Below are 144,179 nucleotides of genomic sequence, written 5' to 3'. Positions count from 1 at the left end.
ATAAATGACTATGTGAAAAGACAAAATCTACATTTGTTTGGTGTACCTGAAAGTGATGGGGAGAATGGAACCAAGTTGGAAAACACTCTTCAGGATATTACCCAGGAGAACTTCATCAACCTAGCAAGGCAGACCAACATTCAAATTCAGGAAATACAGAGAACACCACAAAGATATTCCTTGAGAAGAGCAAGCCCAAGACATAATTGTCAGATTCACCAAGATTGAAAAGAAGGAAAAAATGTTAAGGGCAGCCAGAGAGAAAGGTCGGGTTACCCACAAAGGGAAGCCCATCAGACTAACAGCAGATCTCTCAGGAGAAACTCTACAAGCCAGAAGAGAGTGAGGGCCAACATTCAACATTCTTAAAGAAAATAATTTTTAACCCAGAATTTCATATCCAGCCAAATTAAGCTTCATAAGTAAAGGAGAAATGAAATCCTTTACAGATGAGCAAATGCTGAGAGATTTTGTCACCACCAGGCTTGCCTTACAAGAGCTCCTGAAGGAAGCACTAAACATGGAAAGGAACGACCAGTATCGGCCACTGCAAAAACATGCCAAATTGTAAAGACCATCTATGCCATGAAGAAACTCACTCAATTAGTGGGCAAAATAACCACTTAAAATCATAATGAAATGATCAAATTCACACATAGCAATATTAACCTTAAATGTAAATGGGCTAAATGCCCCAATTAAAAGATACAGACTGGGAAACTGGATAAAGAGTCAAGACCCATCAGTGTGCTGTATTCAGGAGATACATCTCATGTGCAAAGACACACATAGGCACAAAATAAAGGGATGGAGGAAAATCTACCAAGCAAATAGAAAACCAAAAAAAAGCAGGGTTGCAATGCTCATCTCTGGTAAAACAGACTTTAAACCAACAAAGATCAAGAGAAAAAGAAGGCCATTACATAATGGTAAAGGCATAAATTCAACAAGAAGAGCCAGCTATCCTAAATATATGTGCACCCAATACAGGAGCACCCAGAGTCATAAAGGAAGTCCTTAGAGACCTACAAAGAAACTTAGACTTGCACACAATAGTAATGGGAGACTTTAACATCCCACTGTCAATATTAGACAGATCAATGAGACAGAAGGTTAACAAGGATACCCAGGACTTAAACTCAGATCTGGACCAAGCAGACCTAATAGTCATCTACAGAACTCTCCACCCCAAATCAAGAGAATGTACATTCTTCTTAGCACCACATCGCACTTATTCCAAAATTGACCACATAGTTGGAAGTAAAGCACTCCTCAGCAAATGTAAAAGAACAGGAATCACAACAAACTGTCTCTCAGACCACAGTACAATCAAATTAGAACCCAGGATTAAGAAACTCACTCAGGGAGGCCGAGACGGGCGGATCACGAGGTCAGGAGATCGAGACCATCCTGGCTAATACGGTGAAACCCCGTCTCTACTAAAAAAATACAAAAAAAACTAGCCGGGCGAGGTGGCGGGCGCCTGTAGTCCCAGCTACTCGGGAGGCTGAGGCAGGAGAATGGCGGAAACCCGGGAGGCGGAGCTTGCAGTGAGCTGAGATCCGGCCACTGCACTCCAGTCCGGGCGACAGAGCGAGACTCCGCCTAAAAAAAAAAAAAAAAAAAAAAAAAAAAAAAAAAAAAAAAAAAAAAGAAACTCACTCAAAACCACACAACTACATGGAAACTGAACTACCTGCTCCTGGATGAATACTGGGTAAATAATGAAATGAAGGCAGAAATAAAGATGTCCTTTAAAACCAATGAGAACAAATACACAATGTACCAGAATCTCTGGGACACATTTAAAGTAGTGTGTAGAAGGAAATTTCAAGAGAAAGCAGGAAAGATCTAAAATCGACACCCTAACATCACAATTAAAGAACTAGAGAAGCAAGAGCAAACACATTCAAAAGCCAGCAGAAGGCAAGAAATAACTAAGATCAGAGCAGAACTGAAAGAGACAGACATAAAAAACTCTTCAAAAAAATCAATGAGTCCAGGAGCTGGTTTTTTGAAAAGATCAACAAAATTGGTAGACTGCTAGCAAGACAAATAAAGAAAAAGAAGAATCAAATAGATACAATAAACAATGATAAAGGGGATATCACCACCAATCCTACAGAAATACAAGCTAACGTATATGATGAGTTGATGGCTGCAGCAAACCAACATGGCACATGTATACCTATGTATCAAACCTGTATGTTGTGCACATGTACCCTAGAACTTAAAGTATAATAAAAAATAAAAATAAACAATTCATTTCCAGTAAAAGTTTACTTTTTACAGTCAACTCTCATGAGTGTCAGCAGTCTTGTAAAATTCTCTGCTTGTTCCAAGCTTCTCTGCATGGACAAGCAGCTAGGTAGGTCATTTGTCACCAAACATAAAAGAAACAATTCACCACTTTTGAAGTGGAAATCCAAACCTATCAGCCTGTCAGTAATTCTTGCTATAATTCCAGCTTTGCATAATCAGGGAGATTGGTTGCCAGTTGTCTGCTCATGTGCAGAAGTACAGCAACATCTTGGAGTTAGTTTTCCATGTACACACATAAATTTTTATGAAAGGTATATGTTCTGTTCAGCAAAACACATTTAGGGAAAAAAATACACCTTTTTAAAAATGAACAACATATTTTACTTTTTAATGAAAACGTAGTGATAGTAAGAGACTATTTATTTTGAATGATATCTTTCTAGTGAGAAATTCTGTTCCAATTTGAAGCCAATGCTCTGGATTTTAAAAGAGCTGGTATGGCAGATCTCAGTGCAGATGTACTACGTTTAACCTCCTAGTTATCCAAATTCTGAAACTACAGGAAAGCAGGAGTTTATTGCCTTTATACCTCACTTGACTCTATCTAGTATAAACAAATTTCCCCTTCAAAATGATTCCAATACATATAAAACCAAGTTAAATATGCATATTATAAGGCAGAATTTTTTGTCACGTTTCTTAATTGGAAAATATATAGCAAAACTGAAGAAAGTCCTTGGAGAAATCTGAAATAAATAACAGTGTGATACCATCAATTTCTCAGAAACAATATACAATCTATGATTACTTCTTAAATCTCGGTGCCAAATGCCATACACAACCTCACAGCCATAATGTAGTTTGTAGAAATCAATCCTATCAATCAAATGAAAAATAGATTCAACACACAAAGTTGATTGGAATTGCTTAAAATAAAAGCACTGAGCTCTTAAAATACATTTTTTCAAATAATCTACTTTCCTATTTTTATTGAAGCCACTTATAGTAGTAGAAGCATAATTTGTTTTTAAGAAATTCTTGAACTCAATTTCGCCAATGCACCTTTTTAAGTTGAATTTTTTTTCTTAAATGCAACAAATTATTTATTTTAAAGCAAAAGAGTGAAAATTATCACTTTTTTATTTTTCTACCTCCTCAAACAAATCTTTGTACTACTCTGAGTGGTTTTGTTTGTTTGTTTTAATATAGGTCACCTGGACTTAAAGACTGTGTAGACAAAGTCACCTTTGCTTTTGTGTTTAAATTATAGTGACTCCACATCTGCTCATGGAAATAAACAGGCAGTGAAACTCAACAAAGAATCAGCATTTCAGAGACACCCCTAAAAGAACAACTTATGTGAATATATAGTGAACAGTGCCATTTTCTATATCTATAATCCATTTTCTTCCTTTCCTGCTCAGTCCAGCCTTGCCAGAAACCTGTTTCTGCAGTCCACTTACTGGAACCTTGTCTTTGCCACTGTCAACAATGGTCCCCAACACAATTGAGTCGATATCTTTGTCACAGGTCTCATCTTCCACTGTTCCCAAAACCACAGATTCTCTATGAATCAGAGCTGTGCTGAGTACTATACTAGGCTGGAAGAATAGCCCTCACATTTGGTCACCTGCTTGTCCCTAGAGTTTCACAGAGTTTTCTATAACAGAATTCCATTAGCTTCTGTATATAATACTCCCAACTCAGAATCTAACAGTGCCTTATTAAAAATAATGTATTGTCATATTTTGTACTTGCCCCTTAACAGTAGAGGATTAAATTTGAGAAAGGAATTCAATCCCCGTTCCGGACACATGCTGAGAAGAATATGGGTGTCCAGCCACTCCTTCCATTACTTTCTAATCTTCTCTTGTGGCCCTTGATAGAAATAAGTGAACCATACCCAGTGACATATACAATATATCACCAGATCTGAGCTGGATATTCTTTGTATGTTGTCCATAACAGTGGGAACAGATACCATTGAACTAGGCCCTCTGGATTCCATGTGGATGAATGAATCCTGGTACACTGGGGCCAAGCAGTAGATCTTACTCATAAAACAAGGTAGCAGAGATTGCCATCATGGGCTGAAAAGCCAAAGCAGCAATCAAATGATTTGACTCCTAAAAATCTTTGGTATTAGCTTTGATCATATTATCCATGATGGATCTGAGACAGATAAGCAAACTATCAAATATAATCTGATTTGATTTGTATAATTAGGAATCTTTAATTCAGCTGAACAGAAATCTAACTGCAGTCACTAACACAGAGATTAATTGCTACTCAGAAAAATCTGAGCTACTTTATAAATTCAGAATTCCTTGATTGAAGCAGAAGATGGCCCCAACTTTTATATTATAACTCTTCTTCTTAACCTTCCCCAAAGGGATGTGTGGTTATTACCAGTGTGGAATGTACATTATGGGAAAATAACCAGACTTTTTGGTATTACCACATATTGGCACTGAACTGACAGTAACTGCTAAACACTTAAAAGAGCACAGTGGTTCACCATCCAAAGTAGGACAATAGGAAGTAAGGTGATGGATAAAGTTTTGGCTTGTGTTCATCTTGCAATGGGCCCCTCAAAATACCTTATAGTATTTTCTCAACTTTATAATGCTAAATTGGAAATAAACAAACTTAGTAACTGGCAGAATCTTCACATTGATTCTCTGACCCTTTAAATAGGACTACCATAGCAGGAAGGGCCAAATGGAAGTCAAATGAAATGCTTCTCTATAAAGAATAAAAGCAATATCACAATCCTGAGGAATTGCAGTGATTAGCATCATCACCAAGAACTTGTGAAATGCAGGGGTGATAATTCACACATTCCTGTTCAGATGCATCTTGTAGAATGACAGTGGACTATCACAACTGGGTGATGACTACAATTGCAGGTATTTTTTCAAGGATGGATACACAATTGGAACAAATTAATACATCCTCTGACATGTGATATGCACATTGGTTTAGTAAATTATTTTAACTTATACCTGCTAGAAACAATTATCAGAAGCATTTTGTTTTCAGTTGACAAGGATGACAGGGTACCTTGCTCTCCTCTCTAGGCTATGTCAACTTTCTAGCCGTATTTAATAATTAATCTTCAGGGAACTCAATAGCCTCTCTATTTCAAAGATTACCATGCTGAATCATTTTATTATAGAGATTATGTTTATTGTCAAGAACTGTGCAGAATCTGAGCTTTTACCCTATTTAATGGATACAAGTTAGTCTGTAACTGTTTCATGGGTTCCAGAAGACATGAGACTATTGGACCACAGACAAAGGACTTTATTACTCACATCAAGAGCAGTATTGTAAATTCCTTCCTGGTTAGTGCTAATTCCCCATCTTCTCTCAAATGCCATGTGGATGACACAGGACCCATGATGGATGTGTGTACATTCAGTGGGCTATATGACAAAAAAACAAATCCAAGCTGAGCTTTGGAAATTCACCACTTTTAAAACAAGCAAAAGAAAAGCAAGTGGAAGCATGCTTATTGTTTGCACTGGGGGAGATATTACCTCATCACTCAAAGTTGTTCACTGCAAACACAACTCTAAAAATGGCCTGAGTAATTAGAGCCATGCATTCTTGGCCTATCCTGCAAGAATGCACAGGGACACAGTCAAGGCCCATGCTGGATTCCCTCTCCCAATACTGATTAAATCTGGTGATCAGGAAGAAATAACAAGTTTAAGCAACTTGGTGAAACATATGTTCACCAGAGATAAGAAGTAATTTCCACAAAAAATTTAGGAGCTTACCACTTATGTGAAATCATTAGGGTTTTGGGACATACCATTATGATTTTAGAGCCAAGCTAGTCATTCTCTATAGACAATGTTTCTTGTTTAAAGAAGCAGCGTCTGGCTTGCCACTGGGCCATAGCAGAGAATGAATACTTGACCATTAACTCACAAGTTACTGTTTGCCCTGATCTACCCATTATAAATTGCCAGAGGTATGTGATTCATAAAATCATAAAGTTCAGTGGTTTGAACAATGATACTCATTTATCAAACATTTATAAACATTAAATGATGTCATGTATAAGACATTTCATTAAAGTATGCCCTGAAGGCATAAGAAAATCACAAGAGTATTTTGTTCTGATATCTAGGTCTCCTAATTCTGCCACACTTCCTCCTTTCTCTCAATCATCCTAATACTTTCATATTCATCTATGAAAATCTGACTACAAAAAAATGGGTCTGGCTTACAAATGGCTCTATAAAATGCTGGAACTACATGAAAATAAGTGATTGCAAAAATACAGCCCCACTCCAGAGTGTCCTTGAAGAACAGTAGCAAAGAAAAAATATTTTAATGGGGAGGACATTAAGCCATGCATACAACTGTTCATTTTGCCTGAGGCAAGGGATGTTCAGAGGTATAAATCTACACTAATTTATAGATAATGAATAATGTTTTTGCTCAATGATCAGAGACTCTCAAGTAACAAGTCTCAAAAATTTTTGCAAGAGGGTCTAGAGTAAAGGTATGTGAAGAGATCTTTTAAATGTGCTGAGAATATAAAGACATTTGTATTCTATGGGAATGTTCACCAAAAAGCGATCTCAGATGAGGGGAATTTTCATAGATTTTGTAAGTAGGTTGATGATTTCTGTGGATGTTAGTCAGTCTTTGTCCTCACAAACCAAGTTGCTATGTTCGCAAGGGTACTATCCATGGCATCAGAAAAAATGGACTTATATTCTAAAGTCTTATCTGACAACAGCCATTGATGAATGTTCAATCTACTCAAAAATAGCACCATTCTTTGGAGCTCAACCAACCACCTTGTGACAGGTTGATTGCATTGGAACTCACCTCTCATGAAAAGGACAGTGCTTGTAGTCCCAGCTACTTGAGAGGCTGAGGCAGGAGAATGGCGTAAACCCCGGAGGCGGAGCTTGCAGTGAGCTGAGATCCGGCCACTGCACTCCAGCCTGGGCGACAGAGTGAGACTCCGTCTCAAAATAAATAAATAAATAAATAAATAAATAAATAAATAAATAAATAAATGACAGTGCTTTAGTATCATTGGTTAAACACTTTATCTTGATGTGGATTTTCATTCACTGTCCACAGAGCTTTTGGAAAAACCATATTCATGTGCTTATAGATTTTCTTAAACATTATGGTATTCTGTGTAGCACTGCTTTTGACCAAATCACTATTTTTTTAGAAAATAAGTGTGATAATTGGATCGTGCTCATGAAATTCACTGGTCTTATCTTGTTTTCCGTCATCCTGAATCATTTGCCTTGATAGAATAGCAGAATGATATTTTCAAGAATCAGGTATGACGCCACTTGTTTGGCAGTATCTTGAGCACTTGGGTAATTTCCCTGGAATGCAGTATATGCTCTAAATCAGTGACCAACATGTGGTTCTGTTCATTCCTGGTCAGTATTTGCAGGCCTGGGAATCAAACATAGAAATGGGAATGTTTTCTTTCTGTAATAATTCAATAATCTGCTAACAAAAATATTATTTTCAATAATTGTGAATTTGGGTTCTTCTGATCTAGGCATCTTAGTTCACAAGGGAGTATTGCCTTTTCCATGAGTCACTATCAATCGAGCTGTTAAAACTGAAGTTAAATTTAACACTTAGTTCACTTCAGGTTTCTCATGCAAGTGAATTAATGGACAAAGAAGTGAGTGATTGTACTGACTGTGGTAAGTAATTTTAACTATTTTAAGGAAATTGAGTTACTACCGAATAGTGAGGTTAAGAATAAGCATACCTGCAATACTTCCGTTTGCAGAAGGGTGCTGCTCAGTATTTCAATGACAAGTGATAAAAGACAATGGTAAACTACAATTACATTTAGACAGGACTGATAATGAACCAGACTGCTCAGAAAAGAAAGTTTGGGTCAACTCACCAGGCCAAAAACTATAACTAGCAAGCTGCTTGTTTAGAGCAAAGACTATGTAGAAAAGGCAGTGTATGAAGATAGTTACAAATAGCAGGTATGAATACATGACTGACTGTAATAGTTATAAATAAATATTTCTTCCTATTCTGACATAAATATACGTATAAATACATTAATTATCATCTTCTGCTCTCCCTTTCCCCTGTAATATAACATAAAATGTTTTAATCTCACATCTCAGTATTTAAGTTACAAACCAAAAAGGGTCAGTGTGGTTCGATTAGAAATGAACATTGCCAAGTTAGGTAGAAAAACATCATATCCTTTTGAAAGAGAGTCAGCATGTTTTTGGTTGTATAAAGGATACTAGTATAATTTAAGATGGAAATGTGCCTTTGCTATTACCTATACTATGAAGTTAAGTAAAATTAAAAGACATATATATATAGATGCTAAATTGACAAAGATTGGAACATAACGTCTCTTTACTATGCCAATTTAGCAAAGTTGAAATGGGCCTTTTCTTTGCAGTACCAGATTGGAGATATTTAAGATATTTAATTTGGATATACAAAAGTTTGTGCAATATTTGTAAGGTAGGAGTGAGTGAAAAGCCATTTTAATGAACTGAGTTTGGTATAGGGTGCCTGACAATATGGTATATCATACCTGTTGTCTTTGTTCTGTTAACTCAGAAACTGGCATGAGACAGCACCCAGATCTACACCTCTACCAGCTTCCACAAAATCTTCTTTTACAACTTCTCTATACCATGATCCAGGTATGTGTTTAATTCTGTGGTAAACATTGAATAAAACAAGATTTTTCTGTAGATCATCCATATCAGGTTAAGATGTGGGAAACTAAAGAGATAGGTTTTATTTTGTCCTTGTACATTACAGTTGTTCTTTGCTCTCCTCCAAGTTATATGGAGCTCCCTTTCCTGACCACTGGCTAAGGTGACCTATCATGACTTCATGGTCCCACTAGATATAAAGTCAACAGCTTTGTATAGATGTATTAACAGCTTTCACAATTGTGTTATATCCAATCCCTATAACACTTTCCTTTCATTGTGTCACTCATAGGGATCCGCTTCTCTGATCAAATTCTGACACAGATAGTGTAATGGGTTCTTCCTGACCACTGCACAGACAAAATCAATTTTCCCAGACCATGGCATTGTAAAACCACCTTTGCAAAATTATGAAGTAAGAGAAATCTGACATAGTTGACTCTATCTTGCTTTTAACCTCCTAGCTGTCCTTGGTCATTCCTGGGTGTAGACGAAATTAACTTTGGGAGAAATTTAGTTTATAGTTTAGCCTTAAAGCAAGGATGATAATAGTCCTTTCCAAAACTAAACAGCCTTTGTAAAACAATTAAACACAAGGTTGAGTATGAGAGGGGCCTGAATTCTGTTAAGTTGTGGGCATAGTTAAATAATAACCATACATTGTTACGGACGTCACAAGATTTATAATTTCCCCAATTACACCTGTAGTTAACATCGCTATTGTAGAACGTAAGGTTCTACAATTCTGAGATGTGTTTTTAGACTTTTGCATTTCTGAGGATGGCTAACTCCACCTGGACTTGTGATTCATGACTCAACTATCTTGTTGTGTGGCCTGCGGAACCATGAACCAATTAAACCTCTTTTCTGTGTAAATTACACAGTCCCACCTATTTCTTTATAGCAATACAACAATGGCCTAATACAGAAAATTGAGACTGAGGAGGGGGGAGTTGCTATAAAGATACCAAAAATGTGGAAGAGACTTTGGAACTGGGTACCAGGCAGAGTTTGGAAGAGTTTGGAGAGATCGCAAATTATAGAAAGATGAGGGAATGTTTGGAACTTCTTCAAGACTGGTTAAATAATTGTGACCAAAATGCTAATAGTGGTATTGACACTGAAATACAGGATGCCGAGGTCTCAGTTGGAAGTGAGGAATTTATTGGGAAATGTAGCAAAGTCACATAAATTATGCCTTAACAAAGAGCCTGAATGCATTCTGTTCATGCCCTAGGGATCTGTGAAAGTTTGAACTTGAGAGTGATGATTTAGGGTAACTGGCAAAAGAAATTTCTAAGCAGGAAAGCATTGAAGAAGTTGCCTAGTTGCTTCTAACAGCCTACACACTGATGCAGGAGTAAAGAAATTACTTAAAGTTAGAATTTACATTTAAAAGAAAAGCAGAGCATACAAGTGTGAAAAATACGCAGCTTGGCTATGCAGCAGAGAAAGAAACTAGGCCTATTTTATCAGAATTCAGGCTCCTCTCATAATCTGAACCTTATTAGTTTTACAAAGGTGATTTAGTTTGAGGAAGGGCTATTATCACCTTTGCTTTAAGGTTAAACTATAGACTAAATCCCTCATTAGCTTGGCCTAAGCCCAGGAATGACCAACGACTTCTTGGAAGTCAGAAGCAAGATGAAGTCAACTCTGTTAGATTTCTTACCATCATAATTTTGCAAAGGCCATTTCAGGAGGACAGGAGAAGGTCACAGGGATACTTTGTTTCTGAAGCCTTTCCAATATCTTTCTTCCCAAAGCACTCAGCATGGCAAAGCACCATACTTTTGCATATCATTTTCTGAGCCCCAATAGTATTAAATGCTTAATAGTGTGCACAGCACTAATAAATCTTTAATAAATCCTGAATGGCTGGTTATGACAATTTTTTTTTTTTTTTGAGACAGAGTCTTACTCTGTTGCTCAGGCTAAAGTGCAGTGGCACGATCTCGGCTCACTGCAAGCTCTGCCTCCCAGGTTCAAGTGATTCTTGTGCCTCAGCCTCCCAAGTAGTTGGGATTACAGGTAACTGACAACACATCCAGCCAATTTTTGTATATTTAGTAGAGATGGGGTTTCACCATGTTGGCCAGGTTGGTCTCCAACTCCTGACCGCAAGTGATGTACCTGCCTCGGCTTCCCAAAGTGCTGGGATTACAGGTGTGAGCCACTGCACCTGGTCTGATGATGGTTTTTGATATCTCTCACTATCAGCTGTGTCCAACCCTTTGAATGTGAGGACTTTTTGGTATATTTGTGGTGGCAAATATCACAAAAATTATGCACAGACTTTTTTTTTTTTTTTTTTTAGTTCATCAGCTATTGTTAATCTTAGTGTATTTTATGTGTGGCCCAAGACAATTCTCCCAGTGTGGCCCAGGGAAACCAAACTGTTGGACACCTGTGATTAAGCTCATCCTTCTCAAATATTTGATTTACATTTCCACTCTATTCTTCTTACTTGTTTTGAACCTCTTAGACCCCAAGAATTGACATAAACCTAGATGTGCCTGTCATACCTACCCCATCTCCAGAGAGACAAATCAGAAAAAATTCTACAGCACTGAGGGCAATGGGTACTAAAAATATGTGTAATAGAGCAATTCAAGAGTCCTTCTTGAATTTTGTGTTAAATTTCTATTTATTTATTTATTATTTTCTTTTTATTTTTTTGAGAGACGGAGTCTTGGTCTGTGACCCACACCCCCCACCCTCAGCTAGTTTTTGTATTTTTTAATAGAGACAGTGTTTCACTACACGTTGGCCAGGCTGGTCTCAAACTCCTGACCTCAAGTGATCTGCCCACCTCGGTCTCCCAAAGTGCTGGGGTTATTGGCATGAGCCACCGTGCCCGCCAGATTTCTTTTAAATAAGAAGTAGTAATATTGCTTAAGACAATGGGCAAAATGATAGAATTATGAGGTTAAATTGAAAATAAAACTATGAAAACTTTATGAATACTATTTTAAATGTAAAAATTATTATACATTATACATTTGATATTTTCCACTCAACTTTTCATTTTAAAGGTCTTTCATAGTTTTTAAACTTATTAGTGGAGTTTTCAATGTGTTTCTTTATCGTAAGAAACCTAACTTTATAACCCTTTTGCCATATAACTAAATATACCTTATGTATTTATTTTAAGAGGTTTTATTACTATGTAGTTATGCTAAGGTGAATAGATTAGAAGAAAATTGCAATTGAAAAGATAGTTCCTTAGTCATATACTATGGTCTGAATATTTGTGTCCCTCAATTAATAACTTGAAATTCTAACTCTCCGGGTAATGGTATCAGGAGTTGGTCCCATTACCAGTGGCAAATATCCAAGTTACTGGTAGCGAATCTGTACAGGTCCACACCCGCCTTAATTCTTGCCTCCTCAGAAGAAGGAATTTGACTGAGGGGTATAAGGCAGAAAAAGAGACTGAGGCAAGTTTTAGAGCAGGAGTGGAAGTTTTATTTTAAAAGTTTTGGAATAGAAAATAAAGGAAGGTATACTTCAAGAGACCCAAGCAGGCACAGAGCAAGTGCCATGTTTAATCATGATCCTAGGACTTTATAGGCTGGTCCTTTTCCAGTGATTCTTACCTTAGGGTGGGCAGCCCACATGCACAGTGCCCTCCTTACCCTTGGGAGGTGAGTGCTCACAGTGTGTTTAGGAAATTGTATGCAGGCTCATCTCAGGTTTTCTTCCCTTTTCCAGTGGTGTGCCCCCAGAAGGTGACACTCCACCATTTTGTCTTTTGATACATATGCCTGGGAAGTTGCTTCTCGCAGGAGCCTGCACGCTATTAACAATTTGCAACAGTTGTGGACCATCAGGAAATGACCTCTCCTTGGAACCAACAGTTTATCACTTTTAGAGAGGCAACGTGATCATTGTCAATCACCCAACATTCCTAGTGGATGGGGGAGAGCCTTCCCTGCCCTGCTCATGTCTGTCTAACTACCTGTAACAATACCTTTGGAAAGTGAGATAGAAATGAAGGTGGAACTTATTGCCCTTATAAAAGAGGTCTGAGAAATACCCATTTACCTTTTCCACCATGTAAGGACACAGCTAGAAGGCCCTATTTGTGAATTAGGAAGCAGGCTCTCACCACATGGAGTCAATCAGTCTTGATCTTGGACTTTCCAGACTCCTAAGGCTGTAAGAAATAAATTTCTGTTGTTTGAGTTACTCAGTTTATGGTATTTTCTTATAACTGCCCCAATGCACCAAGACAACATAGTTCCTAAGAGGAAGAAGATATCATAAAATGGGCGTTCACACTGAGAAACACAGGGTCATCTGGTGAGTTCTGGAGAATAGTCATCTAGTACTTGACCCAGGGGTTGATAAGGACAGGATAGTCACCTAGAGTGTGAAAGCCTGACAAGGGAGGTTGTTGTGGACTCTGGATTCATTGATTTGTATTTGAAAGCACGTTCCTGGGTGAATTGTTTACTATCCCTAAGAACTGACTAACTCTAGGAGGTACAGTCCCTCTAAAGTCAGCAAGGCTCCAATGTCAAAGCATTAGAACACGTTAGCACAGAACATAATGTTAACAATATAAGTGAATATAGTGATTATAGTTGAATATAGTGCTAACAATATTAGTGGCTTATTAAACAATTGTCCTTACCCATGTTACAAAAACAGACATATTTTTAACTCAGGAATATCAGAATTTAAGAATCAGGCATAGTTTCTGTTAAATCTGTGACAAAAAAGGTATTTTATATTGTCAATCTAAATTCAAGTTGTGGAAAAACAGAGTATAGACTACTGCCTAAGTCTTTTCATTTTATTTAAAGAGAAAAAAATTGTATTGAAGTGTTTCTGTTCAGTATTATTCACATGTGTTTTGAGTTTGGGTAATTGTAGACGTTAAATGAGTGTCAGAAAGGGCCTTGCAGCTTTGTACTTTTAAATGCTTGTGGATTTCACTGCAATTTAAGGTCATGTAAACAGAGAAAAAACTCACGGCTTTGAAATTGCCATCCTATTCATCAAGGAAACATTTTTGGGGCCCAATTTTTCTATTGGAATAGAAGATAGAGTAGGCCATTTAGAAGCCCTGCACAGTTAAAGTCCAGGTGTCATTCTCCTTCCCTCCCTCGTCACAGCTATCTAAAGATCCCCTGATCACTCAAAGGAGATAATCTAACCAATGTACAAAGTGGAAAAATAGTAAAGTGTTAAGATGAAGGAGGATATTTCATGTAAATGTATTTAAGACTGGTCTGTTAAACTCAATTGACCACTACTTTTCAAATGATTTGAATAGAAAAGTATATTCCATACATTATTCAGAGTACTATGAAACAAAACTGAGAAAACCCTGGTGTTTCACAGGACTTTCGTGTATTTAGTCATTCACTCATTTATTAAACAAATATTCATTCACTGCCTGTGAGCCAGTTCTATTTGCTGGGAATTTAATGCTGAGGATGAGAAGCAGGAACCCTGTCATACTCATGATGGATTCCATCAAAGCAGAATGGAATCAATAATCTCCCAAGAGTAGATAGAGATAAATTAGTAAAGGAACAAGCAAGCAAAATACATTCAGGCTAGTGATAAGAATTATGAAGGAAGTGAACAAGGTGATAAATGCTGGAAAGGAAGAGATGGATTTAGACAGAGTGGAAGGATAAAACTTCTCAGAGGAGGTGACATTTGCACTGAAGCCTGAAGTGTAAGACTTTATGGCCTTATGATTCCTTACACTGGAAGCTGAATTAGAGTTTAGACTGAGCCTTGATTAGAAAAGAGAATTTTTAAGTGCAATATGGTTCCATTGAATGATTTTAAACCAAAAATAACACAATCTGTCCTTTTGACAAATTAAGAAATAAATACTATTTTGGTACAATGCTATTAAAAGTATCATTATGCCTATTTTTCTAAATAATTTTAATTAAGTTCAATATTATGCTTACATGAAACTATTGGACCAGGACCGATAGATATGATACAACTTTTATTTGAATATGTTTTCCTTGAATGTCTAAGCAAGTGAACAATAGCTTCCCTTCACTTTTCTAGGTTCCTTGGCTGACCTGAGTTAAATTGACATAAAACAGATTAAGGAAATAAACCACATCTAATCACACATATATGCACAAGCGTTCCACAAAATCTGAGACTCAAAGAAAGGTCAGAATATTGAAGCTTATATAATTGAATCCTGAACTAAAAGAATAGGAAATTGGGGTTTCTTGGGGCAACACAAGTTATGGGAAGGTGAGGCAAGGAAATGTATGATAAATAAAGTTGGTCTTGTTATGCGGAAAAAAGTCTCCCAGGTAACAAAAGTTGTCAATGAGCAGCCCTGAGAAGAGATGACAGTCTTACTGGATTAGTGTTGGCCTCTAGGCTCCTTTCCAGTGATTTGAGTCAATCTTTTTGGTTGGAAGAATTCCTGGGAAGGGGATTTATGACATGTGAGATTCGTTTGGAGGATTCATCTTTATGCAGATAAGGGGAGCTGAGAAAAAGCCTCTGCCCGAATCCACTGTTTTCCCAAGTGCCTTCAGTTCCAAGTGATCAGCACACTGAAGCATCACATTTTGGGGTGACATTTCCTGAACTGAACCAACATTTTTAGGTAAGATATACATTCTGATATCCAGCTTTTATTTCATTAACCAAATTATATATCTTATATAAATTAGGTGCTCTCAAATATAAGCAACAGAGCCTGTGATTCAAACCAACCCTACAAATAAGGAAACACATCAGTACATAGCAAGAGGTAGGATAGACTCAATCAGCTGGTGAGTCCAAGTCTCCATCTCAGTTTCTTCCTGGAGCCCCTTGACTCTGGCCCACTGTGTTGCCTTAGCCTTTAGATCAGCTTCTATCATGGCCACAAGATGGCAGCCAGCAGCCATGGGGCAAAAGCCTTCGTTCATACCTAAGAGAGATTATTATCTGACTGTGTCCCCATGGGTGAATAATAGTCATTATGTCACGTAATAATTCTCTAACATCTGAATTGCTGAAACAATTATAAGAAAAAGTAGTGGGATTTCCCTAGAGCTAGGCCTGCTATGAGATTTCCTTGCACAGAGAATAGATGAATTCTACCCACTTTTACTGTCCTCCTCATGTTCTGGCCAACAAAACTCAGTGACCCAAAAGGAAGAAAAAACGGGAGATAAATTTTGGTTAGGCAACAAGTAGTCTTTAGTAGTTAGTTATAAGAAAAATTTTTATGCTATACCTAAATTTGAAGTTCAGGGATTGTATGACTAAGTATGTACAAGGCACTGCATGGGCTGACCAGAGTATAAAACTAAATTAAGTCTAGTAGAAAAGAATAGATTTTTTAAATGATAGGAAATGACATCTGAAAATGCTAGGAATACATCTGTGGTTCATCTCCCATTGGGCCAGTTTGCCCAAATATGACTGAAGATATGAGAGCATTTGAACCTTAGAAAAACCACATAATTTTTCTTCTTTCACAGGTATTGTTTTTTGCAAGATAATAGAATGAATGTGGGAGGTTTTTTTTTCTTTTTCTTTAGTAATATCCATGGAATATTTTACTAAAAATATGAACTTTAAAGCAAATAATATAGACTAAAAAATTGATTCTACCTACCACTTAACAGCTTGGCCACTGTGGTCAAGTAACAGCCTCTCAGCCTCCTCTGAGATACATATTTATTAAATATCTATTCATAATATTTATTACTTCATTTCCACACTGCTATGAAGAATTACCTGAGACTGGGTCATTTATAAAGAAAAGAGGTTTAATTGACTCACAATTTCACATGGCGGGGGAGGAAACTTACAATCATGACCAAAGGCAAAGAAGAAGTAAGGCCCATCTTACATGGTGGCAGGAGAGACAGAGAAAGCAAAATAGGAAGTGCCACATTTTTAAACCATCAGATCTGGTGAGAACTCACTCACTATTAGGAGAACAGCAAGGGGGAAATCTGCCACCATGATCCAATCACCTCCGACCAGGCCCCTTCTGACACCTGGGGATTACAATCTCACATGAGATTTGGGTGGAGACACACAGTCAAACCACGTCACAGTAAATATAACATATTATTGCTTTTATGGATTATCTTATTATAATCATGGATTTCTTTTACAGTTGTGACATACTGTGGAACATTTCTCACAATATCCAGATCTGAGACACTTGGATATTTGAGGATAATAGAACCCCTTCATACACGCATCAACAAGTGATTTTGAAAACATGACTATTTGGCTGGGCGCGGTGGCTCAAGCCTGTAATCCCAGCACTTTGGGAGGCCGAGACGGGCGGATCATGAGGTCAGGAGATCGAGACCATCCTGGCTAACAGGGTGAAACCCCGTCTCTACTAAAAACTACAAAAAAACTAGCCGGGCGAGGTGGCGGCGCCTGTAGTCCCAGCTACCCGGGAGGCTGAGGCAGGAGAATGGCGTGAACCCGGGAGGCGGAGCTTGCAGTGAGCTGAGATCCGGCCACAGCACTCCAGCCTGGGTGACAGAGCAAGACTCCGTCTCAAAAAAAAAAAAAAAAAAAAGAAAGAAAACATGACTATTTCAAAATGTACCTTCTAATTTTTATATTTTCTAATTGCAAATAGATACATTATGTGCTTGATTCACTGATGATTCTGCAAAGACCTGGAACACCTATGGATAAATTCATTTTCTGGAAACAGATGGTTCAATGTGTTTGCTACTATTTTAAAGGGTTGTCATCACCATTTTTAAGCATCTCTGGGCTTTCCAGTATTCACCAGTTACAGTTGTTTTTAGACATTTTCAAGTTCTAATATTATATTTTATTTCTTTTCAATGATGACAGTTAATTCTGTTCTGTTAATTATACTTCAAGGCTCAGGCTTTTGTGATACACAAAATGCCTGAGGTTAATAATGGATTGCTTCATATCTCCTAGCCATTCCAATTTTTAGACAACTCATTTAAATAGAGTATGGTTTAAAAGCTTTCATTAATATTAAAATGCTAACACTTTTTACAGTAGTTTCCTGAGTCTTCCCAGAATCAGAATTCACTAAAAGCAACTCTGCTGGGCCAGCACAGCAGTGTGTTCAGTCAATTATAAGCATCAAGAAAGAGCCTCTGGTAGAGATGAACGTTTTATATAAAGGGCCTTAGATGTGAGGGAGCATGTGGGACTGAAGACAGTCTGTGGGTCTGAAGCAAAGGGTATGAGCATGGAGAAGCATGAGAGAGATAGGTTGTAGAGTGAGGTAGGAGCCAAGCCATGGATAATCATGAGTTTCATGCTAAGATACTTTACATCTCCTGTGAAAGAAATGGCAGGTCACTAAAGAGTTCCACCACTGGAGGAATCCACCACTGGAATATCATCAGATTCACAGTTTGAGGGATCACTCTAGTTGTGTTTCTGAGCTACAGATATTTATTTGAATCTAAATGCTACTTTTTCTCATATTTCATATATTTTCTTTACTATTGTTTCGTTTTCCCCAGACCACATAAATATGTGTGTTTTCCTCATTGATTCTTTCTTTCTTTTTTTTTTTTTTGCAGATTATAATGATTTGTTATTTAATGGAAGCCTCCACTTTGAAATGTAGAAGGTCACATATTTTAGTTTTGAGATGATGAAGTTTGATTCAATCACAAAGAACCAAATGTACTTTTTTACAGACAAAACTGGCTCCACATGATGTTGCTTTGATATTTGATTAACTGCCTTTTTTTCCCTTTTGGCTGTTACTGATATTTGAAACATTTTACAGATTTGCTCTTTGTAATAACATCCTGTCCATCAGCTAATTTCAATGCTGAGAATTGTGCATGCAACAGCTATTGAAATCAATGTCAGTTCTGGGAGCCAATCCAAGAGCAGACTTGGCTCAAGTCTACAGTGGTCTACAGAGTTGACTTCATTTACTCTTTCAGTTTGATAGACATAAACTATTCTTAGATGTATTTACTGAAAATATCAATATGACTATAACTTAATAAAAATAAAATTATGTTGTTTTTATGCCCACCACATAAAGGATGCTAAATAGATTAAATACTTTTTTACCCTATTTACACAAACTATAAATCTCTATCCTATTTTAAATTGAAATCTATATAATAAGATTGTTCAGAAAAGGAGCCAGAATGCCCTATTTGAGATTTCTTGCACTTGCTGAGGTCTCACCTCCTGTCAAAGTTCATATCAACCAAATCATTATTTTTTGAAGTTCATTGAATAATTCAACATTTTTTCATTGTATACCCTTTATCAATAATCACACAGAGAAACACATATGTACTTGCAAGTCCTTATTGAGAATTTTTTCCTTCGTTTTATGTTTTTTTTTCCTTCATCTTTGTGTCCCCAGCCTTGCATACACTCCAATAAGCCCTCAGTTAATGCTTGTTGAATTAACAGAGGGAGTTTGGGGTGTCAATAAAGGAAAAAGTTCCTAGTGGTCCTTGCAGAAATAAGTATGTCCATATTCAAAGGAAAAAACTTACCATGTGTAGATATCATTTATTAATGAATAATGAATATAGTGTACACACAAGTAGGTAAGTTGATAGATGATAAATAGATACATGATATTTGGATAGAAAGGTATAAAGGACACTTAAAAATGTGAACAAACTTTCTATGCTTTTTAGTAGAGCAAATAACACTACAACCAAGATATCCATATGTTTTCCATCTTTATCAATATTAGGAAATAAGTTTAGAAATAAAGATTCTTAATTGCAAACAGTTGATAGCATTAAAATGTGAAACCCTAATTTGATTTTTTTTTGAGATATGTTAGAATGACTACAAAAACATGTCTTTGCAGACTGCCACTTTAATAAAAACCAAACCACACCACTTGACCAATCAGAAAAACAAACAAATAAACAAAAAAAACCCAAACTCAGACACTGAAAGACAAAAAAGAATAAGTTTAAATCTCTCTAATCTTAAAAATGACCAGTTTCCCAAAAATATGTCACATACTTCTTACCCATCTTGTTCCTTTATTTCTTATCCATCTTGTTCTTTATTTGTTGTACGAATTACACTTATGTTAGCTCTTTCCATTTCCTTCAATGACAATCTTTTTCCAAAGCATGGAGGGATAAGCAAAATATCAGTGCATGAATCTGCTTTTTGTCCTGAGCACATTTGCTTAGATAGCACACTTAGTTTCAGGGTTTGTGTTCAGTTAGTTGGGGTGGGTGGAAGGCTGTCTATGTGAAAGGCATATCTTTACATTAAGCTAAAATCTCTTCCATATACAGCTGACAACACAAAGGGCCACCTCCCTTAGATTAAGGTTGGAGCAAAATTAAAGCCGATAGCATCCCCCAGCATTGGAAAAATGCAGGGAAAACTGCTTTGGGACTTAGCAGAATAACCAATAACAAAAAAAAAAAAAAAAAAAAAAAAAAAAAAAAAAAGAAGAAAGAAGAAGAAGAAGAAGAAGTAAAGAGAATCACTACCTATCCATATAAATGTTGGGGCACAGTTAGGCCTTTGCAGGGATTTAAACCCCTGTATTCAAGGGCTATTTGGACAAGAAACACTGACGTTGTAAAATTGGTTTGAATCAGTATGAGCTTTATTACTGTGACTGCAATAATCTAAGCTAGTTTCTTAGACTAGACTTTTTTGACAGTGAAAGCAAAGTCAAAAGTGCATTTTGTACTATGATCTAATTCATACTCACATACATGCACACACAGACATACACGTATAACTGAACAAAAGTTTCAAGAGCTGAGTTTCTCGTCACATGTTATATTCTCTAATATTTTCTGTTTTATTATATTTTATGACAAAATACTGTCTGTGACCTATGAAACTGATTTCATAACCTAATAATCAGTCATGTTGTACAGTTTAAAAAAACAGTAATCTAACAGGAACCATATAGAAATGATACTCAGTCTGTATCATCCTGGTTAGTCTTTCTTCCCACATAATAGCCATTTCTGCAAAAGCAGTCCTTTTTCATTGCCTTAAGCAAAACTGTAGGGCCACTTGTGTTTTCCTTCTATGTGGTAAAAACCAGTTTAGCTATACAAAATAGACATTATTTGAACTCCTTTGTCTGGTTCCTAAAATATCACTGTGCACAAGTTTACTTATATCTATTGGTGCCATTTTCTCAGAGAGAAACAATAAATAAGCACCTAGTGCTTAAAAATGGACATTTACTTATGAACAATTAAATACAGTGCATTATCTGGGGAGAAATAGCTGTAGAGGAAATTATTGATGTAAGTGGCACATTTCAAATACAGAGTGTGTATTATATAATAGTAGTGTATCTAATTTAGATTTCCTAATTTTGATAATAGTATGGTGCTTGTATAAGATATTTTTTTTTCCTGTAAAATACAAATTAAAGTATTTCAGGATAAAGGTGTGTAATGTCTGTAATTTCCTTTCAAATGACAAATGATTCAGGGGAAAATGTGTATGAGTGGTACGAGAAAATCTTGGGACAGTAACTTCTCCTTCAAACCGGAAAGAAGCTGAGATTTGAGATATCAAAGGGTGACTTGGACAGTCCTGCTTGGTGAGTAGATAAGTTTATTAGGACTTACAAATGGGGCACTCCTGGGCAGCATCAGGACAGCTCTAGAGATACATGCCACCTGCCATCTCTAAATTACTTTTAAGCTAATTTTCCAGCTCTTTGCCTACTGTGTTTGAGCAATGAGACTGTCTACCCTGGTAGGTTCTCAGAGACTCTTCAGGATGTTTGGGTTCCCAGGAACACCTGTGCACAGCTGACCACCATGACCTTGGCTCACTGTCCAGCCATCAAGGGTCAGGCAGCACACATTCACCCTTAAGTAACCTGGTTGGGGACCCATCACACTACAATCCATCCCATCCCCTAACTCTTACACTCTTTACACCAACTTTGCATTATAGTCCCTGAGTAGGGTACCAGGAAAATAACTATACAAACCTATTTTATGTTTAGCCATGGCTTATGCATACGGTCCTCATCTACAGTATACATAACAGCATACAAAGCAGAAGCTAACAACAGTTGTGACACCTATTAGCAAAACTTAACTCCATTCAGTGGGTAAGATATGTAACCAATTTGAGAATGGGGCAAAGAAACTTAATTGGACTACATCATGGATCTGAGTTGGCAATAATTTGAAGCATCTGTGATGTTATTCTCTTTAAAGGCTCAACACATAGTGCCTAGAAAGGCACATGTGTTTGGTCTCCATTGAGTTGGCAATTGGGTGGATGCAATTCCCTGTGAGCCCAGATTGCACTATTGATGCTGTTGAACCAGTCACTCCAGTTCTGTTGGGAGAAATGTAGAATATTCCAAGGTATACCATTATTATTTTCTAGGGTGAGGTTTACATCCAACAACCAGGCTTATTGTTGACTGCTGGTATAATTGCAGCCCAGTCTAGAAAGACATTACCAGCTGCCATGGGTACCAGGTACAGCAGCTGTGTGCACAAACACAGGTGTTTAGTAAAGACCATCATGGGTGTATCTATTCCTTGTAGCATTATTTCCATTGTATTTTCCCTTACTGGCCCTATTAGGGAGGCTGTCATGGACTTTAGGCCTGGCTTATAGTACCACGCATAGATTCCTCCTCTAGGAGTGAGCGTAATAGCCAAATGTTTTTGGCTTTGCCCATGATATCCATACTATGATCACTCCAACAGATATTGGTGTCCCCATATGTTGATTTGGTAAAGCTCTCAGACCTCGAGCAAGGAGCACAGCTGAAACCACCACCCTTCTGGCAGTCTTCATGGTGCCCTCTAGTGCCATAAAACTGATGTAGTATGGGGACACTTTCCAGCTCAACTTCAGGTCCACATTAGCATCACCACTTGGAAGATGCACTGTAGTTCTCAGGAGCAGAGTCCAGCCACCTGGTTCAAGAGCACAGTTTGGTGTCCTAGAGGTAACCGTGCGAGTTTGCAGAGCCTGTTTTATAGGTCTTGCCAACCATTCATAAGGAATGATGCCATGCATTGCAATGGGAGACTCATTTAAAATTTGTATGGTTTCTGGGAGATTCTTAGTCCAAGACCTTAAAGAGCTGTCCTGGAACAGTGCACATAATTGGGTTTTTAACAGGCCATTCTTTGTTTTTCTGTGAAGTCTGTCCCTGTTGTTTATATGGTAAGTGGAATCTCCAGTCTATGTTTTGTTCCAATGTCCAGTATTAGATACCTTTGCTAGACCCATCAGTGTACCAGATCCTCTGGGTATTGGTGGGGTCTTCTCATATATAGTAATTGGCCTGATTTGTGGTTCCATTGTCATGTCAACCCCTTCACTTATTCTAAGCATATGGGTTTGAGCACCTCCTGCAGTGCCTGACTTATAGGACTAGTAGACAGGACACCCCTATGTTGTAGATAGATGTGTCATTTCTGCTAGGTGTGTGAATGTGCCACCATGGAGGTGGGCTTGGCTATGAGGCCTTCCACTCACCCTTTTTGGGGGTAGGCAGTTTTTACTGTGATGGTCTGCTTTTTGGTGATGGTCTCTGCTTGTTTCAATGCTCTATAAATGGCCAATAGCTACTGCACTAGGCATGAATAGTGGTATTCTGCCCTGCTCTATAATTGAGACCAAAAACCTGTAGGTACCTTTCCTGTTGGTTGCTTTTGCCACAAATCTTAATTCATTCCTGTGTCATCTCTAGTGACTTCTAATATGAAAGGGTCCTGTGACAGTGGGCATTTAGTGCTTGAGTTTGTTTCATCTAAATTTTTTGCTTTGTTAACTGCCTCTTGCTCCATGTATGTCCAGTCCCATTTTGATCTTTTCTTATTAGGGTAGATAGTGGGCAGAGGATTTATGCCAAATGAGGTACAAAGAGTAGCTCCAGTAAACCTAGGAAAACCTGGAGTTTACTCTCTGTGGAACAGGCTGCTGTACTGTTATTAATGTTGCTGCAAATACGTTTTGCATCAAGACTTACCCTATTAGGTAACTCTTGAGAATTTGACAGCTATGCCAGGTCCCTGTATCATTTTGGGATACACTTCCCATTCATAGTCCTTAAGACCGTCCAAGATGGTTTGTAAGGCAGTCTCAGACCTGTAAGAGTCTCTGAGATTAGCATGTTGTCTTTAATATAATGAGACAGGGAGACTAAGGCAGGTAGAGGCTAGACTGGTCTTGTGCAACCATATTGTGACAGATGGTGGGTTGTGCAGGTACCTTTGTGGTAACAACTGGAAAGTCCATTGTTGGCCCTCATAAGCGACAACAGACTGGTCTTGTGAATCTTCTGCTAAAGGAGTACTGGAAAAGGTATTAGCCAAGTCAATTACAGCATGTACATTTCTCAGCTTAAGGGCTACTTGTTCTAGCAGTTGAACAATACTGAGTACAGCTGCACGTATAGGGGACCCCATTTTGTTTAACTCATGGTAGTCTATTGTCATTTTCCAGGTGCCATCTGGCTTCTTCACAAGCCATATAGGGCTGTTATAGAGGCTCTTGGCCAGGTTATCTGTACATTATGTAATTCTTGGATTGTCTGGGTGATTTCAGAGTGTCTCCCTGGCAGATGGTATTATTTCAGCTTCACTGGCCACCTGGGCTGAGAAGAGTATAGAAGCACCCATCTGGTGTATCCCCTTTTTGTTCCTGGATTACACTCAGTAATTTTTGTTCCTGGATTACACACTTACCCAAATCACTGAAGTCCACCAATACTTCCCACGTATCACAGATTTTACTTCCCATTAACAGGCTCAGAAGTATGACCACTACCGCGTATTATAGCCCTATGTATATCACAAATTACCCAGCCATTCAATGAGTATCTAAAATAATTTTAAGAATTTAAACTACACAAAAGTTTCATCTACATGCATTTATCTGATTTACATTTACCCAATTTACTCATTTGTAGCAGTTTATCTCAATTACTCATGAGAAACAAGACTTTGTCTGGAAAGCTAATCATTATCCCAAGTTATTTCCTTGTTAACCATTTTCATAGCCTGTGAATATCAGGTGTCCACTGAAGCAAGAACCTCAAAGTTAAACATGTGGGCATTTTTGCTAATAGCGCAGAAAATGCAGCCATTTTCACAAAACCAACAATATCAAATTAATCTTGCTTATCAAAAAAATCATGTAAACAAAAATTATTCTTTTTGTGGCTAGGCTTATAGTCTTATAAGCTTTATGTCAAATTCTGATACCTTAAAATTTCCAGCAGAGGCAAATGTAAATCTTATCTAATAGTAAACCTAGACAAAAATATATGCTGACAATTTTGAATAAATTTCTGTTTTTATTTTACCAATAATTTTAAAGTCAGCTTATTTATTAACGATTACTAAATTCACATAAACTTGGAAAGCATTTGGACTTAATTTGAGTATTCATTTAGTTATAGCCATTTAGTAGCATGCTAGACACAACATATAATACATGCACATACACATAAGACTATCTAAACCTGTATACATGTACACATAAAGATCCAATAACTGTTGTTCCAATAGGTAATCCCATGAAAGCTGTGGATCAAAATTTTGGATAAAGCAGTTTCTATAGGTTTTTGTTTTTCTAAAAAATCATTTTTACCCTTTTTTTTTCTGTTTCAAGTGAGTTTTCAATGTTTACCTTTTAGCTAGAAGTGATTGAACTATATGAAAAAAAAAAAAAACCTCCAAGTGACCTTTGATTAGTAAGTTTTATCTCAACATCATTAGCTTAATAACAACATATTCAAAGCAGGCAGAAAAGAAAATAGAGAAATAGAGAGCTTTATAAGACTCAATTTAACTCTATATTTGCAGTTTAACCATTTGAGCTCTGAATTTTTCTTGTAGTTTGCCTGTCAGTTTTAAAATATGCACAAGAAAGGACTATAATATGTAAGAGTCCTAAAAAACCTGGCATGCTTTTGAATTTCTTTAGGAGTTTCTATTCTTTCTCCCCTCCTGTTCTAATGATTTCTCAGTAGCCAGCCTTATTGCAACAGCAGTGTATTTGCTATCTTTATGGTACTTGAATATCTTACCTTCTTGTAATATGTGCTCAGTCCCTACACTCATGCAGTGGCCCACACAAATTGAGTAGTTAGGCAACTCCACCGCACATGTATGTCGCCAATCATCTCTAGATTCCTCCCACAGATATCCCATTCTGACTCATCATTTAGTCTCCTGAATTCTGTTCATGAGGACAATTGTTATGAGAAAAACTTGGGACTGTAATATCATCTCTATCCCAAACTAGAAAGGAGATGAGAGACCAAATAATGACTCGAATGAGTCTGGCTTGATGAGTAGATGAGTTTATTAGGATTTATATACAGGGCACTCCTGGATGGCAGCAGGTCAGTTCTAGAAAGTTATATCAATTCTCATCTCGAAACTGTTTTTAAGCTAATTTTCTGTTCTTTGCCTACTGTGTTTGAGTGATGAGTTTGTTTACTTTGGTAGGTTCTCAGATACTCTCTGACATGTTTGGGTTTTTAGGGACAATGGCTTTTTGGCTGAGCACCATGGCCTTGGTTCACTGCCCAGCCTTCAAGGTTCCAGAAGTGGACATATACCCTTAAAGTATTCTGGTGGGAAACCTGTCACACTGCAATGAGGATATGCGCATGTAGGGAAAGAGAAACATAAAACAATAAAAATAAGTTAAAAACTTAACACTTGTTGAATCTTAGAGTACATTGGAGTTCTTTATGCATTAATATATTTATGAAATAGCATAAAAATTAAAATGATAAATACTAAAGAAATACACTGCTAGATAACCTATAGTTCATGGACGGAATTACAATAAAAGTTAAAAACAAGTAATAATAAAAATGGGGCTTATAGGATGTAGCTTAAATAAAACCAGAGAAGTAGATTTTTCAGGTTTAAATGCATAGCTTTGAACAGTCATCTCAAGAAGTTAGACAAAGAGAATAACAGTGATCCCCAGGGGGCGGAGCAAGATGGCCAGTCTCCAGCTCCCAGAGCCAGCAACACAGAAGACAGGTGATTTCTGCATTTTCAACTGAGGTACTGGGTACATCTCACTAGGGAGTGCTGGACAATCGGTGCTGGTCAGCTGCTGCAGTCCGACCAGCAAGAGCTGAAGCAGGGCGAGCCATCACCTCACCTGGGAAGCTCAAGGGGGAAGGGAATCCCTTTTCCTAGCCAGGGGAACTGAGACACACAACATCTGGAAAATCAGGTAACTCCCACCCCAAAACTGTGCTTTCCAAGGGTCTTAGCAAATGAGTACACCAGGAGATTATATCTCACACCTGGCTGGGAGAGTCCCATGCCCACGGAGCCTCCCTCATTGCTAGCACAGCAGTCTGGGATCTAACTGCAAGGCAGCAGCGAGGCTGGGGGAGGGGCGCCCACCATTGCTGAGGCTTAAGTAGGTAAACAAATCCCCTGGGAAGCTCACACTGGGTGGAGCTCACAGCAGCTCAAAGAGGCCTGCCTGTCTCTTTAGACTCCATCTCTGGGGACAGGGCACAGCTAAACAACAACAACAACAACAGCAGCAGAAAACTCTGCAGATGCAAACAACTCTGTCTGACAGCTTTGAAGAGAGCAATGGATCTCCCAACACGGAGGTTGAGATCTGAGAATGGACAGACTGCCTGCTCAAGTGGGTCTCTGACCCCTGAGTAGCCTAACTGGGAGACATCCCCCACTAGGGGCAGACTGACACCCCACACCTCACACGGTGGAGTACACCCCTGAGAGGAAGCTTCCAAAGCAAGAATCAGACAGGTACACTCGCTGTTCAGCAATATTCTATCTTCTGCAGCCTCTGCTGCTGACACCCAGGCAAACAGGGTCTGGAGTGGACCTCAAGCAATCTCCAACAGACCTACAGCTGAGGGTCCTGACTGTTAGAAGGAAAACTAACAAACAGGAAGGACACCCACACCAAAACCCCATCAGTACGTCACCATCATCAAAGACCAGAGGCAGGTAAAACCACAAAGATGGGGGAAAAGCAGGGCAGAAAAGCTGGAAATTCAAGAAATCAGAGCGCATCTCCCCCTACAAAGGAACGCAGCTCATCGCCAGCAATGGATCAAAGCTGGACGGAGAATGACTTTGATGAGATGAGAGAAGAAGGCTTCAGTTCATCAAACTTCTCAGAGCTAAAGGAGGAATTACATACCCAGAGCAAAGGAAGTAAAAATCTTGAAAAAAGAGTGGAAGAATTGATAACTAGAATAATTAATGCAGAGAAGGCCAGAAACGAAATGAAAGAGATGAAAACCATGACACGAGAAATACGTGAAAAATGCACAAGCTTCAGTAACTGACTCGATCAACTGGAAGAAAGAGTATCAGTGATTGAGGATCAAATGAATGAAATGAAGCGAGAAGAGAAACCTAAAGAAAAAAGAAGAAAAAGAAATGAACAAAGCCTGCAAGAAGTATGGGATTATGTAAAAAGACCAAATCTACGTCTGATTGGGGTGCCTGAAAGTGAGGGGGAAAATGGAACCAACCTGGAAAACACTCTTCAGGATATCATCCAGGAGAACTTCCCCAACATAGTAGGGCAGGCCAATATTCAAATGCAGGAAATACAGAGAACACCACAAAGATACTCCTTGAGAAGAGCAACTCCAAGACATATAATTGCCAGATTCACCAAAGTTGAAATGAAGGAAAAAATCTTAAGGGCAGCCAGAGAGAAAGGTCGGGTTACCCACAAAGGGAAGCCCATCAGACTAACAGCACATCTCTCGGCAGAATCTCTAAAAGCCAGAAGAGAGTGGAGGCCGACATTCAACATTCTTAAAGAAAAGAATTTTCAACCCAGAATTTCATATCCAGCCAAACTAAGTTTCATAAGTGAAGGAGAAATAAAATCCTTCACAGATAAGCAAATGCTTAGAGATTATGTCACCACCAGGCCTGTCTTACAAGAGACCCTGAAGGAAGCACTAAACATCGAAAGGAACAACCAGCACTAGCCATTGCAAAAACCTGCCAAAATGTAAAGACCATGAGGCTAGAAAGAAACTGCATCATCTAATGAGCAAAATAACCAGTTAATATCATAATAGCAGGATCAAGTTCACACATAACAATATTAACTTTAAATGTAAATGGAATAAATGGTCCAATTAAAAGACACAGACTGGCAAACTGGATAAAGAGTCAAAACCCATCAGTCTGCTGTATTCAGGAGACCCATCTCACATGCAGAGACATACATAGGCTCAAAATAAAGGGATGGAGGAAGATCTACAAGCAAATGGAGAACAAAAAAAAAAAAAAAAAAAAAGCAGGGGTTGCAATACTAGTCTCTGATAAAACAGACTTTAAACCATCAAAGATCAAAAGAGACAAAGAAGACCATTACATAATGGTAAAGGGATCAATTCAACAGGAAGAGCTAACTATCCTAAATATATATGCACCCAATACAGGAGCACACAGATTCATAAAGCAAGTCCTTAGAGACTTACAAAGAGACTTAGACCCCCATACAACAATAAAGGGAGACTTTAACACCCCACTGTCAACATTAGACAGATCAACGAGACAGAAATTAAACAAGGATATCCAGGAATTGAAATAATCTCTGCAGCAAGCAGACCTAATAGACATCCAGAGAACTCTCCACCCCAAATCAACAGAATATACATTCTTCTCAACACCATATCACACTTATTCCGAAATTAACCACATAATTGGAAGTAAAGCACTTCTCAGCAAATATCAAAGAGCAGAAATTATAACAAACTGTCTCTCAGTCCACAGTGCAATCAAATTAGAACTCAGGACTAAGAAACCCAATCAAAACCACTCAACTACATGGAAACTGAATAACCTGCTCCTGAATGACTACTGGGTACATAACGAAATGAAGGCAGAAATAAAGATGTTCTTTGAAACCAAAGAGAACAAAGATACAACATACCAGAATCTCAGGGACACATTTAAAGCTGTGTGTAGAGGGAAATTTATAGCACTAAATGCCCACAACAGAAAGCTGGAAAGATCTAAAATGGACACTCTAACATCACAATTAAAAGAACTAGAGAAGCAAGAGCAAACACATTCAAAAGCTAGCAGAAGGCAAGAAAAAACTAACATCAGAGCAGAACTGAAGGAGATAGAGACACAAAAAACCCTCCAAAATATCAACGAATCCAGGAGTTGGTTTTTTGAAAAGATCAACAAAATTGATAGAACGCTAGCAAGACTAATAAAGAAGAAAAGAGAGAAGAATCAAATAGACACAGTAAAAAATGATAAAGGGTATATCACCACCGACCCCACAGAAATACAAACTACCATCAGAGAATACTATAAACACCTCTACGCAAATAAACTAGAAAACCCAGAAGAAATGGATAATTTCCTGGACACTTACACTCTCCCAAGACTAAACCAAGAAGAAGTTGAATCCCTGAATAGACCAATAGCAGGCTCTGAAATTGAGGCAATAATTAATAGCCTACCAACCAAAAAAAGTCCAGGACCAGATGGATTCACAGCTGAATTCTACCAGAGGTACAAGGAGGAGCTGGTACCACTGCTTCTGAAACTTTTCCAATCAATAGAAAAAGAGAGAAACCTCCCTAACTCATTTTATGAAGTCAACATCATCTTGGTACCAAAGCCTGGCAGAGACACAACAAAAAAAAGAGAATTTTAGACCAATATGCCTGATGAACATCGATGCAAAAGTCCTCAATAAAATACTGGGAAACCGGATCCAGCAGCACATCAAAAAGCTTATCCACCATGATCAAGTAGGCTTCATCCCTGAGATGCAAGGCTGGTTCAACATACACAAATCAATAAATGTAATCCAGCATATAAACAGAACCAAAGACAAAAACCACATGATTATCTCAATAGATGCAGAAAAGGCCTTTGACAAAATTCAACAGCACTTCATGCTAAAAACGCTCAATATATTCGGTATTGATGGAACGTATCTCAAAATAATAAGAGCTATTTATGACAAACCCACAGCCAATATCATACTGAATGGGCAAAAACTGGAAAAATTCCCTTTGAAAACGGGCACAAGACAGGGATGCCCTCTCTCATCACTCCTATTCAACATAGTGTTAGAAGTTCTGGCTAGGGCAATCAGGCAAGAGAAAGAAATAAAGGGTATTCAATTAGGAAAAGAAGAAGTCAAATTGTCCCTTTTGCAGATGACATGATTGTATATTTAGAAAACCCCATCGTCTCAGCCCAAAATCTCCTTAAGCTGATAAGCAACTTCAGCAAAGTCTCAGGATACAAAATTAATGTGCAAAAATCACAAGCATTCTTATACACCAGTAACAGACAAGCAGAGAGCCAAATCAGGAATCAACTTCCATTCACAATTGCTTCAAAGAGAATAAAATACCTAGGAATCCAACCTACAAGGGATGTCAAGGACCTCTTCAAGGAGAACTACAAATCACTGCTCAGTGAAATCAAAGAGGACACAAACAAATGGAAGAACATACCATGCTCATGGATAGGAAGAATCAATATCGTGAAAATGGCCATACTGTCCAAGGTTATTTATAGATTCAATGCCATCCCCATAAAGCTACCAATGAGTTTCTTCACAGAGTTGGAAAAAACTGCTTTAAAGTTGATATGGAACCAAAAAAGAGCCCGCATTGCCAAGAAAATCCTAAGTCAAAAGGGCAAAGCTGGAGGCATCACGATACCTGACTTCAAACTACACTACAAGGCTACAGTAACCAAGACAGCATGGTACTGGTACCACAACAGAGATATAGACCAATGGAACAGAACAGAGTCCTCAGAAATAATACCACACATCTGCAGCCATCTGATCTTTGACAAACCTGAGAAAAGCAAGAAATGGGGAAAGGATTCCCTATTTAATAAATGGTGCTGGGAAAATTGGCTAGCCATAAGAAGAAAGCTGAAACTGGATCCTTTCCTTACTCCTTATATGAAAATTAATTCAAGATGGATTAGAGACTTAAATGTTAGATCTAATATCATAAAAACCCTAGAAGAAAACCTAGGTAATACCATTCAGGACATAGGCATGGGCAAGGACTTCATGTCTAAAACACCAAAAGCAACGGCAACAAAAGCCAAAATTGACAAATGGGATCTAATTAAACTAAAGAGCTTCTGCACAGCAAAAGAAACTACCATCAGAGTGAACAGGCAACCTACACAATGGGAGAAAATTTTTGTAGTCTACTCATCTCACAAAGGGCTAATATCCAGAATCTACAAAGAACTCAAACAAATTTACAAGAAAAAAACTAAACAACCCTATCAAAAAGTGGGCAAAGAATATGAACAGACATTTCTCAAAAGAAGACATGCATACAGCCAACAGACACATGAAAAAATGCTCATCATCACTCACCATCAGAGAAATGCAAATCAAAACCACAATGAGATACTATCTCACACCAGTTATAGTGGCAATCATTAAAAAGTCAGGAAACAACAGGTGCTGGAGAGGATGTGGAGAAATAGGAACACTTTTACACTGTTGGTGGGATTGTAAACTAGTTCAACCATTATGGAAAACAGTATGGCGATTCCTCAGGGACCTAGAACTAGAAGTACCATATGACCCAGCCATCCCATTACTGGGTATATACCCAAAGGATTATAAATCATGCTGCTATAAAGACACATGCACACGTATGTTTATTGTGGCATGTTTCTTTCAGAATAGCAAAGACTTGGAATCAACCCAAATGTCCATCAGTGACAGACTGCATTATGAAAATGTGGCACATATACACCATGGATTACTATGCAGCCATAAAAAACGATGAGTTTGTGTCCTTTGTAGGGACATGGATACAGCTGGAAACCATCATTCTCAGCAAACTATCACAAGAACAGAAAACCAAACACCGCATGTTCTCACTCATAGGTGGGAACTGAACAATGAGATCACTTGGACTCGGGAAGGGGAACATCACACACCGGGGCCTATCATGGGGATGGGGGAGGGGGGAGGGATTGCATCGGAAGTTTTACCTGATGTAAATGACAAGTTGATGGGTACTGACGAGTTGATGGGTGCAGCACACCAACATGGCACAAGTATACATATGTAACAAACCTGCACGTTATGCACATGTTCCCTAGAACTTAAAGTATAATAATAATAAAATAAAATAAAATAAAATAAAAAGAAGTTAGACAAAGAACATTAATTATCCTCCCAACAATACGCAAATTAAGGAATGAAATAAATGAAATAATAAAGAACAAAAATTCATGAAATAGAACTAAAATAAACAAAAGAGACCCAGCAAAGTCAAAAGTTGATTCTTTGAAAAGTAAAATAAAATAAAAACTATTACCAAGATTCATTTAGTAAAACAGAGAAGGCAACAAAAATCAGGTCAGAAATAATGAAACATGTAATTACAGATATCGTGGACTTAGGTGAAGATTCAGATCACATTATAACAACTTTATGGCAAAATCATACATATTTATATGGATTAAGTAAATTCCTAGAAAGAGAAAACTTACCAAACCTGAATTGAAAAAATATACATAATATAAAACAACATGTACTCCCTGGAAAAATTGAATATATGTATTAAAATATTGAAACAAAGCAAACTCCAGGTCAAATGGTTTCTATGAAAAGTTTTATAAAACATTAAATAATAAAGCATTTCTAAGTTTGCCAAATTTTTCTGGAGGAATTTGGGAAAAAAGGCAGTATAGCATAGTTGCTATCCCAAAATGTGAGCAGACTGTTTCTTTAAGTGGGACTCTGATCCATTCCTCCTCATTGATTGGGACCTCCCAGTGAAGGCCTCCAGCCACCCACACCCACCCATATGCTACAGGCAGAGCTCTGATCTCTCCCCGAGATGGATGGTTGGTGGGTAGAGAGGGGTTGGCCACCACCTTGGTTGTTTGGACAACTTAGCTGTTCCAGCCTGCAGGCTTTGCAGAGTCCAAGCCAATTTGGGCAGAGGAGGTTCCTCAGGAGGGCATGGAAACTGCTGCTCTGTTGAGTAGTGGCTAGACTGCTTCTTTATTTTTATTTTTAAATTTTCATTCATGTATTTATTTTTTGATATAGTCTTGCTCTGTCATTCAGGTTGGAAGGCAGTGGCATGATCTTGGCTCACCACAACCTCTGACTCCTGGGCTGAAGCTATTCTCCTGCCTCAGCCTCCTGAGTAGCTAGGATTACAGGTGCCTGCCACTGTGCCCAGATAATTTTTAGTAGAGATATAGATCCACCATGTTGGTCAGACTAGTCTCAATCTCCTGACCTCCGGTGATCCACCCACCTTGGCTTCCTAGAATGCTTCGTTAAATGGGCTTCTTAAAATGATTCCTTCCTCCTCACTGGGCAGGTCCTCCCAGCTGGGTCCTTCAGCCACTCCTGCTTGTGTTTTACCACTGACAGGTAAAAATCTATCTCTAGGATGGAGTGCCTGAGGGCCAGGGAAGGCACTACTTTTCTGTTTGAATGTCTCAGCCAGGCCAGCCTGTGGACCTTGGAGAGTCCAAACCAATCAAGGGCTGAAACGATACCCAACACAGCACAACTGCTCTACCAAAATGAAGTCAGACTGTTTCTTAAAGCAGGTCCCTGATCCCATTCTTCCTGACTGGGTGAGACCTCCTAACTGGGGTCTCTAGCCACCTTCTACAAGTGTGTTTGGGCCAGCAGATCAGTACCCACCTGGAATGAAGCACCCAGAGAAAGAGGCAGGCTGCCATCTTTGCTGATTTGCAGCCTTTACTGGTGATACCTCCAGGTGCTGGAAAACCTGAGGGCATTAGCTTCCTGAGCAGACCCCCAGCACACAACACTGCAGCAGCCCTATGAAGAGTAGCCAGAATGTTAAAAGAAAAACAAAGAGCAGCAACAACACCAAAACCCACAAAAAGTCTGTCCAAGTTTCAGCAGCCTCAAAGATTGAAGGCAGATAAGCCCACAAAGATGAGAAAGAAACTGCAAAATACTGAAAATGCAAAAAGTCAGAGTGTCTGCTTTCTCCTAATGACCACAACACCCAGGGTCGAGAACTGGGCTGAGACTGAGATGGCTGAAATGACAGAAGTAGTCTTCAGCAAATGGATTAAAACAAACTTCACTGAACTAATGGAGCACGTTGTAACCCAATGCAAGGAAGCTAAAAATCATAATAAAACAATGCAGGAGCTAATAGCCAAATTAACCAGTACACAGAGAAATATAACTGATCTGATATAGCTGAAAAACACACTACGAGAACTACACAATGCAATCACAATTATTAATAGCAGAATAGACCAAGCACAGGAAAGAATCTCAGAGCTTGAAATCTGTCTTTCTAAAATAAGACAAGCAGACAAGAATAGAGAAAAAAGAATAAAAAGGAATTTTAAAAACCTCCAAGAAATATGGGATTATATATACAGACAAAAACTACGACTGATTGCAATACCTAAAAGAGATGAAGAGAATGGAACCAATTTGGAAAACATATTTCAGGCTATCATTCAGGAGAAGTTCCCTAACCTAACTAGACAGGCCAACATTCAAATTCAGGAAATGTGTAGAATGCTGGTAAGATAGTCCATGAGAAGATCTACCCCAAGACACATAATTATCAGATTCAGCAAGGTGGAAATGAAAAAAGAATGTTAAGGGCAGCCAGAGATAAAGGCCAGGTCACCTACAAAGGGAAGCCTATCAAACTAACAGTGGAACTTTTAGCAGAAACCCTCCAAATCAGAAGAGATTGGTGGCCAATATTCAACATTCTTAAAGAAAAAAATTTCCAAACCAGTATTTCTTATCCAGCCAAATTAAGCTTCAAAGGTGAAGGAAAAATAAGCTCCTTTTCAGACAAGCAAATGCTGAGGGAATTGGTTACCACCAGTCCTGCCTTACAAGAGCTCCTGAAGGAAGCACTAAATGTGGAAAGGAAAAACTGTTATCAACCGCTGCAAAAGTACAATAAAGTAAACAGACCAGTGACACTGTGAAACAACCACATAAACAATTCTGCAAAATAACCAGCTAGCATTATAATGACAGGATCAAATTTACACATAATACTAACCTTAAATACAAATAGGCTAAATGTCCCGATTAAATGACACAGAATGGCAAGCTGTATAAAGAACCACGACCCATCAGTATGCTGTCTTCAAGAGACCCATCTCACATGCAAAAACACACATAGGCTCCTAATAGGATGGAGGGAAATTTACCAAGCAAATAGAAAACAGAAAAAAGCAGGGGCTGCAATCCTAGTTTCTGAGAGAACGTACTTTAAACCAACAAAGATAAAAAACAAAACAAAAAAGGATATTATATAGTGGGCTTAATTCAACAAGAAGAACTAGCAATCCTAAATGTATGTGCATCCAATACAGTAGCACCAAGATTCATAAAGCAAGTTTTTGGTGACTTTCAAAGAGAGTAATACCCCCACACAATAACAGTGGGAGACTTTACCACCCCACTGACAATATTAGATCATTGAGACAGAAAATTAACCAAGGTATTCAGGACCTGAACTCAGTTCTGGATCCAGTGGACCTGATAAACATAAAAGAATTTTCCACTACAAAACCACAGAATATATATTCTTCTCATTGCCACATGACACTTACTCTAAAATTGATCACATAATTGGAGATAAAACACTCCTCAGCAAATGCAAAGTAACTGAAATAATAACAAACAGACTCTTAGACCACAGCACAATCAAATTAGAATTTAAGTTTAAGAAATTCACTCAAAAGTATTCAACCACATGGAAATTGAACAACCTGCTCCTGAATGACTTTTGGGTAAATAATAAAATTGACAGAGAAATCAAGAAGTTTTTTTGAAACTAATGAGAACAAAGACACAATGCACCAGAATCTCTGGGATAGAACTAAAGCAGTAAGAGGGAAATTTATAGTATTGAATGCCCATACCAAAAATCTAGGGAAATCTCAAGTTGAGAACCTAACGTAACAACAAAACTAACTAGAGAAGCAAGAGTAAATAAACCCCAAAGCTAACAGAAGCAAGAAATAACTAAGATCAGAGTTGAACTAAAAGAGATAGAGATACTAAAACCACTTCAAAAGACTGATGAATCCAGGAGCTGGCTTTTGAAAAAATTAATAAAACAGACCACTAGCTAGACTCATAAAGAAGAAAAAAGAGAAGGTTCAAATAAACACAATCAGAAATGATAAAGAGGATATTACCACTGATCCCACAGAAATACAGTCAGATGTCCAAGAATGTTATGAATACCTCTATGCACATAAACTAGAAATCTAGAAGAAATGGATAAATTCCTGGATGCATACACTCTCTCAAGATCCAGCCAGGAAGAAATTGAATCCCTGAACAGACCAATAATTAATTCTGAAATTGAGGCTGTAATAAACTGCCTACAAACCGGAAAAAAAAAAAAAAAAAAAAAAAAAAAAACCCAGGAGTAGAGGGAATCACAGCTGAATTCTGCCAGAGGTACAAAAAAGGGCTGGTACCATTCCTAATGAAACTATCCAAAAAATTGAAATGGAGGAGCTCTTCCCTAACTCATTCTATGAGGCCAGCATCATACTGATACCAAAACCTGGCAGAGATAGAGCAGAAATTTAATTTCAGGCCAATATCCTTGATGAACATTGATGCAAAAATCCTCAAAAAACTACTAGTGAACAAAATTTAGCAGCATATCAAAGAGCTAATCTACCACAATCAACTAGGCTTCATCCCCAGGAGGAAAGGTTGGTTCAACATATGCAAAAAAAAAATGTGATTCATCACATAAAAAAGACTGAAGAAAAAAAAAAAACACATGATTATCTCAATCGGTGCAGGAAAGGCCTTCAATAAAATTGAACATTCCTTCATGTTAAAAACTCTCAATAAACTAGGTATTGAAAGAACATACCTCACAGTAATAAGAACCACATATGACAAACCCACAGCCACTAGCATACTGAATGGGCAAAAGCTGGAAGCATTCCCCTTGAAAACCAGCAAAAGATAAGGATGTCCTCTCTCACCACTCTGATTTAACATGGTATTGGAAGTTCTAGCTTGGGTAATCAGGCAAGAGAAATAAATAAAAGGTATTCAAATAGGAAAAGAGGAAGTCAAATTATCTTTGCTTGCAGGTAACATGATCCTATATCTAGGAAATCCCATTGTATCATTCCAAAAGCTCCTTAAGCTGATAAGCAAGTTCAAGAAAGTCTCAGAATACAAAATCATTGTGCAAAAATCACTACCATTTCTATACACCAACAGGCAAGCTGAGAGCCAAATCACAAATGAACTCCTATTCACAGTTGACAAAGATAATATGAAAATACCTAGAAATACAGCTAACGAAGGAAGTGAAGGATGTCTTGAAGGAGAATTACAAACCACTGTTCAAAGAGAAGAGATGAACCAAACAAATGGAGAAATATTCCATGCTCTTTCATAGGAACATATTGTGAAAATGGCTATGCTGCCAAAGCAATTTGTAGATTCAACGCTATTCCCATTAAACTACCCTTGACATTCTTCACAGAATTAGAAAAAAACTATTAAAAAATTCATATGGAACCAACAAGAGCTTGCAAATCTAAGGCAATCCTAAGCAGAAAGAACAAAGCTGGAGGCATCACACTACCCAACTTTAAACTATACTACAGGGATACTGTGACTGAAATAGCACAGTACTGATACAAAAACAGATACATAGAGCAATGGAACAGAACAGAGAACCCAGAAATAAAACTACATGCCTACAATCATCTGATCTTCAATAAACCTGACAAAAGCAATGGGGAAAGGATTCCCTATTTAATAAATGATGCTGAGAGAACTGGCTAGCCATGTGCAATAAATTGAAGCTGAACCCCTTTCTTACACCACATAGAAAAATCAACTCAAGATGGATTAAAGACTTAAATGTAAATCCTAAAACTATAAAAATCCTAGAAGTAAACCTAGGCAATACCATTCAGTACATAGGCACAGGCAAAGAATTCATGGCGAAGATGCCAAAAGCAATTACAACAAAAGCAAAAATTGACAAATGACATCTAATTAAACTAAAGAGCTTTTGCATAGCAAAGAATCTATCAACAGAGTGAACAGACAACCTACAGAATAGGAGAAAATTTTTGCAAACTATGCATCTGACAAACATTTAATATCCAGCATCTATAAGGAATGTACACAAACTTACTAGGAAAAAAAAAAAAACCCATTAAAAAATAGGCAAAGGACATGAACAAATACTTCTCAAAAAATGCATACATGTAGCCAAAAAACATATGAAAAAAGGTCAACATCACTGATCACCAGAGATACAGAAATCAAAACCACAATGAAGTACCATTTCATACCAGTCAGAATGGCTATTACTAAAAAGTCAAAAAAAAAAAAAAAAAAAAAACTCACAGATGCTGGTGAGGTTGTGGAGAAAAAGAAATGTTTTTACACTGCTGGTAGGAATGTAAATTAGTTCAATCATTGTGGAAGACAGTGTGACAATTCCTCAAAGACACAGAGACAGAAATACCATTTGATGCAGCAATTCCATTACTGGGTATATTCAAAGGAATAAAAATTGTTTTATTATAAACACACCTGCACGTGTATGTTCATTGCAACACTATTCACAATAGCAAATACGTGGAATCAACCTAAAAGCCCCTCAGTGATAGACTGGATAAAGAAAATATGATACATATACACCATTAAATACTATGCACTGATAAAAAGGAATGAGATCATGTCGTTTACAGGCAACTGGATGGAGCTGGAGGCTGTTATCCTTAGCGAACTGAAGCAGGAGCAGAAAATCAAATATCGCATGTTCTCACTTATAAGTGGAAGCTAAATTATGAGAGCACATGGACACATGAGGGGGAACAACACAGACCAGAGCCTGTTATAGGTTTGGTGGTGGAAGGAGGAAAGAGGATCAGGAAGAATGGCTAGTGGATGCTGGGCTTAATACTTGGGTGATGGGATGACCAGTGTAGCAAACCACCATGGTACCTGTTTACCTATGTAACAAACCTGCATATCCTGCACAAGTACCCCAAACTTAAAAGTTAGAAATTAAAAAAAAAAAAAACCCATAAAGTTGAAATAACATTAAAAAATAAACTTATTTAAAAAATAAAAATGAAATGCAAATTTCAAGTTTTATGTGTATATATGTATGTGGAGAGGGTGAGATTTTGTGTTAAAGATGATAAAATATGTAAGTTGCAAAAGATAGAGAGGAGTGTTTTTACTCTCAAAGAAAACTGAGAGGATTTGTTCTACCACATAGCAAGATTTACCTAAAAGCTATTTTGGTGAGGAGAGTGTACTGTTTATGCAGGGCTACACAAATACAGTAAAAAAAATTAAAAACAAATACATATATCTGAACAACTGATATGTACTAGAGAAGACACTATAGCATGGCAAATGAATTGTTTTTTCAATAAGTGTACTAGGATAACTTTCTATTCACTGAAAATACAAAAGACCACTCTTCTGTATCATTAATTAAAACATATTATTGGTTTATTCAAATCCTTACTATAAAAGTCAAAGCAGTGAAGGTGTTAAAAGATAATGTATCATGGCTTTTCAGAAAGAAGTTTCTCAAAGGACAAATGTAAATCAGAAACCATAAAGGCAAAGATGAGTAAATTTGATTGCATTATAATTAAAACTTGTATTTGTCTTTTTTTTTTTTTTTTTTTTGAGACGGAGTCTTGCTCTGCCACCCAGGCTGGAGTGCAGTGGCCGGATCTCAGCTCACTGCAAGCTCCGCCTCCCGGGTTTACGCCATTCTCCTGCCTCAGCCTTCCGAGTAGCTGGGACTACAGGCGCCCGCCTCGTCGCCCGGCTAGTTTTTTGTATTTTTAAAACTTGTATTTGTAAATAAAGACATTATAAACATACTAAAAATAAAATATACAAAGTATACTAAACTATTTGTGACACACGCTTAAAATTAGGATTTATAATACATAATTATTGCAAATTAATATGAAAATCTCAGATAACCTAGTAAAGATTATAAAAAGTCAATTCATACAAAAAGTCAATTAATAAAAAAGTTTAAATGAATAATTATTTATTAAAGCAAACACTGGAATGTAAATAAAAGTCTCAAAAAAATAAAAACCATATATATTCATAAAATTGGCAAAGTAAATCAGACATCTGATAATTTTAGATGTTCGCAAGGATATATAGAAATAGGAAGAATTACATTCTGCTAGAGGAAATTGTTGATATTAGCAGTGATATTTTTCTCATATTTACTACATGTTTCTTGTGAACAGACACACACACATCATTACAGTCTGAATGTTTGTGGTCCCCCCAGTTCATATGTGAAAATCCTAAATCCCAGGTGATGTTATGGGAAATAGACCTATATTTCTATCTTGTTTAAGCAAGAAGTATTTTGTACTTTGTTACGGGAGCAAAACCACAATTCTAGTTAATATAGCTAGAAAAAACTAGCAGGAGAGAAATTAGAAAACACATTATTGGAGAACCTGGAAAATAGTCACGACAATCTGGCCCAAATAAATAAATGAATAGTCTCTGGAAGCTCTGTGAGAGCTTTAAGACTGAAGACTCTTTAAGTCTAAATATCCCCTAATTAGAAAAAATGTGTGGGGGAGGGGGGAGGGATAGCATTAGGAGATACACCTAATGTAAATGACGAGTTAATGGGTGCAGCACACCAACATGGCACATGTATACATACGAAACAAACCTGCACATTGTGCACATGAACCCTAGAACTTAAAGTATATATATATGCACACTTTTTATAATATATATATTTTAAGATATTATATTTAAATATAATATATATATTTAAATATATATATAATATATATTTTTATTATATATATTATAAAAAGGAAAAATGTGAATTTTGAAACTAAAAGTGCTCTTTTCTATCACTAATTACTTTGAGTATGTTTACGTATAGTATAAGAATACACAATCTGCAATATACTGAAGGTTTCTAAACATCTAAATCCTTAGATGTTGTGATAGATATCTACACTTCTGGGGAAGATGGATAAGATCTATGGTCCTAGGTTCACAGCTAAAGAATGCTGTCTGTTTAGTTCTCAGGTGACACAGGGACACACACACGTGCTAACGTGGAGGCCTCATTAGGACTTCTGAAGCGTTTGCTCTCAGCCTATAAACAATTTTGTGTTTAGCATGTGTATCTGTTTGTTCTGCTTTTTTTTTTTTTCGACAATCACTCTGTCGCCCAGGCTGGAGTGCAGTGGTGCAATCTCGGCTCACTGCAACGTCTGGCCCCTGGGTTCAAAGAATTCTCATGCCTCAGCCTCCCAAGTAGCTGGGACTACAGGCATGTGCCACCATGCCCGCCTAATTTTTTGGTATTTTTAGTAGAGACGAGGTTTCACCATGCTGGCCAGGCTGGTCTCGAACTCCTGACCTCAAGTGATCCGCAGTTTGTTTGTAAAGTGATTTTATTATTATTGTTATTATATTATTATTTGTTTATTTTTGAGACAGGTCTCACACTGTCTTCTAGACTGGAGCTTAGTGGCCGGTTACAACTCACTGCAGCCTCGACCTCTTGGGCTCAAATGATCTTCCGCCTCCTCAGCCTTCCAAATAGATGGGACTACAGGCGTGCACCATCACGCCTGGCTCATTATTTTTTTCTAAATTAGTAACAGCAGAAATCGGAATTCACCAAGGCAGAATGGGCACTAAACTACTTAGATTTTTTTTTCCTTCTTCATTTTTAGTCTTAGTTGTTCTCTATTACCACCCACTGTGTATCAGCAGCTGCATCACAATCAGGCCAATAGCCACATATATATATAATAACACCACCATTTTTACAGGTAGTCAATAGACTATAATAAAAAATTTACCTTTGCATTCAGACTTGATTCCAAGTTTTGAAATAGTCATATACTATTTTTGATTTGGACCAAGTAGTTCAATCTGTTTAGAGCTCAATCTCTCATTAATAAAATGCAGACATCTGCCATGCCTTTTTCAAAGGAGAAGCAACAGAGCAAATTCTGAAGGAAAATAACATGGGCCTGAATCTTGACTTTGCCATTATCTAGTCATACATTCTTGAGTATATCAGCAAAATTTTCTAAACCTCATTTTTCTCATCTGGCAAAAGGATAAGAAATATACACACAGCAGGATTTTTATTAAGATTAAATGAGTCAATGGATGTGAGAGTGTATAGCACAAGACTTCACACTAGCGAATCCTTAAAAAGCTGATTTAATTCATTTATTGTCATTTGGGATTTTAGGAAATATCAAATAAGGTAACAATGAGAAAGTATTTTAAAGTAATATACAACTATTAGAAAATGTCATAGTCTCAAATAGCTACTTGCCTTAGAAAGTGCACCTCTCTATATACAATTTAGAGAATGTGTCTTCTTAGTCTATAGTTGTTGATAATATCAACAATAGTATATGGGAAAAAAATAGAGTGGTAATTCAGAGGTTATATTAAAATTTAAATTTTGTTTCCTTTTCTATTAAATACTAGGACAAACGATTATTTCTGATTTATTTATGCCCTACACTGTTATTAAAATATTTTAACAGATTAACAATATAGATTACAAGGCAAACAAATAGATTACCAAATGTCTTCATTTTAGATCATATTAGCTTTCTACACAATAGAAACTCAACCGACCTCATGGATTTTTCTGCCATTTGAACTCTTCTACCAAAGAAATTAACTTAATAAGTAAATTAATCTTTGCAGTACCTAAAGTAATTATTATTTTTTTCTTCAAAGAAAATCGCAAAAAAATTGAAAATGATCTATGGCTTGAACAATTATATAAACTGTGTCTTCTCAAAAATTAATTGGCTACTTTAACATAACAAGGGTTCAAACAAATTTGACTGGAAGTTTTTTTTTTCCTAGTACAGTGCAAAATTCATAGAATTCATATTTTATAAAAATTGTGCATGTGGGTGAAAAAGCTGTGCTCAATTTGTGCTCAAACGCCAGTTGGAATCAGATGACTTAAAAATCTATATAAGCTCAATGAGAAAATAAGATTAGTGAAAAAATCGCTCACTTTTTTTAAACAGCGTGCTCACTGTGCTACTCACCTATAGTAAATTATGCAATGTAATGTTTTCTCAGAGGAAGATGTAAGAAGAACAACATGTATCTCACAAAAGACAAGATTTATTCTTTTTTTTTTTTTTTTTTTTTTTTTTAGGATCCTAACAGAATTTTTATTTTTTTTTTTATTTTTTTTTTGCCTGTTGCTTGTTTTTATTTTTTTTATTTTTATTTTTATTTTTATTTTTATTTTTTTTATTTTTTTTTTTTATTTTTTATTTTTTATTATACTTTAAGTTCTAGGGTACATGTGCATAACGTTTATATCATGTATAACTCCCCAATGCAATCCCTCCCTCCTCCCCCCTCCCCCTGATAGGCCCCAGTGTGTGATGTTCCCCTTCCCGAGTCCAAGTGATCTCATTGTTCAGTTCCCACCTATGAGTGAGAACATGCGGTGTTTCGTTTTCTCTTCTTGTGATAGTTTGCTAAGAATGATGGTTTCCAGCTGCATCCATGTCCCTACAAAGGACGCAAACTCAACCTTTTTGATGGCTGCATAGTATTCCATGGTGTATATGTGCCACATTTCTTTTATAAAGTTTATTTTAAATAAAATATATTTAAAACACATTTAAAAAATTTCCTTAAATAATAAAAAATGTCTCATTATTTTTCTAATTTCCAGTAAACTATTTGAATATAAGATTTCTTCAAATAAAAACATTATTTCTGGATTACATAAAATTGTCATATGTTAAGATTAAAATTTTTAATTTGCACTGTTTATAGTTGTCTCCTGGTGTTCTTTTAACAATAAATTAAATTTACTTACACAGAATATTAACTTTCACACTGTAAGGAGGGTAAAATTTAAAATATAAACATTTGTTCTAAACACCCCAAATATGATTAGAAACAGTATAATTATGCCAACAAGAATAAGAAAAAAGTCAATTACATTTTGTGGTATGAGGAACAAAATGAGTTGAGGGAGAGAGTTCTGTATTTTATGGTGGAAACTAATTTGGTATGGGCATTATAGAATGGAGCAAATTTGAATGATTCTTATGAGGTGAGACAATCATATATGTTGGGAAAATATTATAAAAATGTGGTCATGATATGTATGTTTGGTGAAAAATAAACATATCAGTTTGTCATAATCAGAGTAGTCATATGAAAAATAATGAAAGACAATGCCAGATAGAAAAAAATATGGTCAGGTTCTAGGACAGCCTTAAATGCTAAGCAAAAGTAAATTAATTTGATACAATAAGAAATAAATTGTCACTAAAGCACTGGGATAGTGCGAGACTAATAGTATCATTCTACTGAGCAAAACGGATGTTAATTATATAATATTTAAAATAGGCATGTATTCAAAAAGTTTGAAACTTTTTCTGTTGTCTTAAGTCAAGGTAAAAAATATAACACTTAAAATAATTATAGCAATGATAACAAAATAATGATATTGAGTGCTTACAAAATTTTAAACTCTATACTAAAGGCTATTTGTGTATTAACTTCCTTATTCCTTGCAAATTCCTTTCTACAGATAAGAATACAGCTCTATATTTCACCTTCTTTATCTCTACCCTCCAACGCAGCTGTAAGTTTTATAAGTAAGCCTGATACTTTGTAAAATAGAAAAAGACCTCAATATCCATTTTCAATATTTTCTCTCCATAGTTTGAATTTGTTTGAAAACAATTATTTTCTTACTCATTGTTAAAAGATCACCTTTATTGTGAAGACACCTGCATCTTCTATTTATTTACTCAAAGAGTATCTATTAGGTTTCATATGACAGAGAGCCACCTGTCATTGATAAAACATGTCAACAATTTTGAATAATTGCTTCCTTTCCTTCTTTCTTTGGTAAAAGAAAAATTTTAAATTCATCTTAAAGTTTAATAAAGCCTTTCACGGTTACCTTCAGGTAACCTGAAAACTCTGTGTGGTTCAAAATTTGTGACTCACTGTTTCATTGTGATATATTTTAGAGATTCTAATATATTTCAAGGTCTGTTCATATAAATTTAGCTACATGAAAAATAACTTATATGCTTTGATGCCTGTTTTTTTCTTTTGAATATGCATGCTTAGATTTAGCTTTTTAATATTTACTTATTTTTATTGATACAGAATAGATGCCATATTTTCAAGGCACTTGTAATATTTTGATACATTCATATAATGTGTAATAGTACAATCAGTGTAATTTGGATATCCATCACCTCAAATGCCTTTTCTTTCTACTGGGAAAATATGAATTCTTCTCTTCTAACTATTTTGAAATAACAATAGATTATTTTCAACTATAGTCACCCTACTTTATTTTTTAAATGCTAGATCTTATTCCTTTTATCTACCTGTATTTTTGTAACCATTAATAAACTTTTCTTTATACTTTCCCTTCCCCTATCTTCTCTGGCCTCTAATAACCACCAATCTACTCTCTATTTTCCTGAAATCCACCTTTTTCACTCCCCTGTATAAGTGAGAACATGGAATATTTATCTTTCCATGACTGGTTTATTTCGCTGAACATAATGACCTCCAGTTTTTTCCATGTTGTTGCAAATGACATGATTTCATCCTTTTTATGGCTAATACTATTCCATTGTGTATATATACCATGTTTTCTTTATCCGTCCAACCACTGATGGATACTTAAGTTGATTTTCATATTTTGAATATTGCAACTAGTGCTGCAATAAACATGAGAGTGCAAAAATCTTTTGATATATTGGTTTACTTCCTTTTGGATATACATCCGGTAGTCAATTGCTGGATCATATGGTAGTTCTATTTTTAATTTTTCGAGGAATCTCTATACTGTTTTCCACAGTGTAATTGATATTCTCACCGACAGTGTACAGGGATTGTCCTTTTTCTATTTGCTTGCCAGCATCCATTATTTTTTGTCTTTTGGATAAAAACCATAACTGGGTTGAGATGGTATTTCATTGTGGTATTGATTTGCATTTTCCTGATGATTAGTGATGTTGAGCATCTTTAAAAATATATCAATTGGCCATTTTGTGTCTTATTTTGATAAATCTCTACTCAGATATTTTTCTTATTTTTTAATCAGATTATTTATTTTTTGCTATTGAGCTGTTTGAGTTCTTTATATATTCTGGCTATTAATCCTTTGTAGGGTAGATAGTTTTCAAATAATTTTTCTCATTCTGTAGATTGTCTCTTAACTTTATTATTTCCTTTGCTGTGTAAAACTTTTTAGCTTTATGTAATCTTATTTGTTCAGTTTGCTTTTGTTGCATGTGCTTTTGAGGTCTTACCCCAAAAAATCTTTGCACAGAGAAGTATCTTGAAGCATTTATCCCAATGTTTACTTCCACTTATATCATAGTATGTGGTCTTAGAATTAAGTATTTAATCCATTTAGAATTGAATTTTGTATAGGATGAGAGGTAAGATATAGCTTTATTCTTCTGCATAGATTACCCAGTTTTCTTGGTACCATTAATGGAATAGAATGTCTTTTTCCCAATGGATGTTCTTGGCACTTCTGTTGAAAATGAGTTAGCTATAAATGCAAAAATTTATTTTTGTTATTACTGTGCTGTTTTGGTTTATATGGCTTTGTAGTATATTTTGAAGTCAGGTAGCTTGACATCTCCAGCTTTGTTACTTCTGTTCAGGACTGCTTTAGCTATTTGGGCTTTTTGTCATTCCATATAAATTTTAGGATTTTTCTTATTTTTGTAAATAATGTCATTGCCATTTTGATAGGGATTACATTGAATCTACAGATTGCTTTGGGTAGTGTGGTCATTTTAACAATGTTAATTCTTCCTCTCCATGAGCATAAACAACTTGTCTATTATTTTGTGTCCTCTTCAGTTTCTTTCATCAGCGTTTTATAGTTTTCCTTGTAGAGATATTTCACTTCTTTAGATAAATTTACTCCTATGTATTTTACATATTTTTGTACCTATTATAAATGAGATTGTTTTCTTTATTTCTTTTTTAGACTGTATTTCACTGTTGGTATATAGAAACAGTGGTACTGATTTTTGAAAGTTGATTTATATGGTTTCACTAAATTTATCATTTCTAACAGTTTTTTGTACAGTCTTTAGGTTTTTCTAATATAAGATCATGTTATTTGTGAACAAATGTAACTTGACATTTTTCTTTTTAACTCAGATGTAATTTATTTCTTTCTATTGTCTAATTGCTCTGTCTAGGACTTCTAGTATTATGTTGAATAAAAGTGATGAATATTGGTATTGTCTTGTTTCAGATGTTAGATGAAAGGCTTTCAGTTTTTCCTTGTTCAGTATAATGTTAGCTGTAGGTTTGTCATACATGACTTATATTGTTTTGAGTTATGTTTCTTCTATACCCAGTTTGTTGAGAGTTTCTGTTAATGTGAAGAATCATGTTTATTGATTTATGTTGAGCCAAACTTGCACTGCTGGAATGAATCCCACTTGATCAAGGTGAATGTTCTTATCAATGTACTGTTTAATTTAGTTTGTGAGTATTTTGTGGAGGATTTTTGGTATATATGTTCATCCGGGATATAGGCCTGTAGTTTTTTTTGTTATTGTTGCACCCTTGTCTGCTTTTGATTTTGGAATAATTCTAAACTCATAGAATGAGTTTGGAAATATTCCCTCTCCTTCAATTTTTTAAATAAATTTAGCAGAAGTAACAAAAATGTTTGGTGGAATTCAGCAGTGAAGTCATCAGGTTTTTAGCTTGTTACCTGTTATTGGTTGGTTCAGATTTTCAGTATCTTCACTGTTCAATCTTAGTAGGTTGTAGGTATTATAAAATTTATTTATTTATTTATTTTAGGCTTTCCAATTTGTTGACATAATAGTCTCTAATGTACTTTTTGTTTCTGTAGTATCATTTGTTTTATTCCGTTGTATTTCTCATTTTATTCATTTTGGTCTTCTCTCTTTTTTCCTAGTTTGCTTTAACTTTTGTCAGTTGTGTTTATCTTTTAAAACATCAACTTTTCATTTGTTGACCTTTTGTATATTTCTTAGTCTCCATATCAACTTATTGCTGCTGTGATTGTTTTATTTCCTTCTTTCTATTAATTTTGGATTTGGTTTGCTTTTGCTTTTTTAGTAATTTATATGCATCATTAGGTTGTTTGTTCAAAGTCCCTCTGTTTTTTGGATATAGATGTTTATTGCTGTAAACTTCCCTCTTAGTTGTTTAATTTCCATGCATTAGTGTACTTTCCAAGGTTCCTTATATTATTGATTTCTGATTTTATTGTGTTGTGATCAGAAAATATACTTTAGATGATTTCAACTTTTTAAAATTTGCTGAGACTTGTTTTATGACCTAACATGTGGTCTAGTCAAGAGAATATTCCATGTGCTAATGAGAGATATATGAGTATTCTGTAGGAGTTGGGTGAAACATTCTGTAAATATTAGTTAAGTGTATTTGGTCTAGTATGTAATTTTTCTGTTCTTTTTTCTATCTGCATCTAGATTTTCTGTCTCTATCCATTACTAATTGTAATGTGTAGAAGTCCCCTACTATTATTGCAATGCAGTCTCTCTCTTGCTTTAGATATACTAAAATTTGCTTTATATCATTTATATCATGGTGTTCTCATAGAGAGTGCACATATATTCCTAATTGTTATATACTCTTGAAAAATGGATTCCTTTATCATTATATAGTGACCTTCTATGTCTCTTTTTACAGTCTTTTAATCTGATATAAGTATAACTACTGCTTTTTTTGGTTTCATTGGTATGGAATATCTTTTTCATCTTTTCATTTTCAGTCTATGTATGTCTTTATAGTTGCAGTGGGTTTCTTGTAAGCACCATACAATTGGGTCTTTTTTTTTTTTATTTTCATCATTCAGCCACTCCCTGTCTTTTAATTGGAGAATTTAGTCCATTTACACTCAATGTTATTATTGATACATACAAACTTACTACTGCCATTTTGTTATTTGTTTTCTAGTGTTTTGTAACTCTTGTCTTTTTTCTTCCTTTCTTACTATCTTTCTTTGTATTTAAACCCAAAGGATTATAAATTACTCTACTACAAAGACACATGCACATGTATGTTTATTGCGGCACTATTCACAATAGCAAAGACTTGGAATCACCCAAATGTCCATCTGTGACAGACTGGATTAAGAAAATGTGGCACATATACACCATGGAATACTATGCAGCCATCAAAAAGGATGAGTTTGCGTCCTTTGTAGGGACATGGATGCAGCTGGAAACCATCATTCTTAGCAAACTATCACAAGAAGAGAAAACCAAACACCGCATGTTCTCACTCATAGGTGGGAACTGAACAATGAGATCACTTGGACTCGGGAAGGGGAACATCACACACTGGGGCCTATCATGGGGAGGGGGGAGGAGGGAGGGATTGCATTGGGGAGTTATACATGATATAAACGTCATGCACATGTACCCTAGAACTTAAAGTATAATAATAATAAAAAAAAAAAAAAAAAAAAAAAGAAGATAGGAATAAAAAATAAAAAAAAAAAAAAAAAAAAAACTGTAAATATAGTTCTACGGGACAATTGGGCCGGTTTCACCGTCATGGAGCTTACCTCATATGTGTGTGTATTTGTGTATGTAAGACAATAATAAATTTAAAAAACAATAAAAAAAATAAAAATAAATAAATACAGATATTTTAAAAAACTAAAAAAAATAAAAATAAAAAGCTCTATGCTTTTTATAATCTTCTGCACATATTGATGTTTTTTATCTCGGTTTATACCTTGTATTTCTTTTTTTTTTTTTTTTCGATAGAGTCTCACTCTGTTGCTCCAGCTAGAGTGCAGTGGCACAATATCAGTTCACTGCAACCTCCGTCTCCTGGGTTCAAATGTGTCTGGGGCCTCAGCCTCCCAAGTAGCTGGGACTACAGGTGTGCACCACCACACCTGGCTAATTTTTGTAGAGACATGGTTTCACCGTGTTGGCCAGGCTGGTCTTGAACTCCTGGCCCTAAGTGATCTGCTCTCCTCAGCCTCCCAAAGTGCTGGGATTATAGGCATGAGCCACCACACCCGGCCTAGTTTATACATTTTTATATTGCCCATCTCTCTACAAGTTTCCATAAATATTATTTTTAATAGATTTGTATTTTACTCTACATTAGAGATATACTTACTATACTATACTTACTATACTTACTTACTGTTATCTGTGGTTTTATACATTCAAATATTTTCTTTTTGCATATTAGTGTCTTTTCCTTTTATAATAAATAACTTCTTTTAGGATTCGTTGTAAGATGGATACAGTGTTGATTAATTCCCTCAGCATTGGTCTGGTAAAGACTTTATGTCTCCTTTACATTTGAAGGAGAGCTTTCCTGCGAACAATATTCTTCTTTGGCAGTTTTTCTTTGCATACTTTGAATATGTCATCCTATTCCCTCCTGGCCTATACTGTTTCCATTAAGAAGTCTTCTGCCGGATAAATTGGAGCTCCTTTTTATCTTATTTCATTATTTTTTCTTGTTGCTTTTCAGATCCTATCTTTATCCTTGGACTTTGGTTGTTTGATTATTATATGCCTTGTGGTAGTTTCATTTGGATTAAAATTTTTCAGTAATCTCTGTCCTCCTGTACTTGGAATTTATATCTTTTTATACATTTGGAAAATTTTCTCTTATGATTTCTTTGAATAAGCTTTCAACTCCTTGCTCTTTCTCAACTCCCACTTGAACATCAATGATTCTTAGATTTTCATTCCTTTTCATTCTTTTTTCCTTTTTTCCCTCTGGTTGTGTGTTTCCAAAAAGCCTTTCTTCAAGATCATTGAATTTTAACTCTGTTTCATCTATTGAGCTGTTAAAAAAACTCTAATGTACTATTCAGTTCCACAAATATATTTCTGTTTCAGGATTTCTGCTAGCTGTTTAAAAATTATTATTTCAATTATTTTGTCAAAATTTTCTGAATTGTTTTTCTGGGTTATCTTGAAGTACACTGAATTTTCTTACTGCTAATCTTAATTCTTGATCTGAGAGGTCACATATTGCCATTGCACATTGTCACACTAGCTTCTTGCTTTGTCCATTTGGGGAGGTCATGATTTCCTGTTTGTTATTGTTCTTGTGAATGTGTCTGTGTTTTTGCTTTGAAAGATAGTAATTTATTTCAGTCGTCTGTGTCTGACTTGTTTTTGTTTTTCTTGAATATGTTTGCTTACATATTGCTTGCAATTTACCCACTGAAATTTTCTTTATGCTAGGTTACTGTTTCCTTTTCAGCAAATGCTGTCTTAAGCCCAGGTTTGCCTTAGCTGTAGCAAGCATTCAGAATACTGCTTGTCCCAGTGGGGGAGGTCCCAAGGCAAATACCCAAGCTGTATGTGAAGGCTAGGTAGGGCTTTGTGCCTAGGGGGCCCATAGAGCATGCCTCCTACCACATGGTGCTGCTGAATAGCCACTTTGGTTTGGTGTCTTCTTTGGCTGAGATGAACAGCAAGGGTTTTTAGTCTGAGGATGCTCATTCCTTCGTGGTTGGCTGCCCTCAGGGTTTTTGTTTGTTTCTTTGTTTTCTTTTACTGGTACTTACAATGTGTCTTGTGAGTTGAGGAAGAGACAATTCTCATATGCAAAGTAATTCATGATGGTGGGGAAGCTGATTGTCTGCCTTGATATTACTTATTTCATCGTAGAAACTATGAATCCAGGAGAAATTTTCTATGAACATGATGCCTGGCAAATTGGAGAGGAGTCATTGTGGATACAGAAGTCCAATTCTTACCATCTGCTAGAAATTTTTTCATTTCTCTCTGGTTCTAGGGACGTCCCATCCTAAGATTTGAGTTCTGGGTTATTGCTGGTTGTCATCTTGGTGCAAGATATTTGGTTTTGGTTTTCTCTAGAGAGGAATGAAGCCAGACTGCTTCCACGGTGCCATTTCGGTGATGTCCCTTTCTTCAATATCTTTATTACAATAATGCCTGTGAATTCTGCATTAGAAAAATATCTCTGACACCTTAAAGAAGGAATCATACCAGTGATTAGTCTTCCATGGTTACTTGAGAAAATATATTGTGAATTACCTATTTTTTCAGTAATTTACACTAAAAATAGTTGTTTTTGTATTTTATTGAAATAAAAATATTTACACGATTTTACAGTGTATTTTGTTTGTAAACATTTCTTCAAATATTTAAAAAAAATTTTTGTGTCTCAAAAGTATGTTTTGAGCAATGAATCTGGTTCAATTGTTAGTCATATTATTTTCCACATCAATTTTAGATTTTTTAATACTACTCGAAGAAAAATAAGTATTCATTTAATAGTATGCAGCTTCTGGTTTTTAATATTCTATTTTTGGTAACCTTAAAATATGTTTCTAAAATATATCATTAAGTGAAGTAAAATTTATTAAAATTTTTACTAAATTTATTGTACAATTTTAAATAGAGTTAGTGTTTATAACTTGTGCATCTGATTATAATGTCATTCTATTTTTATCATATATCTTACTGTATTATATACTATAGGATAACGATTATGGTTAATATCAGTGTTTGCAAATCCATGATTTGTACAGACACTCAAAAATTTTGAATATGTGACTGATTTCTTGTCACCATTGATAAGATCATTGTTATTTTTACCTTGTAATACAGCTGATGAAATATTCTTTCCCCAAGAAAGGACAAAGAAAATCATTTATTTTTTGTTTATTTGTACTTGCACAGTTAGTATCATCTTCAACCCATGGTTTCCTTGTAGAGTTCTTTTAAAGCTACTTGTCCATTTCCTGAGAATATTTAGTTAAAAATCACACCATATATTCTGTAATGTCATTAGCCAGATGCATATAGCCTGAAAACAATGACAGAGGATGCTACTATCAGCCACTTGACCACATAGAATTCTTATGCTTCCTAAAAATCTCGCAGGCCATATGTGCAAGGGGACCATCTGTCCTATAAGCAAGCAGCATGCTCAGTGTCAATTCATACACCAAAACCAGTAAAGTACAACATCTTTATTATTATTAAAAGAAATGAAAGAGTTAATGCAATATACTCTCCCATTATAATAAAACCTTTTTTGTTTTTCTCTTGAGTATTATAGTCTCTGTTCAATGAGAAGTGTGAATTGAAATTGAAAGAGATTATTAGTGCAGAGATAAGAGAAAGGAAGTTATGGGAAGAATCTCAATGAGATATGATGATATATACATGGAGACCATAATGACAGGTCCTACAATCTGTTTGGATTCCTATGAGCAATTTTCTTTTTTTTTTTTGAGACGGAGTCTCGCTCTGTCGCCCAGGCTGGAGTGCAGTGGCCGGATCTCAGCTCACTGCAAGCTCCGCCTCCCGGGTTCACGCCATTCTCCTGCCTCAGCCTCCGAGTAGCTGGGACTACAGGCGCCCGCCACCTCGCCCGGCTAGTTTTTTGTACTTTTTTAGTAGAGACGGGGTTTCACAGTGTTAGCCAGGATGGTCTCGATCTCCTGACCTCGTGATCCGCCCGCCTCGGCCTCCCAAAGTGCTGGGATTACAGGCTTGAGCCACCGCGCCCGGCCCCTATGAGCAATTTTCTTAATCAACTGTATACCTCACCCACAAAGCACCTGAAAGATGCAACATGTAGTTTGTTTAATCTAAGCTGAATATACCTCTTTTCTTTCATCTTGAGCTACTAGATAATTTGTTCTTTATTTAATTTAAATCATTTGTATATTCATTCATCTAACAAATATTTATTGGGAATAGTATATGTGGTGGGTATTTTTTTTCCTAGGCCCTGGCATACATACAGTATAAAGCAACTTAAACAGAAACCTCTGTTTTGGCGAGCTTATGTTCACCATCTACTGTCAACATACCCATCTTCCAAACACTGTTCCCCTTTCTAGGGATGAAAGATAAATAGCTGGGGCTCCAGGATATCATAGTTTAGTTGAGGAGTTAAAAATGTCAAAGATAAAAATAAATGTCAGAGCTCTACCAGATAACAAAAGAGTAAATCAGACCTTTAGATTGCCTATTATATGATGAAAGAAACACTATATTCATCTTAGTGATTGATTATAGTAAAGAAAAAAGAAGCAGTAAAAAATCAAGTTGCTGGTATGCTACAAAAGGGATCACACCTATGCCAAAAAATACAGCTACAACAAAGGAAAATATTGAGATGATGGCAAGCAAATTACGTGGATTTTATTATATGTAGATTAGTTTATCTAGAAATTCAGCTAATGGCTGTTTACATTTTGTAGATATTTGTTAATGCTAATTTATACATGTTTTCATATTTTCATATAATTACTAAAGCAGTTTTCCAAAATCTCTGATAATAGATCAAAAAGTTCAAAGCTTAAGAGAAGCTGGTGTGGGCCAGGAGTGGTGGCTCAGGCCTGTAATCCACGCACTTTAGGAGGCCAAGGGGGGCGGATCACCTGAGTTCATAAGTTTGAGACCAGCCTAACCAACATGGTGAAACCTCATCTTTACTAGAAATACAAAATTAGCAGGGGTGTGCTGGTGCATGTCTGTAATCCCAGCTACTTGGGAGGCTTTCAGGAGAATCGCTTGAACCCGGGAGGCAGAGCTTGCGGGCAGCTGAGATCGCACCATTGCACTCCAGCCTGGGCAACCACAGTGAAACTCTGTTTTTTTTTTTTTTTTTTAAAAAAAAAAAAAAAGAAGAAGAAGAAGCTGGTGTGATTAATTAGACCTTAAATGCAATTCACAAAATTTCCTCAAAAGCTGTTATAATTCCAACAATATATGTTTTAAAAAGCATGAGAAAGGGATACTGTGAGCTTAACTAAAGGCAAAATTAATATTAAATTGAAGTGTTTTTTAAAATATCTCAAAATGACATTCCCAATTCTAAAAATGGTAGAGAAGTTGAGACAACTAATAAGGGCTATGAATAGCATTGCATCCCTGGAATGATGTGCATTGTGGCTAATGGCAATGTTGTTCAGGTGCATGGATTTTGCACATGAAGGAAACTTTGACTCAGCATGTAATAGTGAGCGTACAGAAAAAAAGTGATATATAATTTTATGTATAATGGTGTGCTATTGAAAGGATTAAAAACACTTTGTATGTGTCTGCACATACAGCACAGTGTTTGGGAAAGCTATTATTTCTTAAGACATATCAAACCTTTAATGATCACAGATTAAGTAAATACAGTATTTGTAATGCCTATTTACTTTATCCCAGGTATTCAAAATTTATTTTGAAAAACTAGAGTATATAGTTTTTGTTGAATTTTATACCTGTAATTTCAGGTTATTAATATAATTAAGTAGTCAAGTGTTTTTCGGGTCCCACTCATTCCTTAGGAGCTATTTAGAACCCTAGCCAATCCATCTTCTGTTTTATGGACTCTGTGCACAATGAAGGAAGTCTGTAAATAATAAATGACAAAAAATTACAGTATCATGAATTCAGCAGTAAGTGACAGAGTCTTACTGTATCATAGTGAAATAGCATTATTTTCACACAAAATGCATCAGGGGAGCAATCTTTCTTTGTTTTAGTTTTATTGTTTATAGGAAAAAATCCTCCTTTATCAAAACATGTTTTTAAAGCCTCCTTCACAATTTATAAATGACAATTTCAGTATTATTGAGTGAACATAGCAGCTTTGGTGTATTATGTGACACTTGGTGCCTAATGAAACAGGAGAGGAAAGTCACTAGGTAAGAATTTGGGTCAGAGATGGGAATTACAGTACCTTTCATGTAATTATTTATAAAATCACTTGCTAGCATAAAAGGGGTAATAATTATTCACATGTTTCTTATGTTTTGATAATATAAATTGGTGTTTAGGAGCACATAAAAAGAACCATGACATGAAAGAACAGTCTATATTTTTCATAACTGTTATTGAAGTGTGAACCAGGCTTTAACTCAGTAAAGGAACCAGACCTTACATTGCATATGTGAGATCATAGCATTTGGTATGTCTTTTATAACACACATTTTGCCTTTAATGATACTGAAGTTTCTCAGTTTCTCAAAGCAGTCCAAGTAAAAGCTGATGTTCCTTCTAAAGGATACAATTAAGGGTTTTTTGTTTGGTTGCTTTTGTTTTTTGTTTTTTTGTGTGTGTGTGGGATGGAGTCTCACTCTGTTGCTCAAGCTGGAGTGCAGTGGTGTGATCTCAGCTCACTGAAAGCTCCGCCTCCCCAGTTCAAGGGATTCTCCTGCCTCAGCCTCCTGAGTAACTGGAATTATAGGTGTGCACCACCACACCCAGCTAATTTTTGTATTTTTAGTAGAGACAGGGTTTCACCATGTTGGTCAGGCTTGTCTCAAACTCCTGACCTTGTGATCCAACCACCTTGGTATCTCAAAGTGCTGGGAGTACAGGCGTGAACCACCGCATCTGGCAGAAGTCTTTTTAATGGGGTATGCACATGTCCTCACTTATAAGTGGGAGCCAAACAGCGAGCACACATGGACATAAACATGGCAACAGCAGAGACTGTGGACTACTAGAAGGGAAAAAACTACCTATTAAGCACAGTGTTCACTTCCTGGGTGATGGATTCCATACTCCAAACCTCAACATCACACAATATTCCCATGTAACCAACCTCTAATGTACCCCTCTATCTAAAATGAAAGTTGAAATTTAAAATTAATTAATTATTTAAAAATAAAATGGTTATGTGAACCAATGAGGTGAAAGACTTGTATACTGAAAACTGCAAAACGTTGCTGAAAGAATTCAAAGACACAAATAAATGGAAAAGATTGTGTTCATAAATTGAAAGATTTAATATCGTTATCAATATTACCCAGAGCAAATTTAAAGATACAATTCAATTTCTATTAAAATCCTAATGTGTGTTGAACAAATAGGAAAATCTATTCTGGGATTTATGTGGAATCTCAAAGAACACCACATAGTGAAAACAATTTTTAGAGAGAAGAACAAAGTTGGAGGTCTCACACTTCCTGCCTTCAAAACTTACTACATAATATGGTACTGACATTCAAAAAAACAAGGTAGTACTGGCATAAAGACAGACATATAGGCCAATGAAATAGAATAGAGAACACAAAAATAAATCCTCACACATATAGTCAAGTAATTTTTGACAAGAGTGCCCAGATCATTCAAGAAGGAAAGACATTTTTTCAACAAACAGTATTGGAAAACTGGATATTCACATGCAGGAGAATGTTGTTGGATACTTACCTTACACCTAATGCAAAAAGTAACTCAAATTGGAGCGAGTACCTAACCATAAGAGCTAAAACTATAAAACCGTTAGATGGAAACAGTAGAAAACTTTCATGACTTTGGATTTCACAAAGATCTCCTGGGTATAACACCAACAGCTCAAGTTACAAAAGAAAATATAGACAAATTGGGCTGCATCATAATTAAAAATTTTGTGAATCAAAAGACATTATAAACAGAGTAAAAAAGGGATATACAGAATAGGGGAATACATGTGGTAGTCATATATTTGGTATGGATTTAATAACCAGACTAAATTAAAAAACTCCTACAATTCAACAATAACAATAAAGAAATAATTAATTAAACAATAGACAAAATGTTTGAATAGATATTTCTCCAAAGAGGTTGTACAAATGGCCAATAACTACAAGAAAAGATGTTCAAAATCACTAAATATTAAGGAAATGCAAAATAAAGCCAAAATGAGATAGGCACTTCATGCCCATAAGAATGGCTATTTTCAAACAAACAACCCGTGTAATAAGGGTTGACTAGGTTGTGGAGAAATTGGAATACTAGTCCACTGCTGGTGGTAATATGTTGCAGCTGCTACAAAAAACACTGTGAAGTTTCCTCAAAACATTATAAATAGATCATCATGTGATCCAGCAATTTCATTTCTGGTATACTTAAAATAATTGAGAGCAGGAATTCAAATAAATATTTGTGCACCCATATTTTGCAACAGCATTATTCTCAATTTGCCAGAATGTGCAAAAAACCTAAGTGTCCCTCCACAAACAAATGGGTAAGCAAAATGTGAAATATACACACCATGGAATTTGATTCAGCCTTAAAAAGGAAGAATTTCTGACACATGCTACAATATGGATGAACCTTGAAAACATTATGCTAAATGAAATAAGCTAGTCACTAGAATGCAAATATTTTATGATTTCAATTATGTGAGATACCTAGAGTAGTAAAATTTATAGAGAAAGGAAGCAGAAGGGGCTGTGTGGTGGAGAAAAAGGGGAGTTATTTTTTAATGGGGATGGAATTTTAGTTTTGATGAAAAGCTTCCAGAGATGAGTGGTGACAATGGCTGCACACCAATATGAATGTTTTTAATACCACTGACTAGACACTTAAAATGGTTAATATGATAAATTATGTTATGTTTATTTCACCACAATAAAAAATGTTTTTAAAATGATGTATGTGTAGAAGGGGTGGTTCCAAGATGGCCGAATAGGAACAGCTCCAGTCTACAGCTCCCAGCATGAGCAACACAGAATATTGCTGATTTCTGCATCTCCAACTGAGGTACCAGGTTCATCTCACTGGGACTGGTTGGACAGTGGGTGCAGCCCATGGAATGTGAGCCAAAGCAGGGCAGGGCATTGCCTCACCCTGAAAGTGCAAGGGGTCAAGGAATTCCCTTTCCTAGCAAAGGGAAGCCATGACAGATGGTACCTGGAAAATTGGGACACTCCTGCCCTAATACTGAGCTTTTCCAATGGTCTTAGCAAACAGTACACCAGGAGATTACATCCCGCACCTGGCTTTGTGGGTCTCATGCCCACAGAGCCTTGCTCACTTCTAGCACAGCAGTCTGAGATCGAACTGTGAGGTGGCAGTGAGGCTGTGGGAGGGGCATCTGCCATTGCTGAGGCTTGACTAGGTAAACAAAGTGGCCAGGAAACTTGAACTGGGTGGAGCCCACTACAGAGCAAGGAGGCCTGCCTGCCTCTGTAGACTCCACCTCTGGGGGCAGGGCATAGCTGAACAAAAGGCAGCAGAAACTTCTGCAGACTTAAACGTCCCTGTCTGACAGCTTTGAAGAGAGCAGTGTTTCTCCCAGCATGGAGTTTCAGGTCTGAGAAGGGACAAACTGCCTCCTCAAGTGGGTCCCTGACCCCTGAGTAGCCTAACTGGGAAACACCTCCCAGTGGGAGCCGACTGACACCTCATAAAGCTGGGTGACCCTCTGAGATGAAGCTTCCAGAGGAAGGATCAGGCAGCAACATTTGCTGTTCTGCAATATTTGCTGTTCTGCAGCCTCCGCTGCTGGTACTCAGGCAAACAGGGTCTGGAGTGGACCTCCAGCAAACTCCAACAGACCTGAAACTGAGGGTCCTGACAGTTAGAAGGAAAACTAACAAACAGAAAGGAATAGCATCAATGTCAACAAAAAGACATCCACACCAAAACCCCATCTGTAGGTCACAATCATCAAAGACCAAAGGTAGATAAAACCAGAAAGATGGGGAGAAACCAGAGCAGAAAAGCTGAAAATTCTAAAAACCAAAGTGCCTCTTCTCCTCCAAAGGATCACAGCTGCTCACCAGCAATGGAACAAAGCTGGACAGAGAATGACTTTGACAAGTTGACAGAAGTAGGTTTCAGAAGGTTGGTAATAACAAATTTCTCCAAGCTAAAGGAGGATATGCGAACCCATCATAAGGAAGCTAAAAACATTGAAAAATGATTAGAAGAATGGCTAACTAGAATAAACAGCATAGAAACTTTAAATGACCTGATGGAGCTGAAAACCATGGCATGAGAACTACGTGACACATGCACAAGCTTTAGTAGCTTATTTGATCAAGTGGAAGAAAGGGTATCAGTGATTGAAGATCAAATGAATGGAATGAAATGAGAAGAGAAGTTTAGAGAAAAAAGAGTAAAAGGAAACAAACGAAGTCTCCAAGAAATCTGGGACTTTGTGAAAAGACAAAATGTATGTTTGATTGGTGTACTGAAAGTGACGGGGAGAAAGGAATCAAGTTGGAAAACACTCTTCAGGATATTATCCAGGACATCTTCCCAAAACTAGCAAGGCAGTCCAACATTCAAATTCAGGAAATACAGAGAACACCACAAAGATACTCCTCAAGAAAGACTACCCCAAGACACATAATTGTCAGATTCACCAAGGTTGAAATCAAGGAAGAAATGTTAAGGACAGCCAGAGAGAAAGGTTGGGTTACCCACAAAGGGAAGTCCATTAGAATAACAGCAGATATCTCAACAGAACCTCTACAAGCCAGAAGAGAATGGGGACCAATATTCAACATCCTTAAAGAAAAGAATTTTCAACCCAGAATTTCATATCCAGCCAAACTAAGCTTCAAAAGTGAAAGAGAAATAAAATCCTTTACAGATAAGCAAATGCTTAGAGATTTTATCACCACCATGCCTGCCTTACAAGAGCTCCTGAAGGAAGCACTAAACATGTATAGGAATGACCAGTATCAGCCACTGCAAAAACAAGCCAAATTGCAAAGACTGTCAGTGCTAGGAAGAAACTGCATCAACTAATGAGCAAAATAACCAGCTAACATCATAACGAGAGGATCAAATTCACACATAACAATATTAATCTTAAATGTAAATGGGCGAAAAGCCCCAGTTAAAAGACACAGACTGGCAAATTGGATAGAGTCAAGACTCATCAGTATGCTGTATTCAGGAGACCCATCTCACATCAAAGACATATATAGGTTCAAAATAAAGGGATAGAGGAAGATCTACCAAGCAAATGGAAAGCAAAACAAAACAAAAAGCAGGGATTGCAATTCTAAATCTCTGATAAAATAGACTTTAAACCAACAAAGATCAAAAGAGACAAAGAAGGCCATTACATAATGGTAAAGGGATGAATGCAACAAGAAGAGCTAACTATCCTAAATATATATGCACCCAATACAGGAGCATCCAGATTCATAAAGCAAGTCTGTAGAGACCTACAAAGAGACTTAGACTCCCATACAATAATAATGGGAGACTTTAACACCCCACTGTCAACATTAGGCAGATCAATAAGATAGAAAGTTAACAAGGATATCCAGGACTTGAACTCAGCTCTGCACCAAGCAGACCTAATAGACATACAGAACCCTCCACCCCAAATCAACAGAATATGCATTCTTCTCAGCACCACATCACACTTATTCCAAAATTGACCACATAGTTGGAAGTAAAGCACTCCTCAGCAAATGTAAAAGAACAGAAATCATAACAAACTGTCTCTCAGACCACAGTGCAATCTAATTAGAACTTAGGATTAAGAAACTCCCTCAAAATTGCACAACTGCATGGAAACCGAACAACCTGCTCCTGAATGACTACTCGGTAAATAATGAAATGAAGGCAGAAATAAAGATATTCTTTGAAACCAATGAGAACAAAGACATAATGTACTAGAATCTCTGGGACACATATAAAGAAGTGTGTAGAGGGAAATTTATAGCACTAAATGCCCACAAGAGGAAGCAGGAAAGATCTAAAATTGACACTCTAACATCTCAATTAAAAGAACAAGGAAGCAAGAGTAAACACATTCTAAAGCTAGCAGAAGGCAAGAAATAACTAAGATCAGAGAACTGAAGGACATAGAGACATGAAAAACCCTTCAAAAAATCAGTGAATCCATATACACCATGGAATACTATGCAGCCATCAAAAAGGATGAGTTTGCATCCTTTGTAGGGACATGGATGCAGCTGGAAACCATCATTCTTAGCAAACTATCACAAGAAGAGAAAACCAAACACCGCATGTTCTCACTCATAGGTGGGAACTGAACAATGAGATCACTTGGACTCGGGAAGGGGAACATCACACACTGGGGCCTATCATGGGGAGGGGGGAGGAGGGAGGGATTGCATTGGGGAGTTATACATGATATAAACGTCATGCACATGTACCCTAGAACTTAAAGTATAATAAAAAAAAAAAAAAAGAAAAAAAAAAAAAATCAGTGAATCCAGGAGCTGGTTTTTTTAAAAGAGCAATAAAATAGATAGACTGCTAGCAAGACCAGTAAAGAAGAAAAGAGAGGAGAATCAAATAGACACAAATAAAAACTGATATGGGGATATCACCACCTATCATACACAAATACAAACTACCATCAGAGAATACTTTAAACACTTCTACACAAATAAACTAGAAAATCTAGAAGAAATAGATAAATTCTTGGACACATACACCTTCCCAAGACTAAACAAGGAAGAAGCTGAATCCCTGAACAGACCAATAACAGGCTCTGAAATTAAGGTAATAATTAATAGCCTACCAACCAGAAAAAGTCCATGACCAGAAGAATTCACAGCCGAATTCTACCAGAGGTACAAGGAAGAGCTGGTACCATTCCTTCTGAAATTAATCCAATCAATAGAAAAAGAGGGAATCCTCCCTAACTCATTTTATGAGGCCAACATCATCTTCATACCAAAGCCTGGCAGAGACACAACAACAACAACAACAAGACAGAATTTTAGACCAATATCCCTCATGCACATTGATGCAAAAATCCTCAAGAAAATACTGGCAAACCAAATCCAGCAGAACATCAAAAAGCTTATCCACCATGATCAAGTTGGCTTCATCTCTGGGATGCAAAACTGGTTCAACACACCCAAATCAACAAATGCAATCCATCATATAAACAAAATCAAAGACAAGAAAACAAAAACAACAACAACAACAACAAATATGATTATCTCAATAGATGCAGAAAAGGCCTTTGACAAAATTCAAGAGCGTTTCTTGCTTAAAACTCTCAATAAACTAAGTGTTGATGGGACACTTCTCAAAATAATATTTATGACAAACCCACAGCCAATATCATATTGAATGGGCAAAAACTAGAAGCATTCCCTTTGATAACTGGCACAAGACAGGGATGTACTGTCTCACCACTCCTATTCAACATAGTGTTGGAAGTTCTGGCCAGGGCAATCAAGCCGAAGAAAGAAATAAAGGCTATTCAATTAGGAAAATAGGAAGTCAAATTGTCCCTGTTTGCAGATGACATGATTGTATACTTAGAAAACCCCATCGTTTCAGCCCCAAATCTGTTTAAGCTGATAAGCAACTTCAGCAAAGTCTCAGGGTACAAAATCAATGTGCAAAAATCACAAGCATTCTTATACACCAGTAACAGACAAACAGAGAGCCAAATCATGAGTCATCTCCCATTCACAACTGCTTCAAAGAGAATAAAATACCTAGGAAACCATCTTACAAGGGAAATGAAGGACCTCTTCAAGGAGCACTACAAACCACTACTCAACGAAATAAAAGAGGACACAAACAAATGGAAGAACATTCCATGTTCATAGATAGGAAGAATCAATATCATGAAAATGGCCATACTGCCCAAGGTAATTTATAGATTCAATGCCATCCCCATCAAGCTACCAATGACTTTCTTCACAGAACTGGAAAAAAAGACTACCTTAAAGTTCATATGGAACCAAAAAAGAGTCCACATTGCCAAGACAATCCTAAGCCAAAACAACAAAGCTGGAAACATCACGCTACCTGACTTCAATCTATATTAAAAGGCTATGGTAAGCACAACAGCATGGTGCTGGTATCAAAACAGATATATAGACTAATGGAACAGAGCAGAGCCCTTAGAAAGAATACCACACATCTACAACCATCTGGTCTTTGACAAATCCGAGAAAAACCAGAAGTGGGGAAAGGATTTCCTATTTAATAAATGGTGCTCGGAAAACTGACTAGCCATATGTAGAAAGCTGAAATTGGATCCTTTCCTTACACCTTGTACAAAAATTAATTCAAGATGGATTAAAGACTTAAATGTTAGACCTAAAACCATAAAAACCCTAGAAGAAAACCTAGGCAACACCATTCAGGACATAGGCATGGGCAAGGACTTCATGACTAAAGCACCAAAAAGCAAAGGCAACAAAAGCCAAAATAGACAAATGGGATCTAACTAAACAAAATAACTTCTGCACAGCAAAAGAAACTACCATCAGAGTGAACAGGCAACCTACAGAATGGGAGAAAACTTTTGCAATCTACTCATCTGACAAAGGGCTAATATCCAGAATCTACAAATAACTCAAACAAGTTTCCAAGAAAAAAACAAATAACCTCATCAAAAAGTGGGCAAAGGATACCAACAGGCACTTCTCAAAAGAAGACATTTATGCAGGCAACAGACACATGAAAAAATGCTCATCATCACTTGACATCAGAGAAATGCAAATCAAAACCACAATGAGATACCTTCTCACACTAGTTAGAATGGCAATCATTAAAAAGTCAGGAAACAACAGGTGCTGGAGAGGATGTGGAGAAACGGGAGCATCTTTACACTGTTGGTGGGACTGTAAACTAGTTCAATCATTGTGGAAGACAGTGTGGCGATTCCTCAAGGATCTAGAACTAGAAATACCATTTGATCCAATGATCCCATTACTGGGTATATACCCAAAGGATTATAAATCATGCTGCTATAAAGACACATGCACACATATGTTCATTGTGGCACTATTACAATAGCAAAGACTTGGAACCAACCCAAACATCTATCAATGATAGACTGAATTAAGAAAATGTGACACATATACACCATGAAATACTATGCAGCCATAAAAAATGATGAGTTCATGTCCTTTGTAGGGACATGGAAGAAGCTGGAAACCATCATTCTGAGCAAACTATCGCAAGGACAGAAAACCAAATACTGCAAGTTCTCACTTATAGGTGGGAAGTGAACAGTGAGAACACCTGGACACACACGGTGGGGAACATCACATAGTGGGGCCTGCTGTGGGGTGGGGGGAAGGGGGGAGGGGTAGTATTAAGATATATACCTAATGTAAATGACCAGTTAATGGGTGCAGCAAACCAACACGGCACATATATACATATATAACAAACCTGTACATTGTGCACACACATCCTAGAACTTAAAGTATAGTAAAATAAAATATAAAATAAAATAAAATAAAAGAGGTGTGTGTACTCCTTGGGGTGCATAAGATATTTCTAAGGTGTACATTGTACTGGAAAGATGTAAGGGAAAAGAATTTTAGTTCTTTGACTTACACATGTTCACTTTTCTAGGGATGACCTGCGCATTTCTCTGAGTAGGTTAGCCTACGATTTTACTTCCACTACCATGACCACTGTGTTCTCATATTAAAAACAAGACGTTTTTCACCCACACTGAATATTTTTTTGGTGCATGCTTTCAAGGTATAAAATCCCCAAGGGCACCAAGCTAAACTAAAATCGAAAATATTGATGTAATCAAATCTCCTTTACTCAAGATACAAAATATGGACTTTCTCTTTCCAAGATATATTTTTTTACAAAAAGAAGGTAAAGCATGACTTTACAAAATTCACACTTATGCTCCCATTGGAGTCAAATACACATATATTATAGAGTGGGGTTATGGTCCTGATGGCCATTTTATTTGGAGATCTCACCACTTTAATCTCCCGATTATTATCAAGAAAGGAGGAAAAGTTCCTTAAAAGCAAACACAGGGGTTGGGAGCAAGTTGGACGAATAGGAACAGCTCCAGCCTCCAGCTCCCACCGCGAGCGACACAGAAGATGGGTGATTTCTGCCTTTTCAACTGAGGTACCAGGTTCATCTCACCGAGGAGTGCCAGACAATTGGTGCTGGTCAGCTGGTGCAGCCCGACCAGCGAGAGCTGAAGCAGGGGGAGACATCACCTCACCTCAGAAGCACAAGGAGGAAGGGAATCCCTTTTCCTAGCCAAGGGAATCTGAAACACACAACACCTGGAAAATCAGGTAACTCCCACCTTAATACTGCATTTTACCAAGGGTCTTAGCAAATGGCACACCAGGAGATTATATTGCACACCCGGCCGGGAGGGTCCCACGCCCACAGAGTCTCCCTCATTGCTAGCACAGCAGTCTGAGATCTAACTGCAAGGCGGCAGGGAGGCTGGGGGAGGGGCACCCGCCATTGCTGAGGCTTAAGTAGGCAAACAATGCCTCTGGGAAGCTCAAATTGGGTGGAGCCCACTGCAGCTCAGGGAAGCCTCCCTGTCTCTGTAGACTCCACCTCTCGGTGGAGTCTGACAGCTGTCTGACTACTTTGAAAAGAGCAGTGGATCTCCCAGCATGGAGGTTGAGATCTGAGAACGGACAGACTGCCTGCTCCAGTGGGTCTCTGACCCCTGAGTAGCCTAACTGGGAGACATCCCCCACTAGGTGCAGACTGACACCTCACACCTCACATGGCGGGGTACACCCCTGAGACAAAGCTTCCAGAGCAAGAATCAGACAGCAGCACTCGCTGTTCAGCAATATTCTATCTTCTGCAGCCTCTGCTGCTGATACCCAGGCAAAGAGGGTCTGGAGTGGACCTCAAGCAATCTCCAACAGACCTACAGCTGAGGGTCCTGACTGTTAGAAGGAAAACTAACAAACAGAAAGGACATCCACAACAAAACCCCATCAGTACGTCACCATCATCAAAGACCAAAGGCAGATAAAACCACAAAGATGGGGAAAACAGCAGGGCAGAAAATCTGGAAATTCAAAAAATCAGAGCGCATCTCCCCCTACAAAGGAACGCAGGTCATCACCAGCAACAGATCAAAGAGGATGGAGAATGATTTTGACGAGCTGAGGGGAGAAGACTTCAGTTGATCAAATTTCTCAGAGATAAAGGAGGAACTATGTACCCAGCGCAAAGAAACTAAGAATCTTGAAAAAAGAATGGAAGAATGGATAACTAGAATAATCAATGCAGAGAAGGCCATGAACGAACTGACAGAGATAAAAACCATGACACAAGAGATACGTGACAAATGCACAAGCTTCAGTAACTGACTCGATCAACTGGAAGAAAGAGTATCAATGATTGAAGATCAAATGAATGAAATGAAGTGAGAAGAGAAGTCTAGAGAAAAAAAAGGAAAAAGAAATGAACAAAGCCTCCAAGAAATATGGGATAATGTGAAAAGACCAAATCTACATCTGATCGCTGTGCCTGAAAGTGAGGGGGAAAATGGAACCAAGTTGGAAAACACTCTTCAGGATATCATCCAGGAGAACTTCCCCAACCTAGTAAGGCAGGCCAACATTCAAATTCAGGAAATACACAGAACGCCACAAAGATAATCCTCGAGAAGAGAAACTCCAAGACACATAATTGTCAGATTCACCAAAGTTGAAATGAAGCAAAAATGTTAAGGGCAGCCAGAGAGAAAGGTCGGGTTACCCACAAAGGGAAGCCCATCACACTAATAGCAGATCTCTCAGCAGAAACTCTACAAGCCAGAAGAGAGTGGGGGCCAATATTCGACATCCTTAAAGAAAAGAATTTTCAACTCAGAATTTCATATCCAGCCAAACTAAGTTTCATCAGGGAAGGAGAAATAAAATCCTTTACAGACAAGCAAATGCTTAGAGATTTTGTCACCACCAGGACTGCCCTACAGGAGATCCTGAAGGAAGCCCTAAACATGGAAAGGAACAACCGGTACCAGCCATTGCAAAAACATGCCAAAATGTAAAAATATCACAATGACAGGATCAAATTCACATATAACAATATTAACCTTAAATGTAAATTGACTAAATGGTCCAATTAAAAGACACAGACTGGCAAATGGGATAAATTGTCAAGACCCTCTTGCTGTATTCAGGAGAACCATCTCACATGCAGAGACATACATAGGCTCAAAATAAAGGGATGGAGGAAGATCTACCAAGCAAGTGGAGAACATAAAAAAGCAGGGGTTGCAATCCTAGTCTCTGATAAAATAGACTTTAAACCATCAAAGATCAGAAGAGACAAAGAAGGTCATTACATAATGGTAAAGGAATCAATTCAACAAGAAGAGCTAACTATCCTAAATATATATGTGCCCAATACAGGAGCACACAGATTCATAAAGCAAGTCCTTAGAGACTTACAAAGAGACATAGACTCCCATACAATAATAATGGGAGACTTCAGCACCCCACTGTCAACATTAGACAGATCAACGAGACAGAAAGTTAACAAGGATATCCAGGAATTGAACTCAACTCTGAAACAAGCAGACCTAATAGACATCTACAGAACTCTCCACCCCAAATCAACAGAATATACATTCTTCTCAGCACCACATCACACTTATTCCAAAATTGACCACATAGTTGGAAGTAAAGCACTCCTCAGCAAATATCAAAGAGCAGAAATTATAACAAACTGTCTCTCAGACCACAGTGCAATCAAACTAGAACTTAGGACTAAGAAAATCAATCAAAACCACTCAATTACATGGAAACTGAACAACCTGCTCCTGAATGACTACTGGGTACATAGTGAAATGAAGGCAGAAAAAGATGTTCTTTGAAACCAATGAGAACAAAGATACAACATACCAGAATCTCTGGGACACACTTAAAGCAGTGTGTAGAGGGAAATTTATAGCACTAAATGCCCACAAGAGAAAGCAGGAAAGATCTAAAATTGACATTCTAACACCACAATTAAAAGAACTAGAGAAGCAAGAGCAAACACATTCAAAAGCTAGCAGAAGGCAAGAAATAACTAAGATCAGAGCAGAACTGAAGGAGATAGAGACACAAAAACTCTCCAAAAAAATCAATGAATCCAGGAAATGGTTTTTTGAAAAGATCAGCAAAATTGATAGACTGCTAGCAAGACTAATAAAGAAGAAAAGAGAGAAGAATCAAATCGAAACAATAAAAAATGATAAAGGGGATATCACCACCGACCCCACATAAATACAAACAACCATCAGAGAATACTATAAACACCTCTACACAAATCAACTAGAAAACCTAGAAGAAATGGATAATTTCCTGGACACTTACACTCTTCCAAGACTAAACAAGCAAGAAGTTGAATCCCTGAATAACCCAATAACAGGCTCTGAAATTGAGGCAATAATTAACATTCTACCAACCAACAAAATTCCAGGACCAGACGGATTCACAGCCAAATTCTATTGGAGGTACAAAGAGGAGCTGGTATCATTCCTTCTGAAACTATTCCAATCAATAGAAAAAGAGGAAATCCTCCCTAACTCATTTTATGAGGCCAACATCATCCTGATACCAAAGCCTGGCAGAGACAAAACAAAAAAAGAGAATTTTAGACCGGTATCCCTGATGAAGATCAATGCAAAAATCCTCAATAAAATACTGGTAAACTGAATCCAGCAGCACATCAAAAAGCTTATCCACAATGATCAAGTGGGCTTCATCCCTGGTATGCAAGGCTGGTTCAACATATGCAAATCAATAAACGTAAGCCAGCATATAAACAGAACCAAAGGCAAAAACATTATCTCATAGATACAGAAAAGGCCTTTGACAAAATTCAACAGCCCTTCATGCTAAAAACTCTCAATAAATTCGGTATTGATGGAATATATCTCAAAATAATAAGAGCTATTTATGACAAACCCACAGCCAATATCATACTGAATGAACAAAAACTGGAAGCATTCCCTTTGAAAACCGGCACAAGACAGGGATGCCCTCTCTCACCACTCCTCTTTAACGTAGTGTTGTAAGTTCTGGCTAGGGCAATCGGGCAAGAGAAAGAAATACAGGGTGTTCAGCTAGGAAAAGAAGAAGTCAAATTGTCCCTGTTTGCAGATGACATGACTGTATATTTAGAAAATCCCATCATCTCAGCCCAAAACCTCCTTAAGCTGATAAGCAAACTCAACAAAGTCTCAGGATACAAAATTAATGTGCAAAAATCACAAGCATTCTTATACACCAGTAACAGACAAACAGAGAGCCAAATCAGGAATGAACTTCCATTCACAATTGCTTCAAAGAGAATAAAATACCTAGGAATCCAACTTACAAGGGATGTAAAGGACTTCAAGGAGTACTACAAACCACTGCACAGTGAAATAAAAGAGGACACAAACAAGTGGAAGAACATATCATGCTCATGGATAGGAAGAATCAATATTGTAAAAATGGCCATACTGCCCAAGGTAATTTATAGATTCAATGCCATTCCCATTAAGCTACCTATGACTTTCTTCACAGAATTGGAAAAAAACTGCTTTAAAGTTCATATGGAACCCAAAAAGACCCCACATTGCCAAGACAACCCTAAGCCAAAAGAACAAAGCTGGAGGCATCACATCACCTGACTTCAAACTATACTACAAGGCTACAGTAACCAAAACAGCATGGTACTGCTACCAAAACAGAGATATAGACCAATGGAACAGAACAGAGTCCTCAGAAATAATACCACACATCTACAGCCATCTGATCTTTGACAAACCTGAGAGAAACAAGAAATGGGGAAAGGATTCCCTATTTAATAAATGGTGCTGGGAAAATTGGCTAGCCATAAGTAGAAAGCTGAAACTGGATCCTTTCCTTACTCCTTATACGAAAATTAATTCAAGATGGATTAGAGACTTAAATGTTAGACCTAATACTATAAAAACCCTAGAAGAAAACCTAGATAATACCATTCAGGACATAGGCATGGGCAAGGACTTCATGTCTAAAACACCAAAAGCAACAGCAACAAAAACCAAAATTGACAAATGGGATCTAATTAAACTAAAGAGCTTCTGCACAGCAAAAGAAACTACCATCAGAGTGAACAGGCAACCTACAGAATGGGAACAAATTTTTGCAATCTACTCATCTGACAAAGGGCTAATATCCAGAACCTACAAAGAACTCAGACAAATTTATGAGAAAAAAACAAACAACCCCATCAAAAAGTGGGCAAAGGATATTAACAGACACTTCTCAAAAGAAGACATGCATACAGCCAACAGACACATGAAAAAATGCTCATCATCACTGGCCATCAGAGAAATGCAAATCAAAACCACAATGAGATACCAGCTCACACCAGTTAGAATGACAATCATTAAAAAGTCAGGAAACAACAGGTGCTGGAGAGGATGTGGAGAAATAGGAACACTTTTACACTGTTGGTGGGATTGTAAACTGGTTCAACCATTGAGGAAAACAGTATGGTGATTCCTCAAGGATCTAGAACTAGAAATACCATATGACCTAGTCATCCCATTACTGGGTGTATACCCAAAGGATTATAAATCATGCTGCTATAAAGACACATGCACACGTATGTTTATTGCAGCACTATTCACAATAGCAGACTTGGATTCAACCCAAATGTCCATCAGTGACAGACTGGATTAAGAAAATGTGGCACATATACACCATGGAATGCTATGCAACCATAAAAAAGGATGAGTTTGTGTCCTTTGTAGGGACATGGATGCAGCTGGAAACCATCATTTTCAGCAAACTATCGCAAGAACAGCAAACCAAACACTGCATGTTCTCACTCATAGGTGGGAATTGAACAATGAGATCACTTGGACTCTGGAAGGGGAACATCACACACTGGGACATACTGTGGGGAAGGGGGAGGGGGGAAGGATGATATTGGGAGTTATATCTGATATAAATGATGAGTTGATGGGTGCTGATGAGTTGATGGGTGCAGCACACCAACATGGAACAAGTATACATATGTAACAAACTTGCACGTTGTGCACATATACCCTAGAACTTAAAGTATGAAAAAAAAAAAAGGAACTCTCTGTTAGGAATATTGAAAGTGGTCGCGTCATTTCTTCGAGCAAATACTCCTACACCAAGAGTTAGTGCACTGTTTATCCATTAACCTTAGAATGCTCAAGATTTTAAAGAACATGTTGGGAAGTACTAATGTACTAAGTGGTGCATCTGTATATTTTCATCATTCTTCTTAAGAATAACAATAAAATAAATATATTTATTTACCTATGATTCTGTCATGGATTTCAACAAAATGGAAGTGAGAAGTTCTCCACTTTCTTCCAGCAAATAAGCACTATATATCTGTGGGAAAAGAATATATATCAGACATAAATCAGCATTTCAGATTTTCTTCAACATTCATCCTGATTAATATGGGAAGCTCTTTCATCAACATTTAACAAAAGGTAGCTGGGTGTGGTGGCTTATAATTCCAGTACTTTGGGATGCTGAGGCTGGAGACTCTCTTGAGCCCAGGAGTTCAAGACTAGCCTGGGTAACATAGTAAGACCCCCATCTCTATAAAAACATAAGTGAACAAATGATTTTTGTGTACCCTAACACCGTTTTATTTTTGCATGGATTCAAATCTGTTGCTTTCTGACAATTGCTTGCAAACAATTTCCTGCCTCTTTATTCATTCTGACCAAATACATATTAGATTTAAACTAACAGCAGGAATATGTTAAAAGATTCCAGTGTGAATAATACATTTAAGAATAATTATTTAAATAGTTTTGGAAAGCCTCACATTGACAACTGGCCCATATTTTTATGACAGTTGGTAGTTGTATGTCAAAAATTTGGAGAAATATACTAGGAGAAAATATGGAAAGCTCTTGCCCAACAATCACCAGAACAATTTTCTCCCACCTCCTGCCATCTGCCAAACCCCATTTTCCATTACTCTCCGCCTGCCTGTTCACTTGTGCCACTCCCCTGGCTTCCTTAGTGTACTTAGAACACAGCATGAACTTTAGGGCATTTCCACTTGTTGTTTCACTGCGTGGGATGCTCTATCATGAATATTGACACACATTTTCCCCTTATTTCTCTGTTCTTAAGAACTCTGGTGCACAGGGATTTCTTCTCTGACTATCTTATCAAAAGTAGCTCTCTATCACCTCCACCTCTCACTGTATTCTGTCCAGCTATCCTGCTTTATCTTTACAACATTTATTACTGACAAAAAATAACTTCATACACACACACACACACACACACACACACACACGTATTCTAGTAGAATACAAGCTGTTTCTTTATTGCTTCATGTCCATCATCTGGTATTTTATTTAGTGGCTGTGCAAAACATAATGTTTAATGCATGAATAAGATGAAAGAAATAAAGAAACAGAAAGAGAAAAGGAAAAAAGAAAGAAAGAAAGAAAGAAAGAAAGAAAGAAAGAAAGAGAAAAAATTATTTTTAGCTATAAATTGCATACTGAAAACATATGTTATGCCTTTGATTTTATGTTCCACATTTTCTAGAAGTTCTAAGCTTCCCTTATTTTTTTATTCAGCTACACAAAGGTATGATCATGTTGTATAATTCATATTATATCACACAGTTTCATATCTGAGATCTCCAACTCACTTTTCCTAGGTCATTCTTTTTCTTTTTCACTAGAAAGTCTGCTCTCTGCCCCCACTGAAATAATAAATCCTGAACTTCTGTATTCATTATTCCTCCTTGAACTATTTAAGGTCTCCAAGAATCCTATTGATTATGCCGCCCTCAGTGATCACTCCCTCTCTCTCTCCCTCGAAGCACATAAAGTCTATAACTTTTTAACTATTCCTGCATTACATGCTGTTCTTAATAGTTTGTTTGCCAACTGTTTCATGCAAGTTATTTTTAATTCCCCATCTATTTTGAAAGTGAAAGCTGCTCAGAGACCTAGCCTTCCATTCCTCTCACATGGGACACCTAAAAAAACCCTGAAGATATCACATGTTTTATTGCATTCAAAGTGAACTTTGTCTAACACACCTCTCCTCAATGCCCAACATTTTCACTTTCACTGCCTTCACTGAATGATATCTTTTACCCCCAATCTCTCAGTATCGCTCAACAAAGTCCATCAAACTCTTTCCTTATCTCTCTCCATTGGTTTTCTTATGGTGCATTGGTCTCATTTTTATTTGATTTGTCCAAATGCTGTATCCAGTGTCTATACTATTTCTTCTTTATACTTCTACTCTCTAACTGAAGATAGAAGTTTCACTTTCTGTTATTGCCTGTAATACCTTAGGTATATGGTGAAACAATGAATCCTTCAGTTCAACAAATTTATTTATGATTATTTTATTTACATCTCTCTTTCTTATATGTACTCTTCTTGTTTATAATATATATTTATTAACTAACTACTATGTGCAAGACTCCCTACTCAGTATTCTTTTCACTAGTGTACCTCGGAGTGAGGACAATGAAATTATAATATTGAATAGAAATAAAAGAAAACAAGTGCTGGCAAAAATGTGGAGAAAAATGATTTTTTGTACAGTGCTAGTAGGAATGTAAATTAGTACTATCACTATGGAAAACAGTGTAAAGATTCCTCAAAAATTAAGATGGAACTACCGTATGATCTACCAATCCCATTACTGGTTACATATTCAAAGGAAATAAGATCAGTATCTTGAGGAAATATCTGCGTTCCCATATTCGTTGACGCATTATTCACAATAGGCAAGTAACGTAAATAAGCTAAATATCCTCCATGAATAAATGAATACAGAAAATGTGCCATATTTAAACAATGGGATATTATTCCAGTGTAATAAGAGAATTCTGTTATTTGTGACAGCATGGATGAACATGGAGGAAATCATATTACATTAAGTGAAATAAGCTAGGCACAGAAAGACAAATGCCACATGAACTCATTTACATGTGAAATTTAAAAATTGAACTTATAGAAGTAAAGAGTAGAATGGTGGTTACCAGGGGCTCAAGGAGGGAGATTGGAATATGTTGCTCAAAAATTTCCAAGTTCCAATTAGGAAGAGTAAATTCAGGCTATCTTTTATACAACATGATGACTATAGTTTAGAACAATGTATTACATTCTTAAAAATTGTTAACGGTGGCTCAAGCCTGTAATCTCAGCACTTTGGGAGGCCGAGACGGGTGGATCACGAGGTCAGGAGATCGAGACCATCCTGACTAACACGGTGAAACCCCATCTCTACTAAAAAATACAAAAAACTAGCCAGGCGAGGTGGCGGGCGCCTGTAGTCCCAGCTACTCGGGAGGCTGAGGCAGGAGAATGGCATAAACCCAGGAGGCGGAGCTTGCTTTGAGCTGAGATCCAGCCACTGCACTCCAGCCTGGGCGACAGAGTGAGATTCCGTCTCAAAAAAAAAAAAAAAAAATTGTTAAGAGTAGATTTTACGTGTTCTCACACAAAAAAAGAAGGCTGTAAGATTATCCATATGTTAATTAGCTCAATATCACCTTCCACAATGTATACATATTTCAAAGCATTATATGCTGCAAGTTAAATATATACTATTTTTGTCAACTAAATAATAATAAAATAATGTAAAAGAAATAGAAACAACAGAACAGAATAGAGTAGGATAAAAAAAAAAACACATTAGTGTGCTTCAAAAACAATAAGGGTAAATACTGTCTTATGAAACTTTGTGATGCCAATTGTATTTCTTGCCATGAGCTGTGTCCCAAAAAGTTGGAAAATCACCAATTTAACCCATTTTACTTTGATTTTGTTAGGCTAAGAAACAAGACTGATTTTTTTTGTGTGTGTGTATTTGCAGTATAAATTACATTAAGTAATTAAACATTAATAAAAGAACAGTATCATAGTTCCTCAACAAACATCTTTGTACAGAACTTGAGAGACCTCGGAGGTGGCTACTAACATGAAAGAGGGAGGCTGATAACTGGATACTAATATGAAAGAGGGAGGCAAAAACCTTTTTGACATGAAGGGGCACCTTCTCCCAGACTCTAAAGTGACTCTAAGTCCTGCTGCTTCCTAACTTGGTCTTGGTCCTTCTTTTCTTCAAGTGTATATAAGCCGCCTTCTCTTCAAGTTCATAAAAACCAAAGAAATTGTTGAGGGCAGGAGTGATAGGGAGTGCAGAGATCATGATAACAAGCTAATCCCTTACCCCACTTCTGTGGAATTTGGCAGAAATATTGCATAGGGTGCAGACAATAAAAACACGTTGACATACTCTTCAGTTGGGTGTCTTTTCATCTTTTCCTCTCTTATGGAAAAGGTCAACTGCTCTTACTTTGTTTTTCCTTGAGTAGTTGAGTAGGCAAAGCAAAAGGAAAGAGTCGGCTTGGCACGGTGGCTCACGCCTGTAATCCCAACACTTTGGGAGGCTGAGGCCAGCGGATCACGAGGTCAGAAGACTGAGACCATCCTGGCTAACATCGTAAAACCCCATCTCTACTAAAACTACAAAAAATTAGCTGGGCGTGGTGGTGGGCACCTGTAGTCCCAGCTACTAGGGAGGCTGAGGCAGGAGAAGGAAAGAGTCAGCAACTACAGGTAATTGAAGTTCTTAACTAGGCTACACTGATTTGGACTTTTATATACCTTAAAGTGCCTGAAACCTATGAGATTTTTCTCATGATGGTATTATGGAGCAGAGTGAGGTGGGGGCTAGATTGGGAATAACATATTGAAGACAGTGATTGGAAGGAAATAGAACTACATTTTATTTTTTGCATACCACCCAGTTGGAAGTTTTTAATAAATCAGCTCATCTGAATAAATGAGGTGTGGAAAATAAAATTCAATATAAAATACACTTCTGTCAATATGAAGTAGTAGAAAGTTCAGGGACTTCATACTCAAGGACATCAGACTTTGACAATTTGAATCATAACTCCTTCCATCATTAGCTATGGGTCCTTGGGCAAGTCACTCATCAGTTCAGTTGGTTTTAATCTGAAATGGTATACTAAAATCTACTTCAGATTAAGATTAGATGAAGAACAGGCATGTTCAAATGCCCATACATAGATGCCTCTCAAAGTTTTGTAGTTTCTTTCCTTCTCTTTTTCCCCTTCCCCCAAGAATTGGCATCTGAAATAGATTATTTCTATAACACAGGAAAGTAAGTCATATAAGAGCATTTGATTTCAAAAATAAGCACCATAAGAATATAGTATGTAACTTCTCATGAGGACCATTGACATTCATGTGGAATTTGCAGAACAGACAGCATTGTCTTAGGTTCAGATTTTGGAAGGGAAGAAATCTAGACAATGGTCTGATTTGGGAGGATGATAACTTTCATTTAAGCAAATTAGTCATGTAGCTAGCAGTGGAGGATCAGTAGGCTAGATGTGACATGGTGGGGAGGTCATGGAATTCTCAGAGTGAGAAAATGTTGGCACAAATTTGTTTCACTATGGCAGATGTCAATGATTACTCATCATTAGCCTCTAACTTATAACAAATAATAATTACATAATCTATGTTATGTATTTTTAGTTAATTATATCTACTGAAATTTAGGGATGTTGGTAGTTTGTTTCAGAAGTTTTTGACTAACAATGTATGCCCCTGTATAAACCATAACAGTAGTAATTATCTGCTGTTGCATTTGAAAAATTAGTGTTCTCCATCTTTTATTTCATTTAACTAAGCCAATCACCTTAGTTTCAGGTATATATATTTTTTGCATTCAAAATGATGAGTAAAATCTCTGTAATTCATTATACTGAATAGGGTAATAAAAATGATGCCCGATAACTTTGTTTGTAGAAAATATGCTTAGCTAAACTCGATCACCTACTACATAATTTTTCAAGTTCAAGAAGTATTAAAATTCTGCATTATTTAAAATGAGCTAATCAAGTGTTATTTAAAGAGTGAAAAGAACTTGGAAGAGGAAAACTCACATTCTGATTTACCAACAGGTCATTTAGCTCGGGCTCTGTCCGAGTACATAGATTTGTTACTCATCCTTCATTTTAAGAGGTTTATTTGTCCTTTTCTTTAAAACCATGATTCTTAACACTATATACATATTATAATAACTTGACTTTAAATGTACTTTTAAAAATGTACTATTTTCATGATTTTTAAATGCACTAATACCATGGACACACATGCAGAGATTTCTGCTTTAACTGGCCTAGGCTAGAGTTTGAACACTGTCTGTTTCAAGAGCTCTCCACATGGTGTTGATGTAGAATGAGAACTGAGACCCAGTTTTCCAAAGCTTCCTTTAGCTTTTTCAGAATTGGTGAGTTGCTTTATCCTTTGGGTATATTACAGATCTATTCATAATTTCAATAGCATTTCCATGCAATATTGTAATGTGTCTATTTATGAATCAATCTCCTCAATCTGAATCTGGGAATGTCTCAAAGTGGAAACCAAATTAACTCTTTATTGGGTATCCAGCATCTACCAGAGTGTGTCTGAAATATTATGGGACCTCATTAAATGAGGATCCAGGAATGTGATGTGTGGATGTGCATGAGAGATAATTTATAAAGATTGGTGCAAATATTAAGGCAATATTATTATAGACAATGCATTAAGAGGAGATAGTTTTAGGTCAACTTGATTATATATCCTTCGATGCTTTTGCTTTTTAACTTTCTCCAATTTGTCATACAGAAATAAAGACATTGACCTTCAGGTTTATTTGTCTTATGGAAGAAATAAAAACATTATGTCACTAAATCAAATATTTTTCTTACTTAAGGAAGAACTAACGTGCATTCAGCTGCCTGTTAGCTTTTCCTTCTCAATTAACTGCTATTATCGAAAAGTTAATGTTATTAGGCAATCAGATGATAAGCTTTAAACTCATCTATGCTAAAGATAAATACAATATAATTACAAATCAATAGCATCCTACAGCAAATACGGAAGTAGCTGTGCATATTTTAGAAAATTTGGAAAGTACTTATACTCATGATCCTCAGTGGACAATGCTCCCCCTGGCCTCTCATGAAAGCATCACCAAAGCATAGTGTTCTTACTTGGCTGGAGGAGGGCTCTCATTGGTCAGACAAACTGGAAACGAGGATCAGAGTGGTCCCTGGAAATCCCTGAAGAAGGGTTGACATCAGTAATCAAACACCACCTTTTTATCATATGAGAAATGGCTTGCCATGCCTCAGCTACCTGCTTTGACAAGCTATTTCTTACAGTTCCATCAGACCTGCTCAAGTTTCAAAACATTAGGCCTTGCTTGCTTTAACGTGCTATAAGAAAAAAGTATCAAAAGAAATAGATACTGCTATAAAGATTTATTTTGTCATTTCATATTTTAGAAATATATATTGCAAAATGGAAGAAAGAACGTGTAATCAATCCAATATACTATACATTCCTTATAAGTCCATTGTGTGTAAGGCTCTATTATTTACTGAGAAGTAAAACATAAAACGAAATACAGCCCTCAGGCAATAATATCACTCAGAAAATCTCAGAGCAAGGGGCTGATCTGTAGGATTCAGCAGAAAACTTCAAAATAATCCTGAAAATTATCCATTTCAGAAAAACAGAGACACTTGATATGTACCCAAAACTACATTCAATCGAACGGTGCATACTTTTTGAGATCTACAAATTGTGGGGTGATGAGATAGGTGGTGAGTAACACACAAACACCACTTTTCTTTGACATTGATGTCAGTAGGCAGGACTATCTCTAAAGTCAGAAAGAACAGATTTTTAAATTTTGGAAGAGAACAACCTGTGTTACATAAAAATTCATGGTCCCTACACATTGAATTCGAATTTCTAGTAGCAGAGTTCTGGAATCTGCATTTTAACAGCTCCCATGGGAGATTCTTCTGTATATTAAATTTAAAAACCAGTCTCCTAGTTTGGGGTAGCAGATATGACTTTGGAACAGAAACTAGGAGATATGGATTATAATACAATTCATCCATTAGCTAAATTGCTTGGCAAATTCTATGTCATGTTTGTTGTTGTTCTTCCAATTTATTGCCTGCAAGTAACATTCAGTAATGTTTGTTCAGCTAAAATTAATAAAATATTGGTTAAATAACTTAATGTTTAAATCTCATTTTTTCTATAACCTAGCTATTCTGAACTATATGATTTTAATGCATCTTCTAGTTCTAATACTCCATGGTTCCAGGGAGAAGGGGTCGATTCATCTTCAAATAAAGCAAGAGCTACCTCAGTTCTGATGCAGCCACAACTCCTAGGCCAATGGTGACTCATAAAACCATGTATCTCCTGAAATGTTTTCTCTGGAGTTAAGAAAACTCAGGGAACTTATATTAGACTCACAGGTAAGGTACCTAAAAAGTAAGAGATGCTGGTTTAAAAAGCATCAAACAGACATTGCTGTGTTGCAGCTTACTTGCACATTCAAAATTACAGTAAAGGATCAGGCACGGTGGCTCATGCCTATAAGCTCAGTATTTTGGGAGTACTGAGGATTGCCTCAGCCAGGAGTTTGAGACCTGTGCTACAGAGTGAGACCTCATCTCTACAAAAAATAAGCAAAATTAGCCTAGTGTGGTGGCACACACCCGTGGTCCCAAGCATACTTGTGGGGCTGAGGTGGAAGGATCTCTTGGGCGAAGGAGGTTGAGGCTGCAGTGAGTCATGATCATGCTACTACACTTCAGCCTGGGCAACAGAGCAAGACCTTGTTTCAAATACATTCACATGTGTGCATGCACGCATGCGCGCGTGCGTGCGCGTACACACACACACACACACACACACACACACAGAGTGAGGGAAAAAAGGTCCAAGATTTTCCATGTGCATTGTTTCAGCTTCTGCCTAAGTAGATCACCCAGAGGTTTAAAGAATCTTTAGCAGGAAGAAGTTAGAGGTAGGATAGTGATTCACTACAGGAAAATCACATCAGCTTTAAACCTTTCACAAGCCAAAGTCACAGAGTTAAATCATTGAAATAGTATACAGTAATATTTACATGGTTCTTTTTACCTCTTCAACTTGAGAGAAACCTGAGGTAGGCTACGATGGAAGAACAGAAGAAAGACTCACATCCCTCATCCCAAGCTTTAGTCCTTGGTCAGAGAAGGGGAGAAGACTTACTTCCAAATAAAGTTGGAAATTTTGACGATTACACGGAAATAGATCTTTCTGTTACTGAAGTTAGATTGTTTCAGAGATTGACAAGACTAAATTTACTCCGGATTTCAAGCTACTGCAAAGGGAAAATGTAACCTTACAGAATGGGTTTGAATACATCATAAGGAAAAATAAATATATCAAATTTATATATATATAATGTATGTTATTTTATAGTTCCAAATTCTTGCAATTTTTTTCTAACAATCAACCTATAAAAATATGTTGAAAATTAGTAAATGAAAAGAATCCTTCCTGGCCTTTTGTGTGATGAGAAGATGTACATGACATTGTTCCCAATCTTAGTGAGATTTTCCTGTTTATCTGCAGGATAATGTCAATAATTAGATTTCAATGTATAATAAAACAAATATAATTGATATAAAGCAAAGTTATTAATTTTAACTGGAAAGATCTGGCATGTTTTCACATAGCAAGGGCATTATTAAGGTCTCTTGAAGATTTTTTTTTTTTTAAACAGAGAAACAAAGAAACAACAACTTGATGAGAATGCAGAGTAGTGAAAATATGGGGTGTTTAGAAAGGGAGTAGAGAATAGCATGAAATTAGAGTATCGTGAATACAGGAATGACAAAAGCTGTATCTTAAAAAGATATTCTTAAATAAAACTATAAAAGTTTTTGAATAAAAATGGTTTGTACTAAACCTGTTAAAAGTAAAATGTCATTTGGGGACTAATGTTAGAGAAAATATAATTTTATGAGGTTTTTGATATTTTTATTTTGCAAAAATGCAGAATATACATTTTATTTAAAATCTATACTGTATTTGTAGATTCTCAACTATAAATAATGTTTGAGAAAAACATAAAATTTAAATGTTTCCATGTTCACTCTTAACAAATGACAATAAAATGCAGGCTTCTTTTGGAAAGAGTAGTATAAATGAAAGGTGGAATGTTAATTGTCTTTGGAACCCAATTATTGGTCATCCATATAAATAGAATTGTGAATCTTAAAGTTGTCTTTAAAGAAAAACTTGTGTTTGTTGTCTTAAAAATTAAGTTGGAGCCAGGTGTGGTGGTCCAAGCCTGTAATCCCATCACCTTGGGAGGCCAAGGTGGGCGGATCATGAGGTCAGGAGATCGAGACCATCCTGGCTAACACGGTGAAACCCTGTCTCTACTAAAAATACAAAAAACTTAGCTGGGCAAGGTGGTGGGCGCCTGTAGTCCCAGCTACTTGGGAGGCTGAGGCAGGAGAATGGTGTGAACCCGGGAGGTGGAGGTTGCAGTGAGCCGAGATTGCATCACTGTACTCCGGCCTGGGCGACAGACAGAGCGAGACATCGTCTCAAAAAAAAAGAATAAAAAAAAAAGAAAGAAAGAAAAAGAAAAACTCTATAAAACTGAAGAAATACAAAGAAGCAAAAATCAAATGTTTAAGATGATGGCAGTGTATCAATATTAAGAGAGATTAAATAGCCTAGAAACTTTTAGACTGGAAATGAAAAGAGGAAATGAGGGCACGCTAAAAACAAGAGAACAAGAGAAGCCTTCTTCAACAAATCCCATTATGAATAAGCCCCTGTGTGGCATTTTACATGTAAACACTAGTTAACATGAATATTGAAATGGATAAAGAGAATTATAGTTATGCAAAATATTGCCATGCAAATGCTTATAGACACATGTCTTGAGGACCATGTGGTGCAGGTATAAAACTGAGTTTCTTGGAAAGTGATTTACTGGCAAAGAAGTAGCAGAACACACCCAATTCCCTGAGTTTTCCTTATTGGATATCTTTGGCAGGGCAGAGGTGAGCTCTTGCACCATTGGTGCATTCCCAGTAGATGGGTGCTGGCCCTCAAAGATCTATACATTTATAGAGTCAGAAGATAAGAGCTTCTATCTGGTCTGGAAAGTCACATTTTGGAAAGGAATATCTCCAGATAGACCAGCTCCGTCTTCCACTGAGCTAACTCAGATCTGGTCAGCCAGGTCTCACCTAAGCTATTCAAATTCTGAAGGAAATAATCCTCCAGATTTAGCAAATTTTTATAAAAAGATTTTCATTTACCCTTGAATTTCAGACAAAAAATAATCAATTGTTTGTGTATAGCTGGCTATGTCTGGGACACACATACTAAAAGAAAATAAGTTACCTGAAATACAAATTGAACTAAATTTGTATTTAATCTGGCAATCCTATACCAGATTTGTCTCTATTCTCAATGATAGCAAATGACCTCCTCAGTGGTGGGTGGGAGTGGTCGCATGACACAGACAGCTCAAGTAGAAGTGTGTATTTATAAATTGTATATATTTATGTGCATTTGTCTCAAGGCAAAGCTGACATCATCTTTTCTGTTACATTATTCTTTATTTTCTCTTGTTGTGTCTTCTTGAAATTATTCTATGTGATCCCAGGATTCCTAAAGAGTCTCAAAATAAAGGGAGAAAATATTCTTTAATACTGGGCAGCTTTGAGTTTTATTTTCCTTTTGTTATCATGGACAAGTTGCTTCACTTTTCTTAAGCTAAATAGCTAAACTTTCTTACCTGTAAAGTAGGCTTGTATAATATCTGACATAGAGCTTTTTATGAGTAAATGTTATAATGTATATCAAATGAACTGACTAGCAAATGCTCACTAAATGGTAGAAATCATTAATGTAACATGTCCTAGAAATATATTTTTCCAATTTATAAAAACTAAACAACACTTTAGAAAGATTGAAATATGGAAGTTTAAAAACAAATGGGAGAAAATGATATTTCACATATTAAGTGGAATAAGCTTAAAATGTAGTTCTCCATGATTGAATAGGTTCACAGAGAGGAGTTCATTATGGAATCAAAATGGAATAAAAAGAAAAGATTCCACATATGTGTTCATGCTTAAACATTACTGAACATATTATGGTGTTTTGGAGAATATTCTTTTTGTAATACCATGTAGAAAAGAAACTACCAAGCTTTATGTTCTTTCGTTTTTTAATAAATATAATCAAATGTCGGTTTGCCCAACCATTAACACCATTTAAATGAAAAATTCAAAGTAATTTCTCTTCTCGTCATGTGCCCCATCCCCATCTTCAGTAATCATTCTGAATAGATTTTAATTAAAAATTTACTTCGATCAAGTTTTGAAATCTAGCGCTTTAAACACCCTACACTGAATTATTATTTAAATGAAAAGCTTTTTATCTCATGAAGTAGACTGAAATATGTAGTGCTGAGATTTCAGACATGGCATGAAATTTCTTAAAATTTCAATAAATGTTTTTCTTTCTGTAAGAGTAGTGACTTCCCATTGAAGATATGAATGCACTTGGGGACTACTGCTGCAGGTCATAAACTACTCAAGTGCTGTGGCCATCTTCTGATTGATGGTATTACAGTCATTTGATGATCATCTTTTATCCTATATATCATAATCTTCCATTTCTAGGCTTTGAGTGTATAATTGAAATAATATATTGGTGTTATATTATTAAAAATATGAATCTATAAGTTATCCACCCTTGGAGAGTTTAGAGAAAATTTATTAGTATATGTCTCACTAAATTGATGAAATTCATAAATACAGCTTCCATAAATACCATTTTTAAAGCTATTCTTTTTTTAAAGTACAACTTCACCAATGCCTTTTTATTATCTGATTTTGAAGAAATATCTTTTTCTCAAGGATTAAATAACTGAGCTGTGAAATTAGTTGTTGTTGACTGTATATATCAGATGAAAGTAGAATGGGAGGGGAACAGGGGAAAGTAACTCTTCCTTGGGACTTCACTGAGCCAAGTTCCTGGGAAATGCTTAGTGAGAAATCATAATTAAAATGAGTGGAAGGAAGTGCCTTTTATGGGACTCTTAATTAACCCTTGGAACCCTGCCACAATATTTTATGAAGGCAAATAACTTAGCAAGATTCAACAAGAAATTAGATATTATATCTGAATAAGAATGTCACTTGCAGGTAATATTCTAGTAAAAATTATAGAAGTTATCAATGATTATGGTTATATTTTAAATGATCACAAGCTAATGCCAAAAGAATAATGTTCTTTGAGATATAGTGTCAGAAGCTGGGCTAAGTGTTTTGGAGGTTGGATGGATCATGGACTCACTAAGTTTTTAGTTGCCATAAATTATATTCTTCTAAACTATAGAGTAGTGTTATAAAAATACCAGATTAAGCAGATTAAGTATTTGATATATAAAATGGATCTAAGCCTTAGATTTTTCTTTCAGCCTCTGCTTCATCCCATCCTTACTCATATTTTTTATTCCAATGCCAGCATTTTCACTGTGCCAGCCCCACTCTGGATGGTGGTGGTATTACATAGAGAGGATTGAAAGATTCTTTGAACAGTTTACAGTGGTGAATTGAATATTCACCGTATTATCATCTCAGACATTAAATAATGCAGTGGACAAGGTAGAGTATTTTGCACTTGGCTAGGTGGGTCTATTATAGTGAACATGTATATGGTATTTATTCTCAGCAGATTAAGCTGCTATGAAAGAATGAGCTATGCAAGAACTTCACAAAGTAAAATACATCCGTTTTTAGGATTAAATTCAATCAGAACATACAAAAATGTTAAATTAGATATTCTTTTGAGAGGTAGGTTTGAAGAAAATCTGAGTATTTAATGTCATTCAAAGACAAAAGAAGAAGTTTGGTGGTTTTCTTCTTGCCTTCCCTGGTCTGTTCTAGTGGCTCTTTATCTCTGTATTTTTATATTTGTTTTAGTATGTGCCTTGCCATGTGATTTTATTTATACTAAGGTAAGAAAGAGAAGGTGATGGTATGAGAATAATCAAAACACAGTACAGATGTGCCCAAATGAGAAACTGTTAGTTTGTATTATTTGAATACTATGTCTCTAGTTTGGAATCAGTTCTACCTATATCATCTCTGTTATTTCTTTCCATTGGAAAAATATTATATATTTAGTCATGATTAAGCTCATCTTTCTTTGTCCTCATTAAAGGAACCAGCTATGAAAAAAGCAACATTTTCTGCCAAAATAAATTTAGTATAGAGGTGTGAATAAATATAAAAGACTTTTTTTAAAAAAAATTTGTTTATAAGAGCAGTTCTTACTGAAATTAGACAACTTTTTTTGTTTATATATTTTTGAAGACTTCTGCTCATAGAATATAATGTAAAAGACTACTGAGACTAAATTAACAGAAAATGAAGATTCCTTCCATTAAGCCGTAAGTTAGGTGATGGTAGTAATAACTGAATATTTCACAGTACAATCCTCAATGTTTTTACTTTAGCTAGAATGGCACAGATTGTCTCAATTGTTGAACTTCTCAAAGAAAATTCAGTTGCAACATTCTATATAAGAGGAAATCAATTTACCCCCATACGTAATTTGCACAGTTATTTATATGAATATTTTGTATACATAATTTGTTTGAAAGTTTAATCTTTTAACCTGTTCCAGTAATCAAATCTATAGTAAAATCTATCTTCTGGTTATATAGCTCATTGTGAAACTTAGATTCTAGTTACTAAGAAAAACTGCACTAATATATTATGAATCTATTAATGCATATATAATATGAATGTATCAGTGTAGAAACTATCAATAGCGATATTTTTCTTCATTATAAATTTTCAACTTAGTAACAACTTGCCATTTTTTTCCCTGGTAGGAGAGCTATTACTGGCAATTATGAGATACATAAAAAGCTTAGCATTAGAGAAAAGCAAACTCTGTATTTAGAAATTTTCATGTGTACTTAGCAAGTTTACTATTAACTACATTTTGTTTCTTACTTAGAAATTATGATACTAAGTAGAGTTCTTTAAATTAAAGAAAAGGCTAGAACAGTAAACCTCTTTAAAGCAGTTCGGTAGAAGTTTATGAGTCTTGCTAATAAACCATTCCAATTAAAAGAACAAAGCAGGAAGGTAGGGAGTGCAAGACAGCTTGACTATTACGGGCCAGGCATTTTTCTTGGTGTTTTATATTCACATGCATTGTACACATTTAAGGTTCACACAGACTGTTGAAAGTCAGTCTTATTTGCTTCATCTGTAAATAATATAATGAGGTGCATCTTAAGTTATAGGGAAGACTTTTCTGATATACAGAAAGTTATTTTTTTTCTTAGTATGGTGCCTAGTGTTATCACCTGGTGGTTAGGTGCACATCCTCTAGTGGCATACCTGCTGAATTTTCTGAATCCCAGTTTTGTCCTTCACCATCTATAAGATATTGAGCAAAAATACTTACCTTTTTTAGTTCTTTGATTTTTTTTCAGTTTTGGAAAGAGTAATAAGAGAACTTTTCTCATTCTGCATGATGATTGTGATAGGATTAAATTAGATAATACAGGTAAAGCACTGAGCACATTTCCTGGTACATCAAATCCTAAATTCTTATCAAAAGAAACTACTAATTTGGAAGTGCACAAATATATCATTTCTATAATACCATGTCTAAAATAATATTACAGCAGTTACCAGAAGTAGAATTCAGTCCAGAGGTTCTATTTTATTTTTCTCTTTTTGATTATATATTTTAGACTATGTAATATTTTAAAACAAATTGAAATATAATAAAGATAATATGAAATCTGATGCAACTGCTGTCAATATTTAATGAACGTTAACCTGTAGCATTTTGACTATTTTATGATAATTTTATAATTCTTTGGATGCAATTGCTGAAGTCTTTTTATATCCTATTTCCACATAGACATTTACGCTCTGCTCTATTCCTTCCTTTGCATTCTGGAATAAACCACCACCCTAAAGTTTGTATGGATCTTTCTCATTGATGATTTGAAATTCATCGTGTATGCATACATTAAAAAAATGATGTTGTTTTATATGTTTTTAAACTTTGTATAAATGGTAGCAGGTCATTTGTATCATTCTTCAGATTGCTTTTGACTTCAGTATTGTATTTTTGAGGTTTATATAAGATGACTAATGAAGATATAGTCTGTTTATTTTAATTGTTCTAGAACATAACCTATATGACTATACCCATTCACCTACTGATAACATTTAGGTTGTTTCTATTTTTTTTCTATTACAAAAAAGCACAGCAATGTTATTCATACCGAATCACGCAAAAGTGCAAGAGTTCCTCAAGAACTCTGTTTAGAAGTAGAATTTCTGGCTGATGGAATATGTGTCACTCCAATGATTAGTTTCCTATTGAGGCTGTAACAAGTTACCATACACGTAGTGGCTTGAAATGACAAATACTTATCATCTTACAATAGATACATAGATCTAAGTACTAGATCACAACTGTAACACAAGTCTCACTTAGCTAAACCAGCATGTTGGCAGGGCTGTATTTCTTTCTGGAAACTGTAGGGGAGAATTTGTTTTCTTCCCTTTTCTTGGTCCTAGAGGCTGCTCAAAATCCTTGGTTATGAAACCCTTCCTTCATCTTCAATGCCAGCAATAGTGGGCCAAGTCCTACTCACATATCTTTCTGATCATTGTCATATCTCCATCTATCTATGACTGGGAAAGGTTATCCATTTCAACAGCTCACAGTGTTATATTGGATCCAGCCAGATAATTCAGTAAAATCTCCCTATTTTAAGGTCAGCTAATTAGGAACACTGATTCTATGTTCAACCTTAATCTTTTTTTTGCCATGTAACCCAACATAATCAGAGGCTCTGAGGGTTAGGACATTGACATCTTTGGGGGAGCAGATCATTGTTCTGCCTGCCATGTCAATGTCATCCAGTATTGCCCAGTAACTCCCTAAAATGTTTGTACCAGTTATGCTCCTACAAGTAGTGGATGAGCTTTCTTTTTTCTTTACATCTGGTCAACATTTAGTGTTATTGGGTATTTACATTTTTGGTAATCTGTAATCTCTCTCTTTTTTTTTTTTTTTTTTTGTGAGACAGAGTCTCGCTCTGTCACCTAGGCTGGAGTGCAGTGGCATGATCTCGGTTCACTGTAAACTCCAACTCATGGGTTCATGCCACTCTCCTCCCTCAGCCTCCTGAGTAGCTAGGACTACAGGCGCCCACCACCACACCTAGCTAATTTTTTGTATTTTTAGTAGAGATGGGGTTTCACTGTGTTAGCCAGGATGGTCTTGATCTCCTGACCTCGTGATCCACCCACCTCAGCTTCCCAAAGTGCTGGGATTACAGGCGTGAGCTGCCTCGCTGGGCCCTGCAATCTGTAATCTCTTATTGTTTATTTTTCTTTTCTCAGCAGAATTTTTATTTTAATTTCTCAAGTAAATTGAACTTCTTATAATGTATTCATTGATTATTTTGGTTTCCTTTTTGAAAATTAATTTCATATCTATTGTTATTTTTCTTTTATTTATTTTTATTTTTTTTTGAGATGGAGTCTCACTCTGTCACCCAGGCTGGAGTGCAGTGGCCAGATCTCAGCTCACTGCAAGTTCCGCCTCCTGAGTTTACGCCATTCTCCAGCCTCAGCCTCCCGAGTAGCTGGGACTACAGGCGTCTGCCACCTCGCCCGGCTAGTTTTTTTTTTTTTTTTTGTATTTTTTAGTAGAGATGGTGTTTCACCATGTTAGCCAGGATGGTCTCGATCTCCTGACCTCGTGATCCGCCCGTCTCGGCCTCCCAAAGTGCTGGGATTACAGGCTTGAGCCACCGCGCCCAGCCCAATAGCTTATAGCTACCCACTAAATCCATTCTAATTTAGGAAAATTTTTGCATCAATATTTGTAGGAAGTGGAGTACATCTAACCCAAAAAAGTTGGGGCTGTAAATTTATTTAATTCATATAAGTCAACCAATACATTATTAAATGCATGAGGATTGCCATTAAACTTAAGAATATCAATTAGCAGACAATTTGGGAGACTTCTCTGCAAATATCTGTGTAAGTTTTAAAATTTTACCTACTGTCAGACAAGTTGGCCTGCCACAGTTTCATGGATACTGGAAGAAGACACAAGACTTGTGGATCAGAGTCAAAGGATAGTTTATCGCTCATAGCAATAGGGCAGCTTATTGCTCACAGGAATAGCAGCAGCCAGAATACCAAATATTTTCGTATCCGTTTCCTGAGTCCCATTTCCACACGGCTATATAAAGAGAGCCAGATGACATATGCATACTCAGTGAGACGTATGACAAAATATGGGCCTTAGGAATCTGAATGTTCTGTGACCAATTGGCACACTTGGCATATGCTCTAGAGGGAGGCACTATCTAACTCTATTTTTAAGATAATTCCCAATACAAGCATGCTTTAAAAAGATTGTTCAGAGCAAAGAGCAGTCAATTGCTTGCTTATAAGACCTATGAAAACTTGATAGACCATGGTAAATTTATTGTATTTAGTCCAACATCAGTAGATCACAATCATTCAAGATTACCAGATTAAGCATGCATGTCTCAGAATATTACACTTAGGATGTAAGGGGAAGAAAACTTACCTGGAATATTTTATTATTTTTATATTTAATGCTACTGTTCTTAAGTAGAAAAAAGTTATCTTACATAAAAATTGTCAAATGTGAACCCCATTTATGGATCTGTTATTAGGGTGAAAAGTTGTTTGTAAACTGATATGAACATAAAGTGTTATATATCTGTTCTAAGATGATTATAGATATACTTTACGATTGTTTTACAGATGTTAAAGCTAAAGACAGTAATAATTAAAGGGCAAATACAACTTTACTTTCAAATATTAATAAGGGGCTAAGTGACATCTTGTGACTCTGAGAGTTATTTGTTTTGTATTGCTTTGTTTTAAATGAAAATGTTCACTGGTGTTAAATGCTAGGCTTATAACAAGCAAAAACGCTTGTTGAAAATTTTAAAGTTTGTTTTTTCTCTGTATTTGTTGGACATCCTGTTTCACAATATATCCATTTGTTTTAAACACATATAGAGAATTATTTCTTAAATTTATATTTTTTACTTTGATAATGCTATTTCTATGGCATTAACAACTCAATACAATTTCTGGTTTTCTCCATTTTCCTGAATGATACTGACAATGGCATTATTACCAGATACACAAGTCGGTCTGAAAATACAAAATCTGACCTTTATCGCTAATGTGGTAAGCATTACACCATGAAGCCATCCTTCATGGTGTAACATAACAGCTGTTTTGATAACTGACTATAGTCAATCCTCTGCACTTGCTTGATTCAGCAGAGCTGAATTGCTTTGAAGCCCTTCTCACTGAGAAAACTGATTTTACTCTGGGAATTGGTGAGTAATGTTTCTCTTACTCTATACAGCTTTTGAGGGAATCTAATAAAACTGTTATCAAAGCATAATGACAATGTATGTGTAAGCATAATTTAATAAACATATCTTTAAAACTCCATTGTGAACCCAAATTAAATTTAGTGATTTGGATGTCAGAAAGAGAATGAATGTCTTAGGCAATGGGATTAAAAGAAGAAAATTTAATGTCATTTGATATGCCTGTTAGGTTCCATGTTAGTCTTATTAAACTCATAATAAAACTGAATATCAGTAAAAAGCAGTGTTTTCTAAGACCTAAAATTAAAGCAAAGGTAGAAAGTTTAAACTTTGAAAATGCCATTTGATATGGTTTGGCTCTGTGTCCCCACCCAAATCTCATCTTGAATTGTAATCCCCACATGTAAAGGGAGAGACCTGTAATCCCCATGTGTCAAGAGAGGGAGGTGATTGGATCATGAGGACAGTTCTCCCATGCTGTTCTCATGATAGTGAGTGAGTTCTCATGAGATCTGATGGTTTCATAAGTGTTTGGACGTTCCTACTTCATTCTTCTCTCTCCTACTGCCTTGTGAAGAAGGTGCTTGCATCCTCTTCACCTTCCACCATGATTGTAAGTTTCCTGAGGCCTCCCCAGCCATCCAGAACCATGAGAATTCAATTAAACCTCTTTCCTTTAGATATTATCCAGTTTTGGGTATTTCTTTATAGCAGTGTGAAAACAGACTAATACATCACTTCATTTATGTTCACTTTCATGACTTGGAGGAAAAATGTTTTTGAGTAACATGAGACTCTCCAGAAATGATTATGTCCATACTTATCATTTTGTGGATTCAAAAACAAAACAACAGAGATATGAAGTCACTTTTCCAACAAAAGTGGTGATAGTGTAAGAAATCAAACATATATCTCAGTCCTGGGCCCAGTACAAACATTCCTCCATTTGTCTCAACTTCCTGGACCCAGAGGCCCCAGGAAGTCAGGCAGCTGTTGTAATGTCTTTTGTAAATCAGGCGGCCCTAGACATTAAAAAGAAACTCCAGCAATTAGAAGACTTAGAGGGAAAACAGATTCAGGACCTCCTTCAGATAGCCCAGCGAGTTTACAATAATAGAGATACTCCAGAGGAAAAGCAATTTAAGGCCACTGAAAGAATGACCAAGGTCCTGGCAGCAGTAGTACAAAAAGAGCATCTACAGCCAGAGGATGCCCAACCTAGGCGGTCCCCCAGACATGATAATCTAAGCAAAGACCAATGTGCCTACTGTAAGGAGGCTGGCCACTGGATAAAGGACTGCCCTAAAAAGAAACAACACAGAGGACAGGGACCCCCTAGGTCTACACCCGTACTAGTCACTCAAGACGGAGACTAGGGAAGATGGGGTTCGGACCTCCTCCCCGAACCTAGGGTAACTTTGCAAGTGGAAGAGTCCCCAGTTCAGTTCTTGGTCGATATGGGAGCACAGCACTCAGTCCTAGTCGGAACTAATGGAAAATTATCCTCCAAGTCCTCGTGGATACAAGGGGTAACAGGAATTAAGAAATACCCCTGGACGACACAGAGAACAGTAAACCTCGGAGCCAGGAATGTAACCCATTCTTTCCTGGTCATCCCTGAGAGCCCCTGTCCCCTATTAGGGAGAGACCTGCTAACTAAAATGGAAGCACAGATCCATTTCCTCCCTGAGGGGCCTGTCGTGACCAACTCCCAAAATCAGCCCGTGTCCGTCCTGACTATAATCCTAGAAGATGAGTACCAGCTCCACCAGGAGCGAGCGGCCCCTGACCAGGACATAGCAACCTGGCTCCAGGAATATCCAGGAGCTTGGGCGGAAACGGGGGGCTTAGGGCTAGCAAAACACCGTCCTGCCTTGTTTGTTGAACTCAAGCCTGGGACAGACCCCGTTCGGGTTCGCCAATACCCGATGCCCCTAGAGGCCAAAGAAGGGATTGCACCACATATTGGCCAGCTCCTCAACCAAGGGGTCCTTCGCCCATGTCACTCGCCCTGGAATACTCCATTGTTGCTGGTACGGAAACCCAATAGTGGAGAGTACAGACCTGTACAAGACTTGAGAGAAGTCAATAAGAGGGTTATGGACATACATCCAACTGTGCCTAACCCGTACACCCTCCTGAGTACCCTAAACCCTCAACATCAATGGTACACTGTTTTAGATTTGAAAGATGCTTTCTTCAGTTTGCCTTTAGCCCCTCAGAGCCAAAAGCTCTTCGCCTTCGAGTGGACTGACCCTGAAAGGGGCATAAGTGGCCAATTGACATGGATCAGACTGCTGCAGGGATTCAAAAACTCTCCTACCCTGTTTGATGAGGCCCTCCATGAAGACTTGGGTGAGTACCGACTCAAACACCCTGAAATAACCATACTACAGTATGTTGATGACCTCCTGATTGCTGTCGAGACCCAGGAAGCTTGTATCCAAGGGACCAAGGGTCTCTTACAAGCTCTAGGGGATCTGGGCTACCAAGCCTCAGCAAAGAAAGCTCAAATCTGTAAACTAGAAGTAACATATCTGGGGTACCTGCTAAGAGGAGGGCAACGCTGGTTAACAGACGCCTGGAAGCAAACTGTTCTGCAGATCCCCAGGCCACAATCCACCCGACAAGTAAGGGAATTCCTGGGATCGGCGGGATTTTGTAGATTATGGATCCCTGGGTTCGCAAAGATGGCTAAACCCTTGTATCAGGCAACACGGGGACAACAGCCATTTAATTGGACAGAAGAAGCCAAGTCGGCTTTTCAACAGATTAAAACCGCCCTACTCTCTGCGCCCGCCCTGGGACTACCTGATGTCACCAAGCCCTTCCACTTATACGTGGACGAGAGCAAGGGTGTCGCCAAGGCAGTGCTAACTCAGAACTTAGGCTCCTGGTGGAGGCCAGTTGCCTACCTGTCAAAGAAATTAGACCCAGTGGCTGCTGGGTGGCCCCCTTGTCTCTGAATGATTGCAGCCACGGCCCTGATTATACAAGATGCTGACAAACTTGTCATGGGACAAGAATTACGGGTCGTTACCCCACATGCCATCGAGGGTGTACTCAAACAGCCACCTAATCGATGGATAAGTAACGCCCGGCTCACCCACTACCAAGGACTACTACTAAACCCCCTCAGGATAACTTTCCTGCCCCCAACAACCTTAAACCCTGCCTCGCTGCTGCCCAACCTGGACCTGGACACCCCGCTCCATGATTGCACCGAGATACTAGCTCAAGTGCACGGAGTTCGAGAGGACCTGCAGGACCGCCCACTTCCTGATGCTGACCTCGTTTGGTTCACTGATGGGAGCAGCTTCATACACCAAGGCCAGAGGTATGCAGGAGCAGCAGTGACTTCAGAGACTAAGGTAATCTGGGCGGAACCCCTGCCCCCGGGGACATCGGCCCAGAAGGCCGAACTGATAGTGCTCACCCAAGCTCTTACCTTAGGGGCAGGGAAGAAACTGACAGTATACACAGACAGCCGATATGCTTTTGCTACGACGCATATACATGGGGCCATTTACAGGGAGCGAGGGGTACTAACGGCTGAAGGAAAAGAGATAAAAAACAAGCAAGAGATCCTAGCCCTGTTAACAGCCCTATGGAGACCAGAAAAATTGGCTATTGTACATTGCCCAGGGCATCAGAAACCAACCACTCCAATTGCTCAAGGCAACTTTCTGGCAGACCAAACTGCAAGGAGTGTGGCAAAGACTCCCAACCAACTCCTTGCACTCCAGCTCTCTGATCCGGCCCCCGGGACTTGCCATATCTCCCTGATTATTCAGAACAAGATCTCCAGTGGATTGACAAACTTTCCCTGAAACGGATCCAGAATGGGTGGTGGACTGATACTAATGACCAAACTATCCTACCAGAAAAATTAGGACAACAAATGTTGGAACACATCCACCGAACCACCCACTTGGGTGCCTGGCGGATGATAGACCTGATCAGACGCTCCAAGCTCAAGATCAGACATATAGCTGAGACGGCCAGCAGCATCGTGACAGTTGCAAAGTCTGTCAGCTTAACAACGCTTATCCCCAATCCCAGGCTGCCACAGGAACAAGGCTCAGGGGAACCAGGCCCGGTATTTACTGGGAAGTAGCTTTTACTGAGATAAAGCCAGGAAAATACGGGTATCGGTACTTACTTGTCTTTGTAGATACTTTTTCAGGGTGGATTGAAGCATTCCCAACCAAAAAGGAAACTGCTCAGGTTGTAGCAAAGAAAATTCTGGAAGATATCCTCCCCAGGTATGGTTTCCCCATCAAAATAGGGTCAGATAATGGGCCAGCCTTCGTTGCTAAGGTAAGTCAGGATTTGGCTTCCATCCTTGGGGCAAATTGGAAACTACATTGCTCATACAGGCCCCAAAGTTCAGGACAGGTAGAAAGGATGAATCGGACCTTAAAAGAGACCTTAACTAAATTGACTATGGAGACTGGCGCTAATTGGGTGGTCCTTCTCCCCTACGCTCTGTTCCGGGACCGTAATACCCCTTACCCCTTATGAAATCATGTATGGCAGACCCCCACCCCTGGTTCCCAGCCTAAAAGATGATCTGCTCAAATCTGAAACAGAAAATGTCTCTGAACTCTTATTTTCCCTACAAGTTTTGCAGAAAATTCATCAGGAAATCTGGCCCAAGCTGAAGGAACTATATGAGACCGGCCCCCACCGACACCCCATCCGTACCAGCCGGGAGACTGGGTCCTGGTTAAGGGACACCGACAAGAGACCTTAGAACCCAGGTGGAAGGGACCACTCCAGATACTCCTAACCACACCCACCGCCCTAAAGGTAGAAGGCATCGCATGGTGGATCCACTACACCCACGTCAAACCAGTGGACCCGACCTCCAACCTTCTTGGACCACTCACGGCAGCGACTGAAGCACTGGCCACGTGGACTGTGGACAGAGCTAAGAACAACCCCTTAAAACTCACCCTGCACCGGCAGCATAGCTCACTGCAAACATGCATCTAGGTAGTCTAACCCTAACGTTAGTTGCCCTAGTGGCCGCTGGGGCAAACACAAAACCAGTTCCTAACCCCTTTGTCTGGAGATTCTGGCTTTATGAAAACCGAACCCACCCTGGGCAACCTCGTAAGCCCGGGAAGCTATTGGCCAGTGCTGATTGCCCCTCCACAGGATGCAGTGACCCAATTTTGCTAAATTTTACTGGTTTTCAGATAGCCAAACCAGTGGTACCAATGATATTTCTTGAGTTTGATCAGAGTAAGTACAATTGTAAACACTAATGGTGGCACCAAAACGCAGGCTGCCCCTACAGTTACTGTAAAATGCACTCAGTCAGAGGGTGGAACGAACAATCCGGGTGGAACTTCAACCAGCAGGGTAGAGGCGGCATCTATACTTGGATAGTTAAGGATCCTTGGAACTCCCACTGGACCACGTCTCAACATGGGGCTGTATACTATTCCTCTTCCTCCACGTGGCCTAGCAGTCACCTCTATCTGTGGCATGGCCTAGTTCAGGTACGGCCCCTGGTCCATGGGGATATCCAACGACAGGAAGACAGACTAACACAAGATTTACGTCCTTTCTCCTGGTTAGAATTATTACAAGAAGGATTAGAACTTGCTAACCTTACAGGACTTCACAGCTTGTTGGCTGCTTTCTGTGTGCCACCCTAGGGCGTCCACCACTAACCGCTGTCCCTCTGCCATGGGAATCCTTTACCCAAACTAACAACCTTCGGAATCTCTCGAATGCCCCTATTCTTAATGTGCCACTGTACCAGAACCCCAGTCAGGAGAAGTTTCCCTACTGTTTTTCAGGCACTAACTCTAGCCTCTGCAACATCACTGTAATGCCCCCTAATACCAACCTGAGGGCCCCACCGGGCATATTCTTTTGTTGTAATGGAACATTATCTAAGACCCTATCTGGTCCCTCTGTTACCAACCTACTGTGTCTCCCTGTCACACTAGTTCCCCGGTTAACTCTACTAACTGCCGGCGAGTTCCTGGGGTACACCGGTAACTGGACTAGCACTGCTATTCACCCAGCCCCTAGACCGAGACCCGCACGAGCCATATTTCTCCCCCTCATTGCAGGAATCTCCCTCACCACGTCCCTCATTGCGGCCGGACTGGCAGGGGGAGCCCTAGATCACACCCTCATAGAAAGCAACAAGTTGTACCAACAATTTGCCGTTGCTATGGAGGAGTTGGCTGAGTCCCTTGCCTCCCTTCAGCGACAGCTCACATCCCTAGCTCAGGTAACCTTGCAGAACTGGAGGGCCCTAGACCTACTCACTGCTGAAAAAGGTGGTACATGTATGTTCCTGAAGGAAGACTGTTGTTTTTACATAAATGAATCAGGGCTTGTAGAGAACCGGGTCCAACAGTTACGCAAGTTAAGCATAGAAATGAAAAAACAGCAATTTGCCTCAGCTGCAAACCAATGGTGGAATTCCTCTATGTTTTCTCTGTTAGCTCCCTTCCTTGGACCCCTGCTAAGCCTACTATTTCTGTTTACCGTAGGACCCTGTGTTATTAACCGAATTTTGCAGTTTGTCAGGAAAAGGTTTGACACCATACAGCTCATGGTCCTCAGAGCCCAATACCAACCTGTAAATGCGGAAACAGAATCAGACTTATAAGACTCAAGATTGGCTCCAGAGGTACCTGAGAGAGGGGGAAATGTAAGAAATCAAACATATATCTCAGTCCTGGGCCCAGTACAAACATTCCTCCATTTGTCTCAACTTCCTGGACCCAGTACAAACATTCCTCCATTTGTCTCAACTTCCTGGGCCCAGTGCAAACATTCCTCCATTTGTCTCAACTTCCTGGGCCCAGCGCAAACATTCCTCCATTTGTCTCAACTTTAGAAAAACACCACCTGGAGAGTCCCCGATAAGGTCACAACCGTTTGTGGAATGGTTTTACTGAAAGCGTGGGAACCAATTAAAAAAACTGCTAAATGTATAACTTAAAATGTTAACCAATTGTAATGCTGTAACCAAAAGAATTCCCTTGTTTCTCTGTAACCTTACATATCCTGTTTACATCGGGCTATAAAAAGCGAGCACATGCATCGTTCGGGGCCCTCTTGTATGCTGTGGAGCAGAGGGACCAAGTTCGAACTTGCAGTAAAGATCCTTGCCACTTGGCTTTGACTCTGGACTCTGGTGGTCTTCTTCGGGGCATAAACGGTCTGGGCATAACAATAGTAGCATAGAGTCTTGGGTCAGTAACTGGTCGGAAAGAAGAGACCTGGATGATGGCAGAAGCCTATTCAGAACTAAGAGAGGGAAGAGCTAAGAGAGGGAGGGAAGAGCTAAGAGAGGGAGGGAAAAAGCCCCCAAGAGTCAGCTTTTGTCAAGACAGAAGTATGTGAGTACTGAACGCACCACAAGGTGGGGCTTTAAATGATTTACTTGTAGAAACATAAAACCTATTGGTTTATTTATGATTGCTGGTGCCCCTATATACACTGTTCAATCAAATCCTATTGATGTCTTTGTGTGCCAGTAAAATTACAAATTCATAGTATCCCATAACAGTTTATATCACGTTGATTTTGGCTGTGATAATTTATACTCTTTGTCATCTTATAACTAAGTAGGCTTTGGGAAAGCTGAACACAGAAATTCTTTTTAAACATTGAATAGGAACATTTTAACTGTTATCTTTTTCCTTCCCCTCAGTAATTTTCCTTGTTTTAAAAGCAGATACATTTAAAAATCTCTCTCTCTTTTTTTTTTAAGGTTACGCAAAGCATGGTAGCAACTGATCAACATTGTTATGTTGTTGGCAAAATGATGTCAGTGTTTCTTCTCTGAAAAGCCAATTATTTAGCCACTCTCTTCATCACAAGGCAAGGTGCCTCTCTTAGATCAGCTGAAATGTTCGTTAGTTATTTCTTCAACTGTCTAGACCCTTGACATATTGTTTGAGATTTCTTTACTTTCACTTGCAAAGCCCATGTGGGTACACAGGGAAAAGTACAAACAAGTGGATTCACGTACATGTTCTACTTCATTGATATGAATAAAATCTATTACTCTTGTTGGCCCCGATTAATAAAAAGAGGTACTAGGGTTAAATGATGGCTGCTATGATGATATACAAAAAGGCACTGTCCATACACAATTACATTTGATAATGTGTTACTTCATGTCCTTTTATTTATTTGTTTATTTTCCTCTCCCATATGCTTTGAGAACACAAAACTTCTCTACTAACTAGTTTGTATCTCCTTAAAATTCTGCCTCAATATTGCACTCCATATGCCATGAACAATTAATAAATTATGTTGACTTTACTTCAAAATATATTACTGCACCTGTTTGTCTCAAAATATTCTGAATAAGCTGGATTTTATACTTTCTCAAGCCACTGAAGAACAAGTTTGCTTAAACCTTTGCATTTGACTTCGGCAGTTAATAAGCATCAGATTTAGGTACATTTAATATTATTCTCTTTCTTCTATCTCCTCTATCCTGCTGCACTTTGTGAAATTATTAAATGTGTCATTCTTTTTCATGGAGAGACTAGTGGCTTTAATTAGAATTATGCATATTTTAGAAGTGGAAGAAACTCGTCAGTCACCAAAGAGGAACCCAGGACCTCTACCGACTCATGTTTAAGATTCAGGCCACAGAACTATTTAGGAGCACAGCCAGAACTGTGAACTAACTTCAGACCGGCAGAATTTTTGTAAGGTGCTACACTGATATTAAAAAATGATTGATTTTATTGGCTAGGAATTGTATCACAGTTCATCGCTTAACTCTACACCAAATTTTCCTCTAAAAATAGCTTCAGTTATTTTCCCCCTTTGAACCTCAAATTCTGGCTAATTCCTGTTATTTATCAAGATCACAAGGATCCTGTGCATTTGACAGCTTTTGCTGTAATGTAACCTTAGGGGCTGTCAGTGAAGAAACAAATTAACATTTTCCTGCTCCTCAACCCCTCAGGGTAAAACGAGCAGCTTCAGTTCATTATTTGGAAAGAGAAGGCAAGGGTCATGTTATTTGTATTCAGTTTAACCTGGCAGGGCAGGTTGTTGACATTGGAACTGGCAAATAGAAAACTGTTAAGAACTATTGAGTTCTCATTAGTGATACCCCTGGATTAGAGCCATGTGGTATAGGACATCATTTAATAGTAAATATTAAAGAATTTTTATGAAAGGAAGAGAAAGGCACATCTGCATTATTTAGAAGAAGAAAATAGAAGAGTAGAACTTAATTGCTATCAAGACCGGGTCAGAGCCTAATTATGATTTCAGTGGCATGTAACTTTACCTTCTCATTTATTGTCTTCGACATTGTTTGTGGCAATGCCATGGCTTGAAGAATAAAGTGCTTTCAGAAATGTGAGCAGCTCAGAATCATTATTAAATTCAGGCTGTCTATACAATTAATAATTAAATGAAATTTTATCTTTACTAGTTTTCAGAATGGTTTGTTATGAGATAAGGTAATATTTATCCATCTGCCAGGAGACAATCTGAAAAAGAATAGAACTCATATAAATTAATTTATCCTACTTTGGAAGTCTATATATGGACTGAATTGTGGCATGCTAATTATTAATGATTTAAATTATATGAATTAGTATAAGCCATTAATAATTTAAGGTATAGGGAAACAAGGACGACAGCACAAATTGGCACATTGGTAGCACAGCATATATCTATAAAATGTGCATACAAAACTTGCACCTAACCCAGGGCAAAAGAAGAAAAGCTCTGGATCACATCTTGAGAAAACCAGCATGATTAATTTGTGAGTTTTATGTATTTTTTTTAACATTTTCTCATAACAAATTCCTGATTATACGTATAGCATATGAAGACATTAAGTGGTCATTTGATTTAGGTGCAGGTCTCCTAAAATGTATTAGCTTTTCTTCCATAAGCATTCACCTGGAGGTCATTTACTAGAAATTTTAAAACAAATTGGATTTATTACTTTTGAAAGTTGAACGTTTGTTCTTATATTTGTTTTAAAATTATTCATTATTTTTCTCTTCATGTCTAGAAAATAACGTTTACCCCAACTATGAGAGAAAAAAATAACTCACATACATATAACTTGGAAGAGCAAAAAAGAATTATAACTAGAAAGGTAGAATTTAAAAGTAAAAACAATACAAATCCCCAGAATTCAATTTTACTTGAAAACAGTTTTTGTGGAAAGACCAAAATTCAGCAAACCTAATTTTTTAAGGCTTGTTTAAATGCAATGTTTACTTTGAACATACTGTGTGACCATTTGCACATCACTGTGCCTATTTATTTTAATTTATTTTATTTTATTTTATTTTTTTATTATACTTTAAGTTCTAGGGTACATGTGCATAATGTTTATATCATGTATAACTCCCCAATGCAATCCCTCCTCCTCCCCTCTCCCATGATAGGCCCCAGTGTGTGATGTTCCCCTTCTCGAGTCCAAGTGATCTCATTGTTCAGTTCCACCTATGAGTGAGAACATGCGGTGTTTGGTTTCTCTTCTTGTGATAGTTTGCTAAGAATGATGGTTTCCAGATGCATCCATGTCCCTACAAAGGACACAAACTCATCCTTTTTTATGGCTGCATAGTATTCCATGGTATATATGTGCCACATTTTCTTAATCCAGTCTGTCACACATGGACATTTGGGTTGATTCCAAGTCTTTGCTATTGTGAATAGTGCCGCAATAAACATACGTGTGCATGTGTCTTTGTAGTAGAGTAATGTATAATCCTTTGGGTATATACCCAGTAGTGGGATGGCTGGGTCACATGGTACATCTACTTCTAGATCCTTGAGGAATTGCCATACTGTTTTCCATAATGGTTGAACTAGTTTACAATCCCACCAACAGTGTAAAAGTGTTCCTATTTCTCCACATCCTCTCCAACACCTGTTGTTTCCTGACTTCTTAATGATTGCCATTCTAAATGGTGTGAGATGGTATGTCATTGTGGTTTTGATTTGCATTTCTCTGATGGCCAGTGATGATGAGCATTTTTTCATGTGTCTGTTGGCTGTATGGATGTCTTCTTTTGAGAAATGTCTGTTCATATCCTTTCCCCACTTTTTGATGGGGTTGTTTGTTTTTTTCTTGTATATTGTTTGAGTTCTTTGTAGATTCTGGATATTAGCCCTTTGTCAGATGAGTAGGTTGCAAAAATTTTCTCCCATTCGGTAGGTTGCCTGTTCACTCTGATGGTAGTTTTTAGCTGTGCAAAAGCTCTTTAGTTTAATGAGATCCCATTTGTCAATTTTTGCTTTTGCTGCCGTTGCTTTTGGTGTTTTAGACATGAAGTTCCTTGCCCATGCCTATGTCCTGAATGGTACTACCTAGATTTTCTTCTAGGGTTTTTATGGTATTAGGTCTAACATTTAAGTCTCTAATCCATCTTGAATTAATCTTCGTATAAGGGTAAGGAAAGGATGCAGTTTCAGCTTTCTACTTATGGCTAGCCAATTTTCCCAGCAGCATTTATTAAATAGGGAATCCTTTCCCCATTTCTTGTTTCTCTCAGGTTTGTCAAAGATCAGATGGCTGTAGATGTGTGGTATTATTTCTGAGGACTCTCTTCTGTTCCATTGGTCTATATCTCTGTTGTGGTACCAGTACCATGCTGTTTTGGTTACTGTAGCCTTGTAGTATAGTTTGAAGTCAGGTAGCGTGACGCCTCCAGCTTTGTCCTTTTGACTTAGGATTGTCTTGGCAATGCGGGCTCTTTTTTGGTTCCATATGAACTTTAAAGCCGTTTTTTCCAATTCTGTGAAGAAACTCATTGGTAGCTTGATGGGGATGGCATTGAATCTATAAATCACCTTGGGCAGTATGGCCATTTTCACGATATTGATTCTTCCTATCCATGAGCATGGTATGTTCTTCCATTTGTTTGTGTCCTCTTTGATTTCACTGAGCAGTGGTTTGTGGTTCTCCTTGAAGAGGTCCTTTACATCCCTTGTAAGCTGGATTCCTAGATATTTTATTCTCTTTGAAGCAATTGTGAATGGAAGTTGATTCCTGATTGGCTCTCTGCTTGTCTGTTACTGGTGTATAAGAATGCTTGGGATTTTTGCACATTAATTTTGTATCCTGAGACTTTGCTGAAGTTGCTTATCAGCTTAAGGAGATTTTGGGCTGAGATGATGGGGTTTTCTAAATATACAATCATGTCATCTGCAAACAGGGACAATTTGACTTCTTCTTTTCCTAACTGGATACCCTGATTTCTTTCTCTTGCCTGATTGCCCTAGCCAGAACTTCCAACACTAGGTTGAATAGGAGTGGTGAGAGAGGGCATCCCTGTCTTGTGCCAGTTTTCAAAGGAATTTTTTTTCCAGTTTTTGCCCATTCAGTATGATATTAGCTGTGGGTTTGTCATAAATAGCTCTTATTATTTTGAGGTGCATTCCATCAATACCGAATTTATTGAGTTTTTTAGCATAAAGGGCTGTTGAATTTTGTCAAAAGCCTTTTCTGCATCTATTGAGATAATCATGTGGTTCTTGTCTTTGGTTCTGTTTTTATGCTGGATTATGTTTATTGATTTGCGAATGTTGAACCAGCCTTGCATCCCAGGGATGAAGCCCACTTGATCATGGTGGATAAGCTTTTTGATGTGCTGCTGAATCCAGTTGCCAGTATTTTATTGAGAATTTTTGCATCGATGTTCATCAGGGATATTGGTCTAAAATTCTCTTTTTTGTTGTGTCTCTGCCAGGCTTTGGTATCAGGATGATGTTGGCCTCATAAAATGAGTTAGGGAGGATTCCCTCTTTTTCTATTGATTGGAATAGTTTCAGAAGGAATGGTACCAGCTCCTCCTTGTACCTCTGGTAGAATTCAGCTGTGAATCCATCTGGTCCTGGACTTTTTTTGGTGGGTAGGCTATTAATTGTTGCCTCAATTTCAGAGCCTGCTATTGGTCTATTCAGGGATTCAACTTCTTCCTGGTTTAGTCTTGGGAGAGTGTAAGCGTCCAGGAAATTATCCATTTCTTCTAGATTTTCTAGTTGATTTGTGTAGAGGCATTTATAGTATTCTCTGATGGTTGTCTGTATTTCTGTGGGGTCAGTGGTGATATTCCCTTTATCATTTTTTATTGCATCTATTTGATTCCTCTCTCTTTTCTTCTTTGTTAGTCTTGCTAGTGGTCTGTCAATTTTGTTGATCTTTTCAAAAAACCAACTCCTGGATTCATTGATTTTTTGGAGGGTTTTTTAACCCTCTGTGTCTCTATCTCCTTCAGTTCTGCTCTGATCTTCGTTATTTCTTGCCTTCTCCTAGCTTTTGAATGTGTTTGCTCTTGCCTCTCTAGTTCTTTTAATTGTGATGTTAGAGTGTCCATTTTAGATCTTTCCTGCTTTCTCTTGTGGGCATTTAGTGCTATAAATTTCCCTCTACACACTGCTTTAAATGTGTCCCAGAGATTCTGGTATGTTGTATCTTTGTTCTCATTGGTTTCAAAGAACATCTTTATTTCTGCTTTCATTTTGTTATGTACCCAGTAGTCATTCAGGAGCAGGTTGTTCATTTTCTATGTAGTTGAGCGGTTTTGATTGAGTTTCTTAGTCCTGAGTTCTAGTTTGATTGGACTGTGGTCTGAGAGACAGTTTGTTATAATTTCTGTTCTTGTACATTTGCTGAGGAGTGCTTTACTTCCAATTATGTGGTCAATTTTGGAATAAGGTGTGGTGTGCTGAGAAGAATGTATATTCTGTTGATTTGGGGGGGAGAGTTCTATAGATGTCTATTAGGTCCGCTTGGTGCAGAGATGAGTTCAATTCCTGGATATCCTTGTTAACTTTCTGTCTCATTGATCTGTCTAATGTTGACAGTGGAGTGTTGAAGTCTCCCATTATTATGTATGGGAGTCTAAGTCTCTTTGTAGGTCTCTAAGGACTTGCTTTATGAATCTGGGTGCTCCTGTATTGGGTGCATATATATTTAGGAGCGTTAGCTCTTCCTGTTGAATTGATCCCTTTACCATTATGTAATGGCCTTCTTTGTCTCTTTTGATCTTTGATGGTTTAAAGTCTGTTTTATCAGAGACTAGGATTGCAACCCCTGCTTTTGTTTGTTCTCCATTTGCTTGGTAGATCTTCCTCCATCCCTTTATTTTGAGCCTATGTATGTCTCTGCATGTGAGATGGGTCTCCTGAATACAGCAGATTGATGGGTCTTGACTCTTTATCCAGTTGCCAGTCTGTGTCTTTTAATTGGAGCATTTAGTCCTTTACATTTAAGGTTAATATTGTTATGTGTGAACTTGATCCTGTCATTATGATATTAACTGGTTATTTTGCTCGTTAGTTGATGCAGTTTCTTCCTAGCCTCGATGGTCTTTACATTTTGGCATGTTTTTGCAATGGCTGGTACCGTTGTTCCTTTCCATGTTTAGGGCTTCCTTCAGGGTCTCTTGTAAGGCAGGCCTGGTGGTGACAAAATCTCTAAGCATTTGCTTATCGGTGAAGGATTTTATTTCTCCTTCACTGATGAAACTTAGTTTGGCTGGATATGAAATTCTGGGTTGAAAATTCTTTTCTTTAAGAACGTTGAATATTGGCCCCCACTCTCTTCTGGCTTGGAGAGTTTCCGCCGAGAGATGTGCTGTTAGTCTGATGGGCTTCCCTTTGTGGGTAACCCGACCTTTCTCTCTGACTGCCCTTAAAATTTTTTCCTTCATTTCAACTTTGGTGAATCTGGCAATTATGTGTCTTGGAGTTGCTCTTCTGGAGGAGTATCTTTGTGGTGTTCTCTGTATTTCCTGAATTTGAATGTTGGCCTGCCCTACTAGGTTGGGGAATTCTCCTGGATGATATCCTGAAGAGTGTTTTCCAACTTGGTTCCATTTTCCCCCTCACTTTCAGGCACCCCAATCAGACGTAGATTTGGTCTTTTTACATAATCCCATACTTCTTGCAGGCTTTGTTCATTTCTTTTTCTTCTTTTTTCTTTTGGTTTCTCTCTTGCTTCATTTCATTCATTTGATCCTCAATCGCTGATACTCTTTCTTCCAGTTGATCGAGTCGGTTACTGAAGCTTGTGCATTTGTCACGTATTTCTCGTGTCATGGTTTTCATCTCTGTCATTTCGTTTATGATCTTCTCTGCATTAATTAGTCTAGCTGTCAATTCTTCCACTCTTTTTTCAAGATTTTTAGTTTCTTTGCGCTGGGTACGTAATTCCTCCTTTAGCTCTGAGAGGTTGATGGACTGAAGCCTTCTTCTCTCATCTCGTCAAAGTCATTCTCTGACCAGCTTGATCCGTTGCTGGCGATGGGCTGCGCTCCTTTGCAGGGGAGATGCGCTCTTATTTTTTGAATTTCCAGCTTTTCTGCCCTGCTCTTCCCCATCTTTGTGGTTTTATCTGTCTCTGGTCTTTGATGATGGTGACGTACTGATGGGGTTTTGGTATATCGTTCCTTCCTGTTTAATAGTTTTCCATCTGACAGTCAGAAGGACTGTCTGTTGGTCTGTTGGAGATTGCTTGAGGTCCACTCCAGACCCTGTTTGCCTGGGTATCAGCAGCAGAGGTTGCCGAAGATAGAATATTGCTGAACAGCGAGTGTACCTGTCTGATTCTTCCTTTGGAAGTTTCCTCTCAGGGGTGACTCCACCCTGTGAGGTGTGGGGTTTCAGACTGCCCCTAGTGGGGGATGTCTCCCAGCTAGGCTACTCAGGGGTCAGGGACCCACCTGAGCAGGCAGTCTGTCCATTCTCAGATCTCAACCTCCGTGTTAGGAGATCCACGGCTCTCCCCAAAGCTGTCAGACAGAGTCGTTTGCATCTGCACCGGCCCCTGCTGCTTCCCCTATTGGACTGCGGCTGTGCGCTGTCCGCAGAGGTAGAGTCTACAGAGACAGGCAGGCTTCCTTGAGCTGCTGTGAGCTCCACCCAGTTCAAGCTTCCCAGCGGCTTTGTTTACCTACTTAAGCCTCAGCAATGGCGGGCGCCCCTCCCCCAGCCTCGCTGCTGCCTTGCGGATCAATCGCCGCAGACTGCTGTGTTAGCAGTGAGGGAGGCTCCGTGGGCGTGGGACCCTCCCGGCCAGGTGTGGGATATATTCTCCTGGTGTGCCTGTTTCCTTAAAGCGTAGTATTGGGGTGGGAGTTACCCGATTTTCCAGGTGTTGTGTGTCTCAGTTCCCCTGTCTAGGAAAACGGATTTCCTTCCCCCTTGCGCTTCCAGGTGAGGCGATGCCTCGCCCTGCTTCATCTCTCGCTGGTCAGGCTGCAGCAGCTGACCAGCACCGATTGTCCGGCACTTGCTAGAGAGATGACCCCAGTACCTCAGTTGAAAATGCAGAAATCACCGGTCTTCTGTGTCGCTCGCGCTGGGAGTTGGAGACTGGAGCTGTTCCTATTCGGCCATCTTGCTCCCTCCACTGTGCCTATTTTAACTTTTTTGTCTGTAAAGTTCAGTTAATAAATTATAGTTTATTGGCTTGTAGTGAGAATATAAAAGTGAAGTACAGTGTTACATTTCAAAGCCGCCACTTTGGGTGTTAGATTAAAATTCCATTAAAATTGTGAGAGATGTTTATTCTGTCTAGTTTTCTGTGTCTTCATCTGCAAAATGTTGTGAGAGTTGGAGATAAAATATGTGAAGCACCTGGCACACAGTAGGTATTTAGTCAATAGATCTATTTTTTAATCTTGTTATACAAGACTTTCCAGGAAGATTAATAACCTATGATAAGTACCCTCGATGGTCAGTTTTCTATTAATGTTGAGGAAAAGACAATGTAAATAACAATTATATATTTTTATGAAACCACATAATTTTGACATGTACTTTGAATCAAATTGCTAAATTAAACTCCAAGATGAAAAGGTATTTTGTCAAATCTTTTGCCATTCATCGGAGTCCCCATTTTAATTATGAATTTTATCCTATAGCATCTGTTGGGTATTTTCCTTTTGCACAGAAAGTTTTAGAATTTACTAGCAAAAGCCTATTTCATGCCACAGATAGAAGATATTTTAGCGACAGCTTTGGATCCCAAGCACCTACAAAAATTAGTTTGGTAACAATAAATCCAAATAGATACTTTGAACATCTTTGAATCTGGGGTATGAAGCTCCGTAAACCAGTCTGCTTTTGGAGCTGTGTCAAGAAGTGAATGGACCTTAGAGAGACTGAATATAATGGAGACTCTAGAGGCATGGAAATTAAAAACAGGAAGAGATATTCCGGGAAAGTTCTCTAGCAGCAGAGAGGCACAGTGAAACGTAAATAGGTAGCTCATTAAAGGTTGAAGGTTAATTGAGGATGTCTATTCTTATGGTTTAAAACTACGTATATAACACGCCAGATGAGGTGGGGGTACAATGCATGGCATTCTTCATTTATTTACCTATGTGGAGGAGACATTAGTGGTTATTTACTTTGATCCATGTGTAATTTTGCATCCCATAAAATCAATTTACAAAGTGTTCCTTGGCTGAAATGAGAATTTTAGTATTAATAGTTATTTTGATTCATGTTGCTTGTTTTCATATCTTTTTTTTTTTTGCTTGATCAAGGATATGTGTGACTTAGACTTTGCATCGTTTGGTTCCATTTAAATTGGTAGTTTATAAGGGCAACAAGAACCTTGTAGGAATCCTGGTAGCTGACTGCTCAGCTACAGGAAAATGAATAAATGTATGATTGGCAGCCTGAACTCTGTTCATAGCTACAATAAAAAGTAAATTAATAATAAGAATAAAGATTCTGTGACAATGTATTGTTAATTTATATCCACTAAATATTTAGCTGTTTTTAGGAAAAAGCAAAACAAAACAAAGCCCTATGGAAAATACAAGATAATTGTAGCTATCAAATCTTAAAAAGACATGTAATATTTGTTATAGAGGGACATTAGGAGTTTTTCTCTAAAGATAGAAGTGACAGCAGACAAATTCAACAGTATTGTTTGCTGCAAAGAAAAAGGGATCAGTTTTGTCTCCCAGGTGTGCCATATACTTTACCAAAGGAAACAACAGTACATTCCAAATGAGTTTTTTTAAATTGTAATAATTACTCTTGTTTTTAAAAGCCTAAGAGAGGAAACCTTCAAAACATTTTTTTTAACCCTATCTTCTCTAACTGCAATTCTAGTTACCTAATTTAGGTGCAAATTTGTTTTTGAGACATAAATCACATTAAATTCATTGTAAAAATTGGAGAATTAAAATTTTAACAACTGCAAAGAATAAAAAATGTTTACTATATTTGCAGTCTAGCAAATTAATCTGCCATAGTTTCATGAATGGTTATAGAAAAAACAAGACTAATGGGTCAGAGGTTAAGGATAGTTTATTACTTACAGCAACAGCAAGAGACACAGTCTTAGCATTTTGCACATTTTCCAAATCCCCAATTCCCATAGGGCAACACAGAGAGAGCCAGGTGACAAATGCACACATAATAGTTGCATGTAGCAAAGAAACCCTGACCTTAGGGGACCTGAAGCTTGCTACTCTGTCTTCTGGAGAGAGACTGTACTAATCAGTGCTCTCCAGAGAAACAGAGCCAGTAGGATATATAGGTAAATAAGCAGAGATTATTTGAAATAGACTCACATAATTAGGGAGGCCAGGAAGTCCTAATATAAGCTGTCTGCAAGCTGGAGAATACAAAAATCTGTGGTGTGTTTCAGTACAAGGCCAAAGGCTGGACAACTTCAAGGCCACTAGTGTAAGTCCTGGCATATGAAGGCCCAAGAACCAGAAACTCTGATGTTCATGGATAGGAGAAGATGGATGTATCAACTAAAGAAGAAATTAGCCCCTCCTCTGCCTTTTTGTTGTATTCAACCTATCAATGAATTATCTAATGCCCACCTACATTTGAGAAGATAGATCTTCCACACTCAGTTTAGCAACTCAAATGCTAATCTCTTCCAGAAACACCTTCACAGACACACTCAAAAACAATGTTTTATCAGCTATCCAGGCATCCCTTAACCCTGTTAAGCTGACATAAACTTAACCCTGACAGAGACATCATCTTTATTACACTGAACAGTAAGCATGCCTTCTCTTTGTTCTGGAGAAAAGGAGTCATTATTTTTATCTTCCAAGACTTGAAGCAAACCTGTCTTCTCCTCAAGAGAGAGAGACTATATTTCTATATTCTAATGATCTTTGCTGTATGAACACTCTGAAAAATATAATGTAGAGCAAAGAGCAGTCAGTGTCTCATTTTACTAGAAATGAGAAATACACAAAACAAATAGAGAAGTGCATCTCAACAGTTAAATGCACAATACAGTTTCCCCAGAACAAATATGGGATAGAATTAAACATTGGAGATGTAACATGGTTATTGCTCATTCATAATGCTTCCGTTGAACATCAAATTGGGTAGCAACATTTTTTGTTTTTTAATAATACAAGATATCCAAGTAGTAAGGCTTAGGTAAGCATTACAGTTCTTTTAACTTTTTCCACAGAATCTGAAATGTGAATGAATGGGATGTAGTTGTTGCACTGTTATGCTAGGCATTGTCAGTACCAAAGCATTATGTTCCATGAAATGGTTTGTCATGTCTTTGGGGAGACATGAAGTTCATATATGAAGCATCTTAGAGAACAATCTATGGAGATATATATTAAAATATAAGATTATGGGTATAAAATTAATATCCTATAGATTTAGTTTATAAGCCATTTTAACATGTATTGCCTTATTTTGTATCCTCATCTCATTTGTATTGCCATATTTTATCGATTTTACAATTTTATTTTTTATTATCTCTGAAATAATCATGAATCTTATACTTGATGGCATCTTGCAAATAAAATAGCTGTATTTTCTGTGGGGTACAGGTAATATTAGTACATTTTTCACCATTTGAAATATATAATTTCCAGTTGGAAAGAAAGTGAAGCTCAAAATGTGTAGTTATTTTCCCAGAACAGCACAGCCAATAGATGTTATGGTGAAACTTAAGCCCTTTTATAATAAAAGAATACACTGTAACTTAACAACAAGCACTTTCTGCACCATGGTTCAACACTTCACACTATTCCATTATGGGTGACATTAAGAGTTTTAAAAGAAATAATTTTTTTTAGATCAGTTTAATGTCAAAAGGATCATTTGCCTGAGTCTGGATAAGAATTTCATCAGAGGGTCCCCCGGGCAAGATGGCTGAATAGGAACAGCTCTGGTCTACAGCTCCCAGTGAGACTAATGCAGAAGGCAGGTGATTTCTGCATTTCCAACTCAGATACCCAGTTCATCTCACTGAGACTGGTTGGACAGTGGGTACGGACCACAGAGGGCAAGCAGAAGCAGGGTGGGTGGGGTGTTGCCTCACCAGGGAAGTGCAAGAGGTTGGGGAACTCCCTCCCCTACCCAAGGGAAATCATGAGGGACTGTGCCTTGAGGGACAGTGCTATCTGGCCTAGATACTGTGCTTTTCCCATGGTCTTTGAAAATCGCAGAGCAGGAGATTCCCTTGGGTGCCTACATCACAAGGGCCCTGGGTTTCAAGCACAAAACTGCGTGGCCATTTGGGCAGACACTGAGATAGTTGCAGTTTTTTTTTCATACCCCAGTGGTACCTGGAACCCCAGTAAGACAGAACCGTTCACTCCCTTGGAAAGGGGGCTGAAGCCAGGGAGGCAAATGGCCTTGCTCAGCAGATCTGACCCTCATGGAGCTCAGCAAGCTAAAATCCACTAGCTTGAAATTCTTGCTGCCACCACAGCAGTCTGAAGTCAACCTGGACACTCGAGACTGTTGGAGAGAGGACATCTGCCATTACTGAGGCCTGAGTCGGCGGTTTTCCCCTCACAGTGTAAACAAAAGTGCCTGGAATTTAGGACTGGACAGAGCCCACCGCAGCTCGCCAAAGCCCCTGTAGCCAGACTGCCTATTTAGATTCATCCTCTCTGGGCAGGGTGTCTCTGAAAGAAAAGCAGCAGCCTCAGTCAGGGGCTTATAGATAAAACTCCCATCTCCCTGGGAATGAGCACCTGGGGCAAGGGGTGGCTGTGGGCACAGCTTCAGCAGACTTAAACGTTCCTTCCTGTCTACTCTGAAGAGAGTGGTGGAACTCCCAGCACAGTGCTCGAGCTCTGCTAAGGGACAGACTGCCTCCTCAAGTGGGTCCCTGACCCCCATGCCTCCTGATGGAGAGACAACTCATACAGGAGAGCTCCAGCTGGCATCTGGTAGGCGCCCCTCTGGGAGGAATTTTCCAGAGGAAGGAGAAAGCAGCAATCTGGGCTGTTCTGCAGCCTCTGCTAGTAATACCCAGGCAAACAGGGTCTGGAGTGGACCCCCAGCAAACTCCAGCAGACCTGCAGAAGAAGGACCTGACTGTTAGAAGGAAAGCAATAATCAGAAAGTAATAGCATCAACCTCAACAAAAATGACAACCACACAAAAACTCCACCAACATCAAAGACCAAAGGTAGATAAATCCATGGAGATGAGGAAAAAAATAGCACAAAAAAGCTGAAAATTCCAGAAACCAGAGTACCTATACTAAATACAGAAAGGAAAAACCAGTACTAGACATTGCAAAAACAAACTAAAATGTAAAGACCATCAACACCATGAAGAAACTGCATCAACTAAGGGAAAAAATAACCAGGTATCATCATAATGACAGGATCAATTTCACACACAATGATATGAACCTTAAATGTAAATGGGCTAAATGCCTCAATTAAAAGGCACAGACAGCCAAACTGGACCAAGAGTCAAGACCCGTAGGTGTGTTGTATTCAGGAGATCCATCTTATGTGAAAAGACACACATAGGCTCAAAATAAAGAAATGGAGGAAGATTTACCAAGCAAATGGAAAGCAAAACAACAACAATAACAACAACAAAACAAACAAAAACAAAAAGCAGGGGTTGCAATCCTCATCTCTGATAAAACAGACTTTAAGCCAAAAAAGATAAAAAAAGACAAAGAAGGGCATTATATTGGTAAAGGGATCAATGCAACAAGAAGAACTAACTATCCTAAATGTATATGCACCCAATACAGGAGCACCCAGATTCATAAAGTCCTTAGAGACCTACAAAGAGACTTAGACTCCCACACAATAATAATGGGAGACTTTAACACCCCACTGTCAATATTGGACAGATCAATGAGACAGAAGGTTAACAAGCATATCCAAGAATTGAACTCAGCTCTGGACCAAGCAGACCTAATAGACATCTACAGAACTCTCCACTCCAAATCAACAGAATATGCATTCTTTTCAACATCACATAGCACTTATTCTAAAATTGACCACATAATTGGAAGTAAAACACTCCTCAGGAAATGCAAAAGAACGGAAATCATAACAAACTGTCTCTCAGACCACAGTGCCATCAAGTTAGAACTCAGGGTTAATAAACTCACCCAAAACCACACAACTACATGGTAACTGAACAACCTGCTCCTGAGTGACTACTGGGTAAATAACGAAATTAAGGCAGAACTAAGTAAGTTCTTTGAAACCAATGAGGACAAAAAACACAATGTACCAGAATCTGTGGGACACAGCTAAAGCCGTGTTTAGAGGGAAATTTGTAGCACTAAATGCCCACAAGAGAAAGCGGGAAAGATCTAAAGTTGATACCCTGACAACATAATTAAAAGAACTAGAGAAGCAAGAGCAAACAAATTCAGAAGCTAGCAGAAGACAAGACATAACTAAGATCAGAGTAAAACTGAAGGCTATAGAGACACACACACACAAAAACCCTTCAAAAAAATCAATGAATCCAGGAGCTGTTTTTTTGAAAAGATTAGCAAAATAGATGATAGACTGCTAGCCAGACTAATAAAGAAGAAAGGAGAGAATAATTACATGGACACAATAAAAAATAATAAAAGGGAAATCACTACTTGTCACATAGAAATACAAACTAAAATCAGAGAATACTGCAAACACCTCTACACAAATAAACTAGAAAATCTAGAAGAAATGGATAAATTCTGGACACATACACCCTCCTGAGACTAAACCAGGAAGAAATTGAATCCCTGAATAGACCAATAACAAGTTCTGAAATTGAGGTAGTAATAAAAGGCCTACCAAAAAAAGCCCAGGATCAAATGGATTCACAGCTAGAATTCTACCAGAGGCACAAAGAGGAGCTGATACTATTCCTTCTGAAACTATTCCAAACAATAAAAAAAGAGGGACTCCTCCCTAACTCATTTTATGAGGCCAGCATCATCCTGATACCAAAAGACACAACAACAACAAAAAATTTCAGGCCCAAGTCCCTGATGAACATCAATGTGAAAATCCTCAGTAAAATACAGAGAAACTGAACCCGTCTGAGCATTAAAAAGCTTATCCACCATGATCAAGTTGGCTTCATCCCTAGGATGCAAGGCTGGTTCAACATACACAAATCAATGAACATAATCCATCACATAAACAGAAGCAATGACAAAAACCATATAATTACCTCAATAGTTGTAGAAATGGCCTTTGAGAAAATTCAACACCCCTTCATGTTAAAACCATTCAATAAATTAGTTATTGATGGAACATGTCTCAAAATGATTAGCTATTTATGACAAACCCACAGCCAATATCATACTAAATGGGCAAAAACTGGAAGCATTTCCTTTAAAAACTGGCACAAGACAAGAATGCCCTCTCTCACCACTCTTATTCAACAAAATATTGGAAGTTCTGGCCAGGGCAATCAGGCAAGAGAAAGAAATAAAGTGTATTCGAATAGGAAGAGAGGAAGTCAAACTATCTCTGTTTGCAGATGACATGATTATATATTCAGAAAACCCCATTGTCTCAGCCCCAAAACTCCTTAACCTGGTAAGCAACTTCAGCAAGCTCTCAGGATACAAAACCAAGCTCAAAAATCACAAGTGTTCCTATACACAAATAATAGACAAACAGAGAGCCAAATCATGAGCACCTCCCATTTACAATTGCTAAAAAGAGAATAAAATACCTAGGAATGCAACTTACGAGGGATGTGAAGGACTTCTTCAAGGAGAACTACAAACTGCTGTTCAAGGAAATAAGAGAGGACACACAAAAAATGGAAAAATACGCCATGCTCATAGATAGGGATAATCGATATCGTGAAAATGGCCATTCTTCCCAAAGTAATTTATAGATTCAATGCTATTCCCATCAAGCTACCATTGACTTTCTTCACAGAATTAGAAAAATCTAAATTTCATATGGAACCAAAAAAGAGCCTGTATAGCTGAGACAATCCTAAGCAAAAAGAACAAAACTAGAGGCATCACACTACCTGATTTCAGACTATACTACAAGTCTACAGTAATAAAAACAGCATGGTACTGGTACCAAAAGAGATATATAGACTAATGGAACAGAACAGAGGTCTCAGAAATAACACACACATTTGCAACTGTCTGCTCTTTGACAAACCTGACAAAAACAAGCAATGGGGAAATAATTCCCTATTTAATAAATGGTGCCAGGAAAACTGACTAGACATATGTAGAAAACTGAAAGTGGACCCCTACCTTACACCTTACACAAAAATTAACTCAAGATGGATTAAAGATTTAAATGTGAGACCTAAAACCATAAAAACCCTAGAAGAAAACCTAGGTAATACCATTCAGGACATAGGCATGGGCAAAGACTTCATGACTAAAACACCAAAAGCAATGGCAACAAAAATCAAAATTGACAAATGGGATCTAATTAAACTAAAGAGATTCTGCACAGCAAAAGTAACTATCATCAGAGTGAACAGGCAACCTATAGATTGGGAGAAATTTTTGCAATCTATCCATCTGACAAAGGGCTAACATACAGAATCTACAAATAACTTAAACAAATTTGCAAGAAGAAACAAACAACCCCATCAAAAAGTGGGCAAAGGATATGAACAGACACTTCTCAAAAGAAGACATTTATGCGGTCAACAAACATATGAAAAAAAAGCTCATCATCACTGGTCATTAGAAAAATGGAAATCAAAACCACAATGAGATACCACCTCATGCCAGTTAGAATGGCAATCATTAAAAAGTCAGGAAACAACAGATGCTGGAGAGGATGCAGAGAAATAGGAACTCTTTTACACTGTTAGTGGTAGTATAAGTTAGTTCAACCATTGTGGAAGACAGTGTGGTGATTCCTCAAGGTTCTAGAACCACAAATACCATTTGACCCAGCAATCCCATTACCGGATATATCCACAAAGGATTTATAAATCATGCTACTATAAAGACACATGCCCAGGTATGTTTATTGCAGCACTATTCACAATAGGAAATACTTGGAAGCAACCCAAATGCCCATCAATGTTAGACCAGATAAAGAAAATATGGCACATATATACCATGGAATACTATGTAGCCGTAAAAAAGAATGTGTTCACGTCCTTCGCATGGACATGGATGAAGGTGGAAACCATCATTCTCAACAAACTAACACAAGAACAGAAAACCAAACACTGCCTGTTCTCACTCATAAGTGGGATTTGAACAATGAAAACATATGGGCACAGGAAGGGGAACATCACACACTGGGGCCTGTTAAGGGGTAGTGGAGAAGGGGAGGGATAACATTACGAGAAATACCTAATGTAGATGACAGGTTGATGAGTGCAGTAAACCACCATGGCACATGTATACCTATGTAACAAACCTGCACACTCTGCACATATATCCCAGAACTTAAAGTATAATAGAAAGAAAAAGAAAGAAAGAAAGAAAGAAAGAAAGAAAGAAAGAAAGAAAGAAAGAAAGAAAGAAAGAAAGAAAGAAAGAAAGAAAGAGAAAGAAAGAAAGAAAGAAAGAGAAAAGAATTTTGGCTGGGTGTGGTGGCTCATGCCTGTAATCCCATCACTTTGGGAGGCCGAGGCAGGCAGATCACAAGGTCAGGAGTTTGGGACCAACCCGATCAACATGGTGAAACCCCGTCTCTGCTCAAAATTGGCCGGGTGTGGTGGCATGCCTGTAATCCCAGCTACTAAGGAGGCTGAGCGGGAGAATTGCTTGAAGCTAGGTGGTGGACATTGCAGTGAGCTGAGGTCGTACTACTGCACTCCAGCCTGGGTGACAGGGAAAGACCCTGCCTTGGAAAAAATAAAATAAAGTAAAATAAAATAAAATAAAATAAAATAAGAATTTCATCAAAGAGTTAAATGATTAAATACAGGTAATGGAAACTTGGAACAATATATTACCTTTTTTGTTTTTTGCCTGTGGCCTTCTGAGACTTATCTTTCTTTTCAGTGTATAGGTATACTTTTTTATACTATCAGTAGTACCATGAACGGTTTATCATAGTATCTTATATATGTTTCCAGTGTGTAGTTATGTTTTAATTGTATTTTCTTTCTTTTTCTGTATATAGAAAAATCTATTTTTCAAGCTTTCAGATGTATTTTCAAAAATGTGTATATAGTATTTTCCATATATATTACATTTTTTCATATCTCTTGCTTGTTTTTATTTTCATTATTGATGTTGTTATTTTTGAGTCTTATTTGCCTGCTTGCTCATCCACTTTAATTAATCAGGGTTTTCTGTTTCCTTTTGAGTTCTTAGATGATTTGTAAGTCCGAATAAGCTAAGACAGACCACAAAGTAGTCCACTTTTGAGGACTGGTAGGATTACTTAGACTCATCCAAGGCATCTTTCAATAAGTTTATAAATAAGCATTATAAATTGTCCAAATATTTTCAAATGAAACAAATGAGTGTAAAGATACTTGACAGATGCCCCAGCCTAGTGCCTTCCTTCTGTCTTTTGCAGATACTCTAAAAGTTTGATCTTAGCCGTGGCTGCAGATTCAAGAATAGTTTGAAAGAAGTTGCTCCTTGATAAATAGCAGGTGAGAATAGGGGCACAATGGTAGCCCAGATTGCCTGGATCTAATGCACAAATTCTAAGTTTTTTCTGTTGTGCAGATATATGTTCTAGTTATGTAGTGCTTACAAACTCACTACTTTTGTATTTTATTTGAGATTTTGTCTTTCCAGAACTGGCTATGGTCGACCACAGTAGGATGCTCTGAGGTTAATTATAGGTCTCTGCTTAGGAGAAAGTCTGAGGATAAACAAACCAAAGATATGTGGCCTATTTTGAGGTTTCCTGGGGTCTGATGACTCACAGGAGTACAAGACACACATTTTGTCTTTCTGTTCTCTCAGGTAACTGGCACTTTATGTTATTTTCTTAACATATAGCAAATAATAGGAATTCTCCTGTCTTTGAGAACATAGACATTTTTAATTTTTATTTTTTCTGCTTTTTCTCTTTCCTTATTACTTTGTTTTTCTGTCTTCCTACTTACCTATGTTTGGCAGAACCACAAAACCCACTTCATGTCATCTAATCACTACTCACAAAAGTAAACAGCACCCTGACTTTTATTACAATAGCTCCCTTGCAATGTTATCTGGAAAGAGAGAGAACATAGTTTCTTCATATTCTCAAAGCAATGTGTTTCCCCCAATAGTTAACTAACATTTCTATAGAAGTGTAGTCTTTAAGATACCACATGAAAGTGTCGAAAGAAAGGCACGTGGGAAAGGGCCACATCCTAGGATGACTTAATTTTAACTTCATGTAGAGTACTTTGTCCTGCATACCATAAAAATGCAGCAAAGGAGAAAAGAAGGATTAGAGAAATAAAATGTGTGGATTACCTAGTTGTGTCAGGCACTATGTTTGTATCATGTCTAATTTAGTGATCAACTAATGATTTATGCAAGAAACAACCAAAACAATCTATTTTCAAATATTATGAAGATTTTTCCTCAAGAGTAAGATAAACGGAAGTTTTAACTATTCTTGATGCAATTCCTGTTCCCAGGATAGTATTTTGAGACTTTGTGAAAGAGGGAGCAACGAGAGAGTTATCTGGATTGCTCTGGAAATAACCCACTTTTTATTTGTTTTCCTCTCTTTAGTGAGAATAATAAACCGTAACCGTGACTGTCTGGGTAAGAACTTTATCAAGAACAGTAATAAAATGACAAAGTGTTAATCACTGTATATTTTTATAATTGAAATTCATTATCACTGTTGAAATTTCTTTACTCATTCTACTTATGCAACATGTTAAGAATTTGCTTTAAAAATGGATTTATTGCTTTATAATAATCTCATAATTTTCTACGGAGTTCTTCAACCTGGGTTCATAGACTTTGAGGACAATTCTAAATGAGTGGACCTTGGGATCCATATTCACGTCCTTGCTTGTATTTGTAGTTTAACTAACTAAGGATGTGTCTCTAAACACTTGGGTTCAGACTTCTGCTTGCTTTTCTTTTGTGTTTTACATAACTATGATCATTTGGTGTATATTATATTGCATATGGCTTAACCTTATATTTGTGAGATTATTTCATAGATTTTAAATTGCTGCATTTAGGGGAGTGCTTAGTAGTATTTCAGGATTCTAACTAGCACCTCCTTGAATTATTTTCATTTGAATAATATTTATATCAATCAGTTTATTCTGAGATCCTGAGAAAGAACCTTAACATTTTGGGAGGCCTAGGTTGGAGAAACACTTGAGCTCAATAATTGATACCAGCCTGGGTAACATTACAAGACTTTGTCTCTACAAAAAAAGTAATTAGCCAGGCATGCTAGTGCATGCCTGTGGTCCAGCTACTCATGAAGCTGAGGTGAGAGGATTGCATGAACCCGGGAGGTCCAGGCTGCAGCAATGAACCATGACCAGAGTGAGACCCTGTCTCAAAAAAAAAAAAAAAAAAACAAAAACAAAAACAGATACACCCAATGAGTTAAAGCTTTTCCTCAGAAAACACACAGGTTACTTTCATTCACATTGTACTGGCCATAGCAATTTGCCTAGTAAGCCTTCTATAATTCAGCACTGAGAAGTGATGAAAATTTTGTACAATAATGTGATATATCAAATCCTCTTTTGTGAGGTGCCTGTGAAAATTACTTATCCAGTTTTCTCTTTGATTAGCCCCGCCTCCCAACTTGTTAGTGCTTTAATTTGGTTTTATTAACCCTCCTCAATTTCCTTTCTTTTTTATCATTCATTTCCCTTTTTATCTTTATTATTTGCCTATTATAATCTTTTATTTAATGTGTAATAAATTATTTAAAATTTAATCCTTTTATTCTAATTTCTTAAAATTCTCAGCTGATTATCAACATTCTGATTTTTAATGTATATATTTAATGGTATGTATTTCCTTCTCAGTGTAATTTACATTGTATCACACTAATTTTAATATGTACTTCTTTAATAAAAATTTCATCAAATAAGTTTTGAAAAATTCTATCGTAATTTTTAATTTAATTAATGATTTACTTGCTAGTTTCCAAACACATTGGGATTTCCTACTTTTTTTTAAAAAAAGCAGAGTCTCACTCTGTCACCCAGGTTGGAATGCAGTGGCGAGATCTGTGCTCACTGCAACCTCCACCTCCCTGGTTCAAGTGATCTGGGTGCCTCAGCCTCCTGAGTATCTGGGATTACAGGCACCTGCCACCATGTGAGGGTAATTTTTGTATTTTTAGTAAAGATGGATTTTCGCCGTGTTGGCCAGACTGGTCTAGAACTCCTGACCTCAAGTGATCCGCCCTCCTTGGCCTCCCAAAGTGCTGGGATTACAGGTGTGAGCTACTGCACCCAGCCTGGGATTTCCTAATTATCTTTTCTTACTAATTTTTAGCTTAATTGTGGTCATATAAATACTTTGTATGATTTCCATTTCTTAAATTCTATTACCAAACATAGGTAAGTTGGTATAAATGCTCCTTATGTAGAAAGAGGTGCATTATAGTTAGAAGGGCAATGTCTTTTATATATTTATTAGGTTAATTTGGTGATATTTTTGATCCCATCTAATATATCCAGTAGCGTAAAAAATCTCAGACTTGCTTCTCTGAGATTATTATGCCTATTTTTTTCCCCCGACTCTAGATCAGTGAGACTATGTTGGTAGTTTGAAATAAGCCATTGTGGGAGAATTTACATTATAAAAATCAGCAAATACTACAAGTCAGGGCTTTTTAGTCTCCAGAGCCAGTTACTTAACATTTATCAGCACACCTTTGGTTATATCCTTGTATATGTGTAGGTGCATCCACAATACTGATCACTGAGAATAGTGTATTCCTACCAAGATCATGTATATTTCTATTTTCCTGGTAGATATGTCAACTTCCATATTATATATTTTGAAGTTATGCTATTCTAAGCTTAGAATTGTTACAGCTTATAGCTAAATTGAACCATTCATAATAATTGAACTGTCCCTCTTTATCTTAAGAAATATGTTTTGCCTTAAAGTACATTTTGACATTAGTATAGCAATATCAGGGGTCTTATGGTTAGATTTTCCGTGGAATATTCATCTTTTGCTTTTCACTCCCTGCATTTTTATGCTTAGATGTGTCTCTTGTAAACAAAATACAATAGGAACTCTATTTTTTATGCATTCTGGCAATTCTATCTTATAGACAGAATTGGAACATTTAGTTTATTTAAATTTAGTATTACATGTTTCAGTTTAAATCTTCCATTTTATAAAATGATTTCTTTTTGCTTCATCTGTGCTACTTTGCCTCTTTTGAGAGTCGTTCTATTTTATAGTTTTATTTTTACTTTCTTACAATCTATAAATGTTCTTTAAAATTCACTTTCTTAAAAGTGAATATATTGTACATATATATATATTCAGACAAAGTAAATTTAGAGAATACTGTGTATACGTAAATTAATAAACAGACAGAGAGAGAGAGGGAGGAGGGGGCATTATAGTATTTAAGAAGATTTTAATTGTCTAGCTAATTTAAAAAATGAAACTAAAAAATGCACATAATAATTTTCAGAAAAGGCAAAAAGGTGAAGATAAAAAGACAGCATAAATGGAGCAAAGAGAAATTGCTTAATAAAAGAGAAGATTTAAGCTGAGACATTTAAGTAATGATATCATTTGTAGATAAACTAAATATCCCATTTGTAAGACAAGATTGTTAGACTGGTTAAAAGAGGAAACCTCAATTATATTCTGTTTATAACAGGGTTTATAGTATATTGTTTTGAAGTCTGTAGCTAAGAACTCTACTATCTGTACTACCTATAGTTATTTCTATTTTCTGTTGTTTCTCTGAGTGTCGTTAATTTTTTCATCTGCTTGTATTTCTGATATTTGAATGCTCTGTTGGACATGGAACTTGTAATATTTTTTGTACAGTTATTTTGATGACTGTCATATTACTCCTTTAAAGAGGATTTGCCTCTTCTTCTGCCAGTCAGCCATAGGCAGCAACTATGCAGAATCACATCAGTTTCAAGTATTGAGCTGACTTAAGGCTGAGCAAAAGCCTGGTGGCAACCTATCAATTCTTGTTTAGGTTTATACCTAAATTGCAGCCCTGTGGTAGTTCAACCTAAAACAAGAAAGTTCATCAAGAACCTTTTAAAGAATCCTTTGATCCTAGCCCTTCATCCCTCAGTATGTTAAACTATTAAGTTACCCCTCAGTCTCTCAGCTTGCAGTTTCTCTGATATCCCTCTGTTCAGTTTGCAGAGGTAATGGAGATCCAACTTCATGGTTTACCTTTCCTGGGATTTTGTCTTTTTCCTCGTTAATTCCTACAAATTCTTGGTCATAATTTTTAAACATTATACATTTGAAAATTAAAAAAAAAAATTCCAGCACAGTAGTTGGTCCAATTTAAATAATCTATCACCACTGAAATGTAGAGCCCTTAATATTACAGAAATTTATTTTAACTACATTATGACATAAATAATCGTTAAATGTCTCTTTTTCTTTTTTTTTTTTATTTTTTTATTTTTTATTATACTTTAGTTCTAGGGTACATGTGCATAACGTTTATATCATGTATAACTCCCCAATGCAATCCCTCCCTCCTCCCCCCTCCCCATGATAGGCCCCAGTGTGTGATGTTCCCCTTCCCGAGTCCAAGTGATCTCATTGTTCAGTTCCCACCTATGAGTGAGAACATGCGGTGTTTGGTTTTCTCTTCTTGTGATAGTTTGCTAAGAATGATGGTTTCCAGCTGCATCCATGTCCCTACAAAGGACGCAAACTCATCCTTTTTGATGGCTGCATAGTATTCCATGGTGTATATGTGCCACATTTTCTTAATCCAGTCTGTCACAGATGGACATTTGGGTTGATTCCAAGTCTTTGCTATTGTGAATAGTGCCGCAATAAACATACGTGTGCATGTGTCTTTGTAGTAGAGTAATTTATAATCCTTTGGGTATATACCCAGTAGTGGGATAGCTGGGTCATATGGTACATCTAGTTCTAGATCCTTGAGGAATCGCCATACTGTTTTCCATAATGGTTGAACTAGTTTACAATCCCACCAACAGTGTAAAAGTGTTCCTATTTCTCCACATCCTCTCCAACATCTATTGTTTCCTGACTTCTTAATGATTGCCATTCTAACTGGTGTGAGATGGTATCTCATTGTGGTTTTGATTTGCATTTCTCTGATGGCGAGTGATGACGAGCATTTTTTCATGTGTCTGTTGGCTGTATGGATGTCTTCTTTTGAGAAATGTCTGTTCATATCCTTTCCCCACTTTTTGATGGGGTTGTTTGTTTTTTTCTTGTATATTTGTTTGAGTTCTTTGTAGATTCTGGATATTAGCCCTTTGTCAGATGAGTAGGTTGCAAAATGTCTCTTTTTCATTCAAAGAAGTTGCTTCAGTCTTTATGAAACCAATTTTGAGTAGTTGGAGTAGGAAAAAGAATTACCATCATTTTACACATGAAATAATTAAGACATGGGATCCGAGGCATAATTTTTTTTTCCTGCTCAATTCACTGACATGAAAAACTGGGAATATAATTTCAGTATGTAACTTTTTTCTAAATTGTATTCCTGCTCAGCACACATCAATGTTGTAAACTTTGAAATGATACTGAATGATTAGTTTTTAGATTTCTGGTATTTACTACTTATAGCCAAGTGAAATGCACAATTAAAGTTGAAAACATGACAACTTATCACAAAATTGTTTCTGTTCTTACTAACTTAGATTTTGCATCTCAATATGTCTATCTTGGCAACATTTTCATTTTGTTTTTACATTTTTAATAGCCATTTATGTAAATGGAGTATCAGGACAAATGTCTAATACATTTTCATAATATAAAGATAGTAAATAATTTTAGTCATTATTTTTCTACAAATATTATTTGACAAGTTTTATAAATTACTTTTAAATTAAAAAAAAACAAAACTATGGACTAGAGCACAGATTAAGTTTTCAAGAAGATCCAACTATCTATTTAAGGAACAGCTCCTGTTTTTGAACAGTTACAATCCAGTGGAGAACATAGGTATGTAATACAAATTGATGATATTGAACTAGAAGTAAAGTGATAAGGGCAAAAGGGAGAGTCGTGTTGAATGTGAGGCAAATATGAATCTATGTTGACTCAAACATTAAGAACAAAAATTTAAGTGGCTACTTCTCTTCACTCCTTTTCAGTACCACAACAAATACTGCAGGATTCTGGCTGTAACTAAAGTGCGAGAAATGGCATTTTATTTATGATATCTCTTTTTTAATCTAAACAACAAGTGGTGGACCTTAAGAATAATATAAATTCCCAAGGCATGTGTCTTATTTAGATGAAACATACTTGCACATGGTACATATTAAACAAATTTTCGTTAAAATGAATGTGGTTGTGTTGCAGTAGATATTATTATTAAATGAAGAATTAAACGCCTTATATCTTTTCTAGCATTGTTCGATTGAAATGGAAATCTTTAACATATTTTGTCTTTTTTCTACACATGCATATTTCACAACATCGTGTTTTATAAGAACAGTTGGATTTCTGCTTACTTAAAATATAATGCTTCCCATGTGAAGATAGAAATATGTCATCACCCACATGTCCATTTATCTGTGGTAACATATTTCACTTGGAGGTATGTGAAACAGAATAATATTTTAAGAAGGTTGAGGTTAACAATTATTTTGGAAGAGTAAGAGAAAAGCATTTCACAATATTATAACTTACTTCTGGGATCCCATATAATGCATATTATACACTGTATATCTTTCTTTACTCTCTACAGCATGCACTCTTGGACTTATACAGTAGGTACTGCTCATATTTATAGACAGTGTTAATCTGGATAAAATCAAGAAAGAAATGTGTTTCTTGAAAATTACCTCGTGACTAAATTTAGTCTGAGGAAACTCACAACTGTGTGTATCCAGCAAATTTACCGCCTTCATTAGGTTTGGTAAAATGAGATTGAAACCTATAATAATGAAATCAAAACATTATTATATATACTTCTAACTATTGGGAGAAAACTGCATATTTAAAAAAATAAATTATGGTCCAGTTCTCCTTACGGGTCATTCGTCTTCTAGGACATTACAAGTTGCTGATAATGTAATTGGTGACATCAGTTCACATGAATTTATCCTGTCATATTAAATTTGAGAAAATTTTCTAATAAAACAGTCTAGAAAAGATATCTCCTAGAGGAGAAAAGAGACATTATCTTGTCATTTGTTTCCCTTACTCTCTGATCATCTGTTCTTCCTTTTCTTTTTTTCTTTTTTTGGTTTAAGGAATGGAGAATGTAATAGGCAAGGAAAAAGGCAGAAGGAAGAAGCTCCCCACACACAGAGACAAAGGCGGAGGGGGGCTCCAAAGTCAAGAGAGGGAACCACCCTATTCTTCCTTTTCTTAAAAGATGTCTGACAAGGTTATCAAAATGATACTACAAAAATTACAAGGGGTAGTCCCACTCGGAGTAAGGGAGGAGAATATAACCTACTATTTATAGATGATGAATGAAACAAGGGCTATTGCTACTTTTTGATCTAATTCCATAAAGGTGGGTAATTGCCAGTTCCCTGTGTTGTGTTATTATAGAAATGTCAGTATGGTTTTAAGATTCTACATGGGCCATGGGTTTTAAACTTCAACTGGATCCAGCAAGAATAGAAAAGATTTAAGACAAGCCAGAAAATAGTCAGTTAGTGTGGTAATCAAGCAGAATTATTCTAAAACTGAGCAGTATAAAATGTCATTCCCAGTTTAGTGACTAAACAATAATTTACAAAAGGAAGCTACTAAAATTAGATATTTTCCAAATTTATGGAGTTTTTTTCTGAACAGTCTGATAGATGGTGGCTTTTATTGTTCATGCTGCATTTTGGATTCCCAAGGCAGTGTGTTAGAGATTTTATGGAAGGGAAGCAGCAACTAGGGGCATCTGAATTACTTTGGGAATTATCTAAATATTTTTTACTTGTCCTCGCCTCTTTAATGAGAGTAATATCTAACCCTGACCACCTAGGGAAGAACTTTGCCTAAAAGAGTAATAAAATTATAACATGTTAATCACTTTGTATCTTTTTGCAATTAAGATTCAATATCACTATTGAAATAGTTTACTGTTTCTATTTATGCAACACGTTGAGAATTTAGGAGACGAGTTTATTGCTTTATAAACATCTTATAATTTACACTTACTCTTCCAGTGTAGAATTCCTTAATCATTGTTCATGGATTTTGAGGTAATCTATAAATGTATGGGTCTCAGGAACCATAAGCACAATTTTCTAGAGTTCATGGCTTTTTGAATCCTCAAAGAGATCTTTGACCTCCAAAAGCTGACTGACACTTCTTTGGGAGTATAGTATTAGTATGTAGTGGAGTATTACTATGTAGCATTTTTTTTTTTTTTTTTAAAGAAAGAATGTGAAGAGCCATATCTAGGACCACTTATTTTTAACCCATCCATAAGATGCCTCGTACTAATATTAGAACATTTAAAGGAATGTTTTTAAAATATAACAAACAGGAAGGAAATCTTCTAGGTAAATAAAATGCATTGATTTTCTGCTATATGTCAGACATTCTGTCATGTCCACCATGCAGATCTCATTTTTGTAGAATGAGTTATATATATGAGTGTAACTAAACGCAATGACTATCAGGTAAAAAATACTTTTTAATACCAACACTAAACACAATATTTTAATGAAACTCAACGGATTTGGCAGAAGCTAATAATCTGTGGTCCCCAAACTGCTGCACATTCTGATCATCCTAAAAGATTTTAAAGTACTGCAGAGCATAGATGCCACCCCAAATCAATTGAATCAAAAACTCTGGGGGCTGGGGAGTGTGAGCATTGATGTGTTTAAAAATCTCCTTAGGTGATTTTATTGTGCAGAGAGTATTGAGAACTACTCCTCAACTATTTAAACGAACAATACCTAATTATGTTATTCAAGCAGTAACTGCATTTGAGTACAATTTTAGGTAATTTATTCTGTCAAATTCCCAATTCATTCATTCATTATTCATAAAATATGCCCCTATCGAATGCCTGCTGACAGGTGAGTACTTTGTAAGATGTTGACAATTAGTGATAAATGTTTGGCTTATCCTCAAAGACATTACAGACAAAACAGTAAAATGATTATTCTATTTGAGCTTGAATTGCCATTCATAGGAAGTTGCTCAAGTAGTGACAAGAGAAAAGCAAGTTTTTTTGTAATTCTTTGTGGTTTTAATATATTCAGTTTTTTCAAATGGTCTTAAGCTTTTATTTCATAATTTTATTTTTTATTTCATCCAACTGTCAAACATTCAGCACACTTTGGTAAGTTGCTTCCTACAGAGGCAACTGAACTCAAATGGAGTAAAACATTTTACCTTGTTCACTGTTTTCTCTCTAAATGCATGACTCTAAAATACTATTTGAGCAGTCAGTAATGTTCAGCAATCCTACTATATTTTCCGATAAAGTAGCTTTTAAAATTGTCTCACAGATTAGAACTAATAAATGAGTTCAGCCATGTTGCAAGGTCCAACATCATATAGAAAAATTAATTTTATTTCTATACACTGGTAATGAACAATATAAAATGCAATTAACAAAATAGTTCAATTTAAAGTTGCATAAAAAATAAAGCACTGAAGGCTAAATTTAACAAGGTAGTACATAACTTATATCTTGAAAACTACAAAGAGTTTCTGAAATTAAAGAAGGTCCAAATAAATGAAAAACATTCTTCATTCATGGATCAGAAGATTTAGTACAGATCTACATATTCAATGCTATTCTAATCAATTTCCCAGTGGATTCTTTACAGAAATTGACAACCGGATCCTAAAATTAGTATAGAAATGTAAAGTAATCCAGAATAGCCAAATGACCTTGCAAAAAGAACAAAGTTGGAGGACTCACACTTCCCAATTTAAAACATACTGTAAAGTTACAGTACCCAAGACAATGTGGATCTTGCATAGACTTCTACATGTAGATTAATGAAATAAAATTGAGAGTTCAGAAAAAAATTCTCATATTTGATGTCAATTGATTTTGACAATAGTGTCAAGACAATTCCATAGGGAAAGGATAGTTTTTTCAATAAATGGTGTCAGGGCAACTGGATAGACACATGTAAAAGAATAAAATTAAACTTTTTTCTCATACTGTATATGAAAACTCACTCCAAATGAATGATACACCAAATGTCAGAGCTAAAATTATATAGCTCTCACAATAAAATATAGGAATAAAGCTCTGTGACCTTGGGTTATGCAAAGCCTTTTTAGATATGACACCAAAATCATCAATGACAAAAGAAAATGAAATTTGTTCTTTTCCAAAGTAAAAACTTGTGTGCTTTAAAGAACTCTTATAAAAAGTAAAAGGACAGCCAAGAGAACAGAAAAAAAAAAAAAATTACATAGCATATATCTGATAAAAGACTTATATCCATGATATGTAAAGAGTCCTAAAACTCAATAACAGAAAGACAAACAACCTATTTTTTTAAATGGAGAAAGGACTTGCATTGACATTTCTCTAAAGATATACAGTTGGTCAATAAGTACATAAAGGCCGGGCGTGGTGGCTCAAGCCTGTAATCCCGGCACTTTGGGAGGCCGAGACCGGCGGATCACGAGGTCAGGAGATCGAGAGACCATCGTGGCTAATATGGTGAAAACCCGTCTCTACTAAAAAATACAAAAATCTAGCTGGGCGTGCTGGCGGGTGCCTGTAGTCCCAGCTACTCGGGAGGCTGAGGCAGGAGAATGGTGTAAACCCGGGAGGCGGAGCTTGCAGTGAGCCGAGATCCGGCCACTGCACTCAGCCTGGGCGACACAGCAAGACTACGTTTCAAAAAAAAAAAAAAAAAGTACATAAAAAGATGTTAGAATCGTTAGTTATTAAGGAAATGAGAATCCGAATGACAATGAGATTTTTATAAAAATTACACCAGAGAATAACAAGTGTTAATGAGGATGGTAGATAAATTGCAACTTTCATGCATTGCCGGGTGGGAATGCAAAATGTGCAGCCATTGTGCAAAACAATCTGGCAGTTCCTAAATAGGTTAAACACAGAGTTACTATGTGATTCAGTCTTCCTTTCCAAGTTAAATTTCCAAGGGTACTAAAAACATACAACCATGTAAAAACTTGCACATGAATGTTCACAGAGGCATTATTCACAATGGCCACAAGCGAAAACAAACCAAATGCTCATCAATTGAGAATGAACAAATAAAATGTAGACTCAGGCAATGGAATACAATTTAGCAATTTAAAAAGTGAAATACTAATACATATTACAACATGGATGAAACCTGAAAACCTATGCTAAGTCAAAGAAGCCAGTGTTAGGCCACATACTGTATAATTCCATTTATATGAACCATCCCAAATAGATAAATTAATAGAGACAGAAAGTAGTTTGCCCAAAGCTGGAGATGAAAGAAGGTGAGATGGTCATGATTTGCTTTGTGAGGTGATGAAAATGTTCCATAATAATTGTGCTGATGGTTGCACAAATCTGTTAATATACTAAAAACTATTGGGCCTGTAAAAGGGTGGAACTGAATGGTGTGTGAATTATATTTTGATAATACTGTTAAATTCCCTTACAGGACTGTTGCTTATCATCTTTCCTCACAACACCATCTTTCCAGTTATCATTTTCAGCCTGGCCTCTTCTTTCATTTAGGAAAAAAAGCACTCAAAGCAGAGGGGGAAATGCAGCCTTTATTTTCTGTCCTCAGTCCCATTTACGATTGCCTCCCCAGTGTCTTTGTTGCTTTCTAACTTCTTCCTGACTTCTATACAATGGACTGTCCCAGGTTCAACCCATAGAACTCTATCTATACCAAATTCTTAGGTAATCACAACCTGTCTCACGGATTTTAATAGATCTGTATACTAATGAATTTCATGTACATTTCAAGCTTAGTGCTCATCTTAAACTCCAGACCTATATGTACAAGTGCAAGTCAGTAGCTAAAACTCCATGTTTAATGCTTGACTCCTTATTTCACATGCTTCCAAAATCTTTTTCTTCCTACATGATCTTCCCTATCTTAGCAAATGGCAACTTTATTCTTCTATTTGTTTAGTCTAAAAGCCATGAAATCCTTTCTGGCTTCTTTCTTTTACTAGATCTTACTGAGCACTTATCATTTCCTCTATTGTTATTTCCTCATGGAAACCATCACTCTCACTTTCATTACTGCAATAGCTGCAGGTCACAGCTATTATCAAAAAAAAGAAGGACATATTTTAAAAGTGTTGGGTGATGCTAAAACGTCAAGTCAGATACAAAATTAGAAGGGTCCCCTGGAAAATGTTAAGAGAAGAACTGACTTTATTTTATTGAAGTTTCTATTTTTGAAAAAAAAGATAGAAAAATGGTTATATGCTGGGTGGGAGGCAGCAGTACTCTGCCCAATTTATTTGATACAAGAAGTGCAGTCATGATTTGGCATAGAGAAATAGCTGCCCAGTTTCTTCAACAGGATCAACTTTGGTCTTTGGGTTCAGAGGAAAACATTAAGGAGCCATGCAATGACTTCTTACTCAACTTACATGTAAGCTCCAGGTCCAAGACTGATTTTTCCATAATGCAAATATTTTGTTCTTAAATCCATTTATATCCACTTTCTATTTTGGTGTTAATTGTATATTTTATACCCAGTTTTTGATATTATGTATTTTGATCATTTTTCTAAATATGTATAGGCATCTGGAGGGAAGTCTGTAAAGATGATTACATTTAGAAATCATATTAATGCAGAAGTCTATAAGGACTCTTTTTGTTCTGCTGTCTTGTGTTCTCCATTCCTGAAGGTCTTTCTATTTAAGTCAGATTATAACCAAATTATGTATGTACTTTATCATCTTTTCTTCTTTCAGAGATTACATTTTATTTTCCATATTTGGAGAGGATTAATGATATTCATTAAATAAAATTTTCTGTGGTATATGCAAAGCATTTAATAAATTCATTGGCAAATATGAGGTAATCTATTGTACAGCAAATTTTAAGAAATAGATGAGCACCACCTAAGGGAGGTATTGCAACAGGAGAAAGAGGATATTAAACAGGCCTTCAAGAGTGATCCTTTCCAACTTTGATTTTAAGAAGTTATTTATCCACTTACTGTGTATTGGCATGCAGAAGAATTCTGATCTATGTAGACATGGTGTAAATTGCATAAAGACTTCATTGCGCTATTTATCTTAGTCATGTTGTGTGATCTATCTCACTTTCTTTTAGGAATAAAAGCACACATCAGAATCTTATCTATTTAGCAACATATATGTTTCTTAAATAATGCATATAATTCCCATTCAGCTTTCTGGGTTTAATAATTTCTTAATTACTTAATATTACTTAAAGTTAATTACTTAATAATTTCTTAATACTAATTCATAGAAATTAATTTCTTATTAATTGCTAATTAACACTATTTTAATATCCCTTTCAGATACTTTTATATATCTATTAATATAGTAGGTGAGGAAAATCGTTAATATAATCGGTACCTAGCAGGGACAAAACATGAAAACAGTCCGACTAACAGAATGAAGTCTTTAAACACTTTTTTAATTATTAAAGCTTTATCCAACATTTGTTTAATGACTAATTTACATAAATATCTTCTTAAAAATTAATGCAGGTAATTTATCTCTATTGTCAGAAAAGCTGTGCTTTCTTTTATAAGATGTTTTTAAAATTTTGACATGTGCCATTTTTGTTTTCATTACCAGGAAACTTGGATAAACCCAGAACTTAATTGTATTTACCAAATGCCAGATGCCTAGTGACAACAATTTCTCTGTTATTTAATTGTTATTTTATTACTTGCAATTTCAATTTTCTGATTCATATTTACTTAATTTGTATGCCACTTGGTACTCTAAAAAATTGTCTAAGCATACATTTTAAATATACAAAAACATATTTTTCATAGAAAAATCATAAACTTTACTTTTAAGCAGAGAAAAGCAGAATTAATAATTTAAAAAAAAATTGTATGTATTCTCAGTGAATGAGAAAATAAGACTTCAAAGTTGTCATATTAAATACTGTGTGATCTTTTCTGAAATTGACTCAGATTTCTTTAAAGCAATCATAAGGACGAGGAAATAAGCTACAAGTCTATTTAATCACAGTATCAAAGGAAGAAATAAACCAATCACCAATTACAAAAATTATTACAAAAATGGTACGGCTCAAAGAGTAAAATGTGGAAGACTGATTTAAAGGTTTAAAAGACAGATTATTGTAAATAATCTAGGTTATTAATGAGATCCTGACTAAATGCAGCTCCATGATACAAGCACCTACTAAAAGACCATGAAATGTAAATCTTCAGAGGTAATACAGTCAGCCCTCCTCACCTACAGATTCCACATCAATAAAATCAACCAAACACAGATAGAAAATACTCCTCAAACAGGAAACAATACAATATAAGAATACAACAATAAAAACAGTACAAATTTTAAAATATAGTATAAAAGCTATTTACATAACATTTACATTGTATTGGGCATTACAAGTAATCTAGAAATGATTTAAAGTATACAGGAGGATGTGCATAGGTTACTTGCAAATACTATGTCTTTTTTTAATAAGGAAGTTGAGTATTCATAGATTTTAATATCTGAAGGGGTCCTGGATCCAATCCCCCATGGACACCAAGGGACAATTGTGTTTCAAATATATTTACTCTCATTATATCCTATTAAGGGTCAGCACAAATATGAATAAATAAAAAAGTTCAGAAAATAAATATATTCTAAATCATCAAGATATTGGAAAATAGCCCATTATCTTATTGTGGGGGCATCACATACTGAAGAGTCTTCTCAAACGAGATGGATAATTCTTTAACTTCAACATAAACTACTGGTTCTTTGAAAATGTCTTTTTTTTTTTTTTAAGAAAATATGTTCACACTTTTACATTAAAAGATGTCAGATAAACAGTTACCTGAGACTTGTATTTATTGTTTAAATCTTCAACCTCCTACCCCTCTTCCTAAGTACAGTAGCAAGTCTTTTTAGTAAAGGCTAAATTAAATGACCAGTTATCTTGAGGAGTGATGATGACTGACATTACAATAATTAAAAGCTAGATTTCCAAAGTGATATTACATATTAAGCTTAATTATAATAATAGTTTAATAAAAAGGCACCAGTTCTCTTTAATGTAAAATTAGAACAATGATTTATTTTTCATGAATAAAAAGGCAAGAAGGAGTGATATTCTAATTTAGACCTCATGTTATTTAACTTATGCCAATTATAATATTATGGAAACATTCCTAGTGATCTTTTTGTGAAAGAAATATTAATATCATGAAAAGACAGAAACTCGAATGATCATAGCGTGTGTGTATGATAACGTTATTTAAAAGACAGGTAAGGAAATGGCTAATTACCTTAGTCTGTTCTAAATGGAATTGCAAAGAATGGCAAGTCTTGTAGACTGCCGTGGAGGTAGGGTCCAGCTCAGGGTCGGCCTGGAGATCAGTCTCTGGGACCCATTAGTGTCAGAGAGGCATTGGGACTCTCCATAAATATGAGTCAGTCCTGCCTCTACTCTTGGTTCAAATGGAATGCCAGCTCTTCTAATTGGTCACCTGCCACTGCTGGTACATCTTTTTGTGTGTGAGGAAAGTGTGTATATGTGAATCTTCTATATATTAGTCTTTTTAAATCCAGACTGAAAGCCTACTGAGAAAAGTTTGCTAGCAAATCACTTCAATCTTTCACAGGATACAGCCTACCTGCAACGTTGCTGTAATACCGAACAAGCACAGATATCCTTCAGAAAATGAGCAACAGAAAGTATGTTCCTACAAAGACATGCAGCTGTTAAAACACAGGTGGCAGCTAGCTCTCTGGAGATTCAAGGCACTGCCTTTCTTTCAGAAAGGATTTCAGGTAACAAACAGAAAACACTGTGAATTCTGCTCTTGAAGTGAATGAAGACATTGTACTTATAAATGGAATATCTAAGGAGTAGTCCCAGGAAGAGTTTGCACAGATTTATTTTATTTCATTTCATTTTAATATAACTTTTATAGCACTTTTTTTGTGTCAAGCACTTTTTTTTGCAGTCTTGGTAATTGTGGTGGTCATGAGATATGCTGCATGTTCTACTGCTGCCAAGAATGTAATTGAATAAGGGTTCCAGGTGTTGTGCTGTGAAATCCATCACTACATTTGTACCGAAGCTGTACCTCACACAGGCTGGTCTAGGGCCGTGACTTCGTTGACAAGGTGCTAATGCAGATCTGGGAGACACACGACTCCTCGAATGACTCCCTTTTGCCAAGGACTTCCCAACAGTTTTGAGAACTTTTCTTAGCTTGTGTTTTGAATGGCAGTATAAGATGCATCCACTCATCTTTCACTCAGACTTCTCTAAATTCAATTTATCTTATTGTTCAAGGCATGAAATATGTATACGATGTTTTATTTCATGATTTTAGCATGTCATTATTATGAATTTTTAAGAATACAATGAAGAAAAATGACAAAAAGAATAAATTAATCTCTATTGTTTTTATTTTCACTTATGAATGTAAGTGGAAAATTCTAATTAATAAGCCTGAAAAATAATTGAACACCACAGTAAAGAAAAATCAGAAATGCATATCAATAGATTTTTACAAATATGGTGTCAAACATATTTGTTAATATTCAAAATCTATTCTTTGAAACAGACATTAAATTGAAATCTGTTAATATTCAAAATCTATTATTTGAAACAGACATTAAATTGAAAATGTGAGATTAATTTCCTAACACAACTAAAGAAAATCCAGTCATATTTCAAAGATCCTTTAGAAACGACTGTTAAAATTGCCAGATTTATAAACATAAAATTTGTAAAATTAGTATAAAAACTGAAAAAAAAATTTTTTTTTTAAGTTTCTGATGTATTTGTATTAAAGATTAGTTCAGTTTTCTAATTTTAGAACAACCCTCTGGTTAATCTTTAGAGTAAAAAAAAATCCATTAAACAATTGGAAGGACAAGCAATTCAATTGATCTACTATTTCACAGTTTGCATTAGCATTGGTAATGTCAAATGTGCAAATCACATTTTTATTATTCTATGCTAATTTTTAAAAGTCTCTAAAATTCTAGAATATTTTTGAAATATTGGGCTCATAATAAATCAAGCCTGAGGCATGTGTTATTCTACTTATTATAAACAAGATTTTAACTAAGTCAAGGTTTTGTACATAAATCAGTTAATTCCAACTTATAGTTGCATTCCAAGCCACAGATAGCTTTTGCAAATAAATTCTGTACAATTGCGTCTTACATACTAGATTATGGATGATTTGAACAAAAAAAGCCTAGGTTTATTCACTTTTGCATTTGAATAGAAAAGAAATCAGGGCCTGGCAAGATGGCTCATGCCAATAATCTCAGCACTTTGGGAGGCCGCAGCAGGTGGATCACCTGAGGTCAGGAGTTTGAGACCAGCCTGGCCAACATGGTGAAACCCGGTCTCTACTAAAAATATAAAAACTTAGCCAGGCACAGTGGCACGTGCCTGTAATCCCAACTACTTGGAAGGTTGAGGCAGGAGAATCGCTTGCACCTGGGAGTTGGAGGTTGCAGTGAGCCGAGATTGTGCCACTGTACTCCGGCCTAGGCAACAAGAGCAAAACTCCGTCTCAAAAAAAAAAAAAAAGAAATCAGATGTAAAACTGTGTTTTTCAGATGAAAATCTGTGTACTGCATATTGTATTTTATTGAAACATAGATGTCATTGATAATAATGCTTATCACTAAGACAGCAAAACTAATGACAATTCCAAGGGAAAATCCATCTTTTTTTCAGGGATGGTACATTTGCAGTTTTTTTGTATTTTAGAATTGATGACATATGATCAATCCTAGTATCTTCCATGAAGCTTTTAAAAATTGAATGTATGGTCTCGAGCTTTTATCCTTATTCTTAAGTTCTTGAATTCAGCCAAACCATAATTAATACCTTTCAGAGGGACTTGAGTGACATTATTTATAGATTTTAATCCCTAGAGTAACAACCCGCACCACCCTAAGTGTCCTGAGTGTCTCCTCCCCCATTCCCACCTCCTATCCTCTAGGGACCATCAGGAGTTATTCTGTCAAACTTTAATCCCACCAGTCCATATTTTTCTTAAATATTTCCATATTTAAGATGTATACCTCTTCAGTTATCTCTTTTCCCCATATTGTCCTTTCTCTTGGGCTAGTTTCCCATTATTCATCTGTTTCCTGGTAATTTAACTTGTATGTGACCAAAACTCTATTCTGTTTTTAGTAGGTATATATTTTACTGTTCACATACTCAAGTGCAAAAATGTACCTTTATTTTCCTACAACTCAATTTAACTTTTAATGTAAGCCTCCTTCCACTCTGTAATAGAAAGCTTAATCTTTCCAATTTAAAGTAAATTCAGTGAATTTTGTTATTCCTGTTTAATGTGGGTTTGTAATTCAATTATGTTAAGATTTAAGTATGCTTCTGGGGTTTTCTCTTTGCCCCTGAATAATGAAGTTAAATTATAAGTTATTCACTGCTAGAGTGTCATTGTGGAGGTAGAAATCTCTAGATTCTTCAGAATATAGAAACGTCTGAAGTCGTACACATAAGAAAAAGAACGAGAGCTGAATGGTATTAAAATGCATTACTCCCTTTCCACTTTTCCTTCTAGTGCCAATGACCCACTAATACATGAATTCTGTCTCCCCAAGATAACCAGTGAGGAAGGTCAAGACTGTATTAGGTCAACACTCTCCTGGCAGGCACAATAGCTTTCTCTCCGTTAGCTTCTGTATGTCGTCATTTGGAGATGGCAAGAACTTGCAGAGATCATTCCACTCCACAGACTCAGACAATGTGGATGAGTCCTAGGCATCACAACCTTCAAATGCCACACATCTTCACAGTAATATTTTTATTCTTCAACACCAAGCTTTTTTTTTTTTTTTTTTTTTTTTTTTTTTGCCTCAGCTGAATTCAGGTATAAAAGTGCAGGTTATCTCTACTGCTAAACTTTAAACTTAAAGAGGGATTCCAGATGGGAAGGTGGAGGCAGTAAATTTACAACTTGATCCCACTCCCTTAATACACACAGATTAGTTCTGACACAGAAGCTTTTCTTTCCAAAACTCTCTCTCTCTCTCTATTACTGATTCTAAGAGTTTTCGAGCTCAGAGGTTGCAGAGAAGAACTTCTTTGGCCAACTAGTACATGTGGACTTTCGATCTCACACCTGAAACCTAGTCTTTTGAGCCTAGAAACAACAGAGAATGTAACTTTTTTCTCTTCTACTCTAATCTGACCATTTCTCTCTCTAGTGAATGGTGGCCCTAGGTTCTGTACTCTGAATTTTGGTGGTCAGAGAGTAGCAGAAAAAAGATTCTATAATTAATGTTTCAGGTTATTATTCTGCCACACCCAGTTGACATCTTCACATGCTTTGGTGAGTCCCTAAGTTCATAACCAGAAACATAGTCATTTCCAGAGGGCATTACTGTCCTAAGCCAAACTTATAAATAACTTTTAATAACTACCTATATTTTTCCATGTCTCTTGTGGATCAGGATCACAAGATGCAAAAAGTACTCTCTTCTTTCTGTCATTCTGGGAACAGTTATTACTTCTCTACCTTCATGTGGAAGTTCCTGCTACTTAAGATTCAGGACATTCATATAATACAATTTTAAAGTGAACTCTGGGTAATGAGACACAAATTAATTCAAGATGCATCAGAAAAGTTATAAGACAGTTGTGGTTTTTGATTTGGGGGGCAGTGGAATTAACTTTGTGAGCAAATGTTAAGGAGCAGTAAGGGCAAAAACACAAAGTATTATGATTTTAAACCACAAGTGGTGTTTTGAAATAAAATATTTATATTCTGCTACACTCTTCCTTGTCACAGTCAAACTCAAATTTCCTCATTCTTCGACTCATTCACTGACAATCTAGCATAACCCTCAGATACCTCCTTACCTCCTCAAGTCCTGCCGTCTTTACAGGGTACCTACCCTCCATGCATGTAATCCAACCAGGATGGTAGTACTTCCCTACTTCATCTACAGTGACCCTCTCATCCCCACCATTTAAATCCCTCCCTCATGGTCACACCTTAGACCCTAGTGGTCACCTAGAACTGCTCCACTTCTAAAATTACCAATAGACTGTCTGATCACAATCTTCTGTCCTTCTCTTTTAATTTTAAAAAACAAATTCATACATTTGTATAATATACATATATTTTTTATTCTACAGAATCCTCTAATTTTTTCATAGTAGCTGTCTCTGGACATATTTCTTTTCCTTTTTTTTTTTTTTTTTTTTTTTTGCTTCTTCCCTAAGTTTTAATGTTTTATCCATTCCAAACATCCTCCTTTGAGTATCTTTGCCTCCTTTGTCCAGTTTTCTTTTCATTAATTTTTGTCTAGCAGAATCTGAGTCTTGGTTTGGGCTCAACTATCTATTTCTCTGTGCCTGCACCTGTGCATATGAGCAGTGGTTTAGAATATCACAAACTAAGGCATATTTATTGTTAAAGCATTCATATGCCCGTTCCATAGTTGGCTTCTTTCTCTTTACACTAAAGCTTTTATTGCAGTCATCTTCCACTGTCCACAAATTTCTAAACTCTCCTATCTCCTATTAATTCTCTACAGATGATTTCATCTCCCTATTTCATAGAGAAATTAGGCAATTATTCCCTTAACTTACTTCATTTAGCTCTACAATTTCACTTCCACCCATCTTCCACCCTTCTTCTTTGTAAGACATCTTTCATCCTGTCAATGGTTACTACCTCTACCTTTTCTCTAGCAAACGTGCTCTCCTGAAATATCTTGGACTTGATCGACTGATTCCTCCCTATATTCTTTCTTTAACTTTACCTCACTATTGATGTTACTGCATTCACATATTTTTAATGGGAGGCAGGAGAAAACATGTTTCCTCCAACTATGTATTTCCCTTCTACTTTGCCCTGTATATTTTCACTTCCTCAAAGTCAAATTTTTGGAAGTGATTTGTCTGTCCTTATGCACTTTCTATTACCTCAAAATTCTACTGCGTTCTACTGAAACTTCTCTTGTCTAAGCCACAATGACTTCTTTGCTGCTAGATCAATCTGACATTTTAGAATATAGAAATGATATTCACTTATCTTATTTTATTTTAGTGTTTAGTGTTTAGTATTATTTCTGCCTTACAGCATTATTCATATTTTCTGAACATGAAACTGATATTCTGAAAAGAATCGGTCTTGAATGAACAGCTTCTGTGTCAGGATCCTATATTATGTTAAAGTAAAATAAAATAATCAATTACATTCTCATGTTTTTTTTTTCATGAATATTTACACTTTATTTTCTACTTGGGATCATGCACTTTCATGGCCTACATTGATAGCAGAGGCCATTGTATCTTCACTTATTAATAATTAAAGGTGATCTTGGGAACAGGGGAAGCTAATGAGAAAAGTTTGCCTTGTGAATATTCAAGTAGATGTAAGTACTCTAAAAATATTAAAGACAGACTCTTCCTCCTAAGTCATACAAAGTGACTCAAGCCAAAGTATAAAGGGAGACACTGACAGAGTAAAATCTTACCTGTTATAGGAACTAGCTTCATTGGCTTAAAAATCCAAATATTAAGTGACAGATCTCCACTGCATCTCTGTTTTGATTTGGAAATATTTTCCAAGTTTTTCTCTTTTTAGTAAGTCTTTTTCCATTGAAAAACTTGTATTTTGTGATGAGAAAATTATACAGAAGAATAGTTATAATTTATAAAAATTTTTAGTTTATTGCTATAACCTAAGAATGTATAAAATGCACTGAAAGTGGGAGAAAATAGGTTCTCAAGGGCAGGCTTTTCAGAAGAGATATCACTTGAGCTAAGCCTTGATGGATTGTAGACAGTTTTCAGGTAGATGATGGAGGAAAGGCATTTGGGCAGAGGGGCCAGTACATGCAAAATACAGAAACAGGAATATCATGGAATGTTTGGAGAACTACCAAGACCAGTTGTTCCAATAAAGCACTAGTTGAGACTTTTTAAAGTATAATTAACAGGGATACAATTCAAAATTATTTGGAGGAATAAAAAGAGCCAGGTGGATTTACTGTTCACACGTGGAAAATCACTAGAGTGGCTGGTTTCAAGCACAAATGGAACTGAGAATTTAAAAGATGCATGAGTTTTCTGTTTTGGTTCTTCTCACTCTCTGTTTCTCCTTTTCTTTCTCCTCTTTCCTTCTTCTTCCTCATTTTCTTCTTTTCTCTTTTTCTTCTGTGTTAGCCTGATTCTTAGGCAGACTCTTACAACAGAAAAACCAAAACAGCCACCAGCAGCACTACACTAAAATCATCCTCATATTAATGTATCATGAAGTGTGTATGCATTTTATGACTAATCTTCTTTTTTGCAGGGAATGCAAAGTTCTTGATAAGATGTCCCCTATTGTCCTGTATTACCCTATTTTCTGTTTTCTGTTCATCTTTCAGTTACATGCATGTTAGGTTAAGAAACTCTGCTTTAGATGGATGGGAGCCTTTATCGGGAGTGTAATAAATTAATATGTGAGAAAAATGAGACAACTCTAGGGATGATTGTCCCTGTAAGATAATTATATGGATGATATAATGAGGTGGTAAATTGCTATGGGATTTATGAGCATTCAGACAGGTTTTAACAAAGGCAGAGAAGGTTCCCTATAGTCTACACTATGTGTGACAGTTTATTTCACCAATTACCTATTAATGAAGATGTTTTTATTACTATCAAACACTGCAGTAAGTATGCTTATACAGAGGAGCTTGAGATTATTCTCTTTGGTTTTAGATTAGAAGTGGAAGTGCAAAATAAAATAATAATGCACATTTTTAAATGTATGCCTATTGGCCAATAGTCCTCCAGGAAATTTTTCCTGGTTTTCACTTGCATGAACAATCTACGTGTTTCAATTTTCCAGCGTCGTGGGCTCCCTGAAATCATGTGTCTTTAAAATTGTCAATGTGATGATACAATTCTATTGGGAGAGAATTTCACTGTGTATGTTTTCACAAAGCAGGATCTATGTATAGTTGTCACCTTTGTCCATTCACGGTTTGGTTAATGAAGAGTGGCAGAGATGGTTGTCTCAGCATGTTTACTATCTTGTCACTTAATTTTTAGTCATAAAGTGCATCAGTGCATCTACCTGAAGCAGTATGACTGATATGAAGGGGAATTGACAAATTCTCCATTTTTCCCCAAACACAATAGTTTCGCAGTGCAGATAAGCAAGGAAGGAGCCAAATGAAGATGGCATATATTACTGGCAGCATGTCTCAGATGGAATGGCCAGAGAAACAAAGGAGAGAACCATTTGGATGTAATTAGAGAGCAGGAGGCAGGGAAAGGAAAGAAAAAGTCTGTAAAATAAGGAACAGATGATGCCTCTGTAGTCCAAACGCCCCAAAATTTTCAGCTTGCTTTTCCTGCTTGTTCTGCTGTAACAATCTGTGTGGACACTCACTGAAATATACTCAGCCCTAAGATTATTAACAATTTTGAAATTGAAACCAGCTGCATACCAAAATATTGTAAACTAAATGTTTGAATTGATTCTTGGCTTTATTCATCCCCTATTAAGACATATACACTATTAACTTGTAGTTTTATTTTCAGTGCCCTTATCTAAACTCTGCTCCAAAGAATATTTCCAGTTGCACAGTTTTAAAGTCGTTCTGTGTATGCCACATCCTAGGTGCTTAATTTAAATTTTTAAATAAATTAACTTTAAATCACTTTTCACATATCTTTCATGAATTTCCCTCCCATCTCCATTCAAAACAATGGAAGCCCAAAATGATGGCTACCACTTTACTATTTGTTTATTCAAGAAACATTAAGTGCTAGTCCCTGAGGACACAAAAATTGTCTCGGAAATTTCTATGCCTCTGATACCCCTACGCATGATGTAAATTAGTGTGGGGTGCCAAAAGGGAGGAAGGGAGCTAACGTTTGAATGACTGCCTACTGTGTACAAGGCATTGTGTTGACCACTTCACACGCATTCTCTCTAGCCCTAAGAATTGCCCCAGGGTTATTCTTCACGCACATTTTAGGTAAACATAGCACACATATTAATGAAGTTTCTCCAAGGCTTTAATACTAGTAGCTGGAAGATCCAGGATGTGAACACCTATTTTCTTTACGTTGTTGGATATTTCTAGTCCTTTCTTATTTCATTGAGCTAGGTAATAATTTTCCTGCTTTATTCAGTCATAGAAAATAGAAGGATAAGTAGTGAGATCCTCAATCAGCATATCTTTCATTCCTAAAAAATTGCTAGGACTATAATTCCATTTTTATTTACTTCAGGTTTTTCTGCCTGGAATATTTTGTAATAGTTGTGTTCTATATTTTCATCCTATATTTTATATTTTTCGTCTTTACTCGACAAATCTCAGATGGACAGTTAAAACAAGGTTTACAACTCTTAGAAATTAATACCTCCTGAATAGTTACATCCCTTGCCCCAGTAGCCATACATGAAAGTTCTGCCACTCGATTCCTTCACTTTTTTTTTTTTTTTTTTTTTTGAGAGGGACTCTCGCTCTGCCGCCCAGGCTGGAGTGCAGTGGCGCGATCTCAGCTCACTGCAAGCTCCGCCTCCCGGGTTGACGCCATTCTCCTGCCTCAGCCTCCTGAGTAGCTGGGACTACAGGCGCCCGCCACCACGCCCGGCTAATTTTTTTGTATTTTTAGTAGAGACGGGGTTTCACTGGGTTAGCCAGGATGGTCTTGATCTCCTGACCTTGTGATCCACCAGCCTCGGCCTCCCAAAAGTGCTGGGATTACAGGCATGAGCCACCGCAACCGGCCGATTCCTTCACTTTTGCCCCACTGAGCATGTCCTACCCGCCACCAGAACACTAAGGATAAGCAAAGGACATGAGGCAGAGCATGTCACTGCAGGTCCTTCGTAAAGCCAAACTTTCAGACCCAACTCCAAGCCTCTGTTACAGGGTC

Source organism: Trachypithecus francoisi, unplaced genomic scaffold, assembly GCF_009764315.1.
Source record: "Trachypithecus francoisi isolate TF-2019V2 unplaced genomic scaffold, Tfra_2.0 Lachesis_group18, whole genome shotgun sequence".
Classification (NCBI taxonomy): domain Eukaryota; kingdom Metazoa; phylum Chordata; class Mammalia; order Primates; family Cercopithecidae; genus Trachypithecus; species Trachypithecus francoisi.
The sequence above is the reverse complement of the archived record's forward strand: the minus strand, read 5'-3'. Positions refer to the sequence as shown.